The following is a 121896-nucleotide window of genomic DNA, read 5'->3' as shown; positions in this document are numbered from 1 at the left end:
TTTGTTGTTCGTAGGATTGGTAAGTGAAAATAAAGGAAAAAATGCCTGAACAAATAAAACTAATACAGCCATCACATCTAAGGACTGGTAAACTGGCACCCTTTAAAATAATCCCATATGTCGACTTCATAAATTCTGTTGGTTCTACTTTACTTATACTAGAGGATAGGAGCAATTTGTGTTTCCTTTTAGATATGTTACCTTTTAGGTCTCTGTTTTCATAGCATTCACTGTCCTCCATTTTTAATGTTTATAATGCATCCTAGCATAGTGTTTCTAATCAATTTTCTTAGAATATAAATGTTGCTAACAGAGCGTTTTCATTTTGTTAACATCTCCAGACTGCCTACAACACATAACAGAGCCATAGTCACCAATGCTTTACAACTTCCAAGCTTTAAGGCCTTATGCAGAAAGATGGACCAAACATTCCAGGCTTTTTCCCAGGCCAGGGGAGCTGCTGGTGCCACATACAATCTACCTTACAAGTGAATAGTTGCATTTGGCCATTTTGTAAATGCCAATGCTTATCTGCATTGGCAATTACCCATACATAGTTAGTCTGACTGAAAAAAGACAAAAGTCCATCCAGTTCAGCCATAAAAAAAAAAAAAAAAAAGTTATAATCCTACACCCACAGTTGATCCAGAGGAAGACAAATACAACCCAGCAAAGCATGATCTAATTTGCTCCAGCAGGGAAAAAAATTATTTCCTGATACCCCGAGAGGCAATCGGATATTCCCTGGATCAACTTTACCTATAAATGTCAGTAACCAATTATATTCTGTGTATCCAACAAAGAATCCAGGCCTTTTTTTAAAGCAATCCACTGAGCTGGCCAGAAGCAAATCTTGAGGGAGTCTATTCCACATTTTCACAGCTATTACTGTGAAAAAACCTTTCTGTATTTGGAGATTAAATTTCTTTTCCTCCAGACGTAAAGAGTTCCCCCTTGTCCTCTGTGATGACCTCAAGGTGAATAACTCTACACCGAGTTCACTATATGAACCACTGATGTATTTATACATGGAGAGCATATCCCCCCTTATGCATTATACATGGAGATCATATCCCCCCTTATGTATTATACATGGAGATCATATCCCCCCTTATGTATTATACATGGAGATCATATCCCCCCTTAATCTCCTCTTCTCAAGGGAGAATAAATTTAGTTCCTCTAATATTTCCTCATAGCTGAGCTCCTCCATGCCTCTTATCAGTTTGGCTGCCCTTCTCTGTTCCCCAATGTTCTTTTTGTGAATTGGTGCCCAAAATTGAACTGCATAATCCAGATGAGGTCTTATTAATGATTCTGGGAATGATGAGGACCCGAAATCTTAAAATAAAGTGTTCCACACTGTGAAGGAGCATCTTTTCATAAGGTTTGGACTCTTTAGCTTTTTTCGAGAAACCATGTTGAGGTGTCACCCTCATCTAGGTGCAAACAGAGAGGGCCAAATGTAAGGTAAGTATATTTTTTATACAGTTAACAAAGCATTTTTACATGGGGAAAGTGGGCAAAGAAAAAAAAAACTATTTCACGCAAGGCCTGCTTTAAGCATATTATGAAGCCACCCCTTCACAAGTGCTGGTATTGTCATCATGTCATGTCATCCATCATCCATGATTTCACAGCCAGGTTCTCCAACCTCCAATATAGGCAGTCCATTTTTAACATCCCATTGTCTATATAGAATGATTGTCCTGAAAGAGAAATAAATAGCTACTCAGCGATCACCATAAAAGATAAATATGGAAAAATTTACTATCCAACTTCTGCCTTATTTCAGCAAAAGAAATGAACAATCAGCATTATCAGCTGGAATATGGAAAGTATGTCCTTCTATAAACATAGTTTTTTTTTAAAACTGGTACCTTGATTATATGAAAACCAAATACTCCATTTACACATTGGAAAGCTAGTGCACAGCCTTGGCCTTTCCAATGAAATGAATGAAGTCCATGGCATGAATGCATGGGGAGTGCTGTCCAGAATCTTTTAAAGTTCAGGAGAGTGGCTTTAAAGCACCCCGTAGACCAAAAGTGTCAACCATTCATGTCAATTCATATTATAGCAAAAGAAAAGGTGTAAATGGGCAGGGCAATTGACAGAACAATGCAAAAATTCCCCAGAACACTCTAGTTTGTCAGCACAAAAAACTAACTGAACTGTTTATACATTTTAAGTTAAAAACAGAGGTCTTTGTTGCATATATTATGGTAATTCTTTTTTTTTTTTTTTTTAATCAAAGAGAAAGTTTATTGAGAGAAACAATAAACCATACAATGGAAAACAAACAAGTTTCTGGAGAATCCACAGAAAGAGACACTGAACATCAAAAATTCAGCACATAGAAATATATTCACTGTTACAGATGTGTAGTGCGATAAACATAGAATCACTTCCCCCTTGATATACATCTGAGAGCCACGGTATGCCTAGTTAGCTTTTAATTCACTTTTCTCTGCCGCACAATACAGCCTTAGATTCTAAGTACCAATCAGCATACTAAGTCTATCCAGTATGAGGTCCAGAGGAGCTAGGCCTGGTATATCCATCCAACTTCCCCACACTTTGTCAAATTTACGTGAGTTACCTCTATGTTGGTATATTAGTTTTTCTTACCTAAGTGTGGTACCCATGCTATCAACCCACATCTGAAACGTAGGCGTGTTCTGAGAGATCCAGTACATTAAAATAAGCCTGAATAGGGCTCTAGTGGCTTCCTATTTAATATACACATCCTGTACCACCCCATCAAGGACACCTAGAATACAGGGCGTGGGATCCAAAGGTATGGCTATATTGAATGTATGATTCATAGTTGTCACAATTGCATCCCAATATCTGTGAAGCTTTAGGCTGCGCCACAGAAAGTGGATAAGATCTGCCCTATCCCTACAGAACTTTGGACATGTGGGATCCATACGTAGGCCCATGGTATGTAGTTTTAAAGGGGTATGATGCACCCTTAGCAGGATATGAAGTTTTAAGAGTCTATGAGACACATTCATAGATCACAGGTGTACAGCCTCTAATGCTTCCTTCCATTGATCACCCGTGAGTTCACCTATGTCCTTCTCTCATCTTTCCACCACAGAGTTAGGAAAATGTTCTAGGTATTGAGCTAGTAACATGGCATAGCTTCTGGAAATAAAACCTTTGATGCTGGGAGAGTACTGCATTACGATAACTCTTTAAACTATCTGAGATCCTAACTATAGACCTATATACTGTATATAGAAATATATACAGTATATTGTGAGCACAATATATCCCTTCCTTTTTAGGAACAGCAACACACCAAAAGCCCCGATTTGCTTCATGTTAGCTGAAGATCCCCCAGGGTATGTCTGTACTAAATCCAACAAAGCAAAAATGGCATCCACTTAGTTCCTGTCCTGATAACATTTACCAGGTACAAAATGAGGGGAAATCTACAACAGCAACTCAAACAGAAAGAAAAAATGCATCTCTTTAGCAGAGCAGAGGAAGGCTAAAACCCCTGTTACATTTTAATTTATGTCTGCGTACCTGCAAATTTTTTCTCATTTGCTATCTGGTAAAACCAACATCAGGATAGGAATGAGGGTAAATCTTTGTAAAGGAGCCCCGGATAAGATTAAAAACCCATTAGGAGTCCCAATCCTGCCCCATTCTATCCCAAAGTGGAAAAACTAGTTTTTTGGCTTAGCATACACTTTAACTATTTATAGAAAACCACTCGGAAAATACTTTTGCCAAGATATAACTAGGTTTATACAGTATATGTAAAGGAAGTGTGTGTAGGCCACCCTGCCCTAAGCAAGAGTGACTTAAAGGATAAGTTCACCTTTGGAACATGTTACATATTCCACCCGGTTTTAGGATGTAACGTGCCCATAGCCACTGCTGCGCCCACTGCTGCCCCTCCCTCTGACAGATAGTACGGGGAGAAGTGTCTCAGTACTATTAGTCAGATTTGAAAACAGTGCAGGCGTGCGGGGCTCCGCCCACACGGGCACATCACTCATTCACAGTGTTTTGTGAATGAGCGCCTACAAGTCCTGACAGCCTTAGTGGCTGTGGGCTTGTAGTTTTCAAGGAACTACTACGGCACTGTGGAACACCGTGGCAGTTCATTGAAGCTTCCTGTCAGCAATCTGCTTGCTCGTACATCCCATACGGCAAGCAGATATTCTGACAGGTCTGCAGGAGACTTGCATGGCATCAGCAATTTGCTAATCACTGGTTCAATGCTTTCCAGACTCCTTTAGACAAAAATAACAAATGCACATTTTTTTAACTTAAAAAAATGTGCATTTATTATTTTTGGCCACAAAGGTGAACTTATCCTTTAAATTTAGTGTTGCTTGGCTGTAATCATCCTAAACTGAATTAACAGTTTAAAATACACTTATTGTTCCCAAGGCCCATTGTTATCATTTATTTTGGCCTGCTGTCCCTGACAATACTGCAGAAGGTAACGCACAATCCAGGGATCAGTAACTCAGGATTCAGAGGTCAGTAGTAAAGCAGAGTTCAGATGGCAACAGTATGTAGCACAGGGTGCTGGGGGGCTGGCCTGCTGTCCCTGACAATACTGCAGAAGGTAACGCACAATCCAGGGATCAGTAACTCAGGATTCAGAGGTCAGTAGTAAAGCAGAGTTCAGATGGCAACAGTATGTAGCACAGGGTGCTGGGGGGCAGTAGTAAATAACAGAAAGTTCAGAATTGTAGAATGTAACACAGAGTGCAGGGGTTAGGAGTACGTACCACAGAGTTCAGAGGTCAGTAGAATAGAATGCCAACAGCAGGGGTCATAAGTAAGTAAAGCAGAGTGCTAAGGTCGGAGGTAAATAATGCAAGTAGTGTGTATGTGTGTAAGTTCAGATGTAATTGGATGTAAACGGTAATTCCTACGGGTGCAATCTAATTATATATATATATATATATATATATATACTAACATTCCACACACCCCCGAGCCATGTTCAATGTGTGACATGTACAGTGTTTGGTGTACTGTATACATACTCAGGAACCTGCACAGCTGTCCCATGGCTTCTCTCTGTGGTCTTTTGCAGGACAGATCACTCCGCGCTGCCGGCACTGTGTTTACTTAGTGTATTATTGCGCAGTGCTGGCACTGATCTCACTCAGTGTTTCACTCTGCACCAGTGACTCTTTGTTTTCTCCTGTATACTATAATGAGAGGTGGCACAGCAGGGTTGGTCACAAACTACTTGTCAACTGCCCGAGATTGATGGGTACATTGAGATTGATGGTGATTGATTTTACCTTTTTCTGTATCAGCTCTGGGTTTAGGGTTCTAAGAATGCAAATTTTAAGCCAAAGTAATTACTGATATAATTGTTTGTGATAAGTCAAATAAAATTTTTACCACCTCCAACTAAGTACCCTATGCATGCTATTGGGACCATACCTGCACCCTGCCAGGAGTGGAAAGTTGCCCTGGGTCCTGCATTAGGCACTCCTCCTTGGCACACTGCTTTACAGTTCCAAAATCCAAGGGCAGCATTCTTACAACCCTGGACCTGAGGTGCCTGAAAGTATTTTTTCAAGTTCAGTTTTGAATAGAATCATCCAAATCAGCAGGGGAATCTTATGGCATTGGTGGACATCCAGTATGCCTACTTGCACATTCCCATTTTTTTCTCCCACATCAGTAATTTTTACATTTTGCAGTGGATGACCATCACTTTCAGTTTGTGGCCTTTTCACCGTTCCCCTCAGGTCTTCACAAAAGTATTGACCCCAGTTCTGGCTTTTCCTTGGTCTCCGAGTGTCTACATTGTAAGCTACCTGAAAGATGTGCTATTGCAAGGCTTCAAATGACAGCAAACAACGGAATGTGCGGGTGCTGCAGAACTTAGAGTGGAACATCAGTTTTCAAAATTCTGCATTGGCTCTAACTCACTGTCTGGAATACTTGGGATTGGTCTTCGACATAAAACAAGCTTGGGTCTTTCTTCCCTTGGAGAAGCTCAGGTCCCTTTGCTGTCAAGCAAGGACCCTGCAATCCAGATATTGACCCTCAATGTGCTCTTACACAAGAGTACTTGGATTGATGGTAGACTCTTTCAAGGCAGTGAGAAATTATTACAGCGCCTATGTCCTTTATTGTTAAAGTGATATATACACTTTTATTGTGCAAAAATTGCAATGAATACTAGGTGAACTTTTTCATCTGTCTGTGACCACATATAACTTAAACTGAAATGTCGCTAGCAAGGAAGAAATGCCATGCTCATCCAGCCAGCAACACATATGAGCCAGTGAGTGTTTCATTGCCCTGCTGTGTACAGCATAATGATCTTGTCCCTAGTGATTTCTGACCAGGGATGAGGTCACTAGTGTGATGTATGCCTAAGGCTGTACTATTAGTACAATTTTTGGTATTGGTTTTCCTAAAGCCTATGTGAACCTGAAAACAAAAATGTAATATATAAGAGCTTGGCAGTCCTTAGATGAGGTGGCTGTATTAGTTTTCTTTTTGGAAGCTTTTTTCACTTTATTTTTACCTGATGATTCTGCTAGTACTGTAAATGTAGGCAGGTGCCTACTAGGGATATGTGGTATAACCAGCAAGTTTGGACTACCCAGGTTAGGGAAGAGTTAAACCTTGGGTTGCCAGCTTCCTGGGCTTTGTTGGGTCTTGCCTTTAGTCACAATCTAGGTATTAATAGGGGGAAGGCAGATCTCAAAGGCCTTTCTGATGGCACGGGACAGGATGGGAAGCAGGAAGCATCTGAACCACTGTGGAGGATGTAACCTGAAGTAATCTTGGTTTTCCACCCTCTGGGGATTTTCCAAGAATGGACTTTGCCAATAATGATTCACATCTGTACAGGTATGCCTGGACAGCCACAGCGAAGTTAATCTGGAGGACTGCTTTGCATTTTATACTGTAATTGTTTCAAGCGCTTTAGTAAAGTTTTTAATGGTTCCAAACCTGGTCTGAATTAATTGAAAAGGGGTGTGTACTGTGACACTTATTGAGTAACAATATAATGCAATGTATAGTTATGGTCAATGTTAATAGACTGCCATCTTGTGGATATTTTGGTTATGGCGCCATCCTTTTCTGTCTTCCACTGTGTGATCCCTCCCACCTGTGACACATTTCCTCTTCCTTCTTCAATGTCTTCTTGGGATGAATATGGCCACTTGTCTCTAGGCCACATGTAATCTGCTTGAATCCGGGGACACATTGCCATGTTTTGATCTGCAAATACTGTCCTTTCATTCATCTGCTATATCTTGTTGTCTGCTATACCTTCTGCATTGCAATAAAGATCCATGGATAAAAGAAAACAGCTATTTGGGGATTTCAGCTATCTGGTAAAGACTTTTCACAGTGGTTGTATCTTCCTATACAGGCCAGGTATAGAGGTCTCAGCAAGGGATAAATGACTAAAACAACAGTTGGAGTCAGAATAGGGTGCATGGTGGTTCCTGGCGTATTAAAAGAACAGGACCTATAAAACACACATGGGGTACGGAAGTAAGGCTACTACAAAGGGTTTACTCGGCAGAAGAGTCGGAGTAAGAAAGTAATTGCCACAGGTAATCAAGAACTGGTGGGAAGTAAACAGCAGCCTGTCAAAGCGTGGTACCTAGTGTAGGCAACAGGTCCTCTGGTAGCGAGGGGGTTGGTGTTCTGGCTCCCTCCCTAGTAGTCGGTTCTCCCAAAAATATCTGGGACCAAACTCACGGTACCAAGATCCAATGTGCCAAGTTGTAGGGTACAGGAGAATGAAAGTAGTTAAATTCATGTGCATGAATGAGGCCTGCACTAGTGCATAGTGGGACCCTATTCTGTCACTGGGAGTGAGGTGGTAGAGATACGCTGGACTGGTGGAGAAGGCATAGGCTCAGCAATGTTCCTCTTAAATTCAACAATTCACAGGCAGGGTGTTTAGTACTGTAGGACAGTATGTGTTACAGAGGGTCTCTGTACATTTAACTACTGCACAGGGTGTACAGCTCAAATCGAAGATGAGGTACCGCCAAAATGTTGACTTCACATGAAAGCAGCCTGCCTAGTGTTGGGCATTGATGAGCATGCACACGGGAGAAAGGTACCCCCATGTGCTCGGTGAGTAGGCCCCGCCCACATACTTCCTTTCCCAGCATGACTATACTTACTTGTCATTCTGTGTCAGGACAACATCAACTAAAAAAAGAACAACGTAACACCACCTGTCTTCTACGGTCCATTACATAGCGGGGCGGTTTTTCTACCGCTCCAAGAACAGTAAAATTGATAACGAGCCTTTTAGTCTGCAGCTTTGTTCATTAATGCACAACATTTATAACAGTTTAAAATGTGCATAGTTTCTTTTTTCAATTCAGTGTTTCAACAGTTATAAATGCTAATGGAAAAATTAATCCCAATTCAAGAGCAGTCCATAAAGTGGAATAATTCTGAAAGCAGCAAATTAAACACGCATGCACTAATGCATTCAAAATACACGCTGTAGAGAAATTTTTATTAATTTTTTACTTTTCCCAATTCAAATTTGATTAATGGGATCCATCTAGAACACTCTGTAATTGTTCTGTCATGTGTTCGTTTCTAAGAAGTTTGCTGATCAACAGGTCAGTATTATTTGACAGTGTGTTAAGATTACTCAACCTATAAAAAAAATATGTTTTAGAGGGAAAGAAGCAAATTAAGCCAAGAAATAATTTTCAGACTTCTGGGCTGAATATCTGGCCAATGTAAAATACTAAATCACACCAGAGACAACACATTTATGTCTCTTTTCCAAGGAATATTCGGTAACTGGAATCAGACTCCCAAAAAAACATGTGCTGACTGCTGCAGAGTCACTTCCTCCAAACATCCACTAGATGGTGCTCACGCCCCTTGATCTAAATAGCAATAGCCAAATCAGTAACCACCCACAAGCCATGCAGCCCTCAGCTCCTGTGTACAGGTGGTTGTAAAATTCAGCAGAGTGATGGAAAGGAAAATTACAAATATTTAAAGATTGCATATCATGCCTGGCTGAAAGAGGACAACTCTGCTTGAGTTGAACAGCTGCTGTCTCTAGAAGGTAAGTGACCATTTTGGATCTTGTCCGCAGAAGCTCTGTTATGCTGATTTGTAAAAAGAAAAAAAAAAGAAAAAGTATTTAGCTCCTGGCTAGAATGTCAAAGCAACTTGGATATAAATAGACGGAATTCTCATTCTTGCTGGGAGAAATAATTAAAATGTGATTAGCCTCGTTCAAAGCATTGCATGGATCTAAGATCTAATTAAAGTGCTGTAGCCTGCAGCAACCAAACTGCAGCTTTCTTCAGTTTAGAGCAACGGTGAGGGTTGCTAGGGGTTGCCGGTGCATTGCACTTTGGTAGTAAATCTAATGGGTTTGTTCAGTATGGCAAAGAGCTGGCAAAATGTCATGACCCATAGCCACTAATTAGAAATGATCCTTGCCAGCCCTGACTACTGTACACTGAAATGTCATCTGGTTGCTATGGGATGCTGCAACTTTTGCATCACCGTAGCACTTTGCCGTTAATGAATAAGCTATCTACTTAAAGTGACAGGCTGCACAAGCAGAGGTATTGTATGAATGCAACATAGCTCCTGCATGGCTAACCTTTTAGAAGAAATATTTGTTTCCAGTTTAATATCTTAACTGAAGTGTAATGTGGGTGGATTTTAGCTTTTTTCTTTTTAATTTATTACTCAGTTTCCGTTATTTTTGTTGACAATGCGAAACCCACGGACTTTTGGTTCTAGCTCTAAAACTGAAGAGGAAACAAATATAAGAGCTGTCATTCCTGACTTTTAAGAGGCAGGCTCCAAGACCTGATATTCAGAGCTGGAGTGAGTATGGAGGGTGGAAGTTCAGACTTCTCTGGATGGGATCTTGTTACAGGTTAGTGGTGTTAGTGTGTGTAGCCAGGATCGGGGTGACAGCACCATAAACTGCACCTTTAAATGGAATCCAGCAATGGCAGCTCCCACAATTTTACCTTCACTGTTTCCCTTTAAATGTGGTGTTGGTGCGCAAAGTGCAATGCTGCATAGCCACCTATCAGAATCAAATCACCGCTCGTCAATAATTGAGCACCAGAACAGTGGAAGGTAATTGTTCATTCCCTGTTTTGGCATTTTTTCATTGCCATTTGTTCTTATGGAATGTAAAAAGTCATGTGCCATTTGTTGCTCTGTAAGTGTCAGTGTTCCTGTATGTAGAGTTGGGTTGCAGCTGAGACATGTAGTCGCTTAGGAAGTCCTACTTTTTTCTTTCTCTTCTGACAGCATACTTGATGATAGGACGTAGCGGGAGTCTGCTTTCCAAGGAAAGCGCAGACAATACATGTCCAGCAGTTGTGACAGAAGCCCACCCATATTTCTTAGACATTTGTCCTAGCTGCCATAGACTGGGCAGTGTTAGAACCTTTGCTCTGCCTGTAAACCTGTTCTTATCTCTTCAATATGGGCTTGATATGCTGACTGATCAAAGAGCTAAGTCTATTCACTATTTACGAGTTTTTTTTAACATCCTGCAGGAAATGAACACATTTTAGTGACACTATGGTTAAAAAATCTATTCAAGTATGTATTCTTAAAGCAGTATTAAGCCCAAAATCAAAAGTGGAATATATTGCAGCTTACCAATCATTAGATGTGGTGGCTGCATTAGTTTCTTTCTTTATGCTTTCCCCCCTCTGTTTGCACTTGATGATCTGGCCAGTAAAACATATCCTGTATTAGAGTGCCTCCACTCTGGATATAGTAGCACAGGGGACATCTTTGGACAGCAGCATTGTCAATCTGGGGGGAAGGGAGTGTTAAATGTATTAGCAGATTTAAATACACTAACAAATTGAAACCAAACTCCAGCTAACAGTTTAGAACCAGTTACAGCAAACAGTGTTGTCCTTTTGGGGTAAAGGATTTAAATAAATAAATAAAAGCTGATCATTGTATGCACCCCTGTCAGTGGTAAATGGTTTGGCTCATCTCTGTAACTGATACATTCTGCTGGAGAGCTTGTTCTTTTGAAAAACAATAGACTTACTGGTTAGATCACCAGATTAAAATAGAAGAAAGAAAGACTAAAAAAGAAAATGAATTCAGACACCATATTTAAGAATTGGTAAGCTGCAATATAATAAATGTTTGCCTTTGGGTTTAGTACCACTTTAACTAAAAAAAATATCTTTTATTGCTCTCAGCCTCCTCTAGATCTCCAGTTTTGTGGGGGTTTTTTGGTGCTGCAATACAGCTTCCTGTTAGATGGTTCTCCATGGTCCCATTGTATGTAGGAAGTCCCAAGATTTATAGTGTGCATATAGCAGTGCACTTGACCACAAATAACATGCACTGCTCGTTCCAAACAAACTGAAATGAGGGGAAAAGGGTAGGCTCCCATGGAGAACAATACACACTGTAAGAAACTATTATATGAAAAATAGATTACAGGGCCACTAAGTAGTGGATGTGTATGGATAATGTTTGGAGAATTAGGCTATTGTTTGGTGTTTCTGTAGGTGACTGTCCTGTGGTAAAAATCAGTACAGTATACTAAAGATACAACTAAGGGTCTGTTCATCATCTTTCACCCAAGTGTCACACATTTTCTACATAAGAGTCCACTAGTAAATATATGTGAATCTTGGGTGAAAGTTGCATACATCTTGGGAGAGAACTTTAATAAATAGCCCCACTAGACACAGAATTGGTGGACCAGTGGACACCCCAAGAAATTATTCTTTGGATCACTTGGCTGTCAATATTTTTTAACTGATGCTGTTTTCTCCCTTTGAGAGGGCCAGCGGCACCTGCAGTCTATGCTATGTGAGAATGCAATATCAGTTTATATGTTTATGAAATTTTATTTTGAAAGACTACCAGTCTTAGGTGGTTATTTAAACCATACAAGGATAAAATTATACCAAGCACCATTGGTGACTTATTAAGAGCTTTGGGGCTGCCATGCTGATTACAGCTCCAAGACCTCCTGCTGACCTGGAACAAGTATGGTGTTCAGACATTGGGATTTCACTTTCAGAGACTTACTAATGAAGGATCAAAATGAAAGCCAAGACCTGTACCTTTACAGTAAAAACAAAGCAGTGATGTCAGCTCTTACCATACCATCCTTGCAGCTTCTTTTTAAGGCAGGGAACCAGGTTTTGTCTCTCAGCAGTTCACAGCTACCAATAAACAAATGACTTTTGATTGGCTCAGGTTTGTAAATGCACTTTGCAAACCATCCAACTTCCTAATAAAATAATTTGATAAGACAAAGAACAATATGTGAGGTACAGAAACCATCTTCAAATATTTTGACAGCTGTTGATTAATGAAAATTATTCTTGATAAGTTGCAACTCTTAGCTCTGCCCCATGGAGTGATTATCTAAATTGGTAAACCCTGGGGTAGACACCAATGTAAGGGGCACTATTCCACTTACCACCAATGTAAGGGGCATCTCTCCACTGACCAACAATTTAAGGATGCAATACAATGACTACCAGAAGGCCATTACATTGATCACCAGTGTTAGAGGACACTACATTGATTACCAATGTAAAAAAGTGATCCAGCTTTGAAACGCGTCAACCATTACATAGGGTCTCCCTTCAAAAGTGTGATTTGCACGCTACTTTGGCTCCTGTGATCCATTCTTGGATTTTATATGCTTTTAGACTGCTACATTTGTGAGTATACATCTTATTTTAATAAAACCATTTTTATCGCTGAGGTAATGCACAAGGTTGGTGCACTGTCTTTTGTTCTTATTTGCAGTACTTATCAGTGACTGGCAATGTAAGAGGGCCCTACACCGACCACCAATGTTTCAGGGCACTATATTGGCCACAAATGTATGAGGGAACTATACTCAAAATCAATGTACGAGGGCACTACACTGACCATCAATGTATGAGGGCACTATACTGACTATCAATGAAAGAGAGAACTACAATGACCACCAATGTATTAGGACAGTACACTGACCACCAATGTATAAGGGCACTACACTGACCAGTGACCACCAATGTATGAGGGACTACACTGAATACCAGTATAAGATGGCACTACACTCACCAACAATGCAAGAGAGCACTACACTAATGATCCCCAGCATGAGAGGGCACTACACTGATCACTAATGCTAGAGGGCACTACACTGTTCACCAATGTAGGAGGGCACAACACTGACCACCAATGTTTGAGGCACTACACTGAACATCAGTGTAGGAGGGACTACACTGATCACCAGTGTTTCAGGGCACTGCACTGATCAACAATGTAAAAGGGTCTCTTCCACCAACCACCAATGTAAGAGGGGAATATATTGACCATCAATGTATGAGGACACTAACTGACTATTAATGTACTAGGGCACTACACTATCCACCAGTGTATGAGGGCACTATATTGGACATAAATGTATTAAGAAACTACACTGATCACCAATGCAGGGAAAACTACATTGCCCATAAATTTATGAGGGCACTACACTAATCTCCAAAATAAGAGGGCAGTACACTGATCATCAGTTTAGGAGGGACTACAAAGATCACCAGTGTTTAAGGGCACTGCACTGACCACCAATATAAAATGGTCCCTTTCACCAACCACCAACATAAGAGGGCAATACATTGACCAGCAATGTATGAGGACACTGACTGACTAATGTAATAGAGCACTATAGTGATCACCAATGTATGAGGACACTACACTCATCACTAATATCAGAGGGCAGGACACTGACCACCAATGTGAGAGAGCACTACACTGATCTACAGTACATTGGTAAAACGGCACTACTCCATTGACTACTAATGTAAGAGGCACTCTTCCACTGATCACTAAGGTAACAGATCACTACTTCACTGACTCTATTATTGTTATTAATATAATTTTTTTTCATGTAATTATTTTTACAAAAATAATAAGAGCAGGGCAAAAAAAATGATCCACTCTGGTAGCCATATTATCTAGGTACACAATATTCTTTATTCATTATTGTATTGTATCTAAAATCTGCTGATCACACAAATTTATGATTAGCTTAATATATTTTAGCAAGAATTCCTGCTAGAAGGCCTAAAAATGAGGGGGTAAAGCAGTAGTCAATCCAGCATTACTTTAACAAAAACAATCCTTAGCATGATACACTATATTGCCAAAAGTATTGGGACGCCTGCCTTTACATGCACATGAACTTTAATGGCATCCCAGTCTTAGTCTTAATCCATAGGGTTCAATACTTAGTTGGCCCCGCCCTTTGCAGCTATAACAGCTTCAACTCTTCTGGGAAGGCCGTCCACAAGGTTTAGGAGTGTGTCTATGGGATTGTTTGACCATTCTTCCAGAAGTGCACTTGTGAGGTCAGGCACTGATGTCGGACGAGAAGGCTTGCCTCACAGTTTCCACTCTAATTCATCCCAAAGGTGTTCTATTGGGTTGATTGTCAGGACTCTGTGCAGGCCAGTCAAGTTCCTCCACCCCAAACTCACTGATCCTTGTCTTTATGGACCTTGCTTTGTGCACTGGTGCGCAGTAATGTTGGAACAGGAAGGGGCCATCCCCAAACTGTTCCCACAAAGTTGGGAGCATGAAATTGTCCAAAATGTCTTGGTATGCTGATGCCTTAAGAGTTCCCTTCACTGGAACTAGGGGGCCAAGCCCAGCCCCTGAAAAACAATAATCCCCCTTCCACCAAACTTTACACTTGGCACAATGCAGGCAGGCAAGTACCATTCTCCTGGCAACCACCAACCAGACACGTCCATCAGATTGCCAGACAGAGAAGTGTGATTCACCACTCCAGAGAACATGTCTCCACTGCTCTAGGGTCCAGTGGTGGCGTGCTTTACACCACTGCATCCGACTCTTTGCATTGCACTTGGTGATGTAAGGCTTGGATGCAGCTGCTCAGCCATGGAAACCCATTCCATGAAGCTCTCTATGCACTGTTGTTGTGCTAATCTGAAGGCCACACAAAGTTTTGAGGTCTTTAGCTATTGACTTTGTAGGCAGTTGGCGACTTCTGTATACTGTACGCTTGACCCCGCTTTGTCATTTTATGTGGCAAGCTGCTGTTGTTCCCAGTTGCATTCATTTTGTTATAATACCACTAACAGTTGGCTGTGGAATATTTAGTAGCAAGGAAATGTCACGGATGGACTTATTACACAAGTGGCAACCTATCTCGGTACCACGCTTGAATTCACTGAGCTCCTGAGAGCGACCCATTCTTTCACAAATGTTTGTAGAAGCAGTCTGCATGCCTAGGGGCTTGATTTTATACACCTGTGGTCACCTGAATACAATGATTTGGAGGGGTGTCCCAATACTTTTGGCAATATAGTGTATAGTATGCTATATCAAGTATGACTTCTCATATTATAAATAGTACAGCCGGGGTTTCTTAAGTTTAGCTTTTAAGTATCCCAACAGGTGATGTTTAATGATTCATATATTAGGTGCAGCTGTGGTTATTACTGAAACAATGAACCTGATTAATTCACTTGTGTGAGATGAAGGGACCACTGATTGGGTATTTGAGGACTACAGTTAAGAAACTCCATAGTACAGCATAAATTATATTTAGCATTTACCTGTAATAAGTAGCTGTAATAATAATATTCCTTATTGGAGTTTCCTTAATTATAGGGCATACTTCTTGTTCTCTTTAGGGGATCACATCTCACAAATGTGTCTCATTCACACTAAAGTGATTTAATAATACGGGTGTTTTCCCTTATACGTTTCTATGCCCTGCAACCTATTTGAAATTGCACTGCAATGCATGCTCCATTTTTTTGGAGCTTTATTGCAATTTTAATGTGTTGAACTATGCATTAAAGAAGAAGTTTGGAAATCCAGAGAAAAATAAACATACATATATACTCTCCTGCATGCTGCAGCTGTCCACCGCCCGCTCTAAGCCCAAGAACTGAGTTACCACATGACCGCTGATCATTCAGTCTTCTTGGAGCAGACAGCAGTGACTGTCAGCACTCACTGGAGGACCAGGCCAGAGAGGGGTGGGAGCAACTGGCTTTGGCTTTCAGTCAAACGCTGAGAGATGGAACCAGCTGTCAATCAGGCAGCTGGGTGGATCCCGACAATATATTCAGGATCCATCCACATCCTGGTGTGGCTTGCTGATATCAAATTTATGCTGATAGCAAATTTATGAGTGTTTTCTTGTACCGATGACTGTACTGCATTTATTCTTTATTGTTTGGATGTATAATGGAAACTGCTTCCTTGTTAAATAAAGAATTTGGAAAAAAAAGCACTTGAAATTAAACAAACATGATCACTGTAATGTAACTGTAAAACACTCTAGATGCACCATAAATCATTTAAAATGAAAAGCAAATGATCGTGTAAGATCCCCGAGTCACAAGAGGCTGGACTGCAGGGGTGTGTTGGTAACATGCCTGGGAAGGGCTGTAAGGCAACAGACAGGAGAACAGTCACCCAGCTTTATTAAAGCAGGTAAAAATAAAATGATTTCTCTGAAAGAGAATCTTCCACTTACAATTCCAGCACATCAGTAATTTTTTTTTTTTGTGCCTAGAGTTGTTTTTTAATGGGTGGTTGTACCTTTCACTAATCTGCAACCCCATCCCCAAAAAAACTTTGCTTACCCCTCTTTCTGATTTCTTGCTTCAGTTCTGAATCTGCAGGTTCCAACTGCATTTTCTTCTTCTCTCTTCATAGACCTAAATGGGGCTACATACTAAATTTCAATATATGTCCCATTAAAGGCTGTAACTATATACCGCTTTTATTTTATAAATACCTAAATGAACCACAATCCCTGGTCTTGGTGTAGTGTAGGAAGGTTCTTCTTCAGGTACCCACAATGTTCCATGATGACAAGAATGCTTTAATGGCTGTAAGAAGAATCCATCAGTGGGGTACTGACAGGGTCCTGAAGACCTGTCAGCAGACCAGGCCTGCAGTTGGGGTCTACTACTGCAGAAACAGACAGAAGAACCTCTTGAACCCCATTAAAGTACCAGTGGTTTTGAAACCAGGTTCTGTGTGACCCAATAACAGAATAGGCATTACTATCACTTGTATCATAATAATACTGCTCAGGGGCGGACTGACAACTCATGGGGCCCCCGGGCAATAGGGGATCATGGGGCCCCTGTGTCCTCACCCACACTCAAAACCACACCCAAAAAAGCCTATGAAAGGTACTAGGGGCATCTCATGGGGCCCCCTACTGACCCTGGGCCCTCGGGCAGCGCCCGAGTGCCCAAATGGTCAGTCCGCCCCTGATACTGCTCAAGGCTATTCAGTAATTTGAGAAAGGACTGCTGGGGTCTTGGAAGTCTAATATGCATCACAATTATATATTCCTATGTTTCACCATGCAGAAATATTACACCTTCCATATAAGATTCTTTTTTAAAAGCTGTTGCATTTATAAGAAGTAGATGTAAACTCTAAATGAATGACATTTGGTTTGCTAAAGCACTGCGTATCACAAACAATAACCATGTTTTTAACTAAAATACTGTTTTTTTTTAATCCTCTGCTGTACCTAAGTGCTTCTGATCTCCTTTGGCCTCTTTGCAGCAACTTCATGTCTACATGCATTCCAGCAACAACCTCATGGCATTTCTTAGAGTGGGTTTTCTAAGGGCTGGTCACATCAGATGCATTGGGATTAACAGTTAGAAACATTGCCACCAAGATTGGGGCGGGGTAGCCTTATAATAAGCTCTGAGACTCACCAAATAATTAAAGGTTTGTGTGTAAACCTAATTAAATACAAAAAAAAAAACAAAAAGGCGGTAGCTGCAAAGAGCAAACAACCAAAGTAGATAATGATACACCCAAGCAAAGTAGCTCGCATGTAAACACACATATTTTATTAATTTCCCATTAAAATAGGGAGGACAAGTGATATCAGCAGACAGTGAATATCACACAACCACCTGACATATAATTAAAAACAAAACAAAAAGCAATCCGGATTGCAATGCGCAAACTGATATAGTGTCATAGTGGACAATAGTGAGATAAAAGGACGCTAATGTTTCTGATAAGGAACAGTCTGTGGGCAATCAAATCATACCCTAGGCAACAAAACCATAGACAATAACAAATATTCTCTGTTCAAGAATGTATAATTGAATAGACATTAATCATGAAGCCAGCACCCTGGTGGATAGTATGGCTACAAATGGAGTAGTTGTCCCGGGTCTGTGGAGAGCAGTGATGTATGGCCGTCAGTTATTGAGGGCAAAAGGGCCAACAGACACAGACTAAACCGGATGGATAACCGAACAGACATCTTGTGTGCATGTGGAAATTGTAGAGCATAAAGTCAATCCATACTGTCCTATGCACAATGGAAATGGTGGCCGGAGATAATGAACAAATAGGAAGCGAGAGAGAGAGAGAGAGAGAGTGTGTAGAGAGAGGAAGAGATAATAATACCTCTAGCACAGTGGTTCTTAACCTTGTTGGAGGTACTGAACCCCACCAGTTTCATATGCGCATTCACCGAACCCTTCTTAATTGGAAAAATAAAATATGATTTTTAAAATTCAAAACATAGTTATATATTTAGGTATATATTTATACATAGGTGCACAAAATGAACAAAACCGTTAAGAACAAAGAACAAAACCATTAAAACATGATTTTCACTCAAAAACAAAAACATAATAATGAATATTTACTGCACGAATCATATGAGTCGGGTGTGGGTCTTCACCTCCACCGAACCCGCGAGACTGACTCACCGAACCCCTGGGGTTCGATTGAACCCAGGTTAAGAACCACTGCTCTAGCAAGATAATGGCAAGAGATCATGGATAGATGCTTCACACACTTACTACCAGGTCTCCGGATTCCAGACAGTCCAATCTCTCTTTTGGTCTTTCCTTAGATCATTGGGATCTAAGGGATTACACTAGGCATAGTGCACCAGTATCAATGCATTGGCACCACTGTCATCACATTGAACTGCAGTCATCTGCGTCCAGGCTCGGACATCTGTCCCCAACCATAGGTAACCACTTTGTGTGTGGCTATGTGCGAACAGTGGCAGCCGCTGTCAGCCTGTCATTAGTTATAAACAGGGTGAACGTCCACAGTTATTTGCATATCTCGGTTATTCCAGCCGCAAGAATGCCGCTAGAATGTGGTGGCTGCAAGGAAATGCGGGAAAATTGTGAGCATTTGAGTGCTCTTTTAAGAGATTTGAAAGTGATTAGAGTTCAAAGTGAGGTGATTTACAGAAAACAGTAAGTCATGATGCTCCTAAGGTTGGTGTCCCACTAGCAATCCTGTCTATGGCAAGCATTCTCCAGCAACAGGATCAGTGAAACGTGTGGGGAAATTACTTACCTGCTGGTATGTGTCACTTCCCTACCAATTAGATGAGCAAGGCCATCTAAAGTTGACTGTACAGATTGTAACAGATGGTGACTTTAAAGATGAAAAAGTAACATTTACATGTGACGATCTTCTTACGGCTCTAATTCAATAGAACACAATTATTTCTTCAATATAGATTGTTTTTAAGGGACAATATCTGGCCTATTGGCCAGTGAAGCTCCCCATTACCTCCAACTGTAAATAGGAACCCTTGGATTGGTGGGGTGAATGATAGAAGGATGCCCAGCTATACCCGAGGAAGCTTTGTGGTTAATAATTGCCTAATAGAGTGTTGTAGCTTTGGGGATCCATTAACCACTTTAAGGCCACCAGACCACTTTTTGTTTACATGTAAAAATCTATTTTTTGCTAGTAAATTACTTAGAACCCCTACATGGCATGTGCGCAGTGGTTTTTCAAACACAATTTAAAAAAAAAACAAAACACTTTTTGAATTTGAATGCAAAAAAACACAATATAATATATTTGTTTGGTAAAATTAAACAAATTATGTTACGCCAAGTAAATAGACGCCAAATGTATCACGCTTTAAAATTGCACACACCCTTGCGACAAACAAACGGCGACAAACAAAATTTTATTATCCATAGGTGACACTTTAAAAGCTTTTACAGGATACCACTTTAGATTTACACAGAAGTCCTGTTACTGGAATTACTGCTCCCGATCTGATGTTTGCAGTGAGACATCACGTGTGGGACGATCGCTGTTTGTCTGATGCGTGCGTTCGCTTTTGCAAAATGGGGGGGGGGGCATGGCACGTTAAAACTTTTTTTACATTTTTACAGTGTCACTTTTTTTTATGATTTTTATTGTCATCACAGGGAATATAAATATCCCCTGTGATAGCAAAAGGCAGTGACAGGTACTTTTTATGGAGAGATCTGGGATCTATTAGACTCCAGATGTTTCCTCTGCCCTTAAAATCATCTGATCACACCAAGATCGATGTGATCAGATGCTTTCCTAATATAAACATGGCACTGTCTACATCCGAGAGACCGGATGTGATGAATGCTCATTGTTTCCGGTTTCCTATACCACAGAGGTGATCCGAGCCATTCCAGTTTCTGATTACCTCTATGGTCAGCCAGATGCAGTAACTGTCCCCTGCTGCTTCTAAAAACTGAGTGATCAAAGACCACTGGTCTTTAGTGAGTGGATAGCTGGTGACTGTCCATCACCGACTCTCTGCTCTGCCCCTCCTGCGCACTAGGCTGTGGAGGGGGTGAGAGCGGCGGTCTCAGGATCTCAGCAGCATGCTGAGAGGCTGCGCCAGATGCCAGTCCAAACATCTGGGTGGATCCTGACTGTGAAGTTGGGATCTTTCCAGAGCCTGGACCAGCTGAGTGAGCGGGCCACAGAAGTGCAGAACAAACTGCACTCATGTGATCCATAGGAGAAGTAGAGCCAAAAAAAAGCTTTGGTCATACTGTACTACTTTAAGCTGGCCATAGATGGGTGGACTTCCAAAATGAAAATGTTTCTAGTGGAGTCAAATCACATTCATTTTCGACCGCAGTAACAAGAAAATTCAAAGGAGCAGGATGGAATTTTTTTTTTAACAAATGAGTTTCTAGCAATGTATGTGATTTTCATTCAGTAAAGTCTATTTATTCCAAAATTAAATGTTAAAAGCAAACAAAATCTTTCCTAAAAATTTTTGTTTTTCAAAATTCTATCCATCTGTGGCCAGCTTTAGGCACTTAGAAGATGAAAGGAGCCATCAGGCAGACACATGTAGGTGCCTGATTTAAAAGACCAGGGACAAGCTTAAAGCAGTATTAACTGCAAAAGCAAATATGTATTATATTGCAGCTTACCAATTCTTAGATGTGATGGATGTATTTATTTTCTTTTTTGGCTTTCTTTCTTCTATTTTCATCGGGTGACAGCAATTCTGCTGTTGTTTAGAAGCTGAAGCTCTCCAGCAGAATGTATCAGTTGAGAGCATCCATTTACCACTGGCAGGGGTGATTAAAATGATCAGCTATTATTTATTCATGTAAAACCTTTATCCCAAAGAAAGGAAGAAAACTTTGCTGTAACTGATTATAAAGTGTTACCTGAAGTTTGGCTTCAACTTGTTATTTGTATTCAAATCTGCTAATACATTTAATTTGATTGTTGTATGATATGGGTACAACCAGCATGTCAGACTTTTACATGTGATTATTGCCAGTGGCTACAGCTCCTGGCAATAATCACGGTGTTCTCCCGGCTTTCCATGCCCCTGTGCCTCCCCACCGGGAGAAAACAATAGCGCCATTGGAGGGGTTCCCTTATCAACTGACAGTGTTAATGGGGGAATCGAGCAATTTTCTTTTCTGCAACCCATGGTTGCAGGAGAGAAAATTATATCATCTATGGCCTGCCTTACTGGCCAGATCACCAGGTGAAAACAAAAAAAAGGAAAAACCCTGAGAAAAGAAAAATGATGCAGCCAACACATCTAATGATTGGTAAACTGCAGTATAATATATTTTTGGTTTTGGGATTAATACCACTTTAAGGCACAAGTCTGAGGCAGATACATACTGATGAGACAGTACAGTCACCATTGGACACCACCAATGTGGCTACATTAGCAGAAAAGCCGCAGTTCTTCCTTACCCACCTGCCTTCCATGGATAAGGAAGAAAAAATCCCCATAAAATTGCACATCTGTTCAGTTTCTTTTTGCTACTCTGAAACTTGATTGGTTTATAGCATACATGTGAGATGCTTTGTGGTAGTTGTGCCTGGAAAATCACAGATGTTCCTGACCTTGCTGCCGAGTTCTGTTAACAAAGCAAGCATTATTCATACTCAACTAACATCCATATTTAGAGATAGCAGGCACAAATCTCTGTACTATTACGAAAGGTCACTCTTGATTTTGGAAGGATAAATGCCAACAAAAATGGATATGTTTTATAATGCTTGTGTCAATTAAAATGTTCTTGTTCTAAACCTCTTCACTGGGAGTGAATACAAAATATAACCATTCTATCCTAGAATAATGTTCATGAACAACCAAGGTTGTCTTCATCAGCATCATTTCCCATAATTCCACAGTACTCCCGATACAGAAGATGAGGATGCAGGTAGAAAGACAGATATATGTACAGGTATATGAATAAAGAATTGGTTAGGGCCCAACTCTGCTCCCGAAAACCCCAGTCCAGCCCTTCAGTATCTAGCTTTCCTAATTCATCTTTCAGGACAGCACCTGGAGAGCGTAGCTCCACCCACTTACCCAGGAAACACTGTGGTCTCGATTTTTAAAAGCTGGACACTTCCACCATGGCGTCAGTTGTAGTGTTTCCTCCACCATGGTGGAAGTGCTGCAGGGAACCAGGGGTGTGCTACACTTTCTCCAGGTTCAGGAAAGGATTTGTTTTTTCTGGCATACCTGTGCTTTCAGCTTGCTGTTCGTTTGGGCCATCTCAGCTCCCCCCTTGATGGAAGGGGGGGTGTTCTGGAGTCCTTTTCCATCTTCCTAGCCCAGCGCAGGAGTGGGCCGGTTGAAATCTGCCTCTTTAGACTCAGGGGAACGGAGCTGGCGACCGTTACAGGCGTGCTGCTTCCAAGTGGTCCTGTTCGCAGTGGGTCCTGGTGGCAGGTGACATCATGTCCGGTGGAGGTGGTATTTTGATGGGGCGCAGGTGGCGAAAGAAGAAAGGGTGAACCCCAGCTGATATACATTTCCAGTCCTCTCAGCAGCGAGGAGACTGGGAAAATTTGAAAATTCAGCCTGTGGATACCGCTGTGCCCTCTGTTATTATGGAGCCTGTGGAACCTGCGGCACTGGCAGGAGCAGGAGCCACAAACACCAGGTAGGACAGGGGCAAAGGCTCCTGTTATTTTTTTTATACCTTTGAGTTGTATTTCCCTCCTTCCTTTTCCCTGTTTTTTTTACTGGGGTCTAGAGGAGCCCGCACTGCACTCTTAAGGTTACCTCTCTGCGGAGTGTAGTAGGGTGGCTGGTAGTAAACCTGTGGCTGTTTGATGGGCGTTTTTTCTGTTTGGGGATTATACTTTTCTCTGGGTCATATTTTTATGGTTTCTTTTGTCTGTCATTTATGTTTTGACAGGCTAAAGCCATTGAGAAAAGCAGACGCTCTCCTCCCCCTACCAAGAGAAAAACAACCCTCGTGTAAAACCACCCTGAGGGATTCCTTAGTTAAGCAGGAATCCTCTTCATAGTGCACTGAGCTTCTCTCTTCTTTGAAGCAGCTTCCAGGGACTTTTTAGTCCTTCCTCTCTTTTCTGGACAAGTATCTTGCACAGCAATCCAGCATACTAGGCCATCCAGTCCTCTGTCGTTCACCTCAGCTTAAAGGGAGGCTAGTGACTCTGAGGAAGAGAGAGAGGATATATCTAACTCTCTGAAGGGCACGGATCAGGGGGAGAGAGAGATTGAGAAGAGCTCTTCTAGATACAAGTTGTCCCTGGAAGATGTGGATGATTTGTTGAAGACAATTTATGATAACTTGGATATTCAGGACGATAAGGTCCAGTTATCAATGCACGATAGGATGTATCAAGGCCTTGTTGAGGTTAAACGGCAGGTTTTTCCGATACACAAAGTGCTTTCAGAGGCTGTTAAGAAAGAATGGAAAAACCCAGAGAGGGCTCTTTTTTTTCTCTAAATCACTTAAAAGAAGATTCCCTTTTGAGAAAGATAAATCTCAGGTCTGGAACCAAAAGCCTAGATTAGATGCAGCTTTTTCTCAAGTTTCAAGACATACAGATCTATCATTTGAGGACATGGGCATTTTAAATAATGCCATGGATAAAAGGGCACATTCTCTGTTAAAAAGATGTGGGACTTTATTCTAACTATTCTCAAGCTAGCTATGGCTTCAACGGTCATGCCCAGAAACCTTGAGCACTGGCTACAGCAGTTGAAAGAGCATATAGAGTCTGGAAACCTTGTGAGGAACTCTTGGAAGCTTTCACAATGCTTTTTAAAATTGTGGGTTATATGGTAGCTGCATCTGCAGAATTTGTCAGAATTTCTGCCTTGGTGAATTCAGCCTGGTGTGCTTTGTGGTTGAAGACATTGTCTGGGAATTCAGCTTCAAGACTAGAGCTTTGTGGTATTCCTGTATTAGGAGTCTTTTATCTGGTCCAGATTTGGACACAGTTTTAGATTGTACAGCGGATAAGAAAAAGGCCTTTCCAGCTAAGAAAAAGAAAGCTCCTTATGGGAAAAAGAATTTTAATCCTTTTCAGCAGGCCTAAGATGCTATGGAGTCAGGCAACAAAAAGCCCTGGAACACTCAGAAGGGCAGAGGCAAAACAGGAGTTTTGTTTAGGCCTCTGGAACCTTCAACAAAAAGCCAATGATGGTTTTTGGGGAGTGGGAGGAAGACTGCATTGTTTCCTTCCACAATGGGAGAAAGTGAGGTCCCATCTGTTTGTTCGAAACATCATACCCCAAGGCTACAATCGGGAGTTTTTGGGAGTTCCACTGAGCAGGCTTTTTGTAACCCATCTGTCCTGTTTTCAAGAAAAATCCCTGGCGATGATGTCTCTTTTACAGGAGCTGATACAAAAGGAGGTTTTAATCCCAGTTCCCCAAGGACAAGATTTTCTCATGTTTTTATGGTCAGAAAACCTTCGAGAAAATGTTGGTTAATTCTGCACCTTAAATTGCTAAACAAATCTATCCATTACAAGAGGTTTCGCATGGATACGATATTTTCAGTGAGAAAACCTCTTACTGTGGGGTGCATCCATAGACCTGAAAGATGCATACTTGTACAACATGTCGCTAAAAGCTCACAAAGATTCCTTCGGCTGGCTGTCAGGATGGGGGACACGATATTTCATCTTCAGTTCGCAGCCATTCCTTTTGGGCTGTCCTCAGCTCCGAGAATCTTCACAAAGGTCTTGGAGGAAACTTTGGCTTCCCTGAGGATGCAAGGAATATCGATCATTCTGTATTTGGACGATCTCCTGCTGTTTGCAGCTTCCATAGAACAATTGAAGATCAACCTGCAAACAACAGAGGAGCACCTGGAAAGATTAGGGTGGCTTCTGAACAGGGAAAAATCGAATCTGGTTCCTGGCCAAGTGATAAAGTTTTTAGGGTACACTATAGATTCAGTGCAAGGAAAAAATTTTCTTCCAGCTGAAAAGATAGTGAGATTCAGGAGGCAGTAAAACAAAAGTATAGACAAGCATGTCAATTACAGTTCGGACAGCCATGTCATCATTGGGTCTCCTCACAGCCTCTGTTCCGGCAGTTCAATGGGCCCGTCTCCATTCATGGGATCTTCAGCAAAACATCTTACAGAATTGAAGTCATTGGGAATCTCTGGAAAAACCTTTTCACACTCTCCAGGCGTTCCAAGAGAAAACTATGGGGGTGGTGGGATCAGACAAATCTGATGAAAGGCTTGCTAAGGATGTTCCCGGTCACAAGATGACTAACAACAGATGCAAGTTCTTGGGGCTGGGGTGCTCAACTCATGGGTCAAGTTGCCCAGGGGTCCTGGTCAACGCAGGAAGCCAGGAGGTCCTCCAACTGGAGGGAATTGAAGGTGGTCCTGTTGGGACTTCTATCCTTTCAGGAGTTCAGCAAAGGACAGCACATTCAAGTTCAATCAGACAATGCTTCCACAGTAGCCTACGATCACAGCAGGGGGCACCAGAAAAGTTAATTTCTACTTTGTTGATTAGTAGGAAAAAAGTGACAAGAGCGATATATCTTAAAACTTGGAAATGTTTTATTCCCTGGTGTACGGCTAAAGGTTTTCAGCCACAAAAAGTTGCTTCTGTCCCCAAATTTCTTCATGACACAACGGAGAAAGGATTGGCGGCCAGTACCCTGAAGGCACAGGTAGCAGTGTTAACAGTTTTTCTAGTTAGGTCCCTATCCAGGGATCCGTTAATCGTAAGGTTTTTTAAGACTCTGGCCAGATCAAGGCCAGTACCTTTAAGGTGTTTTCCTAAATGGGATTTGTCTGTGGTTCTACAGGGCCTGACTAAAAGACCATTTGAACCATTGGAGGATGCTTCAATCAAAGATTGGACCTTTAAAACAGTTTTGCTAGTAACAGTGACTTCAGCTCGTAGAGTTAGTGAGCTGCAGGCTTTTTCAATTTCTGAACCTTTTCTGATGATTTTTCCGGTCGTATTGTTTTGAGAAGAGATCCAGAGTTTTTACCTAAAGTTTTGTCCTCTTTTCACTGGTCTCAAGAGGTAGTTCTTCCCACTTTCTGCCTGTCTCCTTCTTGGGACAGATTTTCGATACCTTGGATGTAAGAAAATGCCTATTGCAATATTTGGAAATCACCAAGGACTTGAGAAGAACTAATTTCCTGTTTGTACTTTATGCAGGAACATGTTGGGGGTTGGGTGCTTCTAAAAGTACTATATGAAGATGGCTTAGATTGGCCATTAAGGAATCTTATGTGGCCTCTGGCACGGAGGTACCAGAAGGTATTGTGGCTCATTCAACCCAAGCAGTGGCTACATCCTGGGCAGAATGGGCAGGCGCTTCTCCTGAGCAGATCTGCAAAGCAGCTACGTGGACAAGTTATTCTATTTTCATCCAGCATTATAGGATGAATTTACTTTCGGCCATGGAGCAATCTTTTGGCAGGAAGGTCCTACATGCACTGGTTCCACCCTAGAGTAAGTAATCGTATATCCTCTCCAGGTGCTGTTCTGAAAGACGATTTGGGAAAACCTTAGTTAGACTTACAGGTAACTGTGTTTCTAGGAGTCTTTCAGGACAGCAACTACTACTCTCCCTTATTTGTGGTTTGGTTTTATATTGTTTATGTTCTATTTTGGCAATTACTCTGTTATGACTGAGGCCATGGTGGAAGTGTCCAGCTTTTAAAGATTGAGACTGCAGTGTTTCCTGGGTAAATGGATGGAGTCATGCTCCCTAGGTGCTGTCCTGAAAGATTCCTAGAAATACCATTACCAGTAAGTCTAACTGAGGTTTTTGCTCTCCTTTTATATGCTTTTTTTCCCCAAAGTCTTTTGGGCCAGTCACATGACATGATGAGACCTCTTCCTTTTTGTTTCCTAATGATGCAGAAAGCACAGGTCTCTTTGTCAGCAGAAGACACCTAAGAGGTGGTCCCTGCACTGACAGGAAGAGGGTTGCATATATACAGTATCTCACAGAAGTGAGTACACTCCTGACATTTTTGTAAATATTGTATTATATATTTTGATGTGACAACACTGAAGAAATGACACTTTGCTACAATGTAAATTAGAGAGTGTACAGTTTGTATAACAGTGTAAATTTGCTGTGTCCTCAAAATAACTCAACACACAGCTATTAATGTCTAAATTGCTGGCAACAAAAGTGTGTACACCCCTAAGGGAAAATGTCCAAATTGAGCCCAATTAGCCATTTTCCCTCCCCAATGTAATGTGACTCGTTAGTGTTACAATATGTCTCAGGTGTGAATGGGGAGCAGGTGTGTTAAATTTGGTGTTATCGCTCTCACTCTCTCATACTGGTCACTGGAAGTTCAACATGGCACCTCATGGCAAAGAACTCTTTGAGGATCTGAAAAAAAGAATTGTTGCTCTAAATAAAGATGGCCTAGGCTATAAGAAGATTGCCAAGACACTGAAACTGAGCTGCAGCACAGTGACCAAGACCATACAGAGGTTTAACAGGACAGGCCTTGCCATGGTCGACTAAAGAAGTTGAGTGCAGAGGTTGTCTTTGGGAAATAGACATATGAGTGCTTCCAGCATTGCTGCAGAGGTTGAATGGGTGGGGGTCAGCCTGTCAGTACTCAGACCATATGCCGCACAGTACATCAAATTGGTTTGCATGGCTGTTGGCCCAGAAGGAAGCACTAAAGATGATGCACAAGAAAGCCTGAAAAACAGTTTGCTGAAGAAAAGCAGACTAAGGACATGGATTACTGGAACCATGTCCTGTGGTCTGATGAGACAAAGATAAACTTATTTGGTTCAGATGGTGTCAAATGTGTGTGGCGGCAACCAGGTGAGGAGTACAAAGACAAGTGTCCTGCTTACAGTCAAGGTCAAGCATGGTGGTGGGAGTGTCATGGTCTGGGGCTGCATGAGTGCTACTGGCACTGGGGAGCTACAGTTCATTGAGGGAACCATGAATGCCAACATGTACTGTGACATACTGAGGCAGAGCATGATCCCCTCCCTGAGACTGGGCCGCAGGGCAGTATTTCAACATGTTAACGACCCCAAATACACCTCCAAGATGACCACTGCCTTGCTAAAGAAGCTGAGGGTAAAGGTGATGGACTGGCCAAGCATGTCTCCATACCTAAACCCTATTGAGCATCTGTGGGGCATCCTCAAATGGAAGGTGGAGGACAGCAAGGTCTCTAATATCCACCAGCTCCATGATGTTGTCATGGAGGAGTGGAAGAGGACTCCAGTGGCAACCTGTGAAGCTCTGGTGAACTTCATGCCCAAGAAGGGTAAGGCAATGCTGGAAAATAATGGTGGCCACACAAAATATTGACACTTTGGGTGAAATTTGGACATTTTCACTTAAGGGTGTACTCACGTTTGTTGCCAGCGGTTTAGACATTAATGGCTGTGTTGAATTATTTTGAGGGGACAGTACATTTACACTGTTATACAAGCTGTACACTCACTACTTTACATTGTAGCAAAGTGTAATTTCTTCAGTGTTGTCACATGAAAAGATATAATAAAATATTTACACAAATGTGAGGGGTGGACTCACTTCTGTGAGATACTGTGTGTATATATAATGTATATGGATTTGCAGTTGTATCCAAGTGTGTGTGGTGTTTACGTTTGGAAACAGTGGAAAAGTGGGAAAACCAAGAGCTGAGGATTCGTGTATATATAGACCACAGAGAGCATGAAACTAACATCCAGGAATCCAAACTTTTTAATGATAAAATTTCTTCATATCATAAAAAAGCCAAAGTGGTTTGGTAGTCTGTTTGGCCTTTGACACACATTGGATTTTTTTCTGGTATGAATCAATCTTTTTATTCAAAACTTTTTAAGGTTACATTTTATCGTCTGTGTGCCATTGTGGATATTTCCCCTCACTTCCTGTCCAAGAGATACAACAGGAAATAGGAGGAATTCTCCTAAACTGTAGGGAATTCTTCCCTTAGATTTTTTTCCCTGAAACATGTACCTGCATTGGAAGATTTCCTCCCACCTCTTAACATTTTGGATTCCTTTAAATTTCTTTCTCAGTGACCAATAGCCATGAGTACAAACAGAGGGGTGAATCTTCCCAATGGCTACACAGACTGCAATAAAACTGGACAGAAGGTCTGGACAGAGATGCACTTTAAGTACTTTTAAGTCACTGATCCTAGGCAGGCTTGTTTATAAAAAAATTCAGAGTGAAATCAGGATGCTAATCTGCATTCTTGTTCCAGGTCCAGTTGATCAGCATGACAACCAAGAGACTAGTGTTTTCAAAAGGAGGGGCCAGCAGTGGCAACCTCAGTATTTCTTCTGTACAGTTTTTATAAGGTAAGAGCAGATAGTGCGACTTTTTTATCTTTCTTTTTTTTTTCTTAAATTAAAGAAATCCTCTGTATTGTGAGTAAATACACCATATTGCCAAAAGTATTGGGACGCCTGCCTTTACACTCACATAAACTTTAATGAAATACCAATCCATAGGGTTCAATATTGAGTTGGCTATAACAGCTTCAACTCTTCTGGGAAGGCTGTCCACAAGGTTTTGGAGTGTGTCTATGGGAATGTTTGACCATTCTTCTAGAAGCGCATTTGTGAGGTCAGGCACTAATGTTGGACAAGAAGGCCTGGCTCTCAGTCTCCATTGTAATTCATCCCAAAGGTGTTCTATCGAGTCTGAGATCAGGACTCTGTGCAGGCCAGTCAAGTTCCTCCACCCCAACTCGCTCATCCATGTCTTTATGGACCTTGCTTTGTGCACTGGTGCTCAGTCATGTTGGAAACTTCCCACAAAGTTGGGAGTATGAAATTGTCTAAAATGTCTTGGTATGCTGATGCCTTAAGAAATCCCTTCACTTGAACTAAGCAGCCAAGCACAACCCCTGATAAAGAACCCCACACCATAATCCCCCCTCCACAAAACTTTACACTTGGCACAATGCAGTCAGGCAAGTATCGTTCTCCTGGCAACTGCCAAACCCAGACATGTCTATCAGAGTGCCAGACAGAGAATCGTGATTTATTACTCCAGAGAACACATTTCCACTGCTCTAGAGTTCAGTGGCAGTGTGCTTTACACCACTGCATCCAACGCTTTGCATTGCACTTGGTGGTTGTCAGGGATGCGGGTGTGACCAGAGATGGGTGTACTGACACAGGGAAACGCTGGCTTCAGATATGGTATAAATAAGACAATTTATTAAGACTAACAATACAAATATAAACGCAGTGCACCAAACCCCAAGCTAACACAAATACATACAACAAGGTGAAACAAACCCAAACCTAAACTGATACAGATACACAGGTACATACACATATAGAGCACAACGTAATCAGGCAGGCCGGGTCGATAACTATCGGGCAGGTAGGTACAGGAGGAGCAGGCGGAGAGAATGGTCAGGGTCACAAGCCAGGATTAAAACAGGAGAAGTCAGCAGAGGTCAGGATCAGGCAGGGTCAGCAACAAGTCAGGCAGAAACAGGAACAGGAATGCAGGTTACAAGGTACAGGGGCCCATGGAAAAACACACACCAAGGCCCAGACTGCAGGTCTGGCCATCCCTTAAATACATCACCTGCAATCAGCCCCAGGTGATGGCTAATTGCCGAAGTGAACCTCTGGTTGTTGAGAGCACCCGCTGGCCAGCCCTGGTACTGCAGCCCACAAGGCAGGTGAGTACCACCACTATTGGCAAGTCCATTCCTGACAGTGGTGAAAGGCTTGGATGCAGCTACTCAGCCATGGAAACCCTTTCCATGAAGCTCTCTACACAATGTTGTTGTGCTACTCTGAAGGCCACATGACGTTTTGAGGTCTTTAGCTATTGACTCTGCAGACAGTTGGTGACTTCTGTGCACTGTGCGCTTCAGAATGCGTTGACCCCGCTCTGTCATTTTACGTGGTCTACTACTTGGTGGCTGAGTTGCTGTTGTTCCCAGTTGCTTCCACTTTGTTATAATACCACTAACAGTTGACTGTGGAATATTTAGTAACAAGGAAAATTCAAGGATTGACCTTTTGCACAGCAACCTATCACAGTACCACTGAGCTTCTGAGAGCGACCCATTCTTTTACAAATGTTTGTAGAAGCAGTCTGCATGCTTAGGTGATGATTTTATATTCCTGTGGCCATGGAGGTGATTGGAACACCTGAATCCAATGATTTGGAGGGCTGGTCCAATACTTTTGGCAATATAGTGTATGTGTAGGGAAACACATACAGTATTTACTTATTACATATATGGCCTGTGCTTATAATGTAATAGTGCTCTATAGTGATTGTGCTTTTACTATCTGTTCTTTATGTGCTTCCTGTGATCTACATGTGCTGTGAAAATGTGTGTTCTGTGTGTACTGTGATTGATGGTGCTTTTAGCAGACTCTGGTTCACTCAGAAAACTGGTTCACTCAGATTGTGGTCCAGATGTACATAGTGGCCATGCAGCTTCTGAGAAGCTGCATTGTGTGTGCTCTGCCTGTAGGTGCGCTCTCGCTGAGAATGTGCGCCGTGTGTGCTCTGCCTGTAGGTGCGCTCTCGCTGAGAATGTGCGCCGTGTGTGCTCTGCCTGTAGGTGCGCTCTCGCTGAGAATGTGCGCCGTGTGTGCTCTGCCTGTAGGTGCGCTCTCGCTGAGAATGTGCGCCGTGTGTGCTCTGCCTGTAGGTGCGCTCTCGCTGAGAATGTGCGCCGGGTGTGCTCTGCCTGTAGGTGCACTCTCGCTGAGAATGTGCGCCGGGTGTGCTCTGCCTGTAGGTGCACTCTCGCTGAGAATGTGCGCCGTGTGTGCTCTGCCTGTAGGTGCGCTCTCGCTGAGTATGTGCGTAGTGTGTGCTCTGCCTGTAGGTGTGCTCTCGCTGAGTATGTGCGTAGTGTGTGCTCTGCCTGTAGGTGCGCTCTGACTTAGAATATGTGCTGTGCTCTGTCTGTAGGTGTGCTATGACTGTATGTGTGCATTGGGTGTGCTCTATCTGTAGGTGTGCTGTGACAGGGAATGTGCTCTGTGTGCTCTCACTATGAATACGCAATGCATGTTCTCTATCTGTAGGTGTGCTCTGACTGTAAATGTGCATTGTGTGTGCTCTATCTATAGAATGTGCACTGTGGGGGTTATTTATTAAAACTGCATGGTGGAGAAACTGGTGCAGCTCTGCATAGAAACCAATCAGCTTCCAGATTTTATTGTCAAAGCTTAATTTAACAAGCTGAAGTTAGAAGCTGATTGGCTACCATTCACAGCTGCACCAGTACCCCAATTTTTTTAAATCTCCCCCATTGCGTGCTCTATCTGTAGGTGTGCTCTCACTGAGAATGTGCATTGCATATGCTCTGTAGTTGTGCTGTGACTGAGAAGGTGCACTGTGTGTACTCAAAACCCTCCAGTCCTAGTAGGACAACCCATATATTAGCTAGTTTTTTTCGTTCAGCTTGCAAGTTGAACAAAAAAAAACTGACCTGATTTCCCCATCCATTCAAGGTGGATGAGGGAATCCTCTCCATTGTGTCTATGAATTCTGAAAACAGGAAGACTCCCCCACCCGATCAAACATGTAAGCTATAGATTAGGCCAGCACTATACTGTAGATAAGTAGATTGACTTCTCCTTAACCACAGTGGTCACACATGGATCAAAATGTAATCCCTGCTGAAACAGCTGAATTTAGATCCATGTATGGGCAGCTTAACGGGAAGGGCTCTTTTATGAGTTTATTTATTTTTAGGAACATACATAACCAATTTTTTGAAATGACAATGTCAGTATAATTAAAATTTTTAACAGGCCTACTTATGAATTGTTCAGGTCTTCATATTGATTCTGTTTAAAGTAGTTGGATTGATCTATATTTCCTTTCTGCAAAATTAAACATAAAACACACACTCCATTAGCTTCAGTCCCGAAATGGTGAAGGTATGTGGGTATTAGCTCAGATATGCTTGTCTAGTCTAATGGTAGCACTCAGAGACGATTACACTAAAACATAACCTTTTATTCTAACATAAAACTGAAGAATACCTATCTTTGATTATTTTCCATTTTACTTTACTGTTGTTTTTGTTTGCAGAGGTTCTAAAAATAATTTCTGATTTTGGACAGCACTTGCCTATCTAGTTCATGGCATTTTAGATGTAGACATGAAAAGTACATAATAAAATAGACTTGTATGCTTTTAATAATAATAATAATAATTATTATTATTATTATTATTAATTCAATCAGTTCTGAAATTTGTAGAAGCTATTGACTAGAAGAAGGATCATTTTTATAATGTGAAAAGGGGATTTTGAAGTCATTCAATTGGGATTTAAGAAACCAGTTTAAAATGAAAACCTAATACAAGCTGCTAGTATATCAGTAGTGGCTAGTGGGTAATCTTTAACTGACATCCTGTTAACCTGGAACAGGATTACCAGTATTGTAATTGCAGTCTGCACTCCCTGGACCAAAGCAGCTACAGTCTGTGCAGGTAAGTGTTCCAGCGTGCTGCGTTAGGGATTTGGAGTGTTATCTTATCTTGTACAGTTCTCCTGTATGGCACTGCCCAGAGTCTATTCTCCTGCTTAGGGCTGAGTAATTTTGGGGACATTGATTTCTCTATTGGCAATACCCCCCAAAAAGAGAAAATTCTCATTATCGGTCATTGAGCTGCTTGGGTAGAATTTGCTTGGGAAAAACAATGTCTTTCCTTATATAGAGTGTGTATTTTTGTTTTTGCTTTTTTTTTTGGCTGGATGGTGTATTTAGAGTAGTTTAGTTTTTTTCATTCTAGTGGATTTGTGTTTTTTCTTTTAGCCTTTGATTATTATGTGTGTACTTTCACCTTTTTATTTTACTTTTTTGCTAAGTGTTTTTTTCATTCTGTAAAATAATGAAAGCTCAAGAACAGGTCCTGGATAGATTCAATGGGCTTTTGTAACCCTCAGGAGCCATTTAAAGCCCAATGAAAACCACCAAAAACACTCTTGGTTTAGCCTTGCCAATTTATTCCAATGCATTATGGCAAAATTTTGATAAAATCTCACAATTTGCTTAGTTTCGCTCATCCCTACTCCTAGTTCAATATATTTTCACAAACCCAAGTTAGATGGTTTGGTGAGTGATTACTAATTCTTGACTTCACTAGAGGTTGTCTTATTGTTCCCCTTAAGTTCAAAATATGAAATTTTGCCAAGTCTATGACTATCAGTAATAAATAGCGACCACATCCCAAAAACTGTACCAAAGAAAAAAGGAAGTGAAGGGTGGGACTCTCTAGGTACCAAACAACACCATTAAGATAAAAAGGTACAACATTTATTGGACAAGATTACAAATTATACATAACATTTATAATGGACCAGTTTGAAGTATATTATAACTACGGTACATAGATGAGTCGATTGTGTTCCATCTGTTGAGAGGTTTTCAGCTGGATTTCAGCTCTTAACGAGCCTTCATCAGGAGAAAGATAATGGTCTAAGATGAAAACACATATGGATAAACACCACATTTAAACATAAACAATAAGGCCATTCATATACCATAGGCCACTTATGCATACCCCAAAAAAGCACACATAGAAAGATGCATGTCCTATATGGCAGACCTCCAATGGAATCGGGTAAAATGCAAGGAGGATAAACCCAGCCAGTTGGCACAAAGGGTAGAGGCTACAAGCCTTAACAAAAGGAGATATAGTAGTAATACTGTGGAAACTAATAGAGGACCCTATACTGAAAATACAATAGCAACATCATAAAGAACTACATTGGTTACCTACCAGAATCAGCGTGTGATGAATATTAACTTTAAGGATCCTATAAATGATGGATATGCACCAATCCCAGTGCTTCAAACACCCAGAAAGATCAATAGGCAGGGTCCCACAGAGCAAAGTCTAAACAGGAAACACAATCATTGACCAAGAGACCCCCAACAGGCCCATAAGTTTGAAAATTAATTATGGTGGTGTTTTCATACCTACCAAAACAGGATGTCACAAGATGTAACTCCATGGGTCACCAAGACGTTCATAGAATGTCAGACTGAATAATTGATAGCAATTATTCAGTCTGCTCAGAATAATTGCTACAATATTGGTAGTCAAGTTTAGGTATACCCAAACCCCCCTCTTCTGTAGCCGTCCATATAAATGCTTAGAGACAAAGTATCCTTGGTGCTATTCGTAGCCTATCAAATGTTTGGTTTCTTTCAGAACTGCAGTTTGGAAGTTGTATGTTAACTTTGATTGGGTCAATGTGTAGGCAGGTGCATGTCTACTTTCTCCAGCGTAGGTGGCGCTTGTCTGAAGTGGTACTGCAGCTTAAGGGCAAGTCTAGGGAATATTGATTTATCTATGGTTTTCTTGGTTCCCTGGAGCATCATTCCGGTTGGCTGCCCTGCATCCAAGTGACCTTGGAGGCCATCTTGGGTCACACAGAGACATTTTAAGTCCCTACCTCTAAGTTTTGTCGTACATTTGCAAAGTAAGTAGTGTAAGGAAAGTATACCTATCTGTCAAGGACAGCACTAGTGCTAGGGAGAGGATCCAGAGGAGTAGGGAAAGAATAGGGTCTACATCTGCACTTCCGAAAGCTCCCTCTTGGGTGGGTCCAGCCAGGCTGCACTTCACCTCCCTTAACAAGCGCTGTCTTCAGTTTGGGCCTACTACCACTGACTCTCCACTGCATTGACTGTAAGTTTCCAATTGGGTGAGCTCCCCTCTGTGCTGTTGAACTATTTACACTGTTTACTGCACGCTGGGCCTCTGTGTGATAACTGCTGCTCCACCACAGTGCACCTACCTAGCAAATGCCATCCTCTGAATTTCAAATTATTATCATACAGGATTCAATAAAGTTCCTATGACTAGAAAACTATAAGCTGCAATCTAAAACTGCAATAAAGGACAAAAAAATTATGCACAAGTGTTCTGAAACATTTGATTATTCTAGTTTTTCTAACCTCACACATCTCTGGTTATTTGCAAATCAGCTAATCTATTTTATTGGCACCACAAACTAGGCAATCAAGTCAAGTTAGCTTTTGAAAACGGGGACACATTTATTTAAAATAAAAGCTCTCCAAGAGCAGTTGATTTTCTTTTTATAAATATTCTGTGTTTATCTCAGAAAAGGCATTACAAACTGAACATTAACACAGGCACTGTAGGAACACAACTGAGATCTCCCAAGCCCCTTCTGAGCCTACATCCATACCTATTTGTGAGCCATGCTGTGCTCAATTCCTTGAATCCCCTTCCCCTGTGTTGTCAAAATGTTTGAAAGAATAGTCAGATGTAAAAAAAGTTTGTTGATCTGTATCTAGAACACAAAAATATGACAAGCAGTTAGTAGTATTGTACATTCAATGACAATGAGGCCACAACAAATACTTTGGAAATGTTTGAAGTTTAAACTAAAAAAATAACATGATATGATACAGTCTGTCACTAGCAATAACTCAGCAGTTTTTGTTTTTTTAGTCCCTCCAATAACATACATAGTTTTATTACCTTTTCACCATAACAAGAGATCTCTTGATTTTTCACGTCTTGTAATAGGGTGAAAACGCTGACCTTCTGCAGCGAAATAAAGGCAGTGTTGTCACCCTGTGGACAAAGTAGTCTTTGATGGACTTTTAGCTTTTGGTGGACTTTCAGGTTCAAAGAATAAAAGCATGCAAATGTGGAGAAAACTATAACTAAAGGTCTGTGGAATAAAAAAGTAATTCATAATATAAATTCAGTAATTATACACATACAGTTACCACAATAAAACATTTTTTCATTATAGTGATCCTTTAGGCAGGGCTGGATTTCTGCATAGACCAGACAGGGTGGCAGGGCTACCACATCATGATCCTGACTATCATACATTCCAGAATTTCTGTGTAGAAAGGTTCCAAACGTCTGCCACACATTCCAGTGCAGTCCTCATTGATGTCCCAGCATACTTTGTTTTTTGTTCGTAGAATAATCCTCTGTACTGTGTACTTATTATTTCTCTATTCTGGATCCAAATGTCTGTAGGGTGACAGTTTTCCTTATCTTTTAGTCATTTTTAGGTTAGGTTCCCACTTGAGCAGGTGGTTGTGGCAATGGGAATTGCAGATGTTCCCGCACCCACAACGACCCACAGCCAAATTGCGCTGCTCTACAGAGACATGTGGGGCTGCCAATGATTCTTAATGGCACCCCCACACATCTAAACCCATAGCGTGTTCGCGGGAACCGCAGGGAAATCACATGGTGTGGCTGCGTTTTTAAAATGGTGCAGAAATTTCAAATTAAGGGGCTGCCGTACCTGTGCAAACGTGGGCTACCAACTTGCTCAAGTGTGACCCTAGCCTAATTTTAGATGTACCTATGCAGAGTGGGTAAATTATGTTTTTCAGCCTCTGTCTCTCTCCACCGCTTGAATGTGGCCACTAAATATCAGAACTGGATGGAAAAAGTCCAAATCCTTTAACAGGTAGAACTGATCCCATCTGTGTATTTAGCTGTTTGCCTGGAGTTCAGCTTTAAAGCCTCTCTCTCTGGGGTTACAATTTGTGGTAAAACCCCCCCCCCCCACAAAGTATTGACCTATCTCTTATTTTTCTCTTGGATTCTGGTACCTGGATACCTAGGTTTCCCAGGTCTGCTCACCTACAGTGGTCATTATAAGGGGTTTTATATGTAAGAATTTTATTCTATTAAAGGAGAAGTATGGCCAAAGCTCTTTTGGCCATACTTTTACTGTGGGTCACAGGAGTGTACTTAATTCTACACTCCTGTCACCCAGATTCAGCCGACAGCGGGCTAAAGTCCACTGTTGGCTGACATCACTGGGTTGGCCCAGGCTCTGCAGGGATTCTGACAATAATGTCGGGATCCACCCAGATCCCTGACCAGCGGTTCGCTCAGTCACTGCTGTGTGCTCAGAGCAGACCTGAGAACTGAGCAATCATTGGTCTTTGGTCGCTCAGTTCTTGGCATAAAGGCAACAGATGCAGCTTTGGATCCATATCTACATAGGTGAGTATGTATGAATGTATGTTTTCTTTTTTTGTTTGAATCCCGCACATCTCTTAACACAATCTGTCTTCTATCCTAGTGAACTGGAAACAATGACCTTTTGAGAGACAGGATTTAATCTCCAATCAACATGTCAGCATACATGCACAAGGAATTCTGTCAGTTGCAGCCCATGCAGCATAGTGGACATGTGAAGGGCGACATCAAAAATTCTCCTGCCACCTTGGCATCTCCCGAGTACAGTGCCAATCAGAATCTCATGGCAGTAGACCAGAGTCCAGTGTACCTTTCTCCCTATATGGAAAACAGACATGATTATTCCTCTATAGCTTTCTGCAGCCCTTCTGTTATAAACTACAATGTACCGGGAAATTCTAGTGATTCTGAGAGTTCCATCATGAGACAGACTATGAGCCCAAGTTTAATGTGGACAGCTCCAGATCATATGTCCCCGGTGACTTTACATTGCCAGTCCTCACTGTTGTATGCAGAGCCACCCAGGAGCCCATGGTTTGAAGCCAAACCTGAAGAACATGTTCTGCCAATTAACCGGTAAGATCAAGACTTCACATACAAAGGCACAACAAAATCTAATAAAATAAACTTATATATAAAATCTATATATAAAATCGAGCGCAGTGTATAGGTGTAAGTACGGTAGCTGCTTGCACAAAAAGGCACCTCGGGAACCTCCAAAGTAATTGATAAAGAATGAGAGTGCAGCGCTAACCCAAATAGCGATTAAACATATGATAGACCACATATGATAGTGGATCAGTAAAATGTCAGTGTAAGTTCATCAGATGTGCTGAAAATGCATACAGTCTCCAATATGTAAAAAACCAAAAGTAGTGACTTTCAGAAATGATAATAGCCAAATAATGCACTAACCAGATAGCGCATATTAAAGCGCATGGAGCATTTAAGACCTGCCCCTGGTGCTCAGCCACTGTATCACTGGAGCCAGGAGATGTCATCTATAGGGTGACCACTAGATGTCATCTATCCGGATGGAAGCTGAGTCCAGCCACTGTATTAGAGGATCAGGCGGATGTCATCTATAGGGCGACCACTAGATGTCATCCGTTCCAGGAGGAGCTGTGTCATGGATCCAGGGATGTCACTTGCAGATGTGTCATTTGCTCAGCACAGCCCCAGGACTAACAACGGTTCAGCTGCTCATAAACGGCCAGACCAGAGGTACATGTACACAGGTTATAAATAGCTTGGCACTTCCCTAACGCGTATCGTGTGAGTACACATCATCAGTCCCTCTGATGATGTGTACTCACACGATACGCGTTAGGGAAGTGCCAAGCTATTTATATCCTGTGTACATGTACCTCTGGTCTGGCCGTTTATGAGCAGCTGAACCGTTGTTAGTCCTGGGGCTGTGCTGAGCAAAGGACACATCTGCAAGTGACATCCCTGGATCCATGACACAGCTCCTCCTGGAACGGATGACATCTAGTGGTCGCCCTATAGATGACATCCGCCTGATCCTCTAATACAGTGGCTGGACTCAGCTTCCATCCGGATAGATGACATCTAGTGGTCACCCTATAGATGACATCTCCTGGCTCCAGTGATACAGTGGCTGAGCACCAGGGGCAGGTCTTAAATGCTCCATGCGCTTTAATATGCGCTATCTGGTTAGTGCATTATTTGGCTATTATCATTTCTGAAAGTCACTACTTTTGGTTTTTTACATATTGGAGACTGTATGCATTTTCAGCACATCTGATGAACTTACACTGACATTTTACTGATCCACTATCATATGTGGTCTATCATATGTTTAATCGCTATTTGGGTTAGCGCTGCACTCTGCACAACAAAATCTATTGCAGCATATGCAGCTCTTATAGGGTCCAGCAATACAAGGCACCCAAGCAGTGGTGGAAGTCAACAAGTAGGCCCTGTGCAAACGTTATGTTCAGGTCCCCCACACTAAGCTATAGCAATTTCTATTTGAAGTTATGAGGACCACTGAGAGCTGAAACTAACAACCATGTGTCAAAAAATAACCACCATAACGGTAAATAAGACATGAATTATTGTTTGTAAAATTGAGCTTTCTTGGTAAGATAAAAAACCATGTATGGGAAAATTACCATTTCAGTGCAAAAAAAAATCATGTGACAAAATATGACATATCACATAAGCATTCCACATCACACTGCAATAGCAGATCAGCCAACAACAGCAAATTATATCACACTAAAACACACTCTGGAATTCGTGAAGACTGGTGCAGAGCAATTTTGCAAAGTGTCTTTGTGTGTTCTTAAAGTGGAGAAGCATGCGCCAAATTCGTGTATCTGAATACAGCTTGAACTTGAATTTGGCACATGCTGCTCCACTTTTAGAATGCAAAATCTGTCAGCGCCAGTTTCTCTCTGTATGCCAAAAGAGAATTGGTCCTAAGTAACTCCACTTTTGTAAGATACACACTGTCGGTATTTTATATTTAATTTGGTGCATTCAATGCACTGCATTGTATAAGTGGCGCATTTTAAAACAACCTGAATTTAGTGCACGAGTCACTGTTAGAACTGAAAGTGTTGTGGATGCTTCATGAATACATTAAAGTGGAGTTGCAGCCGTTTTAGAGTTTATTAAAAGGCAGTAGCTACAAAAATTGTAGCTGCTGACTTTTAATAAGCACACACACTTATCTGTCCCAGGGACCAGCAATGTTCTCACCTGCGCCGTCCCTTCTCCCCTTCTCTCCTCCATGGCGCCGGCATCTCAACTGTGGGCACCAGGTTGTGACAGCTTGCGGCTTCACAGCCTGGTGCCCACTGTGCATGCGCGAGTCGTGCTGCGCCTCCTAATTGGTCAGGCAGTCTCCTGGGACCTGTAAACGTTTCCAGGAGACTGCGGGAGGAAGGAGGGGGCCGGACTTCTGGCTCACTTTGCCGCAGCGAACTGAGCCGGACGTGGGAGTGTTTATTCCCAACAACTCCACCAATATGCAGCCTACTATTTTTTTACAGCCACCAACAGTGCTCCCCAATATGCAGCCCTTGCAACGCTATTTAGGAGCTTCAGTACTCCAATAAAAGCTCCTCATTTACATTGACCACCAATATAACCAGGGCATTTACATTGACAACCATTGTAACCAGGGCATTTACATTGACAACCAATGTAACCAGGGCATTTACATTGACAACCATTGTAACCAGGGCATTTACATTGACAACCAATGTAACAAGGCAATTTACACAGACCACCAGTGTAACGGGGGCATTTGCACTGAACACCAGTGTAGCGGGGTCATTTACGCTGACCACCTTTCTAACAGGGGAATTTGCTCAGACAACCAGTATAAAAGGGGCATTTACACTGACCACCAATGTACACATTTACACAAATGTCTCTAAACTAATGGTGGTCCATGTATAGTTCAACAAGTCATTGCTTATCAGAGCATTATGATTTTGACTTTTGCCTGGTGACATACAGGGAGGTGGACCAATAGGCAAGGCAGGAGGAGTAGGAACTTGCCTTGTATGTGGGAATGCAGCTCTAGGTACACGCCTTGTAAGTAATGAGAGGCACAAGTAGAGAAGGGGAGTCAGATAACGCTTAAAATTTAACCACTTGCCCTCCAGAGGATTTACCCCCCTTCCTAACCAGGCTATTTTTTGCAATACGGCACTGCGTTACTTTCACTGACAATTGCGCGGTCATGCAATGCTGTACATACATCAAATTTATGTCCTTTTTTCCCACAAATAGAGCTTTCTTTTGGTGGTATTTGATCACCTCTGCGGTTTTTATTTTTTGCGCTATAAACAAAAAACGACCGACAATTTTAAAAAAACAATATTTTTGACTTTTTGCTATAAAACACATCCAATAAAAAATTTAAAAAATCTAATTTCCTCATAAATGTAAGCCAAAATGTATTCTGCTACATGTTTTTGCTGAAAAGAATCCAAATATATGTAAATTAATTGGTTTACATGAAAGTTATAGTGTCTACAAAAGGCGGTATATATACTGGAATTTTTTTATTTTTATTTTTTTTATACTAGTAATGGTGGTAATCACCGACTTATAGCGGTAATGCGACTGGCATTCTGACACTGGGTGGGAACTAACAGCCACTGACATCCCCAATGACACTAACACAGTGATCAGTGCTAATAAAAAGCACTGACACTGTACTAATTACACTGGGCAGAAAGGGGTTAACATCTGGGGTAATCAAAGGGATAACTGTGTGCTATGTGTGTTTTACTGTGTGTGCTGTTTTACTACGGAGCCATGCTGCTTTGTATTTCTCCACTGTGCAGAGAAATACACAGCAGCATGTCCTGGCTGACAGGCGAGAGACCTGTATTGATTACACACAGGTCTCTCCCTTGTCAGCTTACCCTGATGATCTCCAGGTGCCAGCAGGGATTCTCCTGCCGGGACCCGATGATTGACATCTCTGTCAATGGCCCCTTACCCGGAAATACAAATCATGAATATATACGTGATTTTGCGCATCCCTGCCGCCTTGTAGTATAACTTTTACTATAGGGTGGCGGGCAAGCGGCTAAAGGCAAAACTTTTTTGTTTTGGATATAGTGGAGAGCAGGGGCGGACTGACAACTCATGGGGCCCCCCGGGCAATAGAGGACCATGGGGCCCCTGTGTCCTTGCCCACACTCAAAAGAGCCTATAAAAAAGGTACCAGGGGCATTTCATGGGGCCCCCTACTGACCCCAGGCCCTCGGGCAGTGCCCGAATGCTCGAATGGTCAGTCCGCCCCTGGTGGAGAGTGATTAGAACACCTGTCAGTTTTTATTGCTGCCTGTGTTCCCATTAGGGGGAGTCACCCTCTCTATTTGTCCTATTTACCATTAAGATTGAAGGTGAAAGTAAAAGAAAACAGCAAATTTTGGGTTGCCCCCCAGAAATGTAATAGAGGGGAAATATTACAATGGGGACACTAGTTCTGGTGCCCTGGGGAGCCCCAACAGATTCCCCTAATTTCTTCTCCCTTCCTTTTTTGGCTATGGGACAGAAAGTGAAGATAAATCTACCTAATGGGACACTCCCAAATGGAATCTTCCCTTACCCCTGGTTCACATATCTGCGGCTGTGTGGGTTGCGTTTTGCGCGGGCACAAGAGCCCAATCATTTGAATGGACTCCCATGCCCCGGGACACGCAGGGAAGAAGTCCCTGCACTTCTTCGGAAAAAGCAGCCCGCAGAGGAACCTCGGTTCCCAGTACGGTTGCAATTTCCAGTGCGGGCAGCGTGCCATTAGAATTAATGGCACCCGCCCACGGGTCCACATTCTTCTGTGTGGGTGGTGTGGCTGCACAGATTTTTGTGCGGATCTGCAGCAGCACCACCCGCACATATGTGAACCTAGCCATACTCTATCCAAAATGAGCAAAAAAAAGTTTTTCCTATAGTTGTACTTTAAGAGAAAAAAAAAAAAAAAAAGTAGTAAGAGGTAAATAAATGGATAAGAGGCTGTTGGTACAGAGTGGTACAGAGTGTACGGGCACAAAACAGACTGAGATTGGGCATTCTGGTGGGATCAAATTATGAGAAAGCAAGGCAAGGTTTGTGGATACTGAAATGTAAGTTATTTTGTGCATGAATGCTAAAGAAATGAAAAATCTAATCAAAAAAAGCTAAGGGGCTGATTTAAAATGGAAAGTAGATATTGCCATTCCCTCCTCACTATGCACTGCAAATTTACTCCACAATGAGGTCTGCACTCTGCTGGATCCCCCAAATGCAGCATTTTTAAGTAGCTGTGTGGGCATTGTAAGGCCATGCCATAATGGAGCAGTTCTCTGTACTATGTTGGTGAGCTATTGCTGAAGGAAATTTGCCAGCAATTGCTGCTATCTTTGTTCTGTGGCTCTGTATACTGTATGTCCCATCTATAATTCACACTTTTCCAGAGCTATTTACTGCTTTTCCAAGTTGCTGCATTGGGTTTAAAGCAGATCAGTAAAATAAAATACAAAAATCTGAGGTACTGGTCAGTATTTTATGTCTGTAAACAAGTAAATCAAACCCTCCAGAAGCATTCTGGAACTTTTATGCACATATATGCATAGGGTGTTTAGGTGTCTAAACGCAAACACTATACAGACCATACACACACTTTTTACTCAGGAACTTTCTGCAAGCAAGCTCCAGTGTAAATATCAGTGCCATGTGCAAGGAGCCCTAAAGTGGTTGTAAACCCTTACATATACTCAGTGAAGTGACTGATATGATAAACAGATTTGAAACACATCCTCTTACATAGGTTGTACCTGTTTATCTGCAGCCCTCTCTTCTCTACATCCATTCAAAGTGATGAATTTATAACGCTTGTCTGAGAGTTCAGAAAAAAGGGGGAGGAGAGCTGAAATTACACTCTGCAGAGCTCAGTGAGGGGAGCTCTGAGAGCTGATTGGAGGGAAGGGACACCCCCCCCCTCCTTCACACAGATCACAGACTGAAACAGAGCTGAGACTGTCAATCTGCTGGAGCTCCCTCCCCTGTCACCATTTTTCTCTTGGTGTCAGGAAAAATTGTCAGAAGTGACTTTGCTGATATTAGAGGAACGAAGCAGTACACAGAAATGACACTTAGTGCTCTGAATTTAGACAAGTACACACTATAGAGGGATATGCATTGTTCATATTTCATGCCTGAGGTTTACAACCCCATTAAAGCCTAAATCCAGGAATACTACGGCTGGGCAAGCTGGCCAAAACAAAATAAACTTTTCTAATCATGCACAGCTGTCAGCCTTTCTCAACCTTTTAAAAGCAGAGGAACCCTTGAAATATCTTTCCAGTCTCAGGGAACCCCTGCTAAAAAATACTATATCTACAACTCCTGATACTCTAGTCTAGTGTGATGGTCAGAGGTAAGAAGGCTCCTTACACTTGTGGTCATTAAGAAGAATTACACCTTACGGATGACTAAAAATATTGATGGATTCAGTGGGAACCGATCTAAGAGGCAGAAATTGCTCATTGCTCAAGGAACCCCTAGCAACCTCTGGAGAAACCTTTGAGTTCCATAGAACCCTGGTTAAGAAACCTTGGTATAAACTGTATGTAGCATCACTTACATATGTAATGTACAGCTCTGTGTTCAGGCAGTGGCACTGGGACTTCCCATCCTGTTCCCAAAATAAAAACAACTCTTGCTGAGTGCTTCTCAGCCACCTACAGGAGGCCTTTTATTTTATAAATGAATAAAAGGTTTCCTCTGATTGGTTGAAGTGGAGAACCAGAAAATGTCACAATCTGCATCTCAACCAAAGGTAGTCTTGTATTTATTCATAAAAATAATAGGCTTCTGGTTAATGGTTGAGCAGTGTTCAGCCTAACTGAATTTTTTTCCAGGAACAGAATGGAAAGTCACCATACTGTTTCTGGAACATAGCGCTGTATACTGTATGTAGCTAATGCTACATACAGATTTTACATCGATTAGTAAAGGAAATAGTTTGGGCCAGCTTGGTTACACATGGTTCATAGGTAGTGAGAAATTTAATAGAAAACCTTGCATTTCCATTTTCTGTCAACTTTTCTTTGCTATGCTGGCAAGTGGCACATGTGCAGTTCTTGGCATCCTTCTGTAGTGCTACTCTCTTGAGGGCCGCTGTGTTTCTGGATCCCTATAAGATTTTGCACAGCCAGGAAACACTGCATTTTCCACACTTGCATCCACAGTCCGTAAACAGTCCATGAGCTTGCTTTTTGTTAATTTATTAGGGGCTGTAACAGGTTAGGGTAATAGTGGTTATGGAACTCCCAATGTAACTGCATTAATGCACGACAACAACTTCCTTCCTATTTACAGAAACAGATCCTGGACTGTTCTTTTTCTTGAAAGCAGTCAGTCATTATGGATCATTAGCAACAGCCTCTTATGGGCTAGAGATTCACAGCCTCCTAAAAGTTAGCTTAGCTTGTTGCGAACTACATGCAGAGATGTCTCCTATCCCTTGAATAACTGCTTCCAGCTCCACAGCCTGCAGACACTACCAGCCCTCCTGACTGCTCTGAAGATCTCCCAGCACAAGGGTAAAAAATTAAGCACAGTGCTGTCCTTTGAAAGCTTGCTGCATGTGGCAATCTCCCCCCTTGTAAATCTCTGGGTGTGCTGATGTACTCACTCTGTCCTCATTGCTCTCACTACTCCCAAGCCTTGATCCTATTCATGCCGTAATGTTGAATTAATCGTCCTGAGCTAGCCCAGACCTAGGGGACCCCTCCCAGGCCACCCACACCCTCCTCAGCACTCCATATTCCAATACAACCCCCCTGCTGGCCTGACTATCCCTTATTTATGGGTTGGTCTCACCACTCTACCACAGCCTCCAAACCTGGGATTGGGTAGACTCCCATAAACATGCAGATTAGGCTCTACCTCTTCCTCTTCCACCCACTGATTTCTGGAAGTTTCCATGGTCCTCCAGAACCAGGTGCAGGCAATAGAGTCCCAACCTGCTAAGCCATCCCGCTTGACCTGCAGTAACCCAATGTTAATCATAGACTACCATGAGTCCTACACAATAGATTAACCTACACTACACTAGTAACACACTAGAAGGTGCTACACTTCTGTTGTTTGAATTTTCTCTATGCTGTGCTCAAGGACAATAATCCTCATCCATCTGGCAAGACTGACTGCTCTAGCTTTAGGCAACAAATTGCCATGGAGAAGGCTTATGGCACCATGGCAGCTATGCTTCTAAAATGATGCCTGGACATATTCATATTTAATACTGGGATTTAATAGTGCCATTGGCGGTGGGCAGCTGCTAACATCCAGAAAGGGTAGTGCCAGAATTTAGCCAAGATCAGTAGGAAGGGTGCCGCATCCTGCTCTATCTAACCTGGTGAGCAAATGTATTCTATGTATTTTCTCAGCCTGGACTTGCAATGTGAAACTTTGGGTTTTATGGGAGCAGAGTGGAGAATTTAGTTCTGCTTTAAAGTGGAACTTAACCCATAACAAACTGATAATAAATAATGTTCTTTAGTAAAGAACATGCATTCCACATTAATAATTATGATACCAAAATGAGTGTGTGCTGTAAATTACCTCCAGCATTGCTCCTGTTTCTTCTTGCTGGAGGATGCCTTTGTGCTGAAGCCCAGAGTCCCTGAGCAGCAGTAAATCTTTAAGCTGTCAGCAGATCGGCCTCAACATTTTTGGCACGGTGCTGGGAATAGAGAGCAGCAGAGCATGTGCAGAGCAGGGTCAGACAGTATATTACTGGATTTTAAACAGTATAGGCACTAGTCTTAAAGTTTTACATAGCTACAGTATACCTGCAAAAGGCAATATAAGGGACAATCTTACTCCCACTGTCTACTAATATAAGGGACAATATAAGGGACAAGCCCAGCCTGAAGTGATCTTGCAAAACTTAAAGTGGAACTTCAGTTAGAAAAATAAGTAGTGTGGTATTGCTGTCTGAAGATGTTTATCTAGAAAGGAAATATACTGATGTCCCTGCTAAGGAGGTTGAGCAGCCTGATTGTCCTTGTATAGAGAGGGCTTCATTCACACCATGACATGACACTGTTCTACCAGTACACAAGTAACCCACCCCAGGTCACAGTTACAATTTTAAAACATTTTCACAGATATTGTGTAGTTGAGCCAGTGTATATAAAATTCTTGGACACATAAATAATATAAAGTGTGTTTTGTCCTGCATATTTTAAATAAACATTGTTGTCTTTTCTCTATACGAAAAAGTAACTTTAATGTACTTTTCAAACATCAATCACAAAATATTTATTAAAACATTTATAAAAAAAAGATTTTTATTATAACAAAGTTAAAAATAAGTTCACAGGTTGAAGATAATCTTACTTTCCACTTCATATAATAATCACATTAGTAACCAGATACCTCCCACCACAGGATCCTATCTGATATGGGGATATGACATAACGTAAAACTCTATGCATTTCTTGGACCAATGGCCACTTCGTCAGGATACCATAGGAGACCTTCTTCAGACACCCATATTTTATATATTACAAGACAGTTCTGTATAGACATAAAATTAAATGATACCATATATCATACAAGATATGTAATTCCATTACTGTTGAAAACATTTTGGCAGCTGGTATAGGGCATGTGTATCTCACAGTCCTTCTGGCCCTTATCTTTCCCCACACAGGAGGTTTAGAGTGTTCCTTGAGAAAAAAAATTCAAGATTCATTTAAATCTAGTTTATCCCCAAAGGAAATGCAGAAAGAATTCCTTTATTTAAAATTGCAAAACATGCAAAGAGGTTTAGGATCAATTGGTTGGTGTATACATCAGCATCAGTGGCTTCAGGGTGGAGAGAATCCCAACCTCAGCACTCTATTTAAAGTATGTTCCCAAAGTTGCACAGAGGTCTAGGATAGGTTGGTATAGAAAGCAGCATTGGTGGCTTTGGTCCCCCCAGAGCAAGTGTGCCTTCACATTTCTTGTTCCAGTATCAACTGAAAATGTTGGATTGTCCCTCACTTTCATGCTGGTGAAAACAGCTACTAGAATAAATAGAGAAAGGGAATCTACCCAGTGGATACATAGACAACAATAGCAAACTGACAGGGATGATAACCCCTCACCACTAATAAAAAAGAATTTAGATATATTTTTAATAGAATTATACATAATTTGTTGAGTTTTATTGGTGCTCACGAGTGAATGTTAACTCAAAGTGAACCTGTACTTTACCCCCGCAGGGCAAAGCAATAGGTTCACGTTATTTTACCTCTCCCCAGCAGCATACCTCACCTTCTTTTTGCTTCCTTGGCCTTCTGTTCAGCTTCCAGGACAGCTCTGATTAATCCAGTCACATACCCACTCTCTATGGCGCTCTAGACTAAATGGAGAGGTAGGGAATTGTTGGGAAAAGCTCTCACATTCACTGTTGTAGCCTTTATTTATAAATTACTGTTATTACTGTTAGTTTTATTAAAGGAGAATTATAACTATACTAGGGATCACAGGAGTGCAGTTCGTTCTGCACACCAGTGACCCATTTTCATCCTACAGCCCATATATTTGTGATCCACCCAGATGTCAGGACTGGTAGCTGGCTCGTCCTCTGAGCAAGCTGCTTCTGCCCCCTCCACAGCCCAGCGCTCCAGTGAGAGCTGGAGGGACAGAGCAGGGAACCAGTGACTGACAGTCCTCAGCTCTCTGCACACTGAAGACCGAGAACTGAACGATCAGCCGGCAGGAGACAGATGCAGCATTGGACCGATGCTGCATCCAACTAGGTGAGTAGAAATGTTTTTTATTTCTACCCATACTTCTCTTTTAACACCTTCTTTCCATTCTTCCCTTAGCTCTTTTTTTTTCATTTTACTAATATTTTGTTGTGTATCAATGTTAAACTTTATGTTAATTGATTTTTATATTATATTTAAATAAATGGTTTGAACCAAAATCCTTTTGGTATCACTATAAAAGAGGCAAATCGCAGAATAAAATGTGCTCTTTTCATGAATAATAAACTAGTTTGAAGATGAAAGAACACATTTTGATTATCAACAATGTTAATGGAAACCTGGCTCTGTTTTAACATGATGAATATGACACTTTTTTAATCATATTACAACACCTACCCCATTCCATTCTGGCATTCCATAGATTTTAAGGTGGTAAACTTAAGACCGTCAGGCAGCGACCCTCATTTTTGCACCCTGTGGCAGTCTGATCAGTTTTGTTGGCACTGCGATTTGTTATCTATTGTTCATCATATGCACAATCGGACTTGACAGATTTTTTGATAGGGTTATCCTAGGGATCCCCATGTAAAATATAATACCCAAAGAATAGAAAGTTATCATGCGGTTTACAGCCTGAACTTGGCTCAGTGGTCATGTCTTTAGTACGTACCATATTATGCCACTCCTAGATTGGCAAGATAGGTCAGTGTCTTGTGCACTTTGGACCTTCGGCAATCTTGTTGTCTTGTAGGTTACTTTGAAAGCTGCTACATCACAGTCAGTCAAGAAACCAGCTCTCGTATACAGAATCTAAAGGTATACATTTATTGGCTAAAGAGCATAATGGAAAATCTATATTTAGGCATAACCTGTTAACATTGAAAAAGCAAGTAAAATGTTTAGCTACATTGATTTATCATTACTTCTGTTTTGACTGCAGGGAAGTCATGAAAAGAAAATCCATAGGAGGTGAATGTACTAATCATATTGGAAGTAACCCGGGCTCGAAAAGAGACACCCACTTCTGTGCAGTGTGCAGCGATTACGCCTCTGGTTACCACTATGGAGTCTGGTCTTGTGAGGGCTGTAAAGCTTTCTTCAAGAGGAGCATCCAAGGTATGTTCAGTTCTCGGATCTTGTTGCTGTGGTTGATTTAGGACATTCCATTCCCTGGTGCTGAGTGTTCCAAAGTGATTAATGTATTCAGACTATTAATGAGGCCTAATAATGAGTGTTGTGTGCAGCTAAAGCCTTCCGTGTTGTGAAAAGCAGTCAAAATTTCAAATTAGCATTATTTGTATTATAAGTGTAGCCAGACTAGCAACCTATCAATTCTGGAATTTGCAGAAAGAGCTGGTGTGTGTTTGGGAGTACTTGTGGATCGGTGGTAGCTCCTAGGATTTCAAAAGCATTATGGAAACATATATTAAAGGTACACTCCAGTCAGAATTACAAATTAAAAGCTTACAGGAGACATTGCCTACTTGCTCCGAGTTTCAGTACCTCATCCAGTCAAATCTCTAGGCCACCAGCCCTCCTAAATATCTTTTGTCAGTAATCTGGTGATCTGGGACCTGCTTTGACTTACCTGTTGCAATGATTCACAGCAGAGAGAGAATAGTGATATCCATTCCATTAGAAATCAGCCCTTTAACGATTTACCTATTAATTTTAAGGGGCTTAAAAACAGTAGAAGATGCATAATTGTGCATGCATGAACTGGCTGCCAAACAATTATTCTACAAGCAGTCAGGGTCACATTGGACCCATTTGTATGTTTTTATCTAAGGAAAAGTGTGTGTTGTAGGTTCCCTGACCTAAAAATTGTAGATGTTGTGGGCAGGGGCGGACTGACCATTGGAGCACTCAGGCACTGCCCGAGGGCCCGGGGTCAGTAGGGGGCCCCATGAAATGCCCCATGTACCTTTTTTATAGGCTTTTTTGAGTGTGGGCAAGGACACAGGGGCCCCATGATCCCTTATTGCCCGGGGGCCCCATGAGTTGTCAGTCTGCCCCTGGTTGTGGGGGTTAGCTTACATGACTTATTTTTGTAAGTAGGTTATGGAATGTAAATAAAAGCTAATGCCTAAAATCCTGAGGGCTACACCAACACAAAACAGCTCAGGTAACTTTGATAACTGTCACTTTACTCTGTGCAAAGGTCACTTTAGTAGGCACCATAGAAAGGGATTAGTCACACGCTGGCAAACACATGACTGTACAGAGAAATGGGGTGGTTCTAGGTTCCCAGTTTTTCCCAGAAGACCTATAGTTCCCACCTGCCTTGAAAATGGCCTTGCCTTGGCCTGGCTAGTGGGCTAGGTAATCTTCGTCCTTGCTTGGAGGCTGCTTAATATCTCTTGTTCATATTACTTATTTGTTGATCAAATATTAAGCCTATAAGACATTATTGCCCTATTGGATTATAAGCAATAATAAACATGGCCATCACCCTTGCTGTAAAAATAAGTATTTTAGGTCAGGAATCATTAAATCAGCTCCGTATTAATGCCTCCTTTTCCTGCTCTACTTGGAAGGCATTTAATAAAAAAAAAATCACGTAAACCCATCCAAGAAATAACTGCATTTTAAAGTTGATCGTGTGTGTGTGTGTGTCCCTTTATTTGGTTCCCATATCGCTGGATGATGTGGACACTGCCATGGGCTATTTAGTGAAGGGGATTTGTAAGGCTCTAGAAGACTGCAGAGGTGAGATGACATCCCAGCAAGGGGGTCACTTGGTGCAGGAACATATTGCAGCACTGGATCACAGGTGTTTGGAGGACACCTGTTCCAGTGATGGCTGCAGGAATTTTCCCTTACATTGGAGAGTTGTCTTCTCACTGCAAGCTCTCTCTCCAGGGCAAAAAGTTAGGGGACCCCCGATCACCGCCAACCAGCGCTAAAGACAGTAAAGGAAAAAAATTATTTTTTTACCATAAAGTTCAGCAAATATTGCTTAGTACTGAAAATATCACGTTAGTGAAGTGCCACTTGCTGTTCTGACAAAGGGATTAGACACCATAAAGACAGAATTTTCTTTCTGAAAAAGGATAATACTGATACTGTAGCTTTTCTGACATTATAATGGGGTTCTGTTGCATATTATAATTATTACTTCATGCTATATAATGTTTCTTTATTTTTTTTATGGAAGGACACAATGATTATATCTGCCCTGCTACAAACCAGTGCACCATAGACAAAAACAGGCGAAAAAGTTGTCAAGCATGTCGACTGCGCAAGTGCTTTGAAGTGGGGATGATGAAATGTGGTGAGATTGTTTTCCTTCATGTTTGACAGTTTCGTTCTTCTTTGTTTTTCGCTTTCCATCCTTATTATCCCATCAGCAGCTGGCAAGCACAGTGTAAAATACGTGAACGTTTTCTTACATCTTGACAATCAGCAAGAGACTGGTTCATGTACTGTGTTGGTGGGATTCTGAAACTGTGTGTAATACCCATTATGAAGTCTACAGTACCAGCTGCTGAACCTTAACAAAGTCTATTTTCCACCCTCCAGAAAAATCTTATGTTATACAAGAAGGTAGTCAAAGTGGTTCTAAAGCCTTTTCTGTGCATTAAGGTAAAAAACCTTTTGTGTCACAGATTCCCCCTGTCACCCCATCCCCCTATACTTAACCTGAGCCCATATTCGATCCAACGCTGTGCATAAGAGAGGAAGGTTTCTCTTCCTCCATTCAGGTCAGATTGATAGCAGTGGGTGTCATTGGCTTCCATTGTTGTCAATCAATATCTGTGACAAGGGAGTGGGGGGGAGGTCAGACAGGGCGACTTGGGATCAAGCCCATACGTGTGCCCCCATAGAAAGTGTTTTTTTGGGGGAACTAACTGAATAGGAGGGGCCAGGAACACTGGCAGGGGACCCCAGAAGAGGAGGATCGGGGCTGCTCTGTGTAAAGCCATTGCACAATGCACAGAAGTATAACATGCTTGTTATTTTATAAAAAAGAAAATGAAACTTTAATATCACTTTAAAAGAGAAGTGTGGGAAAACATTCATATTCACCTAGATAGCTGCAGCATTGATCTAAAAGCTGGAGCTGTCCCCCACTGAGATCTACTCCAAGGACTGAGCAATGAAAGACTGCTGATTGCTCAGTTCTTGGTCTTCAGTGAGCAGTGGGCCAGTGACTATCAGCTGTCCCCTCTAGCTCAGAGTGCCATACTTCTACTTTAACTTTGTAATTTATGTATAATGTGCTTCACCTGCTGTTGACTCCTTTATAGCGTGCAGACTCATTGGGGTTGATTTAGTAAAGGCAAAGAAGCTGTTCAGTTTACCAGGGAAATTTCCTTAAGCTAAGTAAAGGAGGTGAAGCTCTGGTGACTTTCATCATCCAAACATCTGCAAGCATATGATTGGGTATTTATTGCAAAAGAGCATTTTCACCAGATTCACTAATCTAAGTGAAAATTTCCTGCAAAGTGAACAGTCTTTTTGACTTTGATAAACCAACCCCACTGTGTCCAAAGAGGATTGCTTAAGAAACAAGTCCATATTCACTGTTTTGCCAATGCTATGCAGGTAACACCATGATACTTTATTATTTATTTATTACAGGTACTCATATAGTGCTCTCAGTTTATGCACATTAGTCCCTGCCTTCGAGAAGCTTACAGTCTAAGGTCTCTAACTCACATCCATGCATACACATACTAGGGCCAGTTTAGACAGGAACAAATTAATCTACCAGCATATCTTTGGAGTGTGGAATGAAACTGGAGTATCTGGAGGAACCCCACACAGGCACAGGGAGAACATACACTCTCTGCAGGTAGTACTGTTGTTGGAATTCAAACGGACAGCCCTAGTGCTGCCAGGTGGAAGTGCTAATCACTTAGCCACTATGCTGCTTTTGGTTCTATAATGATCCTGTCTTCTATTATTGCAACATTTGGTAAGCCTATGCAAGCTGAAAAGAAGAAACCACTGTGCCTACTGCATTTATTTATTTATTTATTTTAAATGTCCGAATGTTTGCTTACACCTGACTATCACACCTATAGGAGTTGGTATTCAATGCCTATGCTTTTCTGAAAAGACTTTCCATGTCCGCAGGAATATGTGCCTATTTAGCCATAAGACCGTTTGTGAGGTCAGAAGACCTAGCTCACAATCAGTGTTCCAAATCATTCCAAAGGTGTAGAAGCACACAATTGTCCAAAATGTCTTTGTATGTTGTAGCAAACCTGAACCTATCCTGAAATTGGGAGTAATCCTCTTATTTTTTTTCATGTCTTATTTAGACATGTGAATACCTTCTGTTCAAAGAATGCAATGGGGGGAGATTTACTAAAACTGGAGCACTTAGAATCTGGTGCATGGTAGCCAATCAGCTTCAAACTTCAGCTTGTTCAATTAAGCTTCAACAATAAGTCTCCATGCACACTGGGCGTTTTAATAACGCCGGTAATGTTAGCTGTGTAAAGTCACATGAAAAACGTGAGTTTTTCATCATTTTTGCATTAGCGTTTTGCCATGTTTTTCACGTTTGCATTTTTTTTTACCAAAAGAAAAATATTTTTTTTTGCTCAAACAAAGTTCAAAAACGCCGGTTTGCCACAATTTACTGCATTTTTCAGTGTTAGAGCATTTTTATATTTAAATGGTTTTTATTAATTTTAAACAGTATAAAACAGAGGCAACAAAACCCGCCCGCCCAGGGGCTATCAATTGCACCGATAAGTGTTAGAGCATTTTTATAGCTAACAAACTCCTCTGGAAACCCACTAGTTCTAGTGTTTTTTTCCAGCCAAAAAATGCTGATTATAGTCTATGTGTGCATGGACACATAGGATAACATGCTGGGGGGTTTACTGGCTGTAGAAAAAAATGTTTAAAGCCAAAAACAGCGGCTGTAAAAACATCCAGTGTGCATGAGGACTTAAACCCAGAAGCTGATTGCTTTCTGTGCAGAGCTGCACCAAATTTTGCACTCTAGTTTTAGTAAATTGCCCCCACTGTGAATGCAGTTTGGAATAATACATCAAGTTCTGGATGTACTGTTGGCTGTTGGGACAACGAGGAATGATTTTCTTGGCTCTGCCCACTATCCTGAAATGAGGAATAATCTTCTTATTTTTGGTGTTTGTGATGGAATGGGACATGTCAATACCTTCTGTTCCAAGAAGACTCTACTGGGCAATGTTGGAACATTAACAGTATCATTTACTGGAAACACCTGAACTCAATTTATAGGGAAGTCCACATGCTTTTGGCCATATAGGTAAGTACGTTGGTCAGGTATCTGAAAACTTTTGTCTGCATAGTGTATTTTATAGCGCAGAATACAGAAAGAATAGCAATACCCAAAAATTCCAGGCATCGGGCACTGTGGCAAGAAGATCTCTCTGTTTGACCATAAAAACTTGTAAGAAGCCAGGACTGTTTTGGGCCAACACATTTCCCCTTTAACAGAAATATTATCATTGGTTAGACTGACTCTTTAAAGCTGTAGTAAAGTTCCTCCAAGAAAAATAACAGTTCTCCCTGCAAGGTAAAACCATAATGTGCTAGTATGCATCACAAATACATCAAAATGCATCAAAAGTCTTTATTCCTTCTGTCATGGTCTTTAAAGTGTTCTTTACCCAAGTGGCATGACTGTCATTAACAATTGTTATTTTTAGGAACAAGGCGTGAACGTTGTGGGTACCGCATTATACGCCATCGCCGCCACTCTGAGGATCAAATGCATTGCTTTGGGAAAAGCAAGAAAATAATTGAAAACATAGGCAGAGTTAAAGAAGTTCTTCCCTGTGCCTTGGGCCCAGAGCAGTTTGTGTTATCGTTAATTGAAGCGGAACCCCCCAATGTTTTATTAATGAATCGCCCTTGCAAACCTTTTACTGAAGCGTCCATGATGATGTCACTGACTAAGCTCGCTGACAAGGAACTGGTTCACATGATAGCATGGGCAAAGAAAATACCAGGTATGTCATGGAGGTGCAAGGAAGGGTTGGGTTCTGTGTGCATGGGCAAGTGCAACTGAGCATGTGTGTAGTTTGTCAACCAATGATTCTTTGTATTAACTTAGTATGACATTTTAAGAACGTTACTATTTCCAGGCTTTGTGGAATTGAGTCTATATGATCAAGTTCGCTTGTTGGAGAGCTGCTGGCTGGAAGTTCTAATGATGGGACTCATGTGGAGGTCAATAGAACAACCTGGAAAGCTTATCTTTGCACCTGATCTCACTGTTGACCGGTAAGTTATAAAATGGGGAAAAAAAGGGTGCATAATTTTGTCTTCAGATATTTAAAGGGACTCTGAAACCTATGATTTATTCTGTTATTACTATGTAACACTACCCCCCGCAGGAGTTGCTGAGTTTTGGGCCCCCCTATAGTCCTGCCCAGCCAGGCAACACACATTTTCCACACACATGTGCTTCGAGGAGACAGTAACCAGTCCTTGAGCTTGTTTTTTCGATTTTATTAGGGGAATTTAAACTTGGATGGGGTAAGGGGTGTATGGGATGCCCAAGGGTCATGGCAACTGAGGACAATCTTAACTATGTACAAGTCTTTACAGCAACAATTCTCTTCCAGAGAGCTAGCCAGCATCTCCTGTAGTACCACCCCAGACCCCAGATAATCCTTATCCAGCTGTCTGAAGGAATCCTTGGGCATTGCATCCAGTTCCTGCCAATACAGTGTGAAACAGTCCCAGGTAAGACAGCAGATCCAGTTTCCCACTAGAGTGCCTCTTTCCCCTTACTGGTATGCAGGTCTGCTCACTCAGTCCTTCTCTTGTGCTGCTTGTGGATCAGCGCCTTCTACCAGGCCTTCTAGCTGGGCCACTCCTTCCTTGCTGCACAGATGGTCTGCGCTCTGGGGGCAGGTGAAGTCCTGAGCTTTCCTCGCTCCAAGGTCCTCTGCCTGTCAGTAAGCCCCTCTCCATCTGGGGCCCCTCCCAGGCTCCTGCTCTCCAGCCTCACTTCCTCTTCCAGCAGAACTCTTCCGCTGCTGAGCAGACTCTGTCATTTTAAAAGGCTGTCCTGATCCCATGCCAAGCCTCATGTTGGGAATTGGCCAGGATTCCTCAAAAGTGCAAATCAGCCACTCCTTACCTCCGCCCATTGCTTCTAGAACTTTCTCCAGAGTTCTAGTGCAGGGGGAAGTCTCAGAGAGCTTATTTGCAGAGCCTCTCAGCTCTGATCACAATTTGACCCCCTGACTATTACACCAGGCCGTTACTCAGCCCTCCTCACTAACAATTGAACCTTTAGCTCCCCCTAGCTAACTAGGAGGGTGCAGCAACTAAATGATAAATAGCTCCACAATATCTTGCTCTTGAGTAGGGAAGAGAGAGGGGCTCTTGAACCTGTCCTTACCCCGTGTGTGTGTGTGTATGTATATATGTATATATATATATATATATATATATATATATATATATATATATATATATATAGGGGCGGGAAGTTTGGGCCTATAAAGCCCTTGAACAGAGGCATAACCTGTTAACCACTTGTCCTTCCTGGTCTAACCAACTATCTAGCTAACCAACCGTAGCAACCTGCCTACATAACCAGTGAATTGAATAGCCTAAGGTAAAACAGAGATGAAACATATCCTAATACGTAAGTTGCGCCTTCTTATCTCCCAGCCATCTCTTCTCTACATCCATTTAAAGTCCAGAAAATGCACAGCTTTTCTGTGCTTCCAGAGGCAGGGGTGGGAATCAGACCTAAGTGGAGGGAATGGAGGCACCCCGCTCTATGCAATCTCATAGAGAAACATGCACAGCTGAGGCGGTCAATCACAGGTTGTGTGCTGGAGGCCCTCTTCCCTGTCCCTATCGATTACTTAGTATGAGCAGAACTTGTCAGAAATGACTCGTGCAGATAGCACATGAATGAAGTTGCAGACAGAAATCACACTTGGTGCTTTGGATTGAGGCAAGTACACACTATAGGTAAACGCATTGTTAATTTTTTATGTCAGAGATTTACAACCATTGTAATGTGAGCATGTAGAAAAGTACATATCTTAACACAATTTTCCAAACATTCATTAGGCCCTGTCCAGTTTTCCCAGCAGTGAGACATTTCCTGGTTCATAGTACAATTATAGAAGGTGTAAAGCTTTATAACTTGGGACATTCTCAAAGAATTGGGCCCTAATGTTTCTTAGGAGCTGTCACAAGTCCTTTGCTTCCTACCCAGAATACAACGCAGATCTTGGCACTAACAGTCCATTTTCTCCTCACTACGTGAGAACAAAATAAATTTTAAAAAAGTATTGTTTGTCTGGCACTTAAAGTGTTAGTAAACCCGGGACCCTGCATTCACTATATCTGGTCTCCCACAGTACACAGAACATGGAAATGCAAATATTTTAGTAAATATAAACTGCTAAATACCTTTTTTTCATCAGCAGTTAGAGCAGTCTTGTGACTTCTACCAGTGTTCAGCAGAGCACTAGTTAACGCTTGTAGGAGGAGTTTTTATTCTCCCCTATGAGCCTGCAGGACCCCTGACCCTCTGTCTGGACAGTGCTGATTGGTTCTGTGCTAATCACATGCACTCTTCCAAGAAAAAAAAAATTCTCTAGGAATACACACCAAACTGAGCATGTACAGCTTGCCTACAAGCCTCTGTTGTATCAAGAGATATATTGGGGACAGTAGAAGGAGGGGAGGATCAGAGAAAACAGGATCAAACATCCTTTTTACACAATGCGGAGGATTAACCTCTTAGGTTCCACACTGAGTATAACAAGCATGCTTTACTGCATATACAGACTGATTTTACTGTTATGGGGTTAGTAACACTTTAAACACTGTCCCATAGCACTGTTTTTATCACGTGTAAATCTAATGCACAATTTACAGTTTATTTGGAAGCAGCCCCACAAATCATGGCAAGGTAAAGTACCTGTAAACCTTAAAATTTAGGGCCCAGTAACCAGGGACGTAGATAATGGGGGTGTCAGGGGGGTTCAAACCCCCCCAGAGCATTCTGCCAATAATCAGCTGCATAGTGTCCTTGCTGTGCTGCTTGCCGCTAGTGCCATGTGCGTCTGGCAGCAGAGCAGGGACACCATACAGTTGATTTGTGAACTGAACCCAGCGGCAGGCAGAGTAGGGTGACGTGACGGGTGTTAATTGTCATAGTAAGGCATGTGTGAACTTCTGGGCTGGCATTTAGATGCAGGCATTCACACACTGCTGTCCGTCGCACCACCATGGGACCGGCACTGCCCACTGAGCAGTGTGTGCTGTCAGGCTTGGATTGGGCTGTGGGTTGAGGGAGGAAGCTGTCGGCTGAGTCTGGACTGTGACACTCACTGCCTTCTCACCCCCATCCAAAGCAGTGACGGCACTGAGCAAAGCGGGAGCATCGGTCCCGCCCACCACTGCTCTATTGCCATTGGCTCTTGCTTCTCCTTGCAGTTCCATTATGGTTGCCAAGAAGATCAACCACCTCCAGCACTAGGCAGCAGCAGCACTAAGCAGAGGGGGGGTGGCTGACATTTGCCCCGCACACCACTCTATTGTTATTGGATGCTGTTCCTCTTCCAGTCTTTGGCTTGGGGGAGGAGATTTTCCTGGGTCCTCCACCAGTGCAGAACGCTGCCCGCCACGTGTATGAAGTGGATGTGAATGTGGATGTGAAACATACAGCATCGTGTACAGAATGCAGGAGTTTGCAATGTACTACTCTTTAGATTGATAATCAGTGAGAGAAAGAATGCCCCTTTACAATGGTGGTTAGAGAGCGCAGGACTGTCCCTTATATTGGTAGGCAGTGGAAGTAAGATTATCTCTTATATTAGTAGACAGTGGGAGTAAGATTGTCCCTTATATTAGTAGACAGTGGGAGAAATACTGTCCCTTATATTAGTAGACAGTGGGAGTAAGATTGTCCCTTATATTAGTAGACAGTGGGAGAAATACTGTCCCTTATATTAGTAGACAGTGGGAGTAAGATTGTCCCTTATATTAGTAGACAGTGGGAGAAATACTGTCCCTTATATTAGTAGACAGTGGGAGTAAGATTGTCCCTTATATTAGTAGACAGTGGGAGTAAGTTTGTCCCTTATATTGGTAGACAGTGGGAGTAAGACTGTCCCTTATATTGGTAGACAGTGGGAGTAAGACTGTTCCTTATATTGGTAGAAAGTGCCTGCAGCACGCTGTGGATCACTCATGTGGGGTACAAAGCAGGAGACCTAGAACATGGGCCCCAGTTCCCCGTGCTTAGCTACAAACCTGATTTAAAGACAGGAGGATATTTGTTAAAGGCATTTAAATGTACAGGTTCTGGGGTTGTCATTGTGATCCTATCCTGTTTAGCTAAAGAGTTACTAAGCTGAAGCAAGCATGTAGGACAAGAATTATTAGTCTTGACTTTTGGTTCAGACTTTTGGGTCAGTGACTCACTACGTACCAGGATCCATATAGTATGACCACCATGCAACTGGCACCTGTTAACAGCAAAGATGGCATTGACATCCCCCATCTTTCTGCTATTATGTGAATAAACTTGTAAGCCACTGGAGTAAACAATCAATGTATTAGGTCACTGGAATCGTTGCTCACCCTCATAAGATGTGTGCTATATGTAACATAAATAAATGACTACCGCGCTCTAATACTATCATCCAATAAAACGTGCATATAAAGTATAGCTATGCAATGTTGTATGCTGTAAAAATATCAACTTGTAAATTACATCACCATAATGAATCAAATTATATTCACACAATGTGTCATCAAAAATAAAATAAAAAATCCTTATATAAATAAATATTTAAATGAATCCAGTTGTGATAAATTTGCAATATAAATAACTAGTTAAAAAGAAATTATTAAATTCATGAAGTCCAGTGTGCAAATTGTGCAAAAAAGAGTAAAGTTCAGCAAAAAAATGGTGGTAATAATATACTCTCCTTTCAAGCTGCTTGTGGTTGCGTAGCTGGGATCCTGCGGCTTCTCTCTGAGCCTGTATAGGTATAAGGATTTCTCCCTCCTAGAACCTCTCCTCACTCCAATGCTCAATGTATCCTCGTATGACCCATGAGAAAAAAGGAATGAAAATATGGTGCCTTATCCAAGGTATGTAAAGACAATCTTTAATATGCTCCCATAATGCACTCACATTATTCAAATTAAAAACCGCTTGTAATACAATTAAACCGCAGACTGCGGTGAGGATCAGCCTCGTGGGTGTGTTAACACACTCAGTCAGTACTCGCCGTATTGATGGTCAGATGCGTGGTGACATCACTGCCCCTCCCCAACGCGTTGCGCCACAGGGAAAAACGTAGCTTTGTCTGGGGGATGTAGTAAGACGATCACCGAATCTCAGCTCTTTAAATACTATTAAAGCACCATTTTATTGTAGCTTTGCTGGGCGCGGCCATATTTTTGGGGCCAAACTTATCAAGGAACAACTCTATTTCTATATCTATTTTGTTACTAACTAATTACAGTGTGTCACAGTGATCTGCGGCTTTAGTGACGGAGTGTACACTATTACCATAGGCAGATCCAACGAATAAAAAATATGTGTAAATACATAAAGTTACAGTTCTATATTTACAAAAAGTATTTCTACCTTTATATAATCTGTAATTGTTCAGCTTATGCAATAAATATGTATATACATATATAATAAGTATAAAAATTTATTTAAACTAATAAATATAAGTGCATCCTATTTATTACATAATCCTTATGGTAAAAAATGTTTACTTTTATGATTAACTTTTATTAAAAATGAAATATAAAAAAATATATTTTATATATATATATATATATATATATATATATATATAAAATAAATTCTTATAATTAAAATATAAAAAAACTATGATAATACATTTAATATAAATCTTCCTCTTATTATTAATTACCATACATAACCCTTTTACATTTGTAAATAAACTATTCCATCTTTATACACTAACCAAAGTATCTCCTGAGTTGTGTTAATATATATGCATTAGATCAGTTCTGAAAATATTGGGTAATCATCCATGGGACATTAAAAAAAATGTACTTACGGGTTTCATTCCCAGCTTATTATTTAATAACCGTTCTAGTCTATTAACTGAAATCAGTGATCACTCGGAAAACATGACAGGTCAAATTCTTTATTTAGGCCAGTGTTTCTCAACTCCAGTCCTCATGGACCCCGAACAGGTCATGTTTTCAGGATTTCCATTATTTTGCACAGGTGATTTGATCAGTTTCACTGCCTTAGTAATTACCACAGCTGTTTCATCTGAGGGAAATCCTGAAAACATGACCTGTTGGGTCCATGAGGACTGGAGTTGAGAAACACTGATTTAGGCCATTTGGGGCTAGACAATTCATTTCGTGAATCCAATATGATTCTCTTACTGACTTCTCTGACTAAATTATCTCCTCTCCAATGCCTATTGTGTCTTTCAATACCCCAGAATTCCAAACCTTCAACTTGTTGTTTATGGAATTGACGAAAATGTAACGGTACGTTATGGTATTTATATCCTTTGATGATATTACGGACATGTTCTTTGATACGTTCTTCTAGTAATCTTTTAGTTCTCCCAATATAAATTTTATTACATGGGCATTTAAGAGCATATACTACTCCTTTCGTATCGCATGATATGAACTGTTTGATCCTATATGTGTTGCCGTTAATAGGATTTACAAATTCCACTCTGTGTTTTGGATTATTTTTTACTCTTATACAACTATAACATCTACCACATTTATAGAATCCTGTTCCTTGAAAAAACGTAGAGTTTTTGTTTTTAGTTGGTGGATTTAATATATTCTTGACAACTTTATCTCGAATGTTGGGGGCCTTTTTATATACAGTATATATCTAGGTTTTTCTGCTAATCCATTTTTCCAATCCTTGTCCAATTTTTATACATCCCAATGTTTATTAACTATTTTTGTATGTCTCTATATTGCTTATTATATGGCATAATCATGGTTATAGCACTGTCCTCATAATTTTTCTTAGGTTTTGAATCTCTTAATAAGTGATTTCTGTCCAGTGCCTCAATTTTGTTTCTTTCTTCTTCTATTATTTTTTTTTGTACCCTTTTTCAATAAATCTCTTCACCAGGATATTACTCTGTTCTTGATAATCTGTTACGCTAGTACAATTACGTCTTAATCTCATAAATTGTCCTCTTGGTATGTTCCTAATCCATGGTCTATAATGGCAACTATGGGTGGGAATATAAGCATTTCTATCCGTTGGTTTGAAATAATTTTTAGTATAAATGCATGGTCCTTCTTTAATTAACCAGATATCCAGAAAATGAATCGCTTTATTACTGATATTCCAGCTTAATGTTATATTATGGTCGTTATTATTTAGATCCTTATAAAAGTTGGACAATGAATTTTCATCTCCATTCCATAGTATTACTAGATCGTCTATAAATCTGATATAATTTTAGTTCTTGTCTCTGGTTGTGGAATATTATTTCTTCCTCCCATTTTGCCATATAAAGATTTGCTATACTGGGGGCAAAACGAGCCCCCATGGCCACTCCTTTTACCTGTAAATAATAAGTGTTTGAATACCAGAAATAATTATGGTTCAAACTAAATGTTATGCATTTAATAAGAAATTTCTGTTTTTTATGTAATGTGGAGTATTTTCTGAGGGCCCATTTTGCCGCTTTAATTGCTCCTTCATGGTTTATGTTCGTATATAACGAGGACACATCTGCTGTACTTAATAAGATATTTTCATTGAGATATAAATTCTGCGTTAATTGGATGATATGTCTAGTGTCCTTTAAATAAGCTTTAGTTTGTGCAACCAAAGGCTGTAAATATAGATCAATATACTCTCCCATTCTGGCTGTGAGTGAATCAATGCCATTGATAATTGGTCTTATTGGAGGATTTAACAGATCTTTATGAATTTTGGGTACTGCATGTTGATGGCACTAGAAATTTAGTTTCTTTATCATTCAATATGTGCTTCTTATTTCCATAATTTACTAATTTTATTAACTCATTTTTATATGTTCTTAATGGGTTAGTGTTCAACACCTGATATGTATTGGTGTCACTTAACATAACATTCATAGAATTTTCATAAAAAGTTTTGGACAACACTACAATGCCCCCCCCCCCCTTTGTCAGCTGGTTTGACTACTATATTTTTCCTTTCATTAAGGCTTTTAATGCCTTTTAGACGCATATCTTCCCTACATTTTTGTACATTCAACTTGTCTAAATCTTTTGTGCCCAGTTTTTTAAAAATATTGATATATGTACTGTCACAATTTTTAGGGTTAAATGTGGATTTATTTTTAAGATTACTATGTTGAATATTAGATGTTATATTAGAGTAATTTTGTTCTATGGGGTTTTGAGCATAATATTTTTTAATGTTTAGTTTTCTAACTAATTTCTGTAAACTAATATATGTTTCAAATTTGTTTAGTCCTTTTTTGGGGGCAAATTTAAGGCCATGATCTAATACATAAATTTCTTCCTGTTTAAGAGGAGTACCACTTAAGTTACAAATCCCTTCTATTAGTTTCTTCTCCTTTTTTTGTTTATGTTTTCTTCCTCCTCTACTTCCCCTTTCTCCATTTTCTCTGTTGTGTTTCTCTGTGTTGAGATTTTGGTTCCATTCTAAAAAAGGGTTGGGTAGTGGAGTGTAAGAATCTTCCAATTCTAAAGGCGAATTTCTATTCTGTACTGGGATATTGTTAGATTGGGGTGTGTATGTACTTTGATTAGTAGATTGATTGTAATGTACATTACTACATTCTGGTGAATAATCTTTTCTATAGTCATTTCTAAATTCATCTCTGTACTCATCTCTATACTCAGGCCTATAAGGTCTACCTTGGTTGTAATAATTGTGCGAGCCTCTATACTGGTATCCTCTATTTCTGTTCTTAAAATATGGTCTTCCTCTTGATTGGAAATACGGTGGTGGGGGTCTATTCTGGTAATAAGGTAATGGGACCCTATTATAATTGGTTGAGTTATTCTGGTAGTTATTCCTATACTCATCTTTTTGTTGTTGTGATGGTATTTGTCTGTTAGGTGGGGGTCTATATTCTTTCTGGTGTGAGGGTGTTCTATTATGTACCACCCGGGGAGTGTGATGATTTATTAATTTTGATGAATTGTGGGTAGAAACTATAGGTTTTTTAATTAGTGGTTTGATACTTTCTGTATTTTTAACTGGAGTGTTCTCTGTAGACTTTATATCATTATTGGCGGTTGATTGTTGCCATTTGTATATCTGTTTAAGATTGTATTCTTGTGTTACCCTCTGGTATTTTTTCTTTTTTCTATTTTTGATTTCTGTATCTTCTTTATTTTTAGCATTTTTATTCAATTCAGTCATGTATTTGGTAAAATCTGGATGTTCTTTATATGATTCCACTTTATCTTTATATTCTTTCAAAATTGTCTCTATTTTGCGCATTTTTCTCTGTTTCCTCTTTATCAGAAACACTTGCAATTCCATGCTTTTTTCACTGAAAAAATTAAACCATTCTGTTATATCTTCCTCTAACAGACCATCCGCTATAGGTAAATCCCATCTTAATTTTTTTGGGATAATTCGTTCTTTTAAATATTTCTCTAACGTAGTTAAATCCCACCATGTACTCAACTTTTTTTCTATAGTGTGCATGGTTTTTCTGAATAGGTTATGTATATTAATATCCAGTCTCTCCTCTTTATTTAATATATTGTCTATATTTAAATTCCTATCTTCTAAAAATTAAAATACCTCCATGATGTCTACTAACAAGTATACAAGATTATAAACTGCTATTATGTGAATAAACTTGTGAGCCACTGGAGTAAACAATCAATGTATTAGGTCGCTGGAATCCTTGCTCACCCTCATAAGATGTGTGCTATATGTAAAATAAATAAATGATTACCGCGCTCTAATACTATCATTCCAATAAAACGTGCATATAAAGTATAACTATTCAATGTTGTAAAAATATAAACTTGTAAATTACATCACCATAATGAATCAAATTACATTCACACAATGTGTCATCAAAAATAAAATAAAAAATCCTTATATAAATAAAAAATATTTAAATGAATCCAGTTGTGATAAATTTGCAATATACAGTTGCAAGAAAAAGTATGTGAACCCCTTGGGATTACATGGAGTTTTGCATGAATTGGGCATAAAATGTGCTCTGAACGTCATCTAAGTCACAACAATAGAAGAACACAGTCTGCTGAACATAATACTACACAAACATTAGATGTTGCCATGGTTTAATTGCACATAACATGTAAACATTCACAGTGCAAGGAGGAAAAAGTATGTGAGGCCCTAGCTTAATGACTTCTCCCAGAGCTAATTGGAGAGAGGAGTGAGCCAACCTTGACTCCAATCAGTGTGATGATATTGGATGTGTTGCTGACAGCTGTCCTGCCCTTAAAAAACACACACCTGTGTTGGGTTTACTGGTTTCAAGAAGCACTGTCTGATGTGAACCATGCCTCGCAGAAAAGAGCTCTCAGAAGACCTACGGTCAAGAATTGTTGACTTGCATGAAGCTGGAAAGGGTTACAAAAGTATCTCCAAAATCCTTGATGTTCATGTGTCCACGGTAAGACAGACTGTCTACAAATGGAGAAAGTTTAGCACTGTTGTTACTCTCCCTAGGCGTGGTCATCCTGTAAAAATGACTGCAAGAGCACAGCGCAGAATGCTGCATGAGGTAAAGAAGAATCCCAGAGTGTCAGCTAAAGACCTACAGAAATCTCTGGCACATGCTAACATTTTTGTTGACACATCTACAATAAGGAAAACATTAAACAAGAATGGAGTACATGGGAGGACACCACGGAGGAAGCCATTGCTGTCCAAAAAGAATATTGCAGCACGTTTGAAGTTTGCAAAAGAGCACCTGGATGTTCCACAGCACTACTGGCAAAATATACTGTGGACAGATGAAACCAAGATTGAGTTGTTTGGGAAGAACACACAACACTATGTGTGGAGAAAAAAAAGGCACAGCACACCAACATCAAAACCTCATCCCCACTGTAAAACATGGTGGAGGGAGCATCATGGTTTGGGGCTGCTTTGTTGCCTCAGGGCCTGGACGGATTGTTGTCATTGATGGGAAAATGAATTCGAGTTTATCAAGACATTTTGCAGGAAAACGTACGACCATCTGTCCGCCAACTGAAGCTCCGCAGAGGATGGGTGATGCAACAGGACAATGACCCAAAGCATACAAGTCATTCAACAAAACAATGGCTGCAACAGCACAGAATACGCCTTCTGGGGTGGCCCAGTCAGAGTCCTGACCTCAACTTGATTGAAATGCTGTGGCATGACCTTAAGAGAGCGATTCACACCAGACATCCCAAGAATATTGCTACACAGTTTTGTGAAGAGGAGTGGTCCAAAATTATTCCAGATCGTTGTGCAGGTCTGATCTGCAACTACAGGAAACGTTTGGTTGAGGTTATTGCTGCCAAAGGAGGGTCAACCAGTTATTAAGTCCAAAGGTTCACATACTTTTTCCTCCCTGCACTGTGAATGTTTACATGTTATGTGCAATTAAACCATGGCAACATCTAATGTTTGTGTAGTATTATGTTCAGCAGACTGTGTTCTTCTATTGTTGTGACTTAGATGACGTTCAGAGCACATTTTATGCCCAATTCATGCAAAACTCCACGTAATCCCAAGGGGTTCACATACTTTTTCTTGCAACTGTAAATAACTAGTTAAAAAGAAATTATTAAATTCATAAAGTTCAGTGTGCAAATTGTGCAAGAAAAATCCCCCATCTTTCTGTCATCATAGGTTCATGTTAAACAACCAGAACCACAGAACATGAACTGTTGATGAAGTTTGAGGACAGCATAAGACCCATGTACCAGAATTTTTTTCTCTCAACGACTTCTGGAACTTCTATTATGCCATTTTTTTCTTTTAGCAGTCAATTTTGATTTTGCTGTTTTAGTTTTAAATTCCGCCTTTTTTTAAATCCCCTTCGCCCTGTAGTTGAAATCATATTCGCTTTAAACATACATTTTGTGCCTGACACCCAGGGCGCCGTGTCAGGACAACAAATCTTCAAACACTTTTAAACAGTGAGAGTCTGTACAAGTTGACTCATTATTTTTTAATTTGCTCCTACATGTACCACGTCTCTCCCTGCTCTTCACAAAATCTTTCAATTTCCTTGGAATGAATTGCAAATTATAATTTTTTTCCCTTTTTTTGTGGTTGTTTGTAAATGGTTTCCTCCCGTGAACCCTCCTGTGACTGAGAATTATGTAAAATATTCTTCTTGCTCACGGCGGCGTTAACAAGCAGGTCAAAACCGATTTGGCAGCTGTTGTTTAGTAAATATTTATTAAGGCATCTCTTGAAGAGGGAACATTGGGTAATTCGCAGAGCATTTTTTGTGATTACATCTAGCTACTGCTTTAATGTTAATATAATGTATTTGTGGCCACTCATACATTGCTGGATCTATTTAGTACACTTCATTTAAACTGAAAAACGAATCTTGAGATGCATACAGGTAGTATTGCAGGCTTGCCGAGTTGTCCGGTCCCAGACATGGCTGTACTGCACCAGCCCACCTTTCTCCCTTTAGTCTATATAACCTGTTGCTCCTGATGCTCCCTTATTGCTTCTTGCAGCCATCAATCAAAATCAAAGTAAAATTCCACGTTTCAATGCACTTTAAATAATTTGTCTATGCCAAGATGGAATACAAGGCTTCCTCTGATTGACCGAAGTGAGGCGGTTGGATGTTGTCTCAATTTCCGTCTCAATTTCTGCCTCAGCCAATCAGAGGAAGCCTTGCATTCATAGATAAAAATACAAGGCTCCTTCTGAATAGTGAAAAAGTATTTTCTGCAGAGTTTTGAAGAAACGCAGTACAGTCCATTTAACATGATTTCCAATGGGACACATTCACATCTTCGCTTTTTCACCTGGTGCGTTTTTTTGGAAAGGGTCAGAGACTTTTTTGAATGCAAAAAGTAGCATTTTTGGTTCTATAGACTTCAATGGAAATGTTGCAGAAAAGCATGTAGTGCGTTTTTGCTGCCTAGCAACACGAATAAAAAATAAATTAAAATAAAAACCCGCAAAACGCAATGCAGAAACAGTTCAAATGCAAATTGCATAGATGTGAACCTAGCCTTAGCTAGACTATTTAATTCCATCCAGAACACAGCGCCACTTCTTGTATGTAGCAAATACTACTACTACGGTATATAAGGCTAGATTCACACCTTTGCAGGTTGCGTTTTGCATTGCGTTTCTACACTTGTGTTCTTTACGCGTTTTTGATGCATTTTGTGGGTTTTTTTTTTATTTTTCTTGTTGCTAGACAGACTTAAAATGCATCATAACGCACCAAAAACGCATCAAAAACACACTACACACTTTTCTGCAGTGTTTCCATTGAAGTCTATAGAACCAAAAATGCAAGTTTTTGCATTATAAAGGTCCCTGACCCTTTTGCAAAAAACGCACCAGGTGAAAATGTGGAGATGTGAACATGTCCCATAGGAAATCATGTTAAATTGACTGTACTGTGCTTCTGCAAAATGCAAACCGCTGCAGAAAATGCATAGGTGTGAACCTAGGATTACAGTGTGCACGGTGCATTTTTTGTAATAGAAATAGTTCAACTTGGCCCAAATGATTTATTTTATTTATTACAGGTACTTATATAGTGCTGGCAATTTACATATATATATATATATTGCACATTCACATCAGTCCCTAACCCTCAAGGGGTGTACAATCTAAGGTCCCTAACTTATATACTTATTAGGGCCGATTTGGACAGGATCCAATTAACCTACCAGCATGTCTTTGGAGTGTGGCAGGAAACTGGAGTACCTGGAGGAAACCCACGCAGGCAGAGGGAGAACATGCAAACTCCAGGCAGATGGTGCTGTGGCTAGGATTTGAACCAACAACCTTAGCACTGGTTAGTACTGCCAGGTGGAAGTGCTAACCATTTAACCACTGTGCTGCCCACATACCTAGTGTAAATGGTCTATTTAAAGTGCATTAGATCCTGGAATTCTACTTCAGTCCTGCCTTGCACATTTGAATGTGATTGGAGAAAAAGGTAGCAGAAAGAAATGAATTTACTTAAATCAGACCAGGGGCGGACTGACAACTCATAGGGCTCCTGGGCAATAAGGGATCATGGGGCCCCTGTGTCCTTGCCCAAACTCAAAAAAGCCTATGAAAAAGGTACCAGGGGCATCTCATGGAGCCCCCTACTGACCCTGTGCCCTTGGGCAGTGCCCGAGTTCCCAAATGGTCAGTCCGCCCCTGAATCAGACTTCAGGAGTGCATTTTTGCTGCCCACCTACTTACCCCTTGCCCTCTATGAAAATGTGTATGTGTTTATTACATATAACTCAGATTAGGGCTCCTGGTGTCCTCTCATCAGTGCAAAACATGCTGATGTTTTGTGGTTGTAAAACTGGCCCTAAGGTGTGTGTTGGCATCACTATGGTATAACCATATAAAAAAATCCTGTACTGAGAGAAATATGAAGGCTGCCACTGTGGATTTCCCCTTCTGAAAATGTTAGTTGCCTAGCTGTCATGCTGAACAAGTGAGTTCCATACAGTGACCTGAAACAGATGTCCAGAGCTGGAATTCTGACTTCACTGCTTTTTCTAATCTACAGCTTGTTCCAGATCAGTCGTTCTCAAAGTGGAAGAAACGCCTAAGACCCTGTTCACACTGGAGTTTTTTTCAGCTCGATGCTCAGAAACGCTCAACAAACAAAATCCCATTAATTTCAGTGGCCCTTGGTCACAGTTGAGCGTTTTATTTCCTGTAGCAAAATGCTTGTCGCTAATAAAAGTACATGAGCTTCTTTGCAGGCAGATTTGAGTGTTTTTGTTCCCATAAACTTGAATAGAAACGCCTTGAAAAACGTGACATGATCATTTGTTTTCAAGCGTTTTGTCATGCGATTTTCTGCTCAAAAAGCAGCACTCCACACCTTTTAGTTGAAAAATGCCTGAAAAAACATCTATAATATATGCAAATCTGCTAAAAAAAATGCTCCGCTAAGTATGAATGTAGCCTAAATCTAATTGCTCTTAAAAACTTTCTTTCCACCTCCTCCTATCTATCCTGCCTACCCTCTATAAAAAAGATCTGTGTAATTCCCTTTTTTTAATCTGACCATATCTGGTCTGGTCATATGATCCTGCAGCTCTAGCTTCACCGTGTCAGAGAGCAGCTGCTGCAGGGGAGAGGAGGTAGCGTTGACAATGGCTGGGCCATGTAAGTCTATAGGCACTGGGAATTCACAGTTGTTGTCAAGTGCTCCCTTACACAGGGGAATTGGAGCTGCTGAATCACCTGACCAACTGGATTGAAAAACACTGTGTGCACAATTATTAGGCAAGTTGTATTTTTGAGGATTCATTATTGAACAACTACAGTGCTCACGGTCAATCCAAAATGTTAATAAACCTCAAACCTGAATATTTAAGACAGTAAAAGTGAGGTTTCGGCTTTCTTAGGAGAATATCTATGTGTGCACAATTATTGGGCCACTATTAGTGTTCACAATTATTATGCAGCTAAATGAAAAGAAAAAAACATTTTCCCATCTCGCTTGTTTATTTTCATCTGTTAATGTGAGAATAATAAACAACTCAAAATTAACACATGAACATTTCTGACATTTCAAAGAAAAAAAAATCAGTGACCAATATAGCCATCTTTCTTTTCAATAACAGTCATAATCCTTCTATTCATGGAGTCTGTCAGTTTCTTGATCTGTTGACCATCAACGTTTTGTGCAGCATCAACCACAGCCTCCCAGACACTGTTCAGAGAGGTGTACTGTTTTCCTTCACAGTAAATCTTCCATTTATGAAGGGCCCACTAGTTCTCAATAGGGTTTAGGTCTGGTTTGGAAGGGGCCCATCTCATTATTCTTTCATTTTTAAGGCCTTTACTGGCTAGCCACACAGTGGAGTACTTCGATGCATGCGATGGAGCAGTATCCTACATAAATATCATGGTCTTTTTGAAAGAAGCAGACTTTTTCCTGTACCACTGCATTAAGAAAGTGTCTTCTAAAAATTGAAAGTAGGTTTGGGAGCTGATTTTGAGTCCATCCTCTACCCCTCACCTCACCCCCTCAGTCTCCGATTGCATCACCAGCCTACTAAGTGACATATCGGACTGGATGTCACTCCACTTCCTCAAACTCAACCTTTCCAAAACTGAGCTTCTAGTATTCCCCCCAGCATGTGCCCCCCCCCCTCCAACTTCTCCATCAAGATCAACACTACCATCAGTCCCACCCCTCACGCCAGGGTGCTAGGCGTAATCCTAGACTCCAATCTGTCCTTTGAGCCCCAGGTCCAATCACTGACAAACTCATGTAGACTTCACCTCCGCAACATCTCCAAGATACGACCGTTCCTAACCTCTGAAACCACTAAGCAACTCATCCACTCCTTTATTATATCACGCCTTGACTATTGTAACTCCCTCCTCACTGGCCTACCTCATCGCAGGCTATCCCCACTCCAGTCCATCATGAATGCTGCTGTCAGACTCATTCACCTTACTAACCGTTCTGTATCTGCCACCCCTCTCTGCCAATCCCTCCACTGGCTTCCAATTGCCCAGCGCATAAAATTCAAAACACTAACACTGACGTACAAAGCCGTTCATAACACTGCCCCTAATTACTAAGAAACACTCAACAAACAAAATCCCATTAATTTCAGTGGCCCAATAATCACCGACCTTGTCTCTAAATACCACCCAAACCATACTCTCCACTTCTCGCAAGACCTCCTACTCTCTAGCTCCCTTGACTCCTCCTCCCATGCTCGTCTCCAGGATTTCTCACGGGCTTCACCCATCCTCTAGAACTCCCTACCTCAAGCTATCAGGCTATCGCCTACCCTGCTCACTTTTAGGCGCACTCTGAAAACTCATCTCTTCAGGGAAGCCTACCCTGACCCGGCTAACTACTGGAATCCCCTACTTCCCCAACCACTCCATCCCCCACAGCTAATTACCTCTTGTACCACTATCCCCTCCCCCTAGATTGTAAACTCCAACTAGCAGGGCCCTCTAATCCCTCTTGTATTGAACTGTATTGTTACTGTACTGTCTCCCTCCTTAATGTAAAGCGCTGAGCAAACTGTCGGCGCTATATAAGTCCTGTATAATAATAATAATAATAATAATGCTAAACCCAAAAAGGTCCAACAAGAGTCGAAGTGGAGCTTTGTGCCTGTTACTGATCCATCCACTGGTCAATCCATCTGGTCCGTGAAGAGTCACTCTCATCTCATCATTCTATAAAACCTTTGAAAAAACTGTCTTCAGATATTTCTTGGCCCAGTGTTGACGTTTCAACTAATGTGCCTTGTTCAGTGGTGGTCGGGTTTAGGCTTTCCTTACCTTGGTCATGTCTCTGAGCACTGAACACCTTGTACTTCTTGGCACTCCAGGTAGGTTGCAGTTCTGTAAAATGACAGCACTGGAGGATAATGGGTTCCTGATAGCGTCACATTTGATTCTTCTTAAATCTTTGGCAGTTAATTTGTGCCTTTTTTTCTAAACATGTTTCTTGCGACCCTGTTGACTATTTGCAACAAAACGTTTGATGGTTCTGTTATCACGCCCCAATATATTAGCATATTTCAAGAGTGCTGCATTCCTCTGACTTGCAATTTCTGACTTTTCAGAGTCAGTTAAATCTCTTTTTTGGCCTATTTTGCCTGAGCAAAAGAAGCTGCCTAATAATTATGCACACCTCGATAAGGGTGTTGATCTCCTTAGGCCACACCCTCCCTCATTACACATATACACATCATCTGATATGTTTAAATCCAATAAGCATTCAAATTTTTACAGCTTGGATTTGGAGAATATGCATAAAAATGATGAGTTGGTCAAAATACTCACTTTCCTAATTGTGCACACAGTGTAAAAACAAGATATGTACACAGATCTTTTTTATACGGGGTACAAAGGGTAGGTAGTAGGAGGGGGAAGGGGATATTTTTAAGAATAATTAGAGTACCACCTTAAAGCAAAAAAAAAAAAAAACAGACAACTAACATTTCAGAAGTGGTTAGCAATAGAAAAATATTTTCTGTAAATTGTAGGCTGTTTTGGGGCAAGGACTGATGTGTAATTCAGTGATATCCATAATGCACTCTGTAAAGTGGTGATGTTGGTGCAATATAAAAAGAATTCATTATACCTGTCCTGAGAAAAATATGGTGGCTGCCATTGCTGACCTCCTTCCAAAGATGCTGCTTGCCTGGTTGTGCCTTCCCTTAATACTTCTGCATCCCTTACCCTACAGTAAATATAGCTAGAGAGTGGTCAGTAGAATTTACTCATGGCACAGTGTGGAAGCAGTGGGTGAAGACTGATTTTTGTATTTACAGGGATGAAGGCAAATGCGTGGAAGGAATTTTGGAAATCTTCGATATGCTGCTGGCTACAACTTCAAGATTTCGAGAGCTTAAACTTCAACACAGAGAGTACCTGTGCCTGAAGGTCATGATCCTGCTGAATTCTAGTAAGAGTACAGCATACTGTAGATTGTGTCCCTTTACGTAACTAAAATAAAACTGACCTGGTCTAAAGCAACAATAATGAAGTGCCAACATCTTATGATGTCTGAGGGTACATTTGTTAGTCTTTAACACCTTAATGCTGCCCAAACGCCTATATGTGACACCATGGCTGTGAGCTTTAAAGCCAAGCTACCAGATATATAAATACAGCCATCAGGATGGGCTCCCAAACATGCGACTGCTGTGAGAGCCAGTGATCATGTGTTGGCAACATGGCCTCCCAGTGTTATAGTCCACTTAAGGAAGGCAGGAAGGGGTTAAGCAAATTTTTGTAAATCTGTAGCAAATTTTTTTACCTGCCGCTAACCACAGGCTGACCATGGTGCTGTTAATTGCATAGCAGTGGCTTAAAGTGTCACTAAAGGCAAATTTTTGACTTTTTGTTTTGTACAGAGTGGAGAGGGAATAGAACTTCTGTTTGGTTGTTATTGCTGCCGGAGCCCCTGTTAGAGATTCACCCTTCCTATTTGTTCTGTTTAGCATTATAACCAAAAGTAAAAGTAAAAGGAAATCCCAAATTATGGGTTGTCTCCAGTGCAGGAATAGAGGGGAAATGTTTCAATGGGGATATTAGTTCTGGTGACCCTAGTAACACAGCGGAATTCCATCACTTTGGAAGAATTTTGTCTCACTTCTGGTTGTGGCTATGAGACAGGATGCAAAGAGAAATCTCCTCAATGTGACACAAATGGCAACACAACCTGATGGGTATAACCTTCCTTTACTCTATCCAAAAAAAAAATAATACAAAAATAAAAATTTGCCTTTACTAACACTAATGTTGTTGGATTGCAGCATGAAGTACCTTTCCTGGCAGAGGCTTAAGATCAGAAACCTTGCAATAGGTTCACAAACAATAATTTGCTTATGCAAACTGTATAGGTTGAGACATGGTGCCAAACCATATTGAAAAAAAGATTTAGGGTTTCCATACATTTGAGGGTTTCTATATAAAAATACACTCGCCGGCCACTTTATTAGGAACACCTTGCTAGTACCGGGTTGGACCCCCTTTTGTATTCAGAACTGCCTTCATTCTTTAGGGCATAGATTCAACAAGGTATTGAAAACATTCCTGAGAGATTTTTGTCCATATTAACATGAGTAACTGTTGCCTTTCTATCATCTCGAACTGGTCTGCCCATTCTCCTCTGCCATCAACAAGGCATTTTTGTCCATACAACTGCCGCTCACTGGATATTTTCTCTATTTCGGACCTTTGTATGTAAACCCCAGAGATGATTGTGTGTGAAAATCCCAGTAGATCAGCAGTTTCTGAAATACTCAGATCAGCCCATCTGGCACCAACAACCATGCCATGTTCAAAGTGACTTAAATCCCCTTTCTTCCCCATTCTGATGCTTGGTTTTGTCTTCAGCAAGTTGTCTTTACCACGTCTAGATGCCTAAATGCATTGAATTTCTGCCATGTGATTAGCAGTTTGTGTTACCAAGCAATTGAAAAGGTGTATCTAATAAAGTAGCTAGTGAGTGTAAATGCAGCATGCTTTGAGAAGCATTCAGCTTGCATGTGTGTATGAGATGCTTCTGAGCTGCTTTGAGCTCCTGAGAGCTGCTATTGAATTCCCATTGATGAAAATTGGAAGAGAAGCAGCTTGGAGTCTATTTTATAGATGTACTTGTAAAGAGATTACCTGCACCCCATAATGGTGTCCAGTGTTAATTATTATGATGTCCTATGTGTATTATATCCAAAACTGAGAAGATTACGCTGCTTTGTAATACTTTAAGTCATTTTTCCTTTGTATCGCCCATAGACATGTTTCCATTATCAAGCTCTGAGGAGGAATCAGACAGCAGCAGGAAACTGCACCACCTCTTAAACACTGTCACTGATGGACTGGTCTGGGTCATAGCCAAGAGTGGAATTCCCTTCCGGCAGCAGTCCTCCCGTTTGGCCAACTTACTGATGTTGCTTTCCCATGTGCGGCATGCCAGGTACACTCACAGAATTCATGCAAACCCTCATTTTGAGCCCTTTCAAACACATACAGGGAAGTGATGGGGCACAGAGGATTATTTCTGTGGTTGCTTTGGGAGAGATTAACAAGATCAACCCTTTCCTTAGAGTGAACCTGTACTTTGTCCATTGAAAGCAAAGTAAAAGATTCATGTACCAGCCAGCCCCGGCTCTCCATACTTGCCTTTTGCTCGCTGCCTAATTTGCCTGCTGAAGCAAAGTTAAAACAGCCCCATGTAAGGTGCAAGTATGACTGGAGCTTACACAAGGTTAAGGACCTTCTTTCTGTGCGCATGTGAAAGAACCCACAACTAGCAGGGGAGCGAATGGAAGGTAAATATACTAGTCTTTTAAGTGTACCTGTTACTTTACCTTGAATAGGCATATTAATCATTTTAGCTGGCCATACATGGATCAAAATTCAGCCAGTTCAGCAGGGAATTCCAATCCATGTATGGCCACTGTGGTTGAACAGAAGTCAATCTACTGATAGACTTTTGTTCAACAGCCCTGTAGGAAAAAAAAGCCACTCGATCAGCGCTGCAGGCAATAGGCTGCAGTGCTGATCTGTGTGTTCTATCTCCCGATGTCAAAATACAATGGCACAGTGGAGAGGATTCCCCCATCCACCTCACATGTGTGGATGGGGGAATAGGTCAGGTCAAATGGAAAAAAAAAAAAACAGACTCATCTATGGCCAGCCTTCAGTACATTCTGATATTATATTAACATGTTTATATGAGATTTTAGTAAATGGATTTGGATTTACTTAAATAAATGTATGTTATATACTGTGTGGTCCTTGTGAATCTGCATTAGCTCAGCTTAGAAATTAAAGGGGATTTCTACCATTATGTTATATGAAGGAGGGTTCATAATAATGCTGCATGTTTCCCTCCCTATCAAGCCTAGGATTTGAGTTGTTGTAGCTCATACACATGTATTTTCAATTTTTCATAATGTACCTAGGTTGACTTCAGAAAATTAGTTTGCAGGATTGGCAAATACAGAGGTTGTACTTACTGTTGAATGATCAAAACAATAAAGCAACCATCAACTGTGTAGAAAACATGTGGGGGATTATTCATCTATATCCGAACTTCCACTTTTTTCTCTTTCGAAGTTCAATCAACTGGGGGCTTGGTCATTCCCTATTTCGCAGCACATGTAAACAAAGTGATGGGTTGCTGGTGATGTCAGTGCCCTTATATGGAGGCATGCCTACTGTCAATGTCATTGGCTAAGTATAGGCATGTGTCCATAGAAGGACAATGACATCACCATCATCCCACCACTTTGTTTACATCTGCTGTAGGGGATGGTGGGGAATGTCCTGGACTGCAGCTGTTTGGCATTCAAAGGAGAGCTAAATGGAAGTTTGGATAGGGACGAGTTTGGGGGACACTCAGGCTCATCTTTATTTATTTTCACACGTTTGTCATCGGCGGGTGGTCATACCCAATATTTTGTCCTCACAAAACAGAAATGTGCTAGTCCTTTCAAAAAGAATATACATTAAAAAAACTGTAAGAGCAGTGCACATACTAAACACTGTTGATGATGATGTTATCCATTCAGTTGTATCTGACTCTCAATGATTCTTTGGGCCCAAAGTCTGATAGGCTTGAGAGCCTTTTCCATAGATTTTTTCTTGGCAAGTTTTTTTTTTTTTTTTTTTTTTTAATTATGGGGTAGGTTGCCAGGTTCTTCCTCAACCCTAGCAGAAAAAACAATGTGAACAGAATGTTCACGGGAGAAAAAGCAGTTACATAAAGGACAAGGCATTGTCCTTTATGTAACCGCTTTTTCTCCCTTGAACATTCTGTTCACATTGTTTCTTCTGCTAAGGTTTTTAGGTTGTTGGACAATACTTGATATTTAAAGCGATACCAACAGTTTTATATGCCTCCATTAACTTTGTTATTAGTCTTCCTCTACCCTACTCATTTAGGAAGGCTTGTAGAAGCATGCAGAATGTGATAACACAAGTATATAGCCCATTTGTACACACATACTAGGGTGAATTTAGACAGGAGCCAATTAATCTATTGGCATTTCTTTGGAGTGTGTGGCATTTCTTTGGATTAAAAATAGTCAGGGTCAGGGGCGGAATGACAACTCATGGGGCCCCCGGGCAATAGGGGATCATGGGGCCCCTATGACCTTGCCCACACTCAATGCACACCCAAAAAAACCTATAAAAAAAAAAAAAAAGTGTACCAGGGGCATTTCATGGGACCCCCTACTGACCCCGGGCCCTCGGGCAGCGCCCGAGTGCTCGAATGGTCAGTCCGCCCCTGGCCAGGGTTGATTAGGAGAGTGAAGTTCTGCTTTAAGCAAACAGTTGCTAAAAATCCCACCAGGGAATGAGCAGACTGGGAACCAATAGTGGATCAACAGGTTAGGGATCAGACGAAAGCGGAGTCAGTCACAAGCCAAGGGTCGGTCACAAATGGTAGCAGATCAATTGTAGTACGTTAGGATGAGATGAAATCGTGGTCAGGAACAAGCCAAAGGTCAGTAGCGGAGGTGTAGACAGCAGCAGGAACAGTAAGCGGAATATTGGCTGTAAAGGCACAATAATCTGGCAAGGAGGAAGTCCAAGGACATGGCTTATATAGGAAGTTCATGGGAGGAGCAAGGAGTTCAAGGTTCAAGAGCAAACACGGCACAAGGCAGGATTATCCAATAGATCAGGCAGAGTGTTGTCCAGCATCCTAGGTAGCTCAGTGAGAAGAGTTACTGCCTCACACAGTAGAAGTCCCAGGTTCAAGTCCAGGCCCTGACACTATAAGTAAACACGTACTGTATATTGTCACAGATGAAAGCAGAAGGCTACACACACATAAATGAGCAGGTAGAAGAATCTGTTTGCTCATGGTAAGTTTAACAATGTAGTTATTAGGTTATAGAATCTTGGTCTAGAACACTATACCACTAGAGAAAAGTTAACTCAGCGATAAACAGTGTCAGCAATGATGTCTAATCCCACAGTGACTATGCAAATATATATATATATACACAGTGCTGTGAAAAAGTATTTGCCCCCTTCCTAAATACAAAACTGCATTTTGTATTTACTCGGGTTATGTTTGTATAATATTAAAATTTGTTTGATAATCTGAAGCATTTAAGTGTGACAAATATGCAAAAAAAAATAAGGAATCCAGTTAGTTGGTAGGCAGATTCTAGTGCTGGTGGGACCTAGTCTTTAAGGTCATGCACATGAGTACAGTCCCTTTAAACTCTGCATGCAATGATTAGAAGCTACTAGGTAGAGGGTCAGTTCCTTTATTCTCAGTCTTTACTAGCCGTGGTAAAAGTCAATCATGGCCGCTGGAAAGTATGCAAGAGGAACAGTGGTGCACACCCTCCAGTCTCTCTGCAGCAAGAGGAAATTCTTCACTCCACAGCCTGGGAAAATACCGCTCCTCTCCTTGGGAATTCCAGTTATTATCATTCCAGTTAGTATCATATCAGTGTCCCTCTGCCAAACTACATCTCCCACAGTTCAGTGCGGCCTGCACCAAAGTCTCTCAAGTTTTTCTTGCCTGCTGACTCCTGTCCCTCTCCTGACTAGAGGCTGGATAATTTTAAAGTGGTTGTAAAGGCTAAAGGTTTTTTACCTTTATAATGCATGAAGGTAAAAAACCTTCTGTGTGCTGCACCCCCCACAGCCTCCCTAATACCTACCTGAGCCCCCTCTCAATTCAGCAACGTGCATGGGAGCCTTGATTGTCCCAGGTCTCTCTCTCCTCATTGGCTGAGACACAGCATCCCTAGCCACTGGCTCCCACTGCTGTCAATCACAGCCAGTGAGCCAATGAGGAGAGAGCAGGGGGTGTGGCCAAGCCATGGCTTTATGTGTCTTATGAACACATAAAGCTGGGCTAGGGTTGCCACCTCATCCATTTAAACCCAAACACATATTAATTACACAGGTTCTGTGGCTGATTAAGGTGGTAATTAAACTCCACTAGTGCCTTAGTCTAGGTTCACACCTATCCAGGTTGCGTTTGAGCCGTTTCTGCATTGCGTTTTGTGTTGCATTTTGCACTTGCATTTTTGCCATGTTTTTGATGCATTTTGTTTTAAAAAAAAAATTTTTTCTTGTTGCGGGGAAGATTTAAAACGCAGCAAAATTGCAATTCATGCTTTGCTGCAGCATTTCCTTTGAAGTCTGTAGAAAGAAAACGCCTTCAAAAAAGTCCCTGACCGAAAAAGTCCAAAAAACGTACCGGGTGAAAATGCACAAGTGTGAACATGTCCCATAAGAAATCATGTTAAATGGACGGTACAGCGTTTCTGTAAAATGCTTAGGTGTGAACCTAGAGTTATCTGCATTAAATTAGCCTCAGAACCTGTGTAGTTCATATGTGTTCGGGATGAGATGGCAACCCTATGCTGGGCGCGGGAGGGAGGGAGCGAGCAGCAGTGCCTACATAGCAAGCGGCTTGCTATTGGGGGCACTGGTCAAGGGGGAGGAGCAAGGAGCATCAGTGGGGGACCTGAGAAAAAAAGGACCTGACAAAACCACTGCACAGAGCAGATAAGTATGACATGTTTGTTATATTTTTAAAAAAATGCAACCTTTAGCCCTGGTTCACACTGATGCGGTGCAGAATTTGCAGTATTTTCTGTGCGAATTCCACACCCCATCAGAATCGCACCCCATTCATACGAACCGCTCCAGATGTGTATGTTAAGTCAACAACACCCCGAAAGCGGTCCGCAAAACACGGTGCGATGTGCAGAATCAGATCGCATTGGTGTGAATACCCATGCGATCCGATTCTAGTGCGGACTCAAAAACGGGTCCTACACATTTTTGGTGCGGGTGCGATGCGAATAGAGCCATACAAAATGTATGGCTCCAATCGCACCGCACACAAATCGCATGTGATTTGCACAGGAATGCGGTGCGGTTCCTGTGCGAAGCACATGCGATATACCGCACATATGTGAACCTGGGCTGAATATCACTTTAACTAATTGGCATAAAAGCCCGGTTGGAAGCGCAGAGAGCAACTGTAACTCAGTGTCCTAAATTGTTCCAGTTAGTTAATCAAGCGCCTGGCTACACAGGTATACATTCTGAGTACCATACCATCCTTATGGCTGTCAGGAGGGGTTAATGACTCAGCCAGAGCTAGGCACATCTAATGAAACACCTGATGATGTCTAGACTTCTCTCAGTCATTTATCACTCACCTGTACTTCACTGCTCAGTGTATGGCCAGCAGCTCCAAAGGTAAGAAATGGATCTACATGACTTGTCTTCCTCTCCAACAGTACTTGTAGTTTAGCTGTTTGTTGCCTTATATTCAAAGCTTGGAATTTTAGATTTAATCAAATGAGTAATGGAAGTGCTAAATATATAAGGAGTGAGGTCTGACAAGTTCTATGTATGTTGTGCCTTCTGAATGTCCAGCTCTTAGAATCTGATAGGGAGAAACTTCTTTCAGGTTATTACTGCTGTCTGTGGCTCCATTAAAGAGATTTATGGGTGTCGCAGGGAAAAAAAAGTGAGAATGCAAGAAATGGAAATGAACAGATGTCACTGGGAAAAGAGGACACAGCAAATACATCTGACAGAGGTTCTAGTGGTTGAAAGGTATAAAGATGTAGTTGAGCTGTGTTTTTACCTCTTCCCCATAAGTTTCAGTCAAAAGATGGGGGTGTATGCATGCAAAAATGATCCCCCCCCAGTTGCCTTCAGTGAGAAGTACCACTTGCCAAGCGTGACCCATTCAAGTGAAGGGGGTCGAGCTGCAACCACCCCAGGTTTTTAGAGGTTAAAACAGGCGGTAGGGAAGCGTTCTATCAGGCTTCCTCTGAAAAGTGATAGCAGAAGCTAGGGTAAATGAGCTCTTGAAGTGTTTTGTTTCTGTACATGGCTCAGTTTTTTTTTTTTTTTGTCCCTGTGACACAAGCACAGGAAATGAGGGGAACAGGGGTCTGTGGAGTAGGAAGACATAGACAGTAGTAATCACTCCGACATTCTAACCCTTCTTCACTTTACAAAAAGAAAAAATTGTTTGACAGTTATTGTCTGACTTGCTATAAAAGATGGAATTTGGTTGCTATAGGCAACACAGTATATTTAATTGGCTTTGTAGAAGGCAGAACTAACTAGTATTATGGCCATGTGCAGCCCTCTCACCCCTGTGGCCCTTGGAAAATAGTCTGTGTCCAAGCGGCTGGGATTAGCTGCAGGAATTGTCAGCCTCCCATTGTTTTCAATGGGCCTTCTGTCTGCAGCTAATCACTGGGAACCCCTGCTGGGTCTCCTGCATGACCCCATTCACAAGGGATTTTCATTTATTTTCACCTGGTGCTCTGGCTAGTAAGAAACTTCCTATCTTAAGCTAGGTTCACACCTATGCAGTTTGTGTTTGACCTGTTTTCGTGTTGCATTTTGCACCTGTGTGTTATGTGGAGTTTTGTTGCTATTGGAGATTTAAAATTTAAATAAAAAAAGGCTAAGGCCTGACTCACACTTTTTTTGCGGCGGGGGGGGGTTCTACAAAATGCCCTACAGTCTATTTTAACATGGTTTCATATGGGGCACATTCACATCTGGGCATTTTCAGCCGCTGCATTTTTGAAAAGGGTCAGGGTATTATGAGTTTTAGTGCATTTTGCAGACATGCACTACCATCCATTTAATGTGGTTTCCTACAGGACACATTCACATCTATGCATTTTCAGCCACTGCGTTTTTGGAAAAGGTCAGAGACTCTTTTTTTTCCCACAGCAGATTGTGTTTTTGTTGACTTCAATGGAACTGCACCAAAATGCAAGTGTCATGTTTTTTTTTTTTTTTTTTAGAATGCATTTTCTTTCCTTTTCTTTTGTAAAAAATTGCATTCAGTACTTTCCTACTGGCAAAAAAAAAAAAAAGCGAAATGCAACAAAACCGTCCTTTAAAGAGTGTAAAACTCATCAATCACAACATGCATAGGTGTAAACCAAGCCTAAAAGATAACTAATGCAGGCACTGCATCTAACAATTGTTAAGCTGCAATATATTACATTATTGCTTTTAGGTTTAATACCGCTTTCAAAACCCACTTCATTATCCTCTATGCTCAACAGCACATTGCAACACACACACACCCAACACGCTTGAAGGGTACATAGAGAACAATTGTTTTCTCTGTGTTCTTGTGTTGAGCAAGGGTTGATCAATGGAGCTCAGCACACTGGGTATCAATAAGCCCTCTGAAGCTGCAGCTGGCACTTTTGCAAGATATATCGATTAGAACCATTTTTTAAAGATTGTGTGATGCTTTTGGGCCCATCCACACTTCAATGAAGTATATTGCGATGCAGGTATTGTTGGGTATTGCAGAGTGCTGCGATTAACTGCTCATTCAAAAATATATGGATTGAAATTTGAACAGGTTGCATTTTTTTTTCTGAGGCGCAAAGCATAGGACACCATGCATTGTAGCACACTTGCATTTTGAAGTTGTGTTGGGGTGCCATTCACAATAAATGGCACTGCTGTGCACCAGCACATAATGTGTTACCACAACTCTGTTGTGAATGAGCCCTTTCTTATATATTTTTCTTTCTTAAATATAGAGGTTATCCAATTAAAGTTTAAATAGTAAAGCTCAAACTTTTTATTTATTTTTCGGGGGGTAGCATAGGGAATGTGTGGTGTGTGTGGTTTTTTTTTTTTTTTTTTTTTTTTTTTTTTTTTTTTTTTTTTCCTACCTGTATTTTATTCTGTAGATTAGGCTGTACTTCCTGCCCCATAGACACTACAGGAAGTAAGAGGAAATTTTTTTAAGGCCACATTCACACCTGGGAATAGGCCTAACAGCGTTTACATGCAATAACTCTAGCGGCGGTCCCCAGCGATTAGCTACAGGAGGCAGCCCCATTGAAAGCAATGGGAGGCTGCCAACTCCTGCAGCTAGTCGCAGCCACTAGCATATAATCACTCACAGAGCACGTGCATGCAACTGATTGTTCCTGGACACAGACTGCAACCAGGGCTAGTCCCTTGCAGGTGATTGCTACATGGAGATTACATGTGAGTGACTGCGATTAGCTGCAAGAGCCGACAGCCTCCAATTACTTTCAGTGGGGCTGCCTCCTGTAGCTAATTGCTAGGAATCCCTGCTATAAATACTGTTGAGCATATTCTCAAATGTTAATGTAACCTAAAGTGAGAATTGTCATTCATACAGAAATAGAGGGGAAATCTTCCAATAGGGACACTTCAGTGACAAAATTATGTATTTTCTACCATTTTCAGGACTGCTGACAAAAAAAGACACTGTTTTGGTTTTAGGTACTTTGTAAGGATTCCATACATTCATTTCAGGGTTTATGCTGGCGCTTTGTATAAACTTGTGCATGCGTATGGATTTACAACCCTAAATACAGACGCTGCATCCAGGATTGTCTGCCCACATGCAAGTTGACACAAGTGTGTGCATAAACCCTTAGTTCGTGCGTTTTGTGAATTCTTTAGTTGACTCTCAAACATCACATTTGTCTTTGTACGTTGTGCTAATCTGCTCGAACCTTGTATCAAAGCCTTTATTCTGGTTGATATCTGGTTTTACAATAGTGTTCAAACTGTATGTGTAGCCAAAACTTTAGTTTTGGACAGATTAGGGAACTGTTACATCCCCAATCGGGTTATTTATTTATTTATTTTTCCCCTTCTCCTGTTTTGGAGACACAAGAAATGAGAGGTTATTCCCAACTTTGACAATTCTCAACAGAATATTTGTCTGTATTTGATTTTAAATGAGCCTTCAGCAGAGCTTAAAGGGGTAAATGGGAAAGCAGAACAAGGAGACGGTCAGTTGTGCTAACAGGACATTCTGATACAAGTGAAGGGATGCATGCTGTTCAACCGACCCTGGGAGTCCAATGTTGAGGAATGGCCTCAGCTGCCATTCTGGCCATGCCCTCTGATGTGTTTTTCCCCGCCCACCGGGCTTTGTCACAGAGGTGGAATTGGTAGGGTTTGGTCTGGTATTGTTCGGACTCTGCAAAAAATCTGACAGTGGGGAGGCTATTTTTCCTGCAAGCTGATTGAATCCTGGTTCTCCAGCATGCAGAAGCCAGTCATTGGACCGACTTCTCTGAAACAGACAACGATATACAGTGGGGCAAAAAAGTATTTAGTCAGCCACCAATTGTGCAAGTTCTCCCACTTAAAAATATGAGAGAGGCCTATAATTGGCATTGACAGCTCTTTGGTCTTCACCATAGTGGAGTTTGGAGTGTTACTGTTTGAACTGGTTATCTGTATCAGACACCTGTCCACAACCTCAAACAGGTGCCATTGATACAGGTAATGAGTGCAGGACAGAGGAGCCTCTTAAAGAAGAAGGTACAGGTCTGTGAGAGCCAGAAATCTTGCTTGTTTGTAGGTGACCAAATACTTATTTTCCACCATAATTTGCAAATAAATTCTTTCCAAATCAGCCAATGTGATTGTCTGGATTTTTTTTTCTCATTTTGTCTCTCATAGTTGAGGTCTACCTATGATACCAATTACAGGCCTCTCTCATCTTTTTAAGTAGGAGAACTTGCACAATTGGTGGCTGACTAAACACTTTTTTGCCCCACTATACGTGTACTGAAAGTTGGTTGGTTCCTGCTGAACTTGGCCAGTTTTTGCCCAGTGTGTACCGGGCTTCACATTACTGTAGCAGAAAAAGATCAGGTCTTCTGTCCTGCCAGACAGGGCTGTACTGCAGAAATGGAAACACAGACAGAAATTACAAATCCTGACGGGTAAAAAGGGGCTCCTATATAGTTTTTGTATTTAACCATTTGTCTGGATTTTAGCTTTATAGAGACTTTGCACAGTCACCTAAAAAGCATGCCCCTCCAACCAACTTGTACATACCTTCATCACATTCTCCTGCTACTCCATTCCTCCATTTGTACCTTGCAACATAACCTCCTATTATGAATCTGTGCTTGGTGCTGAACAGCCAATCCCCAGCCATGTAACTTTGTCACATGAGGAAGGAGTGTGACATCAGCAGCCCTGTGTAAGCTCATAACACCATCCAACATGAAGCTTACAAAGGATTGACTCCAATCTCAGATGCAGAAATGGTGTGGCTGGAGAGCTCAGCAAAGATGAGTATAGGTGGGTCAGGAGTGAGCTTTCAAGAGATGAAGTTACATGAATGCGAATTATATATATATATATATATATATATATATATATATATATATATATATTATTATTTAATTTATTTTTTTTTTATTTTTTTACAAGAATTATTTATTTTGTTTTTCTTAACGTTGAGGTCCCCTGTAAAAAAAAAAAAAAAAAAAAAAAAAAGACCCTTCATACTTGCCTCTTAGATGGGTCTTGACTTAGACTGCTCCTTTGCTGAAAAGCCCGCATTCATCACCACATACTGTGATTTCATTGGCTGGTCCCTAGGTCACTACGGAACAGTGTCTTGTGCCAACATTACAAAGTACATTTTTTCTTGAAGATTTTTCAGGTTGAAGGACATTTGTGATGTACTCCAAAAAGGAAAAACTACATTTTCAATATGCTACAAAAATTTCTCTATACAACATACCTAAAACTTGTCCTTTTTGTTTTTTTCAGTAACAAAGGGATGGAGCATCTGCTTAGCATGAAGTGTAAGAACGTGGTGCCTGTCTATGACTTGCTGCTAGAGATGCTGAACGCGCACACACTCCGGGACCATAGAAAGCCGATGGCAGCTGCCAGCTACTGTGCCAAAGCAGACGGTAGGGACCCCAGCTCCCAGCCACCTCAGTGACTGGCCAAGCTCTGTAACTAATGTGAAAACTGACAACTGAACAAAGCCTACAAACATTTACTTGACTTCTTTTACGGCAAGGCGATAATGAAGCTTTCTTGTTTGTGCCAAATACAGTTTTTGTTCTGTATTGCAAATGGACAAAACAAAATTCCAATTAAAATAGGAATGTACTTTGTATAGTTACTACGAGAAGATAATTTTATATCGGATTCTCAGGTGAGTTTGTTCAATTTGCATGCACTTGATTTGTACATATTTATAATGGTTGAGCCAAGGCTTGTACCTGGGCTTGCCATTTTTGTGGGGGTACACTGTCCTTTAGTGTTTTTTGTTTGTTTTATTACTCTGTCTGTCCTGTTAGAAATGATGGCAACAAGCCCTGCCAATAAAACAGGTGGCAACCTTATTTTACCCATGTCTGCAAAGATAATTGTTGGCTACAGATTAAACATGGAAATTATGCTGGAGATTTTCCTATCTTTGTCTGAGACAATTGTTGATATGAGCTGCATAGATCCTCAACTGATATTTATTGCCATTTGTTCAAATGAAAAATAATATACTGGCGTGAAAATGAAACCTTGAAAGTCTTTTAAAAAGTGAACTACAATATTCTCACCATATTAGATACTAGGTTGGACAACGACTGAACCATCTTCACAGCTCCTTAGACCGAAAACGTTCTTTTCGTGAATAGGTTGTTTCCAGTGATGATTCTAGTTCAATCATTAGGTTAGAATTTGATTCTAGCCGTCCCCTTTTTTTTTTTTTTTTTTTTTTTTTTTTTTGTTACAAATATTTATTCATTTGTAACCACATACAAATAACAGTCACCTTTTGCAATAAAAAAGGATATCCATGCAATATCTTCCCTCTAACATATTCTCTAAATCCCACTTCCCATCCTACTTCCCCTCCCCCCAACACTCTGCGTTTTCCCTCCTCTTCTCTTCCTCCTATATTTCTAATTTTCATTTCAAGGGGTATTACATCTTCATATATTTCACTTTTTCTCTGTACTCTTCCCATTTTTTTTCCATTTTCTATACTACATCTCCATCTTATCTATATGTGTATAGTACAATCTTTCCGTCCCATAGATCTGATTCACTTTAACCATCCAATCCTCCTCTGTCGGCACTTCCTTTTTTTTTTTTTTTTTTTTTTCTCCCAAAACCTAGGTATCAGACTTTTTCGCTGCACTCAAATAATACCACAGCCCGCATCCTTGTATATTTTCACTGGAAGCTCTGTATTATGAAGAAGACATATCTCGGGATCTAATCTAATATTGATTTCAGTAATCTTCCCTACTAAACTATTCTCTGCCAAAACACCTGTATTCTTGAACACTCCCACCATATATGATACAACGTGCCCACCTCTCCACACTCTCTCCAACACAATGGTGAAATCTCCGCATTTATTCTGTGCTCCACTTTTGGTGTGATGTGCCATCTTACCAAACACTTATAATTTAATTCTACTTCCCGCATACTAATATTTTCATGGATTAATCTAAACATTTTACTTTGCTCTACCTTCTCCATTTCCCTCCCCATATCTCTTTCCCATTTCTCTATGTATATTGATTTTGTGCTAGTATCTAAGTCAGTGAATATTTTATATATTTTAGCAATTCCATGTTTCCCATCACCTCGTGCTTCTAACAATCTTTCAAATGGGTTCCACTCTTTCCTAGTTCTCAAAGGTTTCGGGAGACTCTCGAAGAAATGTTTCAGTTGGGTGTATCGTAGCCCATCCATTCTATTGATGATCAGCCTCTTAACAAGGTTTACAGAGACATTTCCAACCATAACTAAATCCCTACTGACCAACTGCCCTGCAGTAAAGTGTGTGGGTTTTTTTTTTTTTTTTTTTTTTTTTTAATTCTACCTCCATAGACGAATTTAGCTATGTATGACCACCTTCACTTCGATACCTGCATCACCATCCACCATCCCTCTCATCTCCTCGACATTACAATAATGACCTTTGCTGGATACTCACAGATTCTGAAAGAATACAGTTCAATTAAAAAGGAACCGGAGGGCCCTGCTCATTAGCACTTACAATCCACGAGGGAGGGTCAAGTGATACAAAAGGTAATAACTGTGGGTGATGAGCTGGTGAAGAAAGAAAAGACAGTTTATTAGTTAGAAGCCAGATCCAGTATGCAGCTAGGAGTTCCAGAAGATGGGAGAGGCTTCAGAGAAGTCCTGAAGGCAAGCATGGATGGAGGTGACAAGGTGGCTAGAGATCAGGATGTCTTGTGAGAATGGAAGAGAATGGTTTGGTTGGTATTTTGTGACAAGGTTAGTGATATAGCTGGGGGTAGTTGTGGATGGATTTGTAAGTTGTTAGTATTTTCAATTTTATTTATTGGGTGAGCAGAAGCCAATGGAGGGATTGGCAGAGAGGGGTAGCAGACACTGAACAGTTGGTAAGGTGGATGAGTCTGGCGGCAGCCTTCATAATGGACTGAAGGGGGGATACCCTATGTAAAGGTAAGCAAATGAGGATGGAGTTGCAGTAGTTGATGCAAGAGATGACCAGGACATGAGTTAGAAGCTTTTTGGTGTTGTTGGTTGAGAAGGGTAATTTTTTTTTTTTTTTTTTTGCGGAGGTTGAGGTAGCATGATTTGAACAGCAGTTGGATGTGGGGCTGAAAGGAGAGTTCAGAGTGCAGGGTTAAACCTAGTGCTCTGGAGGGACAGACTGATAATTGAGCCATAAGTCTCGACAGAGAAGCTGGGGGAAGGGGCACTTCGAGGAGGGAATATTATAACCTCAGTGTTGTATAGGTTTCTGTTTGAGGACGTTTTTCTGACATATTAAAGCGGTAGTAAACTGCATCCAAAAAAGAAAAAATAAACCCTGCAAGGTAAAGGCATAATGTGCTAGTATGCATTGAATACTATCACATTATGAAGGCCTTACCTTGAAACAAAGCCCCTCCAGCGGAGCGCCATCGTGGCTCCCCGGGGCTTCCATCTTTACCTAGTCTTCCTTCCAGGTTCGCGAGTTCTGGTCGGCTGACTTGCGGCACTCCTGCACATGCGCGTGGGAGTCCCGGGCCACGGCACAGTGCTCTGAAGGAAAGGCATGAGTATGCCGTTCCTTCAGAGCGCATGTGCTGGCTATCAAAAAAAGGCTATCTCCTAAACGGTGCACATGTAGGAGATATTAATTTTACCTACAGGTAAGCTTACCTGTAGGTAAAATTTATTAAATTTACTACCACTTTAATATGTCTGTTTAGTGATGGGTGAGCTGAGAGGTAGAAAGATAGATTTGGGTGTCGTCGGCATAGAAATTATATTGGAAGGTGTTTGAAGGCTATTAGCTGACCCAGGGAGGAGGTGTAGATCTAGAACAAGTGTGGTCCAAAGACAACCTTGGGGGATGCCAACATCTTTTTTTTTTTTTTTCCTTTTCTGAGGAGGAGGTGGAGTTGGAAGATGAGAATCAACGAAGATATAGTCACTGAGACCAAGGAAGTAGAGGTTATGCCTTTTTTTGTGTTAGGTGGAGGTTGTCAAATGTATCAAAGGCAGCATAAAGGTCCAATACCTTATTTGTTTTTATTCCACTTTTGACTGCTGATGCAGATACTGCTGGTTAGGGATCCTACTCCATCAATCTGCTCTACTGCATAGATTCAAACTGGAAAGCCTTTCTTTGAGTCCATTCAAGGTTCTCATTTTCAACTGAAGCCCTGATGAAAGGGAGTTTGGACACTTATCTTTTGGTCAGGCGCTCCTTCCATATATGCACACTTTGTATGGTTTGTGCACTAGTGTGGGTTCTCAATTTCTTCCATTATTTAAAAAAAAAAAATTGCATTCTGGAAACTTTTTTTTTTTTTTTTTGGAAATGATTAATACATGTGATTATTCAGCTTTTTTTTTTTTCCTCCCTATTTTCAGCATCTCTGTTAGTCTATGTGTCTATGTGCACATAGGTGTTTACAGGCTGAGAAAAAAAAAAGTGTGTTCAGGGGAGGAGCTTTTGAGCAGAAAAAAATGCTTTATGCATCTTGCTTAGCGCTTGAGCATTTGTTCATTCCAATGGCTAGAATAGATTAATATTCAGGCCAATGGAATCCATTAATGCTCATTGCCCTTGACGCACCTAAACGTGTGCAATACGCAGATTTAGGCACATTTTTAAGCAGTTTTTGCCAGGAGAAATAAAGCTTTCAGTGGAAAAAATCAAATACCCAGTGTGCATGAAGCCCAATATTCATGGTTTCCCAGCTACTGATCATGAGCTTCCTGTTAAGATCAAAATATACAAGTACATGTGAAAGAGAAGCCTTGAATATATGTATTTTTATGAAGGAAAAAAATGCATTTGCTTATGCTACACAGTGCTTTAGCAAATTTGTCATTTAGTTAAGGCTTCAGCCCCTTTCAGACAGGGTGGATCCGTCATCATGATCCACCTGCTCAGTGGTGGATCTCTCTGCTGATCCCCGCTGAGCAGGTGGATGACAGGTCTCTGTTCTCTCTGCTGCTGCAGAGCAGACACTGTCCACTGATTTCAATGGGACCGCCGTTTCCATCTGATTGTCATCCAATCCTATCCACTGGACAGATGGGGAACGGATCCCCATCTGTCTATTTTTGGCATACAGGATCGGATCAGACTATTGTCCACCGACACCCACCAGTCCATAGAAGTCTATGGATGGACGGATTGGGTCTGCCTGAAAAACTGACAGGTGGACCCCATCGATCCGCTTGTGTGAAAGGGACCTTACTTGTTCTTTGGGGTTGCTAAGTCTGTTGTGCATGATGTTTTGAGAAGTTAATTGGGTAAGGTTGGGGGTTTGGGGCACCATAAATCTTAGTCTACCCCATATGGTTTTAAAATTGCTTGCATGCACAATTCAGCCATCAATCTCGCCACATCTGTTTTTGCTGAACTATAGGAATGCTTCAGTAAGGTCTTCAGTTTGTGCTGAAGCAAATTGAGGTTGCATGTTTGTTCTGCCCTCAGAACGCTGATAACAATCATCAGACTAAAAAGCTAGAATAAGATAAGTAAATCTACTTGTGTATCTCAGAAAATGGAAATTAAAGGAACATTCTGGTGGAAATTATACATTTAAGAGACCCTGTGATCTTGTGTTTGCAGTGTAAAGTGACAGTGTCTTTGTAAAGCTCTGCCCTGTCATACTTGCCATTGCTTCCTTGCAGCTTCTGCCTCTCCCCAATAAAATTGAAGGTGTCAGATGCTAGGGTTATCAATGACCTCACTCAATGGTTAGGTGATGATTTTCAGGCCTAATAACTGTCTGCTAGACCCAAGCACTGTCATATGGGAGGAGGACACATACCCTACCCCCATACCTATGGTATCTGAGTATTGTTGGCTGTTGTGATAGAGGAAGGAAAATTGGAGAGCTAGTAAGGGAGAACTGGCATGGGGTACTTTACAAGGCTCTGTCACTTTGCCCTCCATGGGCAAACTGATAGTCTCTTTAAAATATACATATAGGATACACAGTGTGCCAACTCAGGATTACATTTTTCAATCCGGCATCCGTATATCAAACCCAGCATCCCTGCTGTCCGACTTCAAAAGAACAGCAGGGAAGATGGCTGTACCAACATCACTTGTGTTGGTACGGCAATCTGTCAGGTTTTTGCATTCAACCTGCTGGTTGAACAAAAAAAGTGTGTAGACAGCTGCAATCCCCTTTCCTCCACTGTAGGTGGCGCTCAACAAGAGTACTGCCACAGCTGAAGAGGAAGTCGGGAGAGACATGGTTTCTCTGGGGTTTCCTGGTCTCTGAGGACAGCATTCCGACTGGCCACACTGCATTCAGGTGATTTTCTGGAGGCCATCCTGGGTCAGCAGAGCCTTTTATAGGTCCCTACCCCCAGGCTTTTGCGAAGTAGGAAAGATCGCTTGTCTGCCAGGAAAAGTGACTAGCGGCAGGGAAAGTTTCTGACAAGGAGGAATAGGTTAGGGACATGCAGCTCTGTATGTAGGCCTCCTCTTTGGGAGGCAGCATTCCACCCTCTGAAGACTGTGTCGGTGCATCTTACCCATGGCCTCTCTGCGCTGAATTGTGAGTTTTACCCAATGCTGTGCTCTCCTACTGCTGATGCATCTACTCACAAGTGTGTAACCAGCATAGGCGTGCTCACAGGGTGTGCCAGATGTGCCTAGGCGTACCATAATCACCTATTAGTTGCCAACATTCCTAAATGACATGCACATTAAAGAGATGACTCTCCTTCCCCCCCCCCCCCCCCCACCATCATCCCAAGAGGTTTCAGGTGCTCCTGCCTCTCATGGAAGACTGCAGGTACATCCCCAAGGGGGATCCTGACTCCTTGCTTTCTACTAGTACCGCAGTTAAATTTGACTTGGTAAGATGGGTATTGCCCCTTCCTGTTCCAACATGACTGCGCACCAGTGCACAAAGCAAGGTCCATAAAGGTTTGGGGTGGAGGAACTTGGCTGGCCTGCACAGAGTCCTGACCTCAACCTAATAGAACACCTTTAGAATGAATTGGAGCGGAGACTCTGAGCCAGGCCTTCTCGTCTGACATCAGTACCTGACCTCACAAATGCACTTCTTGAAAACTGGTAAAACCTTCCCATAGACATACTCCTACATCTTGTGGACAGCCTTCCCAGAAGAGTTGAAGCTGTTTTAGCTGCAAAGGGAGGGACAACTCAATATTGAACCCTACGGACTAAGACTGGGATGTCATAAAGTTCATGTGCGTGTAAAGGCAGGCCGATCAATACTTTTGGCAATTGTGTGTGTGTTTGAAGAGTATTAGTAATACAATAATTTAAGAGTTTAGCAAATCTGTGGAAAATGTAAAACCAATCAAAGTGACCCTAGAATAGAGAATATCATTGATATACTTGATCACTAGACAGTTTTTATAAAGATAGAACCCTATATAATAGCAAAGGGCCTATTCATAATAATGCAGTAGAATTTTGTTAAAGAGAATTTATTTTTACACTTAAATTTTTTTTACAAATGGCACAGTAGGCTAATTTTACTCGGGTTCAAACAATATATCATTTTCACCTTGCTGAAAATTGTTATAGTTTTATATTCCCTGGGTCTATTTTCACAGCTGTCCATTTTGGCCAAATGTATTTCATAATGAAATGTTTCCTTGCTTTGCAATACTTCCAGCTGTCTGATATAGAGTGGGTAGTCAGGCAGTCATAAGCTCCCATAGTGTGGCTAAGAGAACTTCCATCAGCCTATAGAGTAAAGTAACTGACCACAAGTAAATGAGCTTTAAATCTTAAAAGTTTTACGTCTGGGCCAAATAAATCAAACCTGTGTGTGTTTTTAAGTACCTGTATTTGAACCGGTATCAGCTTCTTTGCTAGAATTTGAGAGGAAGTAGCAGCGCAAGGAGCCAATTACTCTGTGCTGATAAGAAGTAAATTGATAGGAGGAGAGTGCAAGCTCATTGCCCTGCTGCTTCTCCTTTCACTGTCCAGTCACAGGCTAAAGATGGACTGAATGATTTTGGCCATCAGACTGAGGACACCTAGTGGCAGAAGTAAAGTGCTGCAAGAGTAATCTCAGGGTTGAAGCTGAATATTTCAGCAAATGCTGATTTTTGCTTTATCGTTTAATGGGTTATGTATCTTGTTTTTTTTTGGCTGGAGTTCTGCTTTAAATCCTCCTAGCTGACAAATGTGGTATTGGAAGTCATGGCATATTATCCTCTTTTATATAAAGTTCTTATTACCCATCTTTCATTGTTCAGCCTTGTCTTGTAAATGTCCTTTTTATACTCCGGCCTTTACTTTTTTTTTTTTTTTTTTTCTCTGTGTCATAGAGTAACTATTGCTATGGCAGTATTTATATCATGGCCATACTTATGTCTGGCAAGCCCTTGATGCAGCTCATGTTGTGCTGGATATCGGCAGTCCTCATTTTCTGAATGTGGGCTTCTGCTATCAACTATTGTCTGTCTGTAGACTCCAGATGACTTTCAATTGTGGCACTCCTAGGTTTCTGAATAAGGTTGCAGCATTGGCAAAATGTATAGCAGCTCAGGTTTATACAGATATACTCAGTGTGTTCCTCTACTCAGCCAAAATATAAGCAGTACCACATCCCATTTGAAATTATGCAAAGAAACCATGGGGATACGGGACTCTTAGATACCCAATAATAAAATTGGTCCCTGGGGGCTTTTTTTATACTATTTTTATGTGTTTTGGAATGTGGTGTCTACATTTCATAGTGTATTATTGTCATATGATTTTACGATACTCATTATTTGTAACAAGACATAGAGCTTCATGAGATTTTTATCATTATGTCATTAATAAAAAAAAATTGTACATTTTTAGTATCCTATGCGATTTTTAATTTATTATTGGGTACCTAAAAATCACACATCAACACTGTCTCTTTGCATTTTGTCAAGTTTATACAGACTAATGTCCCTTGACCAGTAGATGAGCCCCCTGGCACCCATGGTTGCTCTAGAATTGGATTCTGTATTGCTTACAAGAGCTGTCATTATGGGTGCAGGTTTTCAAATTCAGGCAATGTACAAATGCCCTGTTTCACCTCCATTGTCTGTTTGTTTTTATTATTTAGTTTTTTTTGTGGCAAAACAAGTCCTAGTCAAATCTTGATGGTCCTCCACCCTACAGGAGGCACAAGTAGGGAGTAACATAGCATTGTACCTCATCAACATAGTTACATAGTAGTATATATGAACAAAAAGGAGGTTTGTGTTTCTTGATGATAAATAAGTTTGAATGGGCCAGGAACCCTTGGATAAGTTATTCTCATCAGGGGCTTTGATCATTCTCTACTGACAATATGACCACTCTTTACCTGACAGCTAGGCCCTCCCGCTTGGTCAATGGGTGGCTCATGCACACTCATTACACTGCAGCCTTATGCAGTGTGCTGGCGGACATTGCTGAAGATAAAGGGGAGAATACTCTCCCCAAGGAAGAAAAAAATAAAACAAATTAAAAAAAACAGCGTGCCCCCCCCCCCCAATCCTTACCAGGCCCTTTAGCTCTGGTAGAAAGGTTAGGAGGGATCCCACAGTTAAAAAAAAAAAAAAAAAAAAAAAAAAATTGTGTGTGTGGGGAGTTTCCTCTAAAAGCCCCCCTGAAATTCCTACCAGACTCTTGATCTGAGCACAGGACTGGCAGGGCAGGAAAGGGGGGGTTGATCAAGCACGCCCCCCCATCCCTGTGGCTTACCATGATACGTACCCTTGGCATAGGGATGGTGTCCCCATGCCAATGGAGACAAGGGTCTATTTCCAAAAACCTTGGCCCGGTGGTTGTGGGGGTCTGCAGGCGGGGGGGTCATTGGCATTCAGTCAGCATTATTGTTGCCGAATGCACCCATTCAAGTGAAAGGGCTTCACCAAAACCGTATGTAATGCATGCGGATGCCATGTTGAGAAAGTGACATTTCGTTTGACTGAAAAGCCATCCACCGAGGATCATTTTTCAGAAGGGCGGCAAGGGATGCTGCTAATGTAAATAAGGAGGAGTCCTGTGACCGCTCCGGGCACAAAGAGCAGGTGATGTTGCATCCTGTACTGCCACAGTGATTCTCTCCTAGTGGCTCTTGGGTTGCTGCATTATCTGAGGTTTGAATGGATCTTTAGCCCCACTAAACCATCTGTCTACCTAATGGAGACTCTGGTAGAGATCCCCAACTCCAAAGAGAACAATAACCCCCAACCCAATCTGTTCCTTTGCATTCCCGGGGCAGGCAAACTCCAAAACACTTCCATCTCTCTGTTGTATTTGATTTTCAATAGTGATGTTTCTTAAGGGAATTTTTTGTAATACAGTGCAAAGTGCTGTAACCTGTGGCAACCAATCAAAGCCTTTAAATCAACCCAACCACAGCAGTCTAACTACTTTTGGCTTGCAGCACTTTGTACATATATTCTGTAAGGTAACACAAAGAGTCTGAATTGTGCTCATCCAGGTGCACAGTGCAGCCCAATGGCTAAGTGTTCCATAACGAGAATTTCTGATTGCCCTTAGTTTACCAGTGCATAAGAATTGCTCTCATTATTGGCATGGAAATGTGAAAAATAAGAATAATTGATAGGGGAAAGCTCAACAGAAAAAGATTGCTTGAAATGTTTTTTTGGGAACTTTTATTGCATATAAATGGTAAGCATTCCGTGAGCGTCTGAGTAGATGTACAGTACATCTTTTATTGGCAATGGTTTTTGAAAATGCCCAAACCACCCCATGAAGAGAGTCTTTTAGAACTAGTTGTAGATGCAAAAGCTTTTCCTGCTGCCAGCAGGTGAATGTTTGCCTAAACAATCAGGGTGCATTATGTTCCTCTCTGGAGATTTAACAGACTGTGCGTTTTTTATTGTGAATGACATTTAGAAACAATGCAGTTTTTTTACTTTTAAACTTTTTATTTTAATTTACAGTCTAAAACTGTAGAACAGCTGCAACAAATCTACCTCTGTTAGAGGTAGTTTTTGTATGTTTTGAGTTGTTTTTTTGGGGGGATGAAAGTAGAGCAAAAATATTCTGTTCCTTCCTTCTTTGTATCACACTTTGTTATAACTAGTAAATTTAAACCTAATAAAAAAAAATCTATATTCGTTTTAAATAGATTGTTAAAGCTGAACTCTGGGCAAATGGGTAAAAAACACAATTGAAATAAACCTATCCAAAGGGTTTGTAATTCTGCTATACCAGGTCCCTGTCCTATAGCACAGTCAATCAGTACAGCTTAGACAAGGACGTGCAGCCCAACCTGCTCCATGAAGAAGCAGTAGAAAATGGATGATAGAGATGTGTACATGTAGCACTACCCCCTTGGGGGTTGCTGATGAATTGGGTCAACCTGTAGTCCTGCACAGCCAAGCAATCTGCATTCTCGACACAAGCTTGCATTCAAAGTCAGAAATCTGTCCTTGAGCTTTTGTTTTGTTGTTTGAGGGGATTTGGAACTAGGATAGGGTAAGGGGGCTATAGACTGCCCAAGGGAACTGACAACTGAGGACAAACGTCCTGGAACTAATCACAAGCTTCTCTTCTGCAGCACAGTCTCTGTTGGACAGCTAGCTAGTGTCTCCTTGATGTATCACCCCAGACCCTAGATGAAATTCTCCTCATCAAGAAGTATTGGGGTTTTTCTTAGCAGGGTATCTGGTTCCTGTCCCATTTTTAAATGTGAACAGTCACTAGTAGGGGGCTAATTTTGGTTTCCCTTCCCTTATCCGTCCAGGGGGTGCAGGTGTACTCGCTCATATCCTCTCCTGTACCACTTGTGCGTTGGCTGCTGCTTCCCAGGCCTATCAGCTGAGCTGCTCCTTCCCTGCCATGCATGTGGTCCTCGCTCAGGCGGCCAATGAGTTCTGCATTTTTCCTCCTTTTCAGCTCCAGGCTTACAGGCAGGCCCCATCCCACTAGGCCTCCTGGCACATCTTCCTCTCAGCACTCCTTTCCTTCTTCCACCCAAACTCTCCTACAACTGAGCAGGCTCCAACACTTTTAAGGGTGTCCAGCCCCTTGCCAACCTCTTGTTAGGGATTGGCTAGGACCCCTCAAGATTACAGTCAGCCACTCCTCAGATGCACCCACTGCCTCTAAGGCCTTCCTCCAAATGAGCAGGAGGAAATTCCAGAGGGGCTGACCTGCAGTGCCTCAGTACTGATCATGGCTGAGCAGCTGCATCCAAGCCTTACATCACCAAGTGCAATGCAAAGTGTCAGATGCAGTGGTGTAAAGCAGTGGAGAGGTGTTCTCTGGAGTGACAAATCACACTTCTCTATCTGGCAATCCGATGGAAGGGTCTGGGTTTTGCGGTTGCCAGGAGAACATTACTTGCCTGACTGCATTATGCCAGGTGTACAGTTTGGTGGAGGGGGATTATGGTGTGGGGTTGTTTTTCAGGGGTTGGCTTGGCAGCCCCTTAGTTCCAGTGAAGGGAACTCCTAAGGCATCAGCATACCAATACATTTTGGACAATTTCATGCTCCCAACTTTGTGGGATCATTTTAGGGATGGCCCGTTCCTGTTCCAACATGACTGCACAACAGTGCACAAAGCAAGGTCCATAAAGACATGGATGAGTGAATTTGTGGTGGAGGAACTTTGACTGGCCTGCACAGAGTCCTGACCTCACCCTGACAGAACACCTTTGGGATGAATTAGAGCGGAGACTGCCAGCCAGGCCTCTTCCGATATTAGTGCCTGACCTCACAAATGGGCTTCTGGAAGAATAGTGAAACCTTGCCATAGTCTTCCCAGGAGCGTCGAAGCTGTTATAGCTGCAAAGGGAGGGCCAGCTCAATACTCAATAGTGTGTGTGTGTGGGGGGGGGGAAAATATAATACTTTTTTGCTTTTCACCAGGGAGCTGCACTTTAATATTGAAGATTAAAGCTATAAAAGAAGAGGGTAAAAGTGACCAACATTATGGTCCTAGATCTTGGGACACTCTTAACCATGCCCAAGGTCCACATTTCATCTGCCCATTTCCTGGGTGGCTGTGCCCAAATTATTTCCATTTTATGGGTTGGTCCCACCCAGACCCTAACTCCAAAATATGTGGGGACCACCCATCACAACCATTATTTTTATTTATATTTTTGGGATTGGTTCCTCCCACAGGTGTTCCATGCATCCGCTGCACAGGCAGTCCCATTGATGTCAATTGGGACCCTGCGGCTCCATGGACACAGCCATTGCTCACAATTTCACATCCATACAGGTGCTGGCCCTGATCGCAGTATGGAAAGTACCACAAATACACGTTGATCGGTCAGTGAAGTCCATTTAATGCAGCTTCTCTGATGTAACAACAATGCTGCACTTCTCCTGAATTGAGTTGTCACTTTGCTGTAGTCTGCACCTCCTTGCACTTGACACTAGCTTTGTCACTGCTAATTGACAAGCCTGTAGCTTTTCAGCACCTAACCACACCTAGTCCTGCCTACTTCTTGCTTGATTGACTGCACTGCCTTTGCTGCTGACACCCTCCCACTTTGAGTGTCTGGGAGGGGGAGCATGTGAGACAAATGAAGGAGGATTTGGTTTTAGTCTTGTAAGATATAGAAATAATTAAAAAAAAAAAAAAAAAAAAAAAGAAACACAGTTTTTTGTGTGGGTTTTTTTTTTTTTTTTTAGTGCACATCTTTTTGCAGATGAAAGTGCATTTAATTATGTTTTTCTTTTATTAGGAGCCTGCAGAGCTCAACAGATCGCGAGTGCAATGCCAGTCTCTTGCAGATTGTCGGTGTTCCTGTCTGCTCGTACCTTGTATGGGCAGGCAGTTACACAATGGCGGGAGAAATTGATGAACTACCTAGAGCACTTATCCTCTCCCTGGTAGTCCATTGAGAACTATAAGCCGTCAGCCGCAAAAGCTGGTGGTAGTTGTAGTTCCCTCTCATTCACAGAACTTTGTGAATGAATGATGTGGCCAAGTAGGTGAAGCCCCGCACAGCCACATTAAAAAAAAATAAAAAATCGTGACTGCAGATATGGGGAGAAGATCCGGAACCCGCTGTCACAAGGAGGGGGGAAATCGGGGTTGAGAGCTGCAGGAGTGGGAACATGCTCAACCCTAAAAAAACAAAAAAAAAACAGGTGGAACATGTAACATGTTCCCGAAGATGTACTTAGAGGTTGTCAACTTGCCAAGTAATTAAAAGCTCAAAGACAATAAGGTGCGACGCTAGAACAGCAAATAAAGTCCAATATACATATATAGTACCATATGAATTGCACAAATCACATATATGTGAGGATTGAAGTAAAAAAAGTGCAAATATACAATGCTGAGAGGTGTAACGGGTGATGTTTAGTGAGCACTTAATAGTGCTATTTTTCTATTCACATTAATAGTTCTAAAAACAGTCCAAAAAGGTGCTTAAATGTGATGATCCATCTCAAAAGATCTCAGGTAGGTGCTTTATATAATCCAGGTGATGTGCTGTGAAATATGTTAGGAATACGCACTCACCAGATGCGCAACCGTAATGCGCATGCGCGTATATGTGTGTGTGTGTGTGTGTGTATGTATCCCTCTCAGGATGTCTGCCAGAGGTCCCTTTTTGAGGATAAGGTCAGCCTGGTCTGGTCAAAGACAGAAGTGTATTCCCTTCCCCTGGGCAGTCTGCAGCATCTCAGGCCTTCCTCCAGAATGGGCTTTGTATTGGTATCCACGCACACGGAGCCAAAAAGAGGGAAGCCCATAGTGCAGTATATCCAAAGTATATTTATTTAATAAGGTAAAAAGTGGTTACAAGAGAGCATAAGAAATGACCATGTGAGATTCTAAGATGGCCGCCACTTTTTACCTTATTGAACAAATATACTTTGGATATACTGCCCTATGGGCGTAGGGAATAATGAGGGAAGGACAGCACTGAATCGCGCTCAAACAAGTCAGCAAGGGCAGTTCCAATATTTTTATCCTATAGTGATCTCCTTTTAATATTGAGAGAAAAAAAAGTCAAAATGTATTTCATGACCACAGCTTATAAAAGTGCATGGATTTACCCTTTAAGGCAGATATATATATATATATATATATATATATATATATATATATATATATATATTTATTTCTTCTAAGAGTTTTGATGAATATTTCTGAAGGTATTATCATTTTGGCTATTTAAATAACAGACAAAACATTGTGTAAAGGAATTTAAATCTGGTGGTGTGACTCCTCCATCTGTCCTGTTTTCACACGATCAGGTCCATGTTTTGACCAATAACATTATTGTTGTCTAGCGATCAGCATTTTATCCAGCATTACCTTGGAGACTGTGCTGTCTGACTGGCCAAAATGTTTGATTATATATGTGGCAAGGAAAAAGAAAATAACACAAGTAGTCTTTTTTTTTCTAATAATTGACATTTAGACATTGTTCATACTACACAAAAGCATCCAATGCAGTGTGGTTTTATGGCCATCCTTCTGCCCAAGGCTGGAGCAACCTTTAGTAGATGAAGCCACACACAGCACAGACAGCCATGACCTAAAAGCTACAAATCACTGCAATGCGTCCCAGGAAATGCTTGACATACCCATGCAATTATTTTGCAAGTATGAACATATGAGGTAAAGGCTTTACTACCACTTTAAAGGAAAGCAAAATTCACATGTGACTACCCTTATACTAACTATCCTTAAAAATGTTCCCTTCCTCCCTCTTCATACCCTGTGTATAAAAAAAAAAAAAAAAAAAAAAAAAAAACGTGCTTTATGTGGTGTTGTGTTTTTTTTGTTTTTGTTTTGTTTTTTTTGTGTAATTTCAGTCCCATGATCCTGCAGCTTTGGCTCCCCTGTGTAAGGGAATTCTCGATAACAGCTGTGAATTCTGTGACATTACTCGTAGGCTCCTATGGCCCAGTTGTTGCCTCTCCCTCCCCTCCCTTGCAGCAGCCACTCACTGACATAGCTGCAGGATCACATGACCAGACTGGTTGAAAATAAGTAAGCTCTTTTTTTTTTTTTTTTTTTTTTTTTTTTTTTTTTTTTTTTGTGTGTAGGATAGGTAAGAGGGGAACATTTTTAAGAGTAGATAGTGTTAGGCCCGTCTTACACTTTCATGTGTATGCGTAGCCATTTTTTAATCATTTTGGATACAGTATGGAAGGGTCCCCACCCCCCATAAGATTAGTTCTTGCGGTCAGTCTCAAGTTGGGCAGTGTTTCCGTCACTTCCCTGAGATGGGACAGGAATTGAAGAAATTTCTACAAAGTGAGGGAAATTCCCCTCTTAGACAAATTGTTACCAAAACAGGTTAGACTTCCCTTACATCAGATTCTGGTGACAACTTACATCTTGGGTTTCTCTTCACTTTATGGTTTGGTGACAATGGTCATCAGGGTAAATGGAGAGAGTGAATCTCACTAACAAGGAAACACTGTAGATAGCAATAAAAAAAACTTGACATTGGTTCTAACGCTTCTCTACTCTATCCAGAACATAAAATAAAGCCGTACAGCATATTGGTCACTAAAGAAAATGTAGTTGTGTTTTTGTGTCTGTGATTTCTTAAGTTTAGCACTATTTATTTAATGTGTGTATACTGCTCAACAAATGAAAGGAACACTTTTTAATCAGAGTATAGCATCAAGTCAATTAAACAACTGGGAAATTGGTCTGGTCAGTTAAGTAGCAGAGGTGGTTCTTAATCTGCTTCAGCTGCTTTGCTGTCAATAAAATTAACAGGTACACTAGATGGACAACAATGAGAGAGCCCTCAACACAGGAATGGTTCTACAGGTGGAGGCCACTGACATTATTTTCCTATTCATCTTTTCTGACTGTTTTTCACTAGTTTTGCATTTGGCTAGGGTCAATGTCAGTACTGGTAGCATGAGGCCATACCTGGACCCTACAGAGGTTGCACAGGCAGTCCAACTCCTCCAGGATGGCACATCAATACGCATCATTGCCAGAAGGTGTATCTTCCAGCATGGTCTCAAGAGCATGGAGGAGATTCTGGGAGACAGGCAGTTAATCTAGGTCCTTAACGTATATCAGGTCCTTAACGTATATCAGGTCCTTAACGTATATCAGGTCCTTAACGTATATCAGGTCCTTAACGTATATCAGGTCCTTAACGTATATCAGGTCCTTAACGTATATCAGGTCCTTAACGTATATCAGGTCCTTAACGTATATCAGGTCCTTAACGTATATCAGGTCCTTAACGTATATCAGGTCCTTAACGTATATCAGGTCCTTAACTTATCAGCAGGACTGGTATCTGCTGCTTTGTGCAAGGAGGAACAAAATGAGCACTGCCAGAGCCCTACAAAATGACTTCCAGCAGGCCACTGGTGTGAATGTCTCTGACCAAACAATCAGAAACAGACTTCATGAGGGTGGACCCAGACCATCACTGACCCACCACCAAAACGGTCATGCTGAATGCGGTTACAGGCAGCAGAATGTTCTCCACGGTGTCTCCAGACTCATGTCTGTCACGTGCTCAGGTTGAACCTGCTCTCATCTGTGAAAAGCACAGGGAGCCAGTGGTGGATCTGCCAATTCTGGTGTTCAATGGCAAATGCCAATTGAGCTCTATGGTGCTGGGCAGTGAGCACAGGGCCAACTAGAGGACATCAGGTCCTCAGGTCACCCTCATGAAGTCTGTTTCTGATTGTTTGGCCAGAGACATTCACTCCAGTGGCCTGCTGGAGGTCATTTTGTAGGGCTCTGGCAGTGCTCTTCCTGTTCCTCCTTGCACAAAGGAGCAGATGCCGGTCCTGCTGATGGATTAAGGACCTTCTACAGCCCTGTCCAGCTCTCCTAGAGTAACTACCTGTCTCCCAGAATCTCCTCTGTGATCTTGACATTGTGCTGGGAGACACAGCAAACCTCCTGGCAATGGCACGTATTGATGTGCCATCCTGGAAGAGTTGGACTGCCTGTGCAACCTCTGTAGGGTCCAGGTATCTCCTCATGCTACCAGTAGTGACACTGACCCTAGCCAAATGCAAAACTAGTGAAAAACACTTAGAAAAGATGAGTAGGGAAAAAATGTCAGTGGCCTCCACCTGTAAAACCATTCCCGTTTTTTGGGGGTCTTCTCATTGTTGCCCATCTAGTGCACCTGTTGTTAATGAGTTTCAGCTGCTTTGGTGTTAATGAAATTAACAACCCCCTCTGCTACTTAACTGACCAGGTCAATATCCCAGGAGTTCAATTGACTTGATGCTATACTCTGCTTAAAATTTTTTTTTTGAGCAGTGTACATTGAAATATGAAGTATTACATATGGCCATTTCAAATTTACTATTTGAGGGGCACAGTGAAAGCTGTATGCCACTTTTGCTGGGACCATTACTGCTGTGAATGTCTTGTGTGATTGGGCCTCCTGTTGTTCAGAGATGTTGACAACACACTATAGTCCAAGAAGGGACACATCTCCATCCTGCTAGGTCGTAGGGATTTTTATTTGGAAAGAAGCATTGCATGAGTGCAGGCTGTCAGAGCTTTACTTAAACATTTAATACAGAGGAGTTATAAAAAAAAATAATAATAAATAAATTTCTTGTATAAAATGAGAACATGTTAAATCCCATTATAGTTTCCCTTAAAGGGGGTAGGCTTTCTCAACTGTTTAGTCCAAAATATTATAATTTTTAAAAGACTGTTATTTAAAATAGACTCCAACAACTGAGAATGCCACATGCTTCAGTCAGTCTGCCAAGTGAAAACTAGCAGTCCCCTTTTTTTTTTTTTTTTTTTTTTTTTTTTTTTAGGCATGGCTTCTGGTAGCACATAGAATTCCCCTTTTATTACGGAATTCAGCCAGTCTGTATATCTGTGGTTCTCCGTCTATGACCTTCAAGTCTGCGGTTAAAAATGTAATTCTTGTGTGTCAGTCTGTAGACTTATTGTATTATCAGGAATGTAATTCCTCCAATAAATGATTAAAGATACAGTTCCCTTAAAATTGATAATTTAAATAATTGGTAAAGTCTGCTGAGTTGAGATGGCTCTTGGCTTAAAGGTTATAAGGTTATAAGTTCACCTTTTAAAAAAAAAAAAAAAATGTAAAAAGAGGGGGGGATATATTTAAAAAATGGACAAAATAAACTGTGCTATCTTTAAAGTGATAACACTGGGCAAAATACAAATAAAATCTTAATATTCAGTCCCAACATGTGAATAATTGGTGGAACGGTGCTGTATCTTTAACGATGATATTCCATACTGAAATGACAAGTGCTTCACTGTGTTCACACTGGTGCCCCACATAGATGTAAACTCCTCTCATTTCATGACCACCTATCTCTAAGTCGCACTTGCTTTTTTGGGACTATCCTAGTTTGCAATCTGGGCCTGATGGCCAATATTCCTTCGCCCTTATAACTGGTTGCTGGTGGTAAAAGTCCCTCATATCTCCTATGATGGTCCTGATGAGGGAGGCATGGATGAGAAGCCCGGGTCCAGGGTGATGCACCTCTCCCTGCTCTGGGGATTCTTATTGAAGGCAGTGGTGGAGGAGGTTGTGCTCAGTGCATTGGCCAGCGCAGTCTTCCTGCTGTCGATGTGGCCTAGCACCCCGACATTGACTTCAATATATATAATTTTTTGGCACAAAAATGTGCCTTTATTTTAAGAAGCCTGTAAAGCATTGCACCTATGAGCAACAGATAATAGGTGCACTCTGTGCTCGTACTTTGTTCCTTGAGAACTACAAGCCATCAGCCACAAAGTCTCTTGGTACTTGTAGTTTATTCATTCATAGATCTCTCTTAATGAATGTCACGCCCGTGTGGGCACAATTTTTCAAATTGTGACAGTGAGTGTGGAGAGAAGATCCCTGGCCTGCTGTCACAATGAGGGGTGGGGGAAATCTGTGAGAGGCTGCAGGAATAGGAACATGTTAAATGTTCCACCATAAAAACAGGTGGAACATGTTCCCAAAAATGAACTAATTTTTCTATATTCTTTGAATACTACACCAGTGAGATTGCCCAGATATGTTCTTGTCTATCTAGGAGTTTTGGGTGTTCCATTGTCTCATCAATAAACCATATAAAATAAGTAACAAATTTCAAAAGGGGGCGTGGAAGCCCCTTAGCATGTCCTCAGTAGGTTTGTAAAGCTGGGAATTTGGCACACAGATCTCAGAGATCCATGAGAAATACAGTAAACTGCCAAGTGGTCTTACGCACCAGCATTGGCCTATAAAAATGGCAGTTTTGGATGGACTGACTAACTGACCCTATTAAATAAAGGCCTCTTTTTAGTCTAAGTGTGGAAGGATTAGAATATTGGTCTAGGTCTATGTCTGTTTGGTGGAATTTGCCGTCTCTCGTTCTCCTGGCTAGTAGGAACTATTCCTATTCAATTGAATTTGTTCTGTATTGTTGAGGATGTAAAATTATCCAAACCACTTCTTCAGTTCTAATGAGGGCCAGGGAGACACCCCAGCATTTATATTCACACATGTATGTGGTAACGTGTTGAGGTATTTGTCCATTCAACCAGCAAAACAGTGAGGTGTGCAATTTTACAGAGAGGAGCTTGTAATAGCTATGAGATTCCATCCACATCTAACTGAAACAACCATCCCTTAGCAGTGGGAGGGCTTTTAACAACATACAGTGCCTTGAAAAAGTATTCATATCCCTTGAAACGTTCCACATTTTGTCATGTTACAACTAAAAATGTAAGTGTATTTTATTGGGATTTTATGTGATAGACCAACACAAAGTGGCACATAATTGTGAAGTGGAAGGAAAATGATAAATGGTTTTCAAAATTTTTTACAAATATCTGAAAAGTGTGGTGTGCATTTGTATTCAGCCCCCGGAGTCAATACTTTAGAACCACCTTTCACTGCAATTACAGCTGCAAGTCTTTTTGGGGATGTCTCTATCAGCTTTGTACATCTAGAGTGAAATTGTATGCCCATTCTTCTTTGCTGTTCAGACTCTCTCCATCCAATCTCACAGAGCTTGAGCTATTTTGCAATTTTCAAGTCTTCCCACAGATTCTCAATTGGATTTAGGTCTGGACTTTGACTGGACCATTCTAACACATGGATATGCTTTGATCTAAACCATTCCATTGTAGCTCAGGCTGTATGTTTTTAGGGTTGTTGCCCTGCTGGAAGGTGAACCTCCACCCCAGTCTCAAGTCTTTTGCAGACTCTAACAGGTTTTCTTCTAATATTGCCCTGTATTTGGCTCCATCTAACTTCCAATCAACTCTGACCAGCTTCCCTGTCTTTACTGAAGAAAACCATCCCCACAACATGACATCAGATGGCAAGGCATAAAACCTATGCAAGTGATAGGAAATCTAAATTTTACAGTGAGGTAAGAACAGAAGGGGAGTGGAAATCTTTTAATTGGGTCACCTGTTCTCGTGACACCTAAAAAGAAACCCGCCTCACTGTGGGGAGATTTTTACTCCCTGTTGTCTCTGTAATGGGATACAGACATAAACCCTATAGAATTATATACTCTGCTGAGTTAAAAAAATAAATAAAATAAAAAGGCTTTAGAAATACTTTGATTATAAAAACGATGTCACCGTTCCTTGAACATTATAGATGCACTCAGTCTGCAATATGGTCACTGAACTCCTTGGTGAATCTTCATAATTTTTTTTTTTTTTTTTTTTTTTTTTTTTTTGTACAGATGGAATTATTTAATACTCAAACACCACATTTTCTTCATGTGATCAATCACATTGCATCTGTAACTGTTCTATTATGAGCTGTATAACTGAGAAAAACCCATTTGGGTCACTCTAGTTTTGCAGGTTGCATAGATTGAATATTGACTTGTTTTTTGTATTCTGAGTGCCATCACACTTATCTGTTCACATCTGGTCTCATGCTTTCATAATGTAATAGGAGTATAAAGTACAGCTAGGGACACTGTAACTAATGCCTATGCTGTTCAGATCTCACAAAAGCAGGGCATAGGGGCATGGTTTGAGACTGGATCCATGTCTTACGGTAGACTGAAATATTTATAGAAGACCAACAGACTTTACATCTACTTTAAAAATTTAAAGTGAAAAGCTAACTGCATGACATGTAATCTGGCCATACACTGTGAATTTTGTCTGGTTCATTAGGAAGTCTGCTCAGTGGGTGGGCTGTTTGACTGCTGTTAAGGTGAGAAATTTGGACCAATCTACTTTTGTCGAATTAACCTCAGCTGTATTCCATGGGATTTACTGACTGGGTATGGATCTATTTTCGTAACAAATGTGTTTTGCCAGGAATTCTTTGTAGAACCTCCTCTTGGAGAAACACGGGGACTGCCAATAACTTGTTTTTAAAAATAACAGCTATCTCTATATAATACCTGTGATAAATGCTTTGAATCATTGATCCAGAACAATTGTGCAAGTAAAGGCCACTGACTACCCTGAGCTTCATACTCCTTTCAGAACTGGGATCCTCAGACAGTCCTGAAGTTTGTAGTGCAAGCTCAACAGTCTGGTACCTACAATTTTAGGAAATCGACAGTCCCAATATTTCTTTCAGGAACGTGTACCTTCTATATTAAAAAGGAGAATTTTCCTGTGTAAGCTCCAAGAAAGTCTAGTTGGTGCTTGCCCTAAAGATTCTCCCTTTGCCCCATGGGACAGTATCTAGGCCTCCACACTAACCAACTGGCTAATGAGCACTGCAATGAAGGCAAAGGGGGAAAGTGCCTCATGCTTCCTCATACAAAGAAGTGGGGGTATTTTACTCTGGTGGGGAAATAGTGTGGGTTTTAAGTGCTCCCCATTCACTGCTGTAGTAAAGTGCCTACCTGAATACACCTAGATCTATTGCGCATATTAGTCAATATTTCTGGGGATAAGATATTATTTAAAATTTGTGTATAAAAAGAAAAAGGTGAAACCATACCAGTTATATACTGGGGTAAACGTTTAGAGAAAAATGTTAATACACCAATTGAAATACAAAATTGCAAAAAAAAAAACAAAAACCTTTTGTAGCAGTGAATGTATGTTATTGAACTATTGCTTTAAATTTAAGAAACAGCCCTGAGGGAATGTGAAGCTGGATTGGTGCTAATAGCCACCAGATTTCAGCTATTTCCCTGGCACAGGATGCTTAGGGTGGCAATCACTTGCATGATGATAATTAGAACATACCTGAGCACCTTCTCTGCCCATAGGGTACTCTTTTATGCAGAGGATGGGGGGGAGGGATGAGGTACCACTGCTGTGTGTTTATCGGAAGGAGAAAAAAAAAAACATTCAGCCTAACCTTTCCAACTGCTGCCTCCTGTTGTGTTTGCGGCCAGCAGTCTCGGGTTGCTGTTTTGCAAGATTGTTGCCCTAAAGCTGCCATTTTCTCTGTTCTATAGTTAGTTATTAAACCCAAAACCTAATATATTGCAGTTTACCAATCTTTAGATTGCTTCCCTTGGCTGCAGTTTTTTCTTTTAGGCTACTTTTGCATGTTAATCCAGCCAGCAACACATCTGTCCTAGGGTGTCTGCATTCTGAATCAAGTAGTAAAGCAGCCCCCTTTGCCACCACCCCTCTCCCCAGACTGACAAAGCTTTTGTCCAAACTAGCAAATTCAGATGGATTTGACTTACAAATTGAAGAACTTCAGCAAACACTTTATAGGTAGTAACAGTTTATTTCGTTTTGGGATAAAGGTTTTAAACAAACACTGACTGTTATAAGCACCCCGTCAGCGGTATATGTTTTTGATTGCTTTTAATTAACTGATCACACTATCCAGTAAAAAGGGTAAAGCAGACATACTAGTAGGATCACCAGATGGAAGAAAAAAAAAAACTATGTAGAATTGGTGAACTGAAACTTAGTACATTTTTGTTTTTGGGTTTAATACCGCTTTAATCTCAAATTTTAGTGAGTAAGAAATTGAATAAAGTGCATCTAAACCCAACAATAATAATGTGGTAGATTGCAGCTTACCAGTCCTTAGATGGGGTTGTTGTATTTTTTTTTTTCGCTATTCAATTCCTGGTTGTGCTAGTAACCACAATTCCTGTCCTAGTGTGGTAACACGCTACTGTGCAGTGACAGTGATAGCTGGAAGTAATGTGAATCACAGGAAATGACCAGCTTGCAAGGTTTCTAGCAGGATGATGTGTTTTGTTTTTTTTAAGAGATAAAGTTCCTTTTCATTTATATATTTAATTTGTTCAGTTGTTTGGATGCACTATGTATATATCCAAAGAGTGAAGGGTTAAAGAAGCTGATGGCTGTAAAGTGAGTGATATGGCGACTGTATAGCCACCACTCACTTTCACAGGGCAGGCGGCATGGTTCCTAGGCTTTTCCGCTCTTACCGGGAGCCTGGGACCACATCAAAGGGCTTCAAAATGGCGGGGCAGGTTGAAAAGGAACTTCCATTCCTGTGCCTGAAAGGAAACTGGAAGAGACAATGTTGTCTTTTATTGGTTCAAAGCCATTATTCTCTTGCTAATACAGCCAGGGAACCGTCTAACAGAGCAGATCTCTGCTTGGTTAAATGCTTTGGAGAGCAGGGGAGATGTTGCCATCTACCAGACCCTCAATGTCTCCATAAAGAGTACCTATCACCTGCCCAATATTACATGGGGGTTTGCAATAAAGTTACACAAAAATTAAATTATAATAAACGGCATTAAAATTAACACTGCTCTGCACACACCTACGTGCCCTGGGTATGTAAGCTGCAATTACACTACACATGAGACACCACTGTGAATGTTGGAGTGAGAGCAATATATCTAACACTAGAGCTCACAGTTGCTTTTAAAGTGTCACCCATGATGATTTTTGGATATTGTAGTTTTGTGCAAGATCACGGTGCATGCATTTTTAATGGATTACCATATTTGGTATTCATTTCCTTACTGCAACTCCATTTTGTTATATTTTACCAAAAATTTGGTGTTTGTAACAAAATTAATTTTGTTTTTTTCCTGAAAATATTTACAGTCGTGCAAATAGTGATGGACATAAAATAATTGCAACATCTTTTATCTATAGATCTTCTGCTTTCAGATAATATACACTGTTACCATTTTATATCAACTTTAATTTACTACCTAATTTCTTCTTCTTATGACAAAAACAGTGTTGCAGTCATTGAGAAATAGATAATGAATATAGCGAGCACTCAGAAAAACCAGCTGCTAGAACACTTCAAGGGATCACTAAACCTCATAGTAGAGACATTATATATATAGTGCAGCGCTGAAAATGTAATAAAATAAGGTATAAAATATAAAAGTCTTTCTCATGACAATAAAGTCAAATATGTGCAGGTCTTCTCCTCATTAGGTGACTGGAAAATAACAAGATTGCGCACTCACCGACCGCACATTTAAAATGCGCCTGTGTATGATATATTCCAGAAGACCAGCCAGGTATACAGCTCCAGAGACCACACGAATCCTCCCTCTTCCACACTCTCATGCGCCTTGGGTGTAGCAATATCTCCAGATCCAAAGGTAGAAAGACAGAGATCCCCCTTTTTTTGGTTCCAGATACCCCAAGAATGGAAGATGTATATCTGCACTCTCCAACAGGAGAGTCAAAGAAAAAGGGGAACGCCAATAGTGTGGTACTATCAAAACTTTATTGGAGCAATAATGCCTGGGTCATATGCATACACATATCCATACACCATAAGCCAATAACGGACAGGTAAGTATGAAAAGTATGGTCTTTGTTTTATGCCATTGCCGGGTTAGTACAATTTTCTTTTCATACTTACCTGTCCGTTATTGGCTTATGGTGTATGGATATGTGTATGCATATGACCCAGGCATTATTGCTCCAATAAAGTTTTGATAGTACCACACTATTGGCGTTCCCCTTTTTCTTTGACTCTCCTGTTGGAGAGTGCAGATATACATCTTCCATTCTTGGGGTATCTGGAACCAAAAAAGGGGGATCTCTGTCTTTCTACCTTTGGATCTGGAGATATTGCTACACCCAAGGCGCATGAGAGTGTGGAAGAGGGAGGATTCGTGTGGTCTCTGGAGCTGTATACCTGGCTGGTCTTCTGGAATATATCATACACAGGCGCATTTTAAATGTGCGGTCGGTGAGTGCGCAATCTTGTTATTTTCCAGTCACCTAATGAGAAGACCTGCACATATTTGACTTTATTGTCATGAGAAAGACTTTTATATTTTATACCTTATTTTATTACATTTTCAGCGCTGCACTATATATATATATAAAGTCATTGAGAAATAATTCCATTAATTATGTATAAAAATGACCATTCTGCCTGCTCCTTCCTTGCATTGCCATTCTTGTAACATACCCCATTTTCATTCTGTATTTGCTACTGGTGCTATAATTATGTTACAGCTGGTTGCAGTGGAAGAATTGGGATCTTAGACACAGATCTCACTCACGAATGTGATCAAATTTGATTAATAGGCAAGGAGAATCCTAATTTATCCAACCCACCATAACCGACACGTCAGGAGACTCTTGAGCTGTCATGCTTATTTAGGATTGCCAGAAAAGATTGGCAAGTTTGGTAAATTAACACAATGAGATATAGATCCCTTTGCATGATTGGAACAGTAGTTTCTTCAAGCAGCACTGCACAGGGAGAGGCAGTGAGGTAGGTTCTTCCTAGATACCACCTCTGGGTGCCTGGGTGTAGCTGCGCCATTACTGTACAAGCAATGACACCAACTTTCCAAAGGTACTTTACTTGGAGACTAAGAAGTTTAACAAAAACAATGATATTTTAATGTGCAAAGTGACAGGACCTTATGGTCACAATTAACCTGGAGTTTAGCTTAACCGATTGTAAGGGAGCAAAAACACTATTAAGGTTTACATACACATTAAAAAGGGGGCCATTTAAAAAGCTGCACTATGACGTTATCATAGCTATGATACAGAAATCTGATTGCATGAGTTTTTATTTATAGAATGTATTCTCAGTGTGGAGTTTTTCATCAATGTTCTGTAGACCTCCTCTGCAATTTAATTACAAGGATCTAGACTATATATGAGATGAAGTATAGCTGAATAATACATACTGTACATGTTATGTATGGCACAAAGACAAAAAGAATATTACAAAGGTCATAAGAAGTTTATTGAATGAATACCCGTCCAACAAAATTTTCTTTTGCTTGCGGAACATTATTTTACAGAATATATTAGAATCCCTTTAAGATACAGCTTGAAACATGAATGACCTTCAAATCCCTTTTTTCAATGTTTTGTAATTTGCATAATGGTTTACAAAGTGAACAATAAAACCCCTCAAATATAGCTGTACAACACTGAAAATAAGCCAGAAATCGTCAGTATAAAACCAAATTGCTCTGTACAACATAGGAATATAGATGAGTTGATTCTGAGAACTGTGCTAAATTTACATAGTAATTACCATTTAAAATCTTACATAAATAAAAAACGGTAAAATAATAAAATGGTGGATAAAAGCCACAGTCATGAAATAAAAGTTCATAATCACAAACACTGAAAAGGAAAAACACCAATAGGCTTATTTAATAAAATCAAAAGAACAGTGTGCAATCTGAATTGATTGCGTCATTGTACACCGCTGTTCTTCACATTACAATTAAATAAACTGTTATTGGGTTATCTAAAAAAGTAATCAAAATGGCTATATCCTTATGAACCGTCACCAGTTACACTGAGATATAAAGTTACTATGTGCATGCAAATCTTTGCCCCGTGTACCATTTCCTGAAGTAGCCTTAGTACCCCCAGATGAAAGCAACGCTGCAGTTTTGTACAAAAAAAACAACACAAATCAACGATGGTGTAACAACTGCACTAATTAGATCACATAATCTGCTGGTGTGTCACACTGGAGACTGCACATACCACATTGGAATGTCATTTGAAGTGCATATGTACCCCATTTAGGTTGGTGGGGGTCCATTGGTATACCTCAGCATTGGGTAAAAGGAGCGGGCAAAGTTATTAGCTTGAGCACAGCTGTAATCCTCCTCTGAGAAGGGAATCATGCAGGCGAGGAGGAGAAGAAGGAGAAGTAGAAGCTGAAGAGGAAGAGCAGCACGTAACACACGGTAGAAGAATGGTCGCTTCTTAGAGGTTTCCTGGACTGTGGCAGTGGGCTCCTGTTTTCTGTAAGGATAAATAAATGTAAATGTTAAAAGGATATTCTGAGGTCTTTAACATTAAATGACATTGCATTTACTAGCAGGTAATGGGCTTACAGATAAGAGAAGTAAATATGGCAATTTTTTCGATTAGTTGCAAGAAGTGTTTAGATCGTTTTGGAAGTTTAATGTTAGACCCTACCCAACTTGCACACTTCATATACTTTTAGTAAATATTTTTAGCAATTGAATAAAGCCAGGAAAGGTTAACCCCTATCAGAGTGTATAGGTGTGGTCTGTTCCCACTGGGGATACTGTCATTTACTTTATGTTTGGACACACATAAGGATGTGGTGCTGCCCCAATGGGAGATTTCCCCTCACCTCCTGTTTCAGTGCAGTAATTTCCCCAGTGTCCAACCTACAACCCTTTAGTATATGATGCACGGCCCTCAGCAGTCTGAAGTGGGAACATGGATTCTGGTAATAGCACTGATCTCTACTGACCCCCTATAATGTATTCCTAGTTTCATATAGTCTTCTGCAGCATATCCCCATCCAAAAATTTAGTATGTCCACACTCTCTGATCCTCATTTCATCTATTAGGTATGCAGTTTCTGACAGTCCTCTCAAGCATTACATTTATTGAACATTATGTACATTCTTTGATGTCAAGGGCCACATTTGAAGCTCCCGTCATCTCAAAATTACAGCAGTGGTTGTCAATTTATAACTGTAAAATTGTGGACTTCCCATCACTGACCACAAGGACAAAGAATAAATTACCAAAAGTATGGACACAGAAAGAAATAAGGTTTTTAGCTTTTCCTTCTCCTATCGAAAAATAGCCTATAGCCAACCAATCTTTACAACATAATATTTGAGTTAACTTTAGTATGATTCTAGACATAGGAGTAATAGCTCTCTGAAAATGTTATTGTCTATTGAATAATATTTTCCTCTTGCTTGTGGGCAGTTTCTAAGGCATCTTTATTGGTTTTGTAATTTTTTTTTTCAGAACAGAAAATTCAATAAATATTATTGAAAACTGGGCTATAGACAAAGACAAAACTGGTTCATACGGTGGGTATAGAAAAGAATCACCTTCTTTAAAAAAAAATCATATTTTGTTGTTTTGCAGCCTGAAATGAAGACAAATTTTGTTTTATCTAGGTGTATTTACTCAGTGCAACTTAAAAACAGTCAAGTGAAAGATATAACACCAGTTGTGGACAGGCACAAGTCAGCAGATGGATACAAAACAATTGCAAAGACTTTATCAATGCACAGTGAAGTCTATTATTATGGAACGTATTTCATACAACACAGACCCTCCCTGGATCAGGACATTGCTCTAAACTGAATGAAAGAACCAGGAGGAAACTGGTCAGAGAGACTACCAAGAGGCCTACAGCAACTCTGAAGGAGTTGCAGGAATTTATGACACAGAGTGGTCATTGTGTGCATGTTACAATATCACAAATTCTCCACATATGTGGCTTGTATGGGAGGGTTGCAAGAGAAAAGCCACTCCTCAAGAAGGGCCACGTGCAGTCACAACTGAGCTTTGCCAGAACGCACCTTGATGATTCTGAGGCCACATTGAAAAAGGTGTTCTGGTCAGATGAGACTAAAATAGAATTATTTGGCCTTAAAACTAAACTATTTGTTTGGCGGAAATCCAATACAGCTCGTGGAGGTGGTAAGATCCTGTTACAGGGAGGGGGGGGTGGTGTTCTCTGCAGCAGGGACTGGAGCACTTGTAAGAATACAAGGAAAATGGATGGGGAGAATACCATCAAATTCTTGAGGAAAATATGCTTCCTTCTGCCAGAAAGTTGTCAATGGGAAGAAGGTTTACCTTCCAACATGACACTGACCCAAAGCGCACAGCAAAAATGACCACACAGTGGTTGAAGGAGAGCCCAGACGTAAATCCCATTGACAATATGTGGAATGACCTGAAAACTGCAGTCCACAAATGGTCACCATCAAATCGAACTGAACGTGACCAGTTCTGAGTAGAGTGGGCAAATATTGCAAAGTCTAGAAGTGGAAAGTTAGAAGAGACAGATCCCAACAGACTAAAGGCTAGAATTAAAGAAAAAGGTGATTCAACAAAATACTGACACAAGGGGGTGATCCTTTTTCCAACTCCGCTATTCTGTTTTTGAATTTTATTTTTTTCTGACATGTTGGTGTTATATGTTTCATTTGGATGTTAGAAGTTGCACTGAGTAAATACAGCTGGATAAAACAAAAACAGTGTGTCTCCATTTCAGGCTGCAAAGCAACAAAATTTGATCATTTTAAAGGGGGCAATTCTTTTCTATACTCATTGCATGTATGCATTATTTGGGTAGGATTATAGTGAATCTGTGAAGACAAATGGATGAAGTGCAGTACTGAAGACTTCACATTTAAGATGCAGCCTCCACAGCGCCATCCAAGCATTTCTATTTAGTCACCAACCTGGAAATATATGGGCACAGATGTTCAGAAACTCTGTTAACCTGGAGCAAACATGCAAAGAATGACAGAGTTGGTGAACCCAGGATCAGGACTAGTCCTGAAGTGCTTGCATCTTTTAAAGCCATGTTAACATGATTCCGTATTACTATACGCACACAAGCACCCTTTATAGTGACCCTGTAGTGAAAAATAACTAGTCAACCTCTGGTATGACTGTAAGTACCATCTATGTGCCAACATGTCAAATATCATACTCATTCTACAAAGTCCACTTAGAATCCCATGCTTTCAAATGCATCAGTCTTCTTGGTCCCCAGCAGCTCTCATTGGTTCCTAATCATTGTATAACAGTAAAGGTGTGGAGATCAGCAGGGGGAACCAGTGAGTGCCAATTTGCACCAGGGACAAGGACCTTGAGCAGAGCAATGGTTGGTAGTGCAGACACTGGGAACTGTAAGTTTTCACAGTCTCTATTTAGGCCTCAAGCACACGGATGTTTATTAGCTCCAAAGTCCTCCAACGTAAAATTCCCCAGCACTTTCCCACACATACATGAACAGTGTATTTCCCAAACATGCCTTTCTAACAATTATAACACCACTGCACTTGCAAGTGGCAATTCACAGGAGCTTCTGCTTCTACAAGAATATAGGCACATAAGCTATTTACTTGAATGGCAGGCTGTAGGTACCACCTGTGGTTCTCCTAGCATGGGAAATCTTGAAAAAAACCCCACAGCTCTGCATTGGATGCGAAAATATAGAGGAATAGTCCATTGCTGGGGCATACGGGAGCACCATCTTCTGGGGGAGCAGTGGATCTTGTAAGTAAAACTAATTTTTCCATCCCCTAGACCCAAAAGCGCATTTGACCCTTGCAGTGTGACAGCAGCCCCACTTCAAGGCAAGAGTTTGAAATTTGTCACCATCTGACTGAAACTTAAAGCCCAACTCCAGGAAAAGTAAAAAACACACTGTTAATTTTGGGAAACGTAAATAGACATACCTAGTATCTTGAAGTGCTCCGACTGTAGCCTGGAAAAAGAGAAAGAAAAAAAAAATAAAGCAAATTACGTTTGCTGCAAAATTTAATAAATGACCGGAGGTCAGTGTCTCCTACTTTCCTTCTATTCCAATGCTGCAGCTTATTTTGATAATTCCGGGAGTGTCAGATGCCCGTGTCCCCTGTCACATGCTGCGGTTCCATCGTCTGACACCTAAGTCACTATGGAAACACAGGCACTGACAGTCCTGGAAGTGTCAAATGCTGAAGGCAGACAGTTCTGGGATGGAGGAGAGGCGAGTATAACACTTTTATTGCAGGGACTTAGATTTAATATATATTGTTTTCCCATTTGACATGGTTGCTTTAAATGGGTTTACATTTGCAGCAGATTTTTGTGCCATGCATTTGATTTTTCTGAAAACAGTCATCACTCTGCGCAACATTTTTTTTTCTTCTGTATGGATAGGGTAGAGATGGGTAAAAACCTCTCTGGAGCCCTACTGCTGTCCTAGGGTGTGCCTCTCCCACGGAAAAACACAACAATTTCTTTTAAATCCTTTTATCACTTTTTTTTCTAACTTTGCCCCCCATCTCCTTACTGCTGATTTCAACCACTTCCTGTCTACATACACTGCAGCATCACCTGCACATCATAGCACTTGACCAGCTTTCAGATAGGTGCACCTGTGCACATGGTATGTTGGCATGACAGCTTGTAGCCTCTACTGGGAGTGTATAGGGTAGGGTGACAGTTGTCACCCTATAACAGGAGGTGTGTAAAACAAGGACCATCACTGCAAGAGCAGTGGGTATTCTCTTAATTAAGAATGGACTAAAAAAAAACAAAAAAAAAACATATATATACTCACCTTTGTGCTGCAGCATCAGTCTGACTGCTGTAACTGTCCCCCCGCTAGCTCTAAGTCTGAGAGCTAAAGGATCACATGACCACTGATCACTCAGTTCTCTGTCAGCTCTGTGCTACCATTCTTTGCTCTGTCCCTCCAGTGCTCACTGGTGTGCTGAGCTGGGGAAGGGGCAGGTGAAGCTGGTTCCAGCTCTCAGCCATGTGCTGAGAGGCTGAACCAGCTGTCAATCAGGTATCCAGGTGGATCTCGACAATATGATCAGGATCCTTCCACAGCATGGAGGGGGTTCTGTGACATCAGCTGACAGCTTGGCTTTAGCCCACTGTCAGCCGATTTTGGGTCACAGGGGAGCAAACGTTCGTGTACTCCTATGATCCACAAGAGAAGTATGGCTAAAAAAGCTTTGGCCATACCTCTCTTTCAAATCTGCACTGGAAAAGCTTGAAAAGTACTTCGCATAACATTAATATGTTGAAACGTATGAGAAATATTACTGACTGGCTTTAGATCTACCTAATGAAAGCTGTAGATTTAAAAAAATTAAAATGACTAACATTTTATGGATTATATAATTTACTGATTGGGGTTTTTATCTCCTCTGTCAAATGTTCTAAAATTGTTACAATGTAAGCAATCAGTATACCATAAGATGAGCAGTATAACAAATTACACAGGAGAAAAAAAGCATATCTCCCACTTGGAAGTGCTGTTGTGTTATGTAATCCTAGAATTCATTCACAGACTGCATTACAGCAATTCATAGTTAAAGAAGAGCTGACTTAGGTCCCCATTCACATCTGAGCGATGCAGAATCACACACTTCTGCATCGCACTAAACTTGTGGCCTGTTTCACAGGAGCTTCACTTTGTATAAGAACAGTGTGAACCGCAAGCTTTGACAAAGCATTTACAGAGCTTTCAGCAAGCTTTATTGAAGCGTTTAACCAATTGCAAACCGCGCACTGTGGCTTTACTGTTGCAGCGAGGACCGTTGTGCAAAATCACGTACATACACACGTTATTTTGCTTTTCCGGGAAGGGGGGAGCGTGCGCTCACCTACCCACGCTGTCATTGGCTCCCTGATATGCCAATCAGAGTGTCCAGGCTGATGATTCACGGCCAGGAAGTGCTGGTCAGAGCGAGCGACGATGCAAAGCAGGGAGACAAAAACTGTCACATCCCCTAGTAAAACAGCACACAGTCAACACAATACATATGGTTAGACACAAAGTTAACCCCTTCCTGCCCAGTGTCATTAGTACAGTGTCAGTGCATTTTATTAGCACTGATCACTGTGTTCGTGTCACTGGTCATGTCAGTGTCAGAATGCCCACCATACTATCACAGTCCTGCTATAAATCACTGATCACCACCATTACTAGTATAAGGGGGGAAAAAAAACAAAACGATTCCAGTATATATACAGTCATTTGTAGATGCTATAATTTTCATGCAAACCAATATACACTTTTTTTTTTTACTTTTTCTTTTTTTTTTTTTTTAAACCAAAGACATGTAGCATAATAGATATTGGCCAAAATTTATGAAGAAATTGTATTTGTTTTTTTTTCTTATGGGATATGTTTTATAGCCAAAAATAAATAAATTTAGATAGATTGAAAATTTTAAAGAAATGTTTAGTGCAGAAAATGGAAAAACCCAGTGGTGATCAAATACTACCAAAAGAAAGCTCTATTTGTGTGAAAAAATGATATGCCAGTGATGATGATGCCAGTTAAAGGTAGCGCAGTCCCATATAGCAAAAAATGGCCTTGTCA

General features: G+C 41.0%; 2 protein-coding genes across 3 annotated transcripts in view; one reads left to right on the top strand and one right to left on the bottom strand.

The window, feature by feature from the left end:
* Window positions 1–8934: 8934 nt before the first annotated feature.
* ESR2 (estrogen receptor 2) lies at window positions 8935–88663 on the top strand. Of its 2 annotated transcripts, XM_089687467.1 has the most exons (10): window positions 8935–9073; window positions 29811–29907; window positions 38649–39121; window positions 50732–50907; window positions 52949–53065; window positions 56445–56747; window positions 56883–57021; window positions 75232–75365; window positions 77201–77381; window positions 88016–88663. In XM_089687467.1, exons 3-10 carry the CDS (start codon window positions 38700–38702, stop codon window positions 88191–88193), a joined length of 1650 nt encoding a protein of 549 aa, XP_089543593.1. In that variant the 5' UTR covers window positions 8935–9073; window positions 29811–29907; window positions 38649–38699; the 3' UTR covers window positions 88194–88663. The 2 variants fall into 2 exon arrangements, with proteins under 2 accessions (XP_089543593.1, XP_089543594.1); XM_089687468.1 differs by lacking the exon at window positions 29811–29907.
* Window positions 88664–114747: 26084 nt separating this feature from the next.
* The window catches only part of SYNE2 (spectrin repeat containing nuclear envelope protein 2), a 503718-nt gene continuing 496569 nt past the window's right edge, over window positions 114748–121896 (bottom strand). The window contains 2 exon segments of the mRNA XM_089687495.1: window positions 114748–115796; window positions 119249–119277. Of these exon segments, the coding sequence (XP_089543621.1) occupies window positions 115571–115796; window positions 119249–119277 (255 nt within the window). The 3' untranslated portion in view covers window positions 114748–115570.

The sequence above is a fragment of the Staurois parvus genome, unplaced genomic scaffold (assembly GCF_062004578.1).
Source record: "Staurois parvus isolate SC_StPar_1 unplaced genomic scaffold, SC_StPar_1.0 ptg000426l, whole genome shotgun sequence".
NCBI classification, from domain to species: Eukaryota; Metazoa; Chordata; class Amphibia; order Anura; family Ranidae; genus Staurois; species Staurois parvus.
Note: the sequence above shows the minus strand (reverse complement) of the source record. Positions and strands in the feature narration are given on the sequence as shown.

Coding starts and splice junctions, on each gene's coding strand:
- ESR2 (XM_089687468.1), top strand. CDS start 38,700: ATGTCAGCATACATGCACAAGGAATTCTGTCAGTTGCAGCCCATGCAG. Junction 57,022..75,231: donor CCTGATCTCACTGTTGACCG/GTAAGTTATAAA, acceptor TTGTATTTACAG/GGATGAAGGCAAATGCGTGG. Junction 77,382..88,015: donor TCCCATGTGCGGCATGCCAG/GTACACTCACAG, acceptor TGTTTTTTTCAG/TAACAAAGGGATGGAGCATC.